The following is a 144,179-nucleotide window of genomic DNA, read 5'->3' as shown; positions in this document are numbered from 1 at the left end:
TGTAGTGGTTAAGAGTGGCAAGACTCTAATCTGGAGAACTAGGTTTGATTCCCCACTCCTCCGCTTGAAGCCAGCTGGGTGACCTTGGGTCAGTCACAGTTCTCTGGAGCTCTCTCAGCCTCACCAACCTCACAGGGTTATTGTTGTGAGGATAATCATAACACACTTTGTAAACCGCTCTGAGTGGGAATTAAGTTGCCCTTAAGGGTGATATATAAATCAAATGTTGTTGTCGTCGATGGATTTATAATCAAAAATTTCCTAGAGTTTTGCAGAGAACAGAAATATATTAAAATGGCTTCCTTTGGCAATTAAATTGAATTTGAAATGTCTATTCAAGTCAGCTGTTCATACTTTTTATTTTCTGATGCTATGCATGTCCATGTGCAAGGGAGAGGAGGTGCTGCTGCCATGTCTTCCCCATTGGCTGCACTGTGCCAGCACAAGGTGAAATTGGTTAAGAACCAAGTTGCTTCCATGAGCTTTTTCAGAACAGATAGGAGATAAATTAAGGAATCAGAAGTTTCCAACTGGCTGACAGATGGCTTGTTACTTTTTGTGTGTCTGTGTGTTCATGTTGAATAATGTAGTCCTTAATTTAGTGATTATAAAATGTGTTATCCAATATCCATCATAACTGTAATCTAAGTTTTCAAGGAAAAGGAGAGTATGACTAAGAAATTAGTAAGTGTTGGGCAATGGGCAAAGTGTTAAAAGGGGACAAACGACAGTGGGAAAAAGACATGATTTAGCTTGTAGATTTGAGTTACCTCATCCCTTTTATAAGCAATAGTTGTCATATTGTTCCTGAATAAGGACTCATTTGAACATCAAAAATAGAAAGCAGTATCTTTTATTCTCAAAATTATCACACTTGGCTAAAAGCAATGCATCTGATAACATGGGGATAGGATAAGCTGTTGAACAATACCCTTATTATTTAGCTATATACCCAGTATCAAAAAGGGGCATTAGCAAAGTAACTTGTATATTTTAAAGTCCTCATTTTAAAGCATCTGCAGCAGTGATCAATACTGGGTTCATAAACAGAAAACCATACCATGTTCCACGGTATAAAGCACAGAACCCAGGCACCAGCGGAGCAGTGGGCTTGGCCCATGCAGAACTCTAATTCAAAACCGAGCCAAACCATGAAGCAAACTGGGATGCCATGACTTCCACCCCGCCCTATGCCTGTTGTACTAGGAAAACGGCAGGACACAAAGTAAAGATATTTTGGAGACGAGTGAAAGGTGCTTGCCAAAAACAAACTCTCAGATCTGGAGGTTAAGAACAAAGAGCAGAGACCACGTTAAGAACTCTTTGTTACGTTCTAAGGACCGACAGAAGACTAACTTTTCCACACACACCCTCCCCCACCGTCGCATCCCATAACTTAAATTTTGCCGCGAACCAAGGAGACCCTCCTCTGTTACAAAGCCCTCGGCAAGGTCCTTCTAAGCACTGCCTGATTTCTATTCCTTGATCTGATTCGAGCACTGGAGGAGAATTCCTGACGAGGCTAAGAACTGAGCCCCGGCAGTCTCGCTTTCTCCCCTCGCCGCCTTCTCCTGGAACGTGAAGGGCGTCCAATAGGGGCAGGGCCGGGCATGGGAGGTGCTATAAAAATGCTGCCGATGGGGCTGAGGCGTTTTTTGTGCCTATGGGGGGCAGGATCTTGCAAGGTGTGTTAGCAATGGAGTGGTAGCACAGAGGCTTGGTAATATGGGAGTTGTAGGCTCACTTTGAGAGAGCAACTTTTCTAGTATTAAAAAGAATCTAGGGAATTCTGTCCTGAATCATATGCTTTTTTTAATTCTTAATTTCTTAGAGAAAGATACAAACTAGTATCTCTTGAGTATACGAAGAATTCAGGTGCATCAGTCTTTGCAGAGGAAGTTACTGAATTAGATAGGACAGAGCAAAATTACATTAAAAATATAAATCAACTTACTCCATCTTTGGCTAATACCTGTAATGTAATCTATCCTTATGAGGTGTCATACCTAAAATCTTCGAGGCGAGGATTTTTGTAATTCTCAAGGAAAGGAAAGACAAAACACTAAGGACATTATATCACAGTATCTCAAAACCAAGATACCAATTTTATGGCTTTTTTGCCATATAATTAAGCAAAATAATTCAGTACATTAATTATAAACCAGCTTTGTTCCTTGTAGACAAATAGCTGATCATTTTCCTAGAACTCTTAATAGTGTAAATTACAGTCAAAGAATTACTTGCAAGAAATTGTCTTCCTTAATGCTGAAAAGGTCACTGTTTGCCTGGAGGGAGCCTATGTCAGATCCCTTTTATATCTCAAAGAGGTTTGGGAGGGGATTCTTTGGGTGATCATTGCTCACGGTAAGACCCCAATTGCCTAAGTGGTGGTCAACAATTTTAGATCTGATGATTTTGGAATAGAGAGAAGTACCCAGCCAGGGGTACCTCCTTTAACTCTTCTTACAGCTTACAGATCTACTACAGAAAAATGGTTGATTTGCCAATTATCATGGTTACCCAGCAAATGGGCAAAATCAATGATTGCCTCTACACAAGCAATCTCTGCTGTGGTACCCACTTTATGGAATGGCCTGCCTAATGAGGTCAAAAAGGCTCCCACTTTCTTGGCTTTCCACAAACTCTGCAGAACTAAACAATTCAGGATAGTTTTTTTACACAGGTAAGAGGGCTGTACTGTAAGAAAATAGCTTAGAAAGATGCTTTGGTAAAAGGATAGGGACAGAGTATACTACTGTGTACCGTCTGTTGCTTTAAGTATGCTCCTACTATTTAACTTCTGCATTGTTAAATGTTTAATGTTTAAATATGCTTATGCTTGGGTTTTAGTTCTGTTTTCAGATTTCTGATATCCAAACCCTATTGGATTGTTCATTGGATATCCCATCCACTTGTCAAATTTGTCTTACATTATGTAACTCTCTTTGAGATTATTTTTTTCTCATTAAGGGATAATAATAACGATGATGACGACGACGACGATGTACCTGTCACAGTGTGAATTCTTTTTGCCAGGTCTGTGAACATCCTTCAAAATAATAAAAGAGAGGTAATATACATTAATCTCTTTCAAGACACCAGGAAATTTATTAAATTGCATTTTTATTTTCAATAGATCCAGAGGAGTTAGCTATGTTAGTCTGTAGTAGCAAAATAGAAAAGAGTCCAGTAGATGCAACATCTGACGAAGAGAACTGTGATTCTCGAAAGCTTATGCTACAGTAAAGTTGGTTAGTCTTCAAGGTGCTACTGGACTCTTTGCTATTTTCTTTTATTTTCAATAGTGATGTACATAAATTATAGTGAATAATGGGTGTGAAAATAACACCTATTTTACAAAATTTAATTCAAATTGACTATACACCTCTATGCATGGAAGCAAAATAGTAAAGAGTCCAGTAGTGCCTTTAAGAATATCATAAGCATAAGCTTTTGAGAGCCACAGCTCCCTTTGCCAGATGCACAGAGGGTATGAAGAAAGTGGCCAGAGGTATATAGGAGGGGAGGGGAGAGGGTGCAGGGAGTAAAGGTCATGTAAATAAGTTCATGAAAGAGGTGGAATGCACAATCCAGGCTGGGTTTAACCCTCTCCTCCATGGCAGAATCTGAATAGAATGCCTGAAGGCAGTTACTTTTGGTAATGAGATAACCATTCAATTAACTATTAACTAGTTATTGAGTTAACTAGTAAAGTTAACTCAATTAACTTTACTATTTTGCTACTACAGACTAACAGGGCTAACTCCTCTGGATCTATACTCATGGAAAATGACTCAAGATTTTAAACTCTATGTTGTATACAATTTACTGCAGCAAAAAGAAATCCAACTCATACAAATTATAGTCTTTCCCAATTTTTTTTCTATTTCAAAAAGTGTCTAGTACAAATTCCTAATAAAATGTTTAGCAAATGGCAGTTTATATTAAACATATTCATATGGTCAGATAAAAAGTCCAGGATAACTCTAAAAATGTGAATGAAAAAGGAGGTTTGAATCTTCCTGACTTTTGCCTTTACTCTGAAGCTTTGCAGAAACATAACATCATGTAATATGGAGAAACTAGACTCAAAACAGAGGAAGTAAATACAGCAAGATTCTTTTTTGCATACTCACTTGCTGTTGGTGGCACCACATAATAAACCTGCTAATAATATTTTGCACTTAAATGTTAGCATATGAAATTGCTGGAGAAAGTCACTCACTTTCTCCAGCGGCAACTTTTCTTGGTCAAAAATGTTTCGCTGGGGGCATTTAATAATTAGAAAGAAGTTAATAGTAAGGAGACTAACAGATGCTTCTGAAAACAATTCTTTAAAAGGAAAAAAATCAAGTTACAAACCCTGGTTTCAGTATATTCAATTGCAACATTTATTTCAAACTCCAGCTTTAAAGAACAATATATTTAAACCTTTAACTAGGGTGTGCATAACAAAAAAAAATGAGTAAAAAATACACACAGAACTTGCTGGTTCGGCTCATTAAAGATGCCAAATCAAATCCTGGAAACGAGGCTGTAATGACTCCCCCCTGCTGAAAAGTTTGTGTTTTGGCACTTTGCAGCAGCTGTGCAGGCAGATCAGGCAGTGGCGGGGAGGGGGCACGTGGCAGCATGTTGTTTTCCTTAACAGCATGTCTGTCTGCACATGCAACCAATTGGCTCTAAAGGGGAGAGGCTGAGTTCTTAGCATTAACTCCATTGGTGGGAAGGGGATGTGTGTGGCACGCATGAGTCCATTTTTTTCAGTACTTCCTGGGCAATGGGATTATGGTACGGGCACTGAGTGGCTCCTAGGGATCAAAGGTTTGCACCAGAAAGTGGAGCAGCAGACAGCATTGTGCCAGCAATGCTAGTGTCGCCCTCGCCATCCCTTTCTGTGTGCTTTTACACACAATGCAAGGAAAGGCCAGCCTGGCAACATCCATGCGGGCATGCACACACATGTGGGTTTGAGGAGGCAGGGGTCTCTTGTATCTTTTATGTTCCTGGCTGCTGCTAAGGCTCATGTTATGCAAATGTAAACAGAGACAATATTAATAATTTAATTTAATTTATTATATTTATATTCCGCCCTCCCCGCTTTCGCAGGCTCAGGGCGGATAACAAAATACAAACATCACCCACCATTAAAACATTTAAAAGCATTAAATAATACATTTAAAAACATTTAAAAGCATTAATTAAAACTATTAAAATTAAAATTAAAAGCATCAATAGTTCTCCACATCCAGAGTCAATTGCACATATAATGCTTATAACAGTATAATTCACATAAACAGTTGACTCCTAAATCAATAAACTTTAAAGTCCAAAGACAATAGGAATTAAAAAGTAGAAAGCATATATTGCTTTAAGGAGAAGTTGTAACTGAAATGCAGAGTAGCTTCATAATCCATCCCAACAGGCAGCTAGCTTCTGAGCCTGTTTCAGTCCATCTTTTCTAAAGGTGTTTCACTGTTCAAATAAATTATCCAAAGATAAAAATCAATATCAAAACCATTCATGTGAGTTAAAAGACAATAAATATCTTAAATACTTATGGCATAGAAAAATTCAAGCCATTTATTCTTATGTCCATTTCCATGTCAATTGCACTTCCCAGGCTGGCTATCTCAAGCTAGAAAACAGATTCCGTTTATTGGTTAGGCATTTCTTGCTATCCTCCTCAGGGGCTTACAATTTAAAGACCCTTGTATAAAAACAAACGTAAAGACCCATATACAATAAATGCTTTTACTATTTATTTTTAAATTTTTTGAAATTCCATGCTGAACATTTACAAAAAATCAGAGAAATCAACATGTTGAGGCCAGGTGGGACCACCGTATTCCGTTTGAATGTCCAATAAGCCTCTTATTTACCAAGCTCTTCCTGACTATCCTGCAGTTTCAACCCCCTAACCTCACAAAGCACTGAGAACTTAAAATCGTTCTCATGATCCTTGGAGTCTACAAAATGTGAGACCATCGGTGCTTCCATGACCTTATTCTTTATTCTAGACTGATGTTCCATCACTTTTACTCTAACTGGTCTTCTGGTGCTGCCTACATACTATTTCTGGCAGCTGCAGACTTCCACATAAACAACATTGGATGTGCTACATGAAGAAGAATGCTTGAGAGACATTCTCTGCTGGGTGCCAAGCGGAATAAATTCCGTTCCCATTACCCAGGGGAAATTCTTACACCTTCCACAATGGAAGTGTCCAACAGGTAAAGTCTGTTGTGTTGGTGCCAACTGAGCACTAATATTTGACTGTATGAATAGGTCTCTGATGTTCCTGCTCTTCTAAAGCCCACGAAAGGATGACCCTCACAACCTGGGATATCACTGTGATCAGGTTCCACTATTTAAATATGCTCCTTCTAAAGTGATTTCTTAAGGGTGTATATTCCAAAGCCTAAGAAAACCCAGGCGGAGAACTATTGATATTGTCTCTGTCTAAATTGGACTTAAAGACACTGTTGCACTTTGTGAATCCTGTATTTTGCACTGAAAACATAATTAGAACATTCATTTTTGATAAAGTGTTGTTTATTGGATTTACTGTATATGGAGTTAGGCTTTGAAGGTACTTGTTTAGGAATGTGAGTGGTGGCAGAGGCTGGGAACAGGGGATCCCCCACCCCAACCAGGAGACTGGCAACCCTATTCCTAGAAGCTAAAATGAAAAAACCGAGACAATCGTACTTTGGTCACATCATGAGAAGATAAGACTCACTGGAAAAGACGTCCAATGCTAGGAAAAGTTGAAGGCAGTAGGGAAAGAGGAAGACCCAAAATGAGATGGCTTACCTCAGTAAAAGAAGCCACAGCCTTATGTTTGCAAGACCTGAGCTAGGCAGTCAATGGTAGAATGTTTTGGATGGCATTCATTCATAGGGTTGCCATAAGGTGGAAGTGATTTGACAGCACAAAACACACACAAATAGTCTACAGATCCTCTTCCTTTATGAAAGCTTCTTTCTGAAAAAAATTGTTATAGTACAACTCTAATTACCTGTGTAAAAAACTTCCTGAATAATTCAGTTTTGCATAGTTTGCAGAAAGGCAGGAGAGTAGGAGCCTTTTTAACCCCACCAGGCAGGCCATTCCCCAAAGTGAGGGCAACATCAGAGAATGCACATGAACAGGTATTTCCTTTTTTTAATTTATTTAATTTTATTTTTTTATTTCCATTCCTTCAAAACATCCTTATTCCCATACATATATACCCATTGCCCTCCCACCCCTCTCCATAAGTTCATATACAGTTTCTATATCTTTGGCAGAAATGCCTTGTAAGAATCATTCTTCTATTTATCTTGTTTCTTCACATCCGGATAAAAGGAGTTAGTCTCTGAGTCCTCTCCTTCTTCTATTCCTCCTTGATTCTCCTTCCTCTTCCTCCTTGCTTAGTTCATCGCCGAAGGTATTGTATCCTATAGCCGGGGAGGGTTGAGAGTTTTAGTGTATTTTGGATGGCTATTTCCCATTCAAGTTATTCATCTGTATTTCCATACCCTTATCCCTCCCCCCCCTCCCTTTAGCTACTCATAGAAAGGGTGAGTAGCTAATGGGATGAACAGGTATTTCCTGATTTTGCCTATTTGCAGGATGACATCTGCAAGATGCCCTGCTTTGATTATTATTGCTTTCTCTGGAAATTTGGGAACGGAAATATCATATTGTTCTGATATTTCCATAACAATAACAATACTCTGGATATCTAGCAAAATGATAATGCCTTTCTTGATTTTCTAATATGGATTTAAGATTATATTTTTACAAGTTCACCCCTACTCTGGAGGAGTTTGGTCCAGATAAAGGCTGCATGTGGGCACAATTACTTAATCCTTTTCAGACATAGCGAGTGCAGAACCCCACATTTGGACAAGGTCATTTTCATCCAAATATAAAACAAACACCTCTAGCTGAATGTCCTTTGTCAGAAGTGGATGGGGAGAAGGTAACAGCTGGTTCCACAGCTCCTTTTGAGTTGAAATCATTCCTCGTGGAACGGATTCAAAGAGTTGCTGTCAGAGATCAGCTATCTTCAGGATAGGAATTATCTTGTGGGGTTCCACAGTGTGCAATCTTATCTCCCACATTATTCAACCTTTATGTAACGTGTTTAGGAGAAATAATTCATAGCTTTGGAATTGTCATCAATATGTGAATGACACCCAGTTCTATTTCTCTCTGTCCCAATCCCCCACTGATGCAGTACAGGTCTTGTTGTGGCCTGACAGTTGTGCTCAATTGGCTGAAAGCAAACAAATTGAAACTGACCCCAGACAAGATGGAAATGATGCTAATTGGGAAGGTGGAGACATTGAAGGACATTGTGCTGCCCACTATTGATGAGGTTCTGCTGACCCTTGAAGACTCAGTTAAGAGCTTAGGGGTTATACTGGATCCCGTGTTGCGGCTGGAAAAGCAAGTTAATGCAGCTGCAAAAAACGGCTTCCACAAATTTCATATAGCCCAGCCAATCTGGGATTATGGACTATACTGATGTATACTGACTGTTACAGTAAGTATGTTGCTACCTGGTAGTTTCCACATCATTTATGTCACGTCAAATTGTTTAAGTTTCTGTCAACTCTGTATCTGCATTGTTTCAACTCTGTATCTGCTTCTTTTCTAACCTTTGCAATCTATACTCTATTGTTCTGTTAATAGATCCAGAGGACTTAGCCGTGTTAGTCTGTAGTAGCAAAATCGAAAAGAGTCCAGTAGCACCTTTAAGACTAACCAACTTTATTGTAGCATAAGCTTTCGAGAACCACAGTTCTCTTCGTCAGATGCCAGCTGTTAATTGTACTGAATAACATTCTGTAATCCACCTTGAATCTCAGTGAGAAGGTAGACTATAAATAACGTAAATGAATAAAATAAATAAAATGTGTGCCAAACTCATATTCTTGCAGCCCTGCATCCACAAAGAAACAGTGGGAAACTGCCCCAAACTGATAAAGTGTCAACAGCATGCCACTGCCATGCTGAAACAAACAGCCTGGACCAGAGTCCTGTGTTCAAGTGAACACATGCAGCCTTGCAATGGGACAGGGAGTTTGATCTCTCACAGTTCTCAATACCACATGATGCCATCTGCCTTATCCATCTGTTTTGGACCTGTCAATAACGAACACTGCCTAAGAAGGTGAAAGTACTAAATGTGCAAACAACAGAGCTCTCTGGGATGCATCCCAGTGCACCTGAGTTAAAAGCTCCTTGGTGCCCAATACTACACACAAGGCTACCAAGGCCTTTTCTCTGAAAAAGGGAAACTTCCCCAGGGTTAGAGCCATGTGCCTCAAAATTCTGAACCAATATCCTCATTAAATCTGGGGTTAAAGGGCTCCTGGCATCATGCATATTCAGGGTTTCTCTAGACCAACCTTCAAGTATCTTCCTAAGTCTAATATTCATTGTACTGTCTTCCACTCCTCACCCTGGGCACTGAAAGCCATTGCTGCTAGATGTATCTTTAAAGTTTTCATTGCTAAACTCTTCCCATGAAGGTGAACTAGATACTAATATGATCAACAGCAAAGACCAAACATTCTTTAAACCTACCCGCTCCATGATAAAATAAAAATCCCTAATTCTTTTCAAAAGGCACCTAAGTGTTCAGCACCTGTGTTATTGCTTGGCAAGCTTCCAATTCATGAGCTGCCACAGACCCTTCAGCATAAGAATGATATTCTTCCAGGGGCTAGAAGAATTAAGTGGTCTGACCAGTTGCTCACGGACCTGGCTCAGGTATTGACAAATGATGCACTATTGTCCCGGCGTCAGACTTTATTGCAACCTGGTAGTAACACTATCAAACTTTTTGATGAGATTGTTAGCTCCTTAAAACCCATGATTTCTAACAACAGACCATTAAATTCTAAAAAAACTCATAGCAGTGGATGGTTTGACCAGGAGTGTAAAATGGCCAAGAAAGAGTTAAGTAACTGTACACGTTTGATTCATTACCGCAAAGATGAAGCATCTGTAACCCAACTCTTACTCCTTAGATCTGAATATAAAAATCTTCTTAAAAGAAAAAAACTTGATCATGCCAAACACCTATGGCATGAATTAGGCCTGGCAGTCGCAGAGAAAAGAGAGTTGCATTTTTGGGAACTTGTTTCTTTTGGACTTGGCAAGCCTCCTTTTCAGCTTGAAGCTCAGATCTCAGGAAAAGACTGGTATACACATTTCAGCAAAATTTTTGGAGCGCCTTTGTCCCCATCCTTGACTGATGGCATACAGAGGCAAATTTCCCACTCTGAATTCTCTGTATCTCCTAATTGGCTCCCAGTTACTGAACCTGAGATTAGAGATCTTATCAACTCTCTAGCCTCAGGAAAAGCTCCAGGAGAGGATTTTATTCCTCCAGAACTACTAAAGTCCTTTCCTGACTGGTGGTCGCCAATACTTGCCAGAGTCTTTACGCAGATTAATGAAACTGGCGTTTTCCCATCAGGATGGAATCTGAGTATTGTAGCTCCTATTCATAAGAAAGGTGATAAAGCAGATCCAAAAAACTACCGTCCCATAAGCTTGTTGAATATTACAGCAAAACTTTATAGTAAATATCTTCTGCATTAATTGGAGGACTGGGAAATTTCTAATCATGTAATCCACCCCAATCAGGCTGGTTTTAGAAAGGGCCAAAGTACAGTCGAGCACTGTCAAAATCTTTATCAATTAGCCCTATCAGGCATAAATGGCCCCACTAAAGCCCTTTTTGTAGCATTTGTAGATCTTGCTGCTGCATTTGATTCTATAGATAGAAATCGTCTCTGGAAGAAGCTAGCTAGCACAAATATAGATAAACGCTTGCTGTTTCTTCTTCAGGAATTACACTCAGACATCTTTGCCAAAATCAGGGTGGGTACTTCAGGCTCTTTAACAGATGAAATTCCAATTCTTAAAGGGGTTAAGCAGGGATGTGTACTTGCTCCCATGCTTTTTAACCTGTACATAAACGGCATAGTGCACAGGTTACCAAGTCCCGAGTTTGTTGCCCCCTTATTTGGTCATCAGAAAATTTCAATTCTTTTATGTGCTGATGACATGGTCCTGCTCTCCCTTACCCAAACTGGACTAAAAAGGTTACTGCACCAACTAGGTGAATACTGCAAAGAGGAGGCCTTCAAAATAAATTATGACAAGACCAAGGTCATGGTGTTTAGAAGGCGGCCCAGAAGGACTACCTGGAGTATTCGTGGAATTCCCATTGAACAGTGCAGCTCCTATAAGTATTTGGGAGTGACCTTCAGCGAGACCCTAAGTTGGAATATACATCTGGATATGGTCAGATCCTCCACTTTAAAAATAATAGGGGCAATTCTGAGATTTTATTATACCAAGAGTGGATCTCTTGTAGACCCTGCAATAAAACTGTATTTATGTAAGGCAATCCCCACCTCCTTTATGGTATAGAGGTCTGGGGTTGGAAAGAACATATCATAACCCGTCTTGAATCAATTCAAAATCTTTTCATTAGACGATTGCTTGCACTACCCAGGAGGACCCCTGCAGCCCTAATGAGGGCAGAACTTGGTCTGCCTTCAGTTAGAGCTAGGGTTCATTTGGCCATACTTAAATTCTGGAGCAAGGGTAATACTGTCGAAGGCTTTCACGGCCAGAGAACGATGGTTGTTGTGGGTTTTCCGGGCTGTATTGCCATGGTCTTGGCATTGTAGTTCCTGACGTTTCGCCAGCAGCTGTGGCTGGCATCTTCAGAGGTGTAGCACCAAAAGACAGAGACACTGAGAGATCTCTGTCTTTTGGTACTACACCTCTGAAGATGCCAGCCACAGCTGCTGGCGAAACGTCAGGAACTACAATGCCAAGACCACGGCAATACAGCCCGGAAAACCCACAACAACCAAGGGTAATACTGTTATTACTAACACTTTCAGCAAGCAATGCTTTCAGCTGATGACACACAGTGACTCACCCTAGGCAGCTTGCTACAATAATATTCTTGTTCATTATACCATTCCAGATGATTTGTTGGGGGTCTTAAATAATGGCCCCAACTTACGAAATTGGGTCTACAGATGTGATGCTGTTTTGGACAGTCTTACAATTTCCCAGTCCAGATCTTCCCCCTGGTTTAAACTGATCAAAAGAGATCATGTTAGATCTCCTTATTTAGTGAATATCATATCCCAAAATCTCAGGAAATCATTTACCTCCATGCGCTTTCAAACAATGCCAACAGCTTTACTTACAGGAAGAGACCATCAAACCCCAATGGCTCTCCGTCTCTGCATATGCGGTGCCTCAGTTCCTGAGGATCTTCTACATTACACCTTATTTTGTCCCATGTATGCAGAGGTTAGAGCTAAGTTTCTTGCTAACTTGTTAGTGGGGCGTAACTTTACCTCTGATATTGACAAATTAGTTTTTTTGTTATCTGATACTGATTCATTTGTCACTAGCAGAGTATCCCTGTTTGCCTTAGCTGCAAAAAAGATTAGGGCCAAGATAGTTTCCTCAGAAACTTAACTTTTCTTATAACTACCTGGTATTTATTAAGGTCCCATTTTAATTGTATTTTATTTTTATTATTTTAATAACTGTATTTTATGCTTGTAAGATAGATTTCTATTTTTACTGTTTTTTAACTTTGTATTGTGACGGCCTTTGGCCATATACAATTAAACCTACTGCTGCTGCATAAGAATGGGATTAAATTGCGAAATCTTTGCTCTTGGAAATGAGACAATGCATCAGCTATACCATTAACCCAGATCCAGCACTTGTCAGGCTTAGAAAAAAATATTATATGGAGACCTTGCATCATCCTGTTACTCAAATAGGACATCTCCTTAATTAGTTGGGGAATTAGCATTAAGGAGGCAGCAAAAGGGGATAACTGGGATACTCCACCTATGTTTACATAGAGTGTACCCTTAGAGAACTCGCAAATAAATCAGGCAGATATTCAACAGGAAAGATTTTGTAGTAGAGAAATAAAAAGGGCAAAAATAAAAGGCTCATGAAGAAAATCAGGGAGGAAAATGGGAGAAAGTAATTTGAGATAGGGTGATAATTACTAGTACTCAAGAAGGAGGGGTCTAAAGGGAGCAGCAGCAAAACGACCAGCATTTCATGAGAAGGAGAAGGCTCAAGTGAATTCGAGGATGGGTGTATGGATCCAGAACATATGCACACTGAGTGCATGGCTGGGAAATCCAATTATAGGGCAAAACATTTTCTGGGGCAAAGATGACGTCTTTGCCTCCAAACAATGGCTTAATGGCTGTCTCTGGAGGTAAGACAATAAGTTGGGAAAGGTCTGATGTGACTATCTGGGATGGACTATAGGTAAAAATATTGCTTGATGGTAAGTATCGAATAGGGAGGCTATCAGATGTGCTGAATAACTTTGTTTAGGTAAATGGGAGAGGGGAGGTGGAGGAAGGCATTGATGAGCATAGACAGGGAGTTTTTTCAGGAAGCCTCATTATCTCTACTGCTCTCCAGGGCATGGAGGGCTGTCAGTCAGTCATTACCCTTATGACTTATGGTTTGATAATTTTCCAGTCTCCAGGTCAGCTGGCATCCATTGTGCCTGGGGCCAGGCCATGGCCGAATCCACACTCACCTATTTTCCGTTTTTTTAACGGAAAAAATCTGTGTGTTTCCAACCCGCAAATTTCACCTGTCTGTTCACATTCATGCTGAAACTGCGTATTCCTTGCGCGATCTACTGTTCACATATCCGTTGGCAAAGCTGTCTTAGTGGGCGGGGATCAATCTTCCTGCCCAATTTAAAAAAAATTTTTTTTAAACAAATTTCCATTATTTCAAAATCACCATATACTGAAACATCAGCAAAGTGATATATGACGTGCCACTTTTCGTAGCAATTGGTTCACATATCTGGCGGGGTACTTAAAAATCCTGTAAAAAGGATTTTTTATAGGATTTTATATAGGTGCAGCGGCTCCTCAATGCATCTATCTAACTTTCAAGATTGTGTCCGAAAACCAAATTGGGATCTATGCAAAAAGATATCCCATTTAAAATTTCAGTAATTATGAAAATATTTAGGAAGTGGCGGTAGCCGCGGAAAAAAGGGAATCTTTAGTGCCTATGTGTTCCGTTATATTCTGAATTGTGCAAGAATATTTAGCGGAATTTCGATATTACATTAATCAGATTTTTTAAAAAAAGGAAAAAAACGTGTGGTGGTCCGCATCGCGCTACAGAGGATTGAATTCTGCAGACCGCTTTCCCCAGCAACGAGATTTTATTCTGGCAACATCAAAATAATGTTTTCAACAGAACAAAGTAAGCTATGAAAGCCCAGCGTTCATGGAGTACGGAGCATTTGCGGGGACAATAAGCCAATCGACGCGTTAGGAACGGGTTTCCTATTCAGGGTAGAGAAACGGAAGTGGGGGTGGTTTCAAGAAAAGGGGCTTGAAATCCGCTTCTAGGCATTCGCGTCCACCGTGCAACTCCCGCAAGAGACCAGTAACTGGCGATGAAAACCAAACCGAAAGAGAAGCGAGAGAACTGTGGAATGGAAAACAGGTAGTGTGAACAGCACTGAGATTTGCGCAAAAAAAGGTGTAAAACTGCGGGAAAATTTATGTAGTGGATTTGGCCCATGTCTAGGACTTATTTTAAGGTGTTTATGATATTCCATATTCATAAACTGCCCTCTTATCATGTGGAAAGAGTGTTAACAAACCTTGTATCACATGAAGGTTACTAATTAATCACCTGCAAAACTGCTATATTATCACACTTGAAGGCCTTCTTTTAAGAACAGTTGCTGCCTCTGAGAGAAACTCCATTTAAAAACTCCAAAAATTGTACCTATACTAAACCATCCATTACTATATGCCTAGTGATCAGAATTTTAGGGAGTGAGAGCCTTAACATATTCAGTGACATTGCACATATGCCCCCCCAAAACCCTCTTAAAGTATATGACAAGTGAAATTCAAATGTCCTGCTTCTATGTCTCTTTTCTACTGCTACAGAGCTATTAGCTGAACAATGCCTTGGGTTGGATCTGGAGTAAATTTTCCATCATTAGAACAGAACTTTTCTGCCTTTTCCCTTCCACTGCAGCCTAACGATCTCCATGAATTGCTGCTCCTTGGGGATAGGGGACCCTGAGGAAAGACATGAGGGGTCTGCAACAGGAAGGGAGAATCAGTGAAAACTGCCAATTTAGTGTGGATCTAACATCTCATGTTTATCTGATCTGGCCTGTGGGAGGCAAACAGGATTCAAAAACAGTATCAGTTTCAATGCCCCCAAAAGACAAATGTTGCAATAGACTTTCTGTTTTTCTCACTTGCTAAGGGCTCCAAGGTCCTCCAGTAGTTCCTAAGTAAATGCCATTAATCAGGCACATTGACCAGAATTATAGGAGCCCACAGATAAAAAAATATCCAAATAATGGGTAATACTTACAAACCCTGCTTTCTGGGAAAGTGCCCACTCTAGCACTGTGTTGAAATGCTCAAAAGCCAAGTAAGACCAGTGATGTATAATTTTAAACTCATTTGAGGCTTTCTTTGGGGGGGACCCCAAGAAGAGAAACTGTCAAATTCTTGATAGGCAGACCTTCAAAATTCCTGTGATCTGATCCTCATGCTCCTTAGAAAACTTTTCCCTAAAAACACATTACAGGTCCACAATAGACTTCACGTGTTTTGCCTTCTTTGCCACAGGCCAGAATAAGGAATCCTAAAATCAAGACTAAAATGTTCTGCCAAGTATATCATTCCCTAGAATGGAGTATATGAGTGACAGGCTGCTCCCTCTTCTCTGATTGGTCAGTGCCAGCTAAAAAAACCCCAAGTGCTGAGGAGTGATTTCTTTAAAAAAATCCATTCAATTTCTGTGAGTTAGAACCATTGTGAAGGCACTCAGTTGGTTTATGTTTCTGAAAGATTTTGGAGTCAGGGAGTCTGACAAGAAAAGTCAGACAGGTTCACTTTTAGAGTGAAGGGAGAAGACTTCTTGGCCTTAACTGTAATATTATTGAGGAAAACTATCAAAAAATTCAAAGTTTAAGTGTCAGCATACACTGAAGTACGCTTTACATAGACACCAGAGAATTGGGAATGTTTGTGTGAGAGTGATTGGGTAGTGGGCTGGGATTCCCTTTCAAGCCAAAAAGAAGAGGGGTTATATCTTCTGAGGAGAAGATTAATTCCTGCCCAGTTTTTTTAAAAGATAAGTCTCTAGCCTAGGGGTATCAAGTCCACCCAGGGCCAAACATGGGGATGGGGGGCAGCAAGTACTTACCCTTCCTGTGTTCACCCATCATTGCAGAAAACGATGTCATTTTCTAGCATAACATGGAAGCAACGTGTCACGCCAAAGGACAATTAACTAAAAATCGCTCCCAAATGTAGCGTTAGAGAGTGATTTTTAATTAATTACTTCACATCATGCTGTAAAATGATGTCACTTTTGGCACAATGAGGAAGCATGCAAGTGTTTCACATGTGTGCCTCCCCCCAGGGCATGTTGGCCACTTGAGCGGAGGTAGGGAGGCAGAGGCTGGGGGCAGGGGATCCCCCACCCCCAGCAAGGGGATGGCAATCCTACTCTTGATACTTTTGTTGCAGAGATATATTTTTGCCCTCATATTCCCACAACAAAAGAGGCTAGAGACTTTTTAAAAAATGAAGACTGGGAGTTAGTAGATAGATTTTTAAAAATTACATTATAATGATATATCTACTGCTAATTTGAAATATAAAACTGAGAAACCTCTGTGGTGCAGGGAGTGGGAATGGGTGTCATGGAGGGTAAGGGCAGGGAAAATATGGAAAGCTTACTGTATGGAAGCTCTATTGCTGCTCTGCTATAATGGCAACTGCAGCAGCAATTGTCAAATCAAAAACATGTTAATCCCATAGATTCTATGTATTTTTAAAACCACTTTAAAATATGTGACTCTTGAAGAAGTATGTCTGTATTTTCCTTTTCTAACAATATTTTTTCCTTTAATATTTATAGATAGCATTTTGGAGAAACCCTGTTTGAATAGATAGGATGTTTTGCATCTGAGAGTCAATTAGCTTTTATTCAAAATGTCATAAATTATTATGCTTTGTCCTCATTTTTCACGGTTGTCCAGGTCTCCAAAAATATATTCCATTTGTAAGGCATCTTCCAGTTATATCTATCTTACCTCTTGATCATTGCCCTTTCCAGATGGTCTGTGTAACTTCCGTATATTCCACCACCCTGGGTTGCTAACTGGCAGGTGGAGCCTGTAGATTTCCTGGAAGTTTAGCTGATCTCCAGAGATCACTTCTCTTGGAGAAAATGGCTGCTTTGGACGATGGCCTATGACATTATATCCTGCTGAGATCCCTCTGCAAACCCCGCCTTTCCCAGGCTCTACCCCTACATCTCCAAGAATGTCACAACCCAGAGATGTCAACTATACACCAAGCCCATCTTGAGGGAAGAAATGATGGAATCAGTTAATGAAAAGTGGTGAAAAGCAGAAAGCAATGGTATCTCCAGCCAACTGCAGCAATCTCCAGAGGCTGCAGCTCTGCTTTAGGCTCTTATTCAGGCCACTTCATTCTCTTCACAGGACACTCTTCCTCAGAAATGTCTTTTTTTCTCTTTCTTTGGACACTTTCTACAGATTCCCTCTTGAATAAAAACTCCTTTTTCTTACAAATTCAGATGGAAAAGCATTGAGCGGTGTGTGTAAAGTGCCATTAAGCCACACAGCACCTACAAAACATCTTTTTGTTGTTGTTGTTATCAATGGGATTAAGGTCATAAGAATAGGCTATTTTGCTGTACTTTTGAATTTGGCTCAATTGGTAAACTGTCTCAGTATCCACTATTATTGAATTTTAGGTAGTCAGCCAGCACATTTTCCAGGAAACTGACACCATCTATTTTCCATCATATTCTGGGAGTCTTATAAATAAAAGGTTGTATTTCCTTATTTCATTTTGGACTTTTTGAAGTTAACATTCTGATTTTATAGGTTCCAAACTAGCAGCATGACCTTTATGCTCTTTTAATTATATTATCATGCCTTTAGCTTTTTACAGTTTCTCCTGATCTTTATATTTTCGCTCCAGTTCCTGTACACTTTTTAATAAACTTAGAATCAACACATTTTTTCCTGCTATTTCAATCTGTTTAGTATCCAATCCTACATCTCTGACCACAGGAATCATGTCCAATTTTTGTCTCTTTCATCTACCCTTGTATTTAACTGTTCTCGTTTCCACGGTATTATTATTATTATTATTATTATTATTAACAACAACAACAACAACAACAACAACAACAACAACAACAACAACAACAACAACATACGATTTATATACCACCCTTCAGGACAACTTAACACCCACTCAGAGCGGTTTACAAAGTATGCTATTATTATCTGCACAACAAACACCTTGTGAGGTGGGTGGGGCTGAGAGAGCTCCTAGAAGCTCTGATTGACCTGAGGTTACCCAGCTGGCTTCAAGTGAAGGAGTGGGGAATCAAACCCAGTTCTCCAGATTAGAGTCCCACGCTCTTAACCACTACACCAAACTGGCTCTAATTACTTTAATTACATTAATTCTTTCCTCTATTTTTTAATTCAATGAATCTGTCACAGAAGGGAAATCAGTTGCATTCTCTTCCTTTGACTCAGTCCCTTTATTACCCTACGTTCAGTCATTCTCTCAAAGATTTCAATAACTTTTTCTGTCACAGAATAATTACTTGTTGAGTAAACAAGTATTTCCTTTTGTCTGTTCTGTATCTATCTCAATAACTTCATTGAGTGCCCCTAAGTTCTAGTATTATGGGAGAAGGAGAAAAAGCTCTCTCTATCCACTTTCTTGATCCCATGCATAATTTTATAAATGGCTATCATGTCTTCCCCTTAACTGTATTTTTTCTGGATTGGTCCCAGACTCTTCACCCTTTCCTCATAGGAAAGGTGCTTCTTGGTTGCCCTTTTTATACTTTTCCCAGCTCTGCAAAATCCTTTCTCTGATATGGTTACTAAAACTACACACAGCATTCCAAATGAGGCCACACCATGACTCTAAACAAGGACATAACAATACTTGTTTTATTCTCAATTCCTTTCCTAGTAATTCCTGGCATGGAGTTTGCCATTTTTACCACCGCCACATACTGAGTCAACATTTTAATAGAGCTTTCTAATACAACCCCAAGATCTCTTTGAACCTCAGCCAATTCAGACCTCATCAGCATATAGGAGGATTTTTTGTTCCAATGTGCATTACTTCTTATCTACGTTGAACATCATTTGCCACGTTGTTGCCCACTCATCCAATTTAGAGGGGCTCTTGTAGCCTTGGGTTTTTTCACCATCCTGAATAATTTGATATTGTCTTCAAACTGCCCACCCCCAATCCCAAATCATTTATACACAAATGAAATAGCACCAACCCCAGTATCAATCTTTGTTGGACCCTACTGCTCACTTCCATCCATTGACAGAAATGTCCATTTATTGCTGTGCTTTGTTTCCTGTTGCTTAACCAATTTTTAGTCCATAAGAGGAGCCATCCTCTTATCCCATGATTGGGATGAACTTTCTGAGGAATATTGGGTAAGGCACCTTGTCAAAAGCCTTTTGGAAGTCTTACATTATAATCCTAAACAGGGTTACTCCAGTCAGGTTCATTGAAATCAGTCGGTTTAGACTGGAGTAACTCTGTTTAGGATTGCACTGTTAGTACATGATGTATGCTGGATCATCCTTATCCACATGCCAGTTAATCTGCTCAAATAACTCCATAAGGTTGATGAGGCAGGACGTCCCTATGTAGAAGCCATGCTGATTTCCCCACAGTAGTATTTATTCCTTGATGTGCTTAGTATTTCTCTCTTTAATAACAGTATTCCACAGTGAGAAGAGATATAAAGAATTCAATTGAGTACTCTGCTAGCTCCCAATCTTCCTTAAGGAATTCTTGTATTCCTTTGTCACCTCCCTGCTCCTGTATGAAGAAACACTTATTTTTCTTAATGTTTTTAGCAAACCTCTCCTCAAATTCTCCTTTTAATCACCTTCTTATCAACTTACATTTGTTTTGACAGAACCAATCTCTTTAGGCTTGTTCCTGATAGGCACCCTCAATTAGCAAATTTTAAGTAGGGATTTGACTCTCTTAATTCTTCCTTTAACTTCCTTCTGACTAGTGCTCTCTAGTGCTCTCATTTTGATTTCAAAAGTGGTTGTTCTGGTCTTTGTGGAGCACTTTCTGTTGACATGAATGCTGAACATAATGGCTCCCAGCTTTATCTCACCTGCTCAGATGCTCCTCCTTACCAGTTGCACCATGCCCAGGTCAGCACAGGCCAAGCTGGTGTCCGCTGCACTCCTCCCTAGCTACACATGACAATCAAGGACAAAGTTGGGTGCCACTGTGAACCCCCTCACCTGCCCCTCTCTGCCCGGGCTAGGGTGATGGTGGCAAAGCTAAGCACTGCCACATGCATGCTCTTTCATCCCCAGGTGCACTGCTTCTGAGTCACCATAGGGAAAAGCCAGCTGCCACTGTACTGCTCTTAACTGGTGGCAGCCAGGCTATTTCCCAAAGCCATGTGCTGTTATGCCCATGCGCCTTCTTTGAGGCCATACTGTTCCTGGGCCAGCAAAGGATGAGTTGAGCACAATGGTGCTTCTTCCTCCTGGTCACATGCTGGCCCAGGCTAGTAGTGCACAGCCTCGTGAGTCGTGACTGCACATCGGCTATCACAAAGCCAGCCATCATTGTACTCTTCCTCACCAGTGGCACCCTGACTGTTATGCAAGCTGGGTGCTGCTCAGCCTATGCTCTTCCTTGCTGACCACATCATGCTGGGAATGTGTTTATTTACTTATTCCCTAACTTCATTTATATCCTGCTTTTCTCCCCAGAGGGGACCTATTTTATCCTCACAAAAATGCTGTGAGGTAAGTTAGGCTGAGACTGTGTGCCTGGCCCAAGGTCCCAGAAAGTTTCCATAACAGAGTGGGGATCTGAACACAAGTCTCTCAGATTCTATTCTTAGACTCTAACCACTACACCACACTGGCTGTCAAAAATCAAGCTGAATGCTGCCATGTTCCATGCACCACACTGGGCCTAGGCTAGTGGGGGAAAACTTGATGCACTGCATGGAGACTGGCACAGGATAAAGCTGTACACTGTCATGTCCCCCTCCTCTATGGCCACACCAAGGCTGGTAGGATAAAGCTGGGCACTGAGGTACGTGTCCTCCTTTTCCCTGGCTGTACCCAGGTCAGCAGATGGTGAAGCCAGTGCCTCTCTGCTGCTCCTCAATGGCTACACTGTGCCCAAGCTGCCATTGGGTGAAGCTGGGCGCTGCCATGCCTCTGTTCTAACTGGCACCTCTATTCTCCTCTTCGCCAGCCACATTGTGCCTAAGCTGCCACAGCGCACAACAGGATGGTGCCATGCCCATGTTCCTCCTTGCTAGCCACACTGTGACTTTGTTGGGGTGAAGCTGAATGCTCCTCCTAGGCTGCACTGCACCTATGCTGGTACAGGGCAAAGCCAGGTGCCACCATGCTCTTCCTTGCTAGTGGCACTCAGACCACAATCCAAGATGGGTGCTGCCGTGCTTGTGTTCCTTTTTGCTAGCTATACCATGCCTAAGCCAGCAAAGGTGTAACTGGATGCCACTCTGCTCCTCCTTGCTTGGCACATGGCACCTAAGCTGGTAGGACAAAGCTTGCAAACTAATGAGGACCTGACTTTGGCTTGTAAATAGGGTTGCGAACTTTAAAATTGCCAACCTCCATGTTTTAGAATTACAACAACTGGTCTCCAGACAACAGAGATCAGTTCTCCTGTAAAAAATGGCTGCTTTGGAGGATGGACTCTATGACATTATACTGTGTTGAGGTCCCTCCCCTTCCCAAACCCCACGCTTCCCAGACTCCACCCCAAATCCCCAGGAATTTCCCAACTCAGGTGGCAACTGTAGCCAACTTCCAGGTAGGGCTGGAATTACAACTGATCTCAAGAATACATAGATTAGTTCCTCAGGGGGAAATGGCTGCTTTGGAGGGTGGATTCTCTATAGCATAGGGTTGCCAGCTCCAGGCTGGGAAATTCCTTGAGATTTTGGTGGTAGAGCCTGGTGACAGCATGGTTTTGGGAGGGGTGGGATCTTAACAGGGCATAATGCCATAGAGTCCACCCTCCAAATCAGCCATTTTCTCTAGGGGAACATCTCTGTAGCATAGAGATCAATTGTAATTCTGAGAGATCTCCAGCCACCACCTGGAAGTTAGCAACCCTATAACACTGCTGAGGTCCTTCCTCCATACTCCACCCCCAGGCTCTACCCCCAAATATCCAGGAATTTCCTAACTGGAATTGGCAGCCTTATTTGTAAAGCAAAATTTGGATTGGCTCTTTACTATGGGAGATTCTGGTGGGCTTCTGCCCTGCGCCCTGTTCAAAGATGCAGCCAGCAAGAAGAGATGCCTGGCCAGCTGCAACTTGTGAGGAGGAGGACAGGCACAGTGAGCCCTGGGTTCCCACTGTGCCAGCCTGGGACCAATGCAGCCATGAAGAATTGCATGCTGCAGCAGTGCCTGGCTTGGCCAGAGTGGAGCCTCCACTGGCACAGTGGCATCGGGCTTGGCCAATGAGGAGGAACTTGGGCATGGTGCTCTGAAGAAGAGCACAGGCATGGGAGGCCCCCTGACTCAGCCAACAAGGCGTATGAGCACAGTGGTGCCCTGCAATTCCTATTATATGTGATAGAAAATGAACTTCAGTATTGGAAATTTCATATTTTGATGTTGTATCTTCTAGTGTGCATCCTTTTAAAAAAATGTAATCTAAACTATCTGTAGTTTTTCTATTGCATTACTAACAAAGGTGGATGTAAAAGCTCGCTTCTCTTTCCTGTTGTTTACTGTGAAAAGGAGCTGCCTTGCTTTTTAGCACTGGTTTATAAACGAACTGGAACCCCTGGCCATCGCCCCCCTCCCTTGTTTCGTCAAGGATTTGAACAGCATCAACTGAAATGAATCCCACCGCAAGTAGGGATGTGTGTGTGGGGGGGGGGGAGAAAAGGCCTATTTGTTTTCTTTTTGTACACAGCAGGGGTATTATTTGCACGGAAACCTGAGCCCTACCTTACTAATATCAGGGGGCGGTGTGGGCTTTCAGACAATAACCAAGCTGGCTGATTGATGAGCAAGGGGAAGACAGTGATGTCATCACTCCCGGTTGACTGAGGGAGGACATGATGCTTCTGGTTGTGTGAGGCGGTCTACAAGGAGAGATCGCGCGCGCGCGGGGGAGCTTAAAGGCCATTTCGTTGGCAACCCATGAGGAGGAGGTGGGCACGGGGTATAGGCGCCTCTTTGCTGGCTCTAGTCCTGTCTTGCGTTACTGAGCCACCCCCATAGTCAGTCTTTCTCTTACACATACACATACAAGGGGAGGAGGAAGAGGAGGGACTCGGTGTTGGGTGAAGCAGTCACTGTTGCTGCCTTCATTGGCTTGGCAGAAACTCCCGCTTAGCAGCTGCTACCAAAACAGTTTTCGTAAATCGAAAAGTCAGGGAAGGGTCCAGTTCGCAGCGCCCGAACGAAAGAGCTCAGACAACAACGACTAAGGGCGCAGGACACCAAGGGCCACAAATCGCACCCACAAACTTCCCTGGGCCCTAGTCCTTCCGCCCCACGCGCGGCACATATCCCTCCGCCACACTCACTCCACCCCTCCTTCCATTGCTGAGTTCGTCAATTCCCCGAAGTCCCCGGATGGAAAGCGTAATGGCCGCCAATAGTGACTCGTCGGACTATGGAGACGGGCAAGGTAACCTAGGTAGTCAGCGCTGTGCCTGGCGGGTGCGGGGTGACGGGATGAGCCCCGGAGCGGTTATGGCGGGAAAGGGGGGCAGGTGGGTCACTCTGTAGCCTGTCGGGTAAACGGCTGAGCCGGGGAGGGGGACTTTAAACAGGTCGGGTGAATCCCGGCAGTTGAACAGGAACCCGCCCTCTTGTTGGGCTGAGGCGTTAAATAGTCCTGCGCTCTATCTTCCTGTAGCCGGTTCTGTAAAGTTCGCGTGGATCCTTGCTCGGACCGTTTTGGCCAAAGGGAGAAAGAAAGATTGGGAAGACTTAAAATTAGTTTAGTACCTCATCGCGCCTTTCCTCGCACTCCCCGCTGTCGGGGTCTAACAAGTCCGTGTATCACTCCGCCTGCTTGAGAGGACAAGGAGTCTCCCCCAGTCCCGGCCTGTGCAGAGTGCGATACTGGGGGCAACATTGGCCCGGGGTGGGTGGGCAGCGTGGTTGTAATGAAGGTGTTACTTGAATGATCGCTGCTGGACCTCCTGTTTCGTTGGGGCTGAAGGTAGTAAGCAGGTTGATGTCAGTCATGAGTTTTTTCTCACTGAAGGAACCATGTTCTGGAGCCACCTCATCTTGAAATGTTTTGCTCAGCTTGGTACATGAACTGATTCTTTATTTTTCTCAGTAATATCTCGGAGACAGTAAGGCAAAAGTCATTTACTGGCATTCAGAGCCCAAGGTGGTCTTGACTTTGGGCAAGGACTTGTCTCTTTCAACCTTGGCTGCCCACTATTACTGGCTAGGTATGCAAGTTAATATGGAAAAGACTGTAAAATACACACAACAGTATGTGTACAAGCATATGATGTCTTGACCACCATCTTGTTCTCCATGGATGTAGCTATTCATCAGAACACCTAATCATGGTTATCATGAGTTTATCATCAGTTTGGATATTGACAATTGTTCATTGCAGAACTTACATTCAGTAGTAAATTTAATGCTGCTCAAAAAAGGCTCTAGCTAAGGTAAATTGAGATATAGTGTAAATAGTATCAGGATACATAGATCCAGATTACAGGAAATGTACTCATTGCATTCATTTAGGCTTAATGATAATTCTTGTGAGTCAAAATTGGACAGGTTTGGCATTAAAAGTATAAATGATATAAAATGTGTAATATTGAGCAGACATATTTTATATGTAAAGATATAATTGGTATTATGCTATAGCACAAACAATACTTTCATCTGGTATTTCTTGAAACATGTACAAAATATGGCACATTATTGTTGAGAAATGATCAGTAGGCCTGAATTTCTTTTTTAAAAACGAAGTAATACTTGGATGACTTCATGCAACTCCTAAAGCTAAACTCAGAGTGTGAATACTTGCAGGACTCTTAGGTTGGGTTTGTTTTTCACTCTTAAAATAACTGTGTTTTGATTACTAGATTCTACAATTCAGTAAGATTGTTCTAGTTTTGAAGAATAGATGCACCATTTTTTAAAATCTTAGCATTTCAGATAAACAGATGATTCAACCATCCCTACATGTCTCTACAGTTGGTCTTTTCCTGTGATGCTTCTTGTTATGTATGATGACATCCCATAAAGGTTCAAGTTGCTTCTATCTGGATATACCCTAAACTTAAGCAAACTTAATGGGGATTTGGATGGATTTAAAGAACTAGTGATTTTGTACCACTTAAGTTTGAAAGATAGCTTTAAATATCACACACGCACTTTTGACAAAGTATATTTAAGTAGTCTCCCACCCATGACAAAGTATATTTAAGTGACAAATATACTTTGTGACAAAGTATATTTAAGTAGTCTCCTCCCACCCATGACCTTGTTCGATCAAATCATATGTTGCTTCCCAGTTGGCCTGTAATGACTACATCAAATTACTTTTTGATTTGTATACATGAAAATTAAAAACAGTGCTTGATCTTACAGTGTCTTTTGCACAGTAGCTTGCACAAATGGAACTGCATTAAGAAAAACTTCTCTCCAGCTGTTATTTGATGGGATCCAACTCTCCATCTGTACACTTGAAGTGCAAATAAGAATATGTGAGGTACAAAGGAACACATTGTGTATGTCAATAATATCAGGTTTCCATATCAAAGTGCAAGGCACTTACAAAAATATACAAATTGGTAAGATCAAGGACAACATACCTCCTAAAATTAAACTTGGCAACTGCTTTTCCATTTTATTCAGTTTTTTAGAGGTACTGCTGTAGTCGTTGAATTTATTTTAATGGGCACCGTTAAAAATAGGATGAAGAAAACATTCTTATATTCTAGAACCATTTTTTAAAAAGCAATATTAAATGAGTAGCAAAATCTTGTAAAACTGTATTTCTATTAAGATTAGATCCTATATGGAGGTTACTCTAGTATTCCTCCATTTTTCTTAAATATTTATGTTAACATTAAAAAAAATCATTTTCTTCATTTCCAGGTTTTTTTGATACATCTTCCTGTTGAATTTGTCTTCTCATCAGCCTTGCATTTATCCCCTTCATCTGTTGGGAAAGAAAAACATTACAGGCTACTGAAGAATGGAATTGTAGCCTTTCCTTAAAGAGTAAGTTTATGACTTATTCTTGTCTGAATTTAGAAATTTTCTATGTGGAAAATTTTTGGAAAAATTCTTTTTCCAAAAATGAAATGGCATTATGTTCATGTCTGAGCTCGGCTTTATAAAGAATGACCACTGTTTGTCAGTGGTGAGTGAAAATTTGCTCTAGGCAACCATGCTAGAAAGCTATACAATTACCTAATTGGGCTTTTTTCTTCTTTTAGATTACAGATGAATTAATACATGGGGAGGTAGGTTAATAAACTTTATATGAATTTGATTTTTTAAATAGTTTATTGGCAAGATTAATTTATCATTAGCAGTATATTTTATCTTGTTATCTAGATTGGGTCACGTACTATGGAAAGGGCATCCATGTTATTTCAGCTAATGTTATTTCAGCTAAGCACATGTTGCCAATATTGACTGAGTTTGAAGACATTAGACAAGTTATCGATCTAATAAATAAAAGTAAATCAACATGATTGGCTACCAGTTTGTTTCTGCTGTGCTAAGGGTGGATATCAGTCAGTGCTACATGTTGGAGCCCCTGCCCCCTTTGGCATCATCACTTTAGTAACTCTTGATAGAACAGCTATCTTGTTAATTTTTTTTGAAAGAGGATTTTCTTTAATAAAATTACTGACCCCTAGGGGAAACCTCTGCATAAGAAGACACTCTTATTTCTGATACCATGTCCTTGTTAAAATTCCTACATCCCACTCCTCAAGTGTACATATTGCCTTATATAGTTGCATAAGCATTTGCTTTTGAAATTATTTAGTAGTAGTTGGGCATAATGCAACAGCTTTTAAAATGTACTTAACTATGTTTAATTTTGGTTCAAAAATTTTAGGTTGCATATTTATTCCATTTGTGTTCTAATGGTTCAGTCTCTGCACTTGGGCTGTCATACCTACTAATATGTTTCAAAGGACCTTTTGTAAAAGTAAATTTCTTTTAGTGAAATCAACAGGATTATGAATTGCATTTTGTGGATTTTTATTTGTACATCTTACATTGCAATCCTAATCAGAGTAGCACCTTCCTAAATACATTGAAGTTAGTGGGTTTAGAATGGTGTCACTCTGCTTAGGATTACACTGTTAGTGTAGTGGTGGCATCTGCCTGTTTAGTCAAGTCCTGTCCAAGTTTGGAATTAGTAGAATAATCATAGAAAGCTAGGCGGCACTGCATTTGCTGATTAGTTTGGAGGAGGAATGCTGGCAAAATAGCTGGATGTGTGTAGCTCTGAAAATTGACTGGGACAAGCAGGCGATGGCAGGCAGGAAGTGATGACATTTTGCTTCATGAACTATAGCCATTTCCAGCTGGTGAATGAGAAGCAACCATATGAAGGAGGAGCTATTAGTAACTTGGGTATCCAGGGGGGAATGACAGTGGCTAAAAAATGTGTTACCACAATGCAAGTTTCATCTATAATGTCTAGGCTGCTTAAGAAGAAGCAACTGTGCCATGGAGAGAAATAAGTTAAAGCTTTAAGGGTTGGGCTCATCTTTTATTATTTTGAGCCATGTTAACATGCAAATGGTTAGATTTTAAAATGTGAACCTGGTATGTATCATTTTTGTTGCAATATCGTTTAAAATTAACTTTGTAATTTTTATTTCAGGTATACCTAGTTGGAAAAAACTGGCACTCTGGAAATATTTCAGCACAAGGACAAAAAGCACAGTATACTAAAGGACAAAACATAGTATACTAAAATATTTTTTTAAAAATGTCTTTTGAACAGGAACAATCCTGTAACATTGAAAAGACAAGTTTATTAAAATACAGTGTGCCGGATGGAGTATCCGATCCAGTATCAGAAACTGTTGCTGAAAAGTCTACATCTCAGCCTGCAATTTCAGACATTCTTTCTTATGGATTAAAAAATGTGAAAATTGAGTTGCCCAGAGTAAATATCCCCAATGAAGTGACAGTTAAACATGAAATTGACAGATACATGAAATTATTTGGATGTAAAGAGAAACCCGCAACTACATTTTTCATACAAGAGGATATGAATGGTAGCTATCCACACTGTTCTGAGATTTTTGCTCCACAAAGTAAACCAGAACTGCACTATGAAGAGGGATTGAAAACGTCTGCAAAAATACTGAACTTTAGCTGTACAAAATGCAGAAACAACATTCGATACAGCCCAAATGATCTACAGAAACATTTTCAGCTGCTGCACCATGGAGAGTTGCCATCTTACCCCTGTGAAATGTGTAATTTTTCAGCTACTGATTTTCAGTCATTTAATCAACACCGTCGGACGCATCGTAGCACTTTAGTGAAATGTGAAATTTGTAATGATGAACATAGATATACACTGCTGGATTTGACAAAACATTTCACATCTAGGCATTGTGTTAATGGTCATTTTCAGTGTGCAAGATGTAGGTTTTCTACCCTGGATGTAGGCACATTTGTTCAGCATATTCACAGGCACAATGAAATACAGTATAAATGTGATAAATGTCTACATGTAAGTTTCTCAAAAGAAGAGTTTCAGAAACATGTTCTTTCACACACTGGCACGTTTCCCTTCAGTTGTCAGTATTGTAATTACATGACATCAAGGAAAACTTACCTTATAAAGCATATTATTGCTTTGCACAGAGACCACCTCTATGCAAAAGATAAAATGGATATAGATAACAGTGAAAAGAAGATGGAGACTTCAGCAGGACTAAAACTTATTTTGAAAAGGTACAAAACAGGTGCTTCAAGAAAGGCGCTGTGGAGACGCAAAAGAATTACCAGTAGCAGTTGCAGAATTGAAGAAGAGAGACAAGTTGTTGAAAATGCAAAGAAAATAGAGCCTAAATCTGAAGAGATAAGCCAATCTGCAAAAGAAACGCAGCTAAATGAAGACCACATGTTTCATGGTGAAAAGCATATCCACAATGGAACAAAACCCCCTACGGCTCTACAGTACAATAGAGCAGAAGATGGATTATGTTCCGGACTTGGGTTGTTGACAAAAGCTGTTCATGGTCCTACAGTGTTGATGGTGAAAAATAATAAAATATCTGTTCCAGCAAACTACAGTGCTAAATTTATGGGATTCAAAATGGTGGATGGAAAGCAACACATAGTAATAAAACTTCTTCCCACAGATAAACCAAATTTGGCAGCAGGAAATAAAATCGATGGGGTTAAAAATAGTTCAGCAGAATGTCTACAGCAGTCACCCAACAACTTCAGTTTACTTTCTGGTGCTGGGTCTCATGAAAATAATCAGATGTCTACAAATAATTCTGTTCACTCATTAACATCTCCATTATCTAATCAATATTCTAATCAATCTTCAGGAAAAATAAAGCAAGAAAGTAACAGCTATTTTAGTTGGAATACATCACAAGCTGTTGTACCTCCTGTTGTGGTGGTAGGAAAGTATGCTACTCATTTTCCAGTGAAGTCAGATACTGCCACACTTGGTTCTTGTTTGATGTCACAGACTGGAACTAAAGATAATGTCTCTTGGAAGAATAATATACCTCAAGATCATCCTCAGGTATTATCTTCTGCTGGAACAAATATGCTCCATTATGATCCCATGAAAAAAACTTTTCCTTCAGAATTCAAAATAATGAATGGTGAAATGAACAGTAACAGTAAACACAATAATGTTTATTATCCAACTGATTTTTCTAATCAAACAACATTGCCTTTCCATAATTACTCTAAAATAGGCATTCTGGATACATCCAAGGAGCTTATGCCCAACAAGACCTTTCCTGTCTTAAGGAGTTCTGTAGGTGAAACTACAGCATGCTTTCCACAGTCTGCAGCAGGGATAAATTTAGAAAAAAGATCTTCAGTGCTACCTATTTATGGCAATGTAAATACCAAGGAGTCTCCAGTATTTTCAACCGGTCAGTCTAAACGTGCAATTGATGGACAGTGTTGTACAGAAAATCATCATGATGGCAAGCGATATTTGAATACTAGGTTAAATCAAGTATTGGAACATGTAGCTGAAAAATCTAAACAAGACAATGCTTCTAATTGTGTTAATTCATTTATGCCTAAAATAACATCAGTTTTTTCACTCCAGAGTAATCAGGCATCACATTATTTGTCGCCAGAAGTAAATCAGTCATTACAAGATGTATTAAAAAGAAAACCAACTATTCACCCACAGAAGTATATAAAAACTGATTATGAGCAATCACTTTCTAATAGTTCAGGTTGTAAAACATTTACACACTTCAAAGACCCAGCAGTTATGTGCAGCTTAGCCCATTCTGCTGCTACATTCAAAAGAGACCTAAATGCGAACTGCAGCACAACAAATGAAAGTTTATATTTTAAGAATGAAAGACGGGTCCCAATAACATCTCTTAGAACGCAAGAAATACATTCAACTCCAAGGACAACAGGAATTGGTGGATTACTTAAAACTCAGACAGATACAATCATAACACAACAGTTGGCAAAAGATAAATTGCACTACACTATCCAAGGCCGTAATGCTACCCGTCCGTCACTTTCAGAACAGAAAAAAGCAGTACTGCTTCAGTCATCTCCATCAAGATACTTTGTTCCTTTGCGTCTTGCTCACCAACAAGGATTACAGGTTATTTCAGGAAAACCTTCTCTGAACACAAGTTCATCAAATACTCAGGCAACAAGAACTACATCTTTACTTTTAAACAAAGGACCTGGAATGATTTTGACATTTGGTAGTGGATCACTTGGAACAATTTCAAATGCCACTGAAAATAATTCTCAGGTTTTAAGTAAATTTCCCTCTAAAGACTGTGCTAAAGAAGCAGTATCTGCATCAGAGATGGAGTTGAGAATAGGTAGTTCCAGAAGTATAAAAAATTCCCTTGGTGTTAGTGCATGTAGTGGAGCAGTAAGTGCTTCTTCAGTGCCACATAAGGAACCACTTAATGTTACTAATTCAGGTGACTGTCATGAGAGTGGAATTTCCTCTGTGAAAATACTTACTGGTTTTCAAGATAGTAAAGTTGACTCCTTGGAGTCAAGAAAACAACAGGAGATTGGACAAGAACAACCTGTTTATGCACTTTTGCCCAATGGCAGACAAGCGGTTTTTCTGAAATGTATGTCGCCAAACAAATCCCTAGTACAGAATCCTAATGTTTTTCATGGTACTGCATGTACTCAAAATACTGAACCAAAGAAACCTGGAGCAATGCAACAGAAGCTTTTTTTGAAAATTAAGACCTTCCCTGCTGCAGAGAACTGTCAACCAGTTAGCAATGTTGTGTCATCTTTCAATAATATGCATTCCTTTAATAGCCCTGCGCTAGAACAAAAAAAGACAGCCTTTTCTTCTAGCGATGCCTTAATCTCTCCAGGAAAATTGATGCCAGCAAATGCCTGTTTTTCAAGCTGTAAATCCAAGGATCCTTTCACTTCTGTAGAATCTGTACATTCCTCCAAACATGTGAAGACACGGTCACAAAAATGTCCATCTGACTCTGTGCAAACATTAATGACCAACAAAGGAAGTGGTTTTGGAAGCCAAATGTCAGCAGGGACTATGACACACAAAATTTCAAAACCTAAGCGGCATTCAAAGCAAAGTAACATTAAGGTTTCTACAGTTGCAGCTTCACAGAAGAACAGGAATTTGAAGCGGAAAGCTAAGGATGATCTTCAGGAACTTCCTAGAAAGAAAATGTTGCATCGAAAGTGTAAAGAAAAAAATCAAATGGATATCAGTGAATTGGAATCCTTGATTCAGACTCCTTGTAGACAAAAAGCGTCAAAAGACACTGTGAGGATTCTAAAATTACTTCCTTTTAATTCTAAACAACTTGTCAAATGCCCCCGAAGAAATCAACCAGTTGTAGTACTAAACCATCCTGATGCAGATGTTCCAGAAGTTGTAAATGTTATGAAGACTATTGCTAAATTTAAAGGACATGTGCTAAAGGTTTCTTTGTCAAAAAGAACTATTGATGCTCTTCTGGAACCAGCATATTATAGTAACAGTTTGTACATAATCACTGATGATATCCCCCGAAGAAAGCGCAGAATGCTGAAACCTGTTAGTCCTGTAAAAGAGAGGTTTGTTTTAAAATTAACTCTGAAGAAGACTAGCAAAAATAATTATCAGATTGTAAAAACTACCTCTGATAATACACTGAAAACTAAGTTTAGTTGCTGGTTTTGTGGGAGGATATTTGACAATCAGGACAACTGGGTGGGGCATGGGCAGCGTCATCTAATGGAAGCCACTCGAGACTGGAATTCATTAGGGTAATTTATTATGATTAGTGGAGAAGGCAAAACAAAGTTAATCTAATTACAAATTTTGGATGACAGCAGTGTACTAAATACATTTTTTAAAGAGCAAGTTTTGTGGTAGCACCTAAAATGAACATGTATGAATTTAAATTAAATAGTTGCAATTGCAGTGTAAATTGCATTTTGTTACTACTATCATGTCATATATTTTTATTTAGAAAATGAATTTCAGGGCTTTTTGTTCTGTATATATTTAAAATCAAAATGTGTACATATTTTTGTACTTCAGTTATTTGCTATAAATCTTGCACAGGAATTGTATTTTTCCAGCTCTGTGCATGCACTACTAAAAAGGTTTTTTCAGCTACACGCAGCTATTGCTGTATTTTCCCTTGATCTTTAAAAACAAGAACAATTTTTTTTCTTTTCCAGGGATTGAACACTGTTGTTAGCAAGTGCCTAAAAGATGTGAAGCAGTTTACTTTTGTGTCAACTGTATACCCATAGGTCCACATAGGACCAGGGTTCCTAACAGTTTCTTTTTAACAAAGCCATATGTGAATGCTTTAAGCTATGCACATGACACTTGTACTATTTCTGTGCAGTTTGTCTACTTTCTTAGTGGAGTATTTTTCATATAAATCAATAAACATGTTATTGTGTTTAAGCCTGAGGATGAAATTGGTTGGAAGCGTATTCACAATGTGTGTGGTGTTTCAGAATGACAGATGTTTCTTTTGGTCTTTCTAGAAATCTCATGCTCACTTTGAGTGTTCACAATGTTTGTTGGGGAGGAGAGCACTAGTCAGTGTAATTTTTATTAGGAGTACTTCAGTCTTGACTTCCTTTAATGCTTCATACTATTCCTAAGAACATTGGGTACCCATCAGAACAACCCCCTTCCATGTTTGGACACCTTTCCGATTCAGACAAAAACCATGTTTTCCCCACGTTGAATGTATGTTCTGCCCTAAATTATGGAAATAGTTGACAATTATTGACTAATTATGGAACTAATATTGACAATACAACACTGGTGGTTGTGTTGTAAAGATGGTGTTTGGTTTTTGCTCAGGCTTTTATTTGTGTTGATTCACCATCTACTCTACAAAATCTCTTAAGATTGTAACCTGTAGTCAATATTCAATCAAAATAATTTTTCTCCATGAACTATAGGATTGCATCTTTAAGTTTATTAACCTGTACAGATGTTACCTCCTGGAAAGAAATCTAAGCATGACAGTTCTGATGAGCTTCCTCTTGCATCCCTCATAATAGCAACATAGCATTTGAACAAGTTTTATTGCAAATGTTTAATAAAGTGTATTCTTGATCCCCAAAAGAATAAGGATATTCAGTCATGGTATAGGGCAGATACCATGTTTGAATAAATGTGCAGGCTGCATCAGCCATCACTCTTCTGCTCTTCAAGTAAGGGGGTCAGAGAAGTGTCCACGTACATAACTCAAGACTTCTGCCATATTGGGATCACTCCCTAGTGAGTCCTGAATATACAGTTTATAAGAGTATAATTGTATTTATTGATAGAAATACACAAGAAAAATTAATATTATTTATTATTCATTTATTATAGTCCACCTTTCTGAGATCCACAGCAGATTATACATTTTGTACTGGAAGGAAAGTGAGCAGTTAGTATTTGTTGTACATCTTGTAGAAAAATAAGCTTCATTTGATGATGAGAACTAATCCTATGGAATTAGCAGGGAAAATTTCAAGTATACTGAGCAGTAACATGGACTCATATTTGTAATTTTTTTTTCAGTGCTTGATCATGTCTTATAATGTATCTCAGGAAAATAATGAAGCTTTTAAACAAGAAATGCAATTCAGAATTACCTCTTAAGAACTCCCCTGCACATATCTTGGTATCAAAAATTGTTATAGATATATTGCTCTGTATTTTTATTGGCTATTTAAAATAATGAGTAAAGCACACGTCTTTATTGTAAATTGAAGTATTAGCTTGCTGTTAAAAATCTATACTTGGTAACTTAAAAAACAGTCTTGGTGTTAGTCACTTGAACTTCTTCAGATATGTAATAGCTTAAATATGCTTATATTTAGTAAAGTATAAGTTTACCAGAAGAGATTTAGGATGATTAATCTGTTTCCATGTGTAGACATTCCAACTTTTTATGCATTTTTTTTAATATTTATATAAAAAGTCATAAGTACACACCATGAATTTGACTGAGTTTAAAGTAACATACAACACATGGAGGAAATGTTATAAGGATGTTGCCTTGCGTTTTGAAAAATAATTTGCCTTCTACAAAAGTTCAATCGTGTGGCTTGTGCTTCAGAGCATCCAGGCAGAATGTCTGTGAAATGACTTTCCTACAAAATAGCTGTTTTTAATGCTGTCTGAGAGTATGTTAGCTGACTGTACATCTTTTGTCATTTTTGTAATATTGCTATTAAATTTTAGTCCATTCTCACAGCTAACAAAATTGAACAGTTTCGTATTTAAAAAAAACAGTTCTAATGATTCTTGGTAAATTGAATAGTATTCAGAAGTGTTGGATGCAAATAAATAGTATTCCATTCTAAGATTATTATATTCAAGAAGACTGGGAAAATTCCAGCAATCGAAAAGGTTTTCTAGTTCTGGATCAGTGGTAGATCAGATCTGAAGATGGGTTGCTATTTCTTTCCACATACTGACAGGAATGAATACATTTGCCTTGTAAGTCTGATACATTTAAATGAACTCAATAAATGTGTGTGTTAAGTGCTGTCAAGTCACTTCCAATTTATGGTGACCCTATGAATTAATGACCTCCAAAATATCCAATTGTTAACACCCTTCCATTCGCAAACAGAAGAACGTGGTTTCCTTTACTGTATCAATCTATCTCATGTTGGGTCTTCCCCTTTTCCTACTGCCTTCAACTTTCTAGCATTATTGTCTTTACCAGTGAGTCTTCTTGACTTTTCACAATATGACCAAAGTACGATAGCCTCAGTTTAGCTTGTTGGGAGAAGTCATTCAGAACCCACTTACCAATTTTCTTCATTGTCCAACCATCACATCCATACTTAGTAATAGGGAATACTATAGTATGATTATCTTAGTCTCCAGCAACATTTTCTTATGCTTCAGGATCTTTCTAGTTCCTTCATGGCTTCCCTTCCAAGTCTCAGACTGCTCCCGATTCCTTGGTTGCAAACTCCCTTTTGGTATAAATATCACTAAAATACTATTAAATGCTACGTTTTTGTGCATATTTACTTGAAGTGCAAGTACTTTGTTCTTCGTACTTTGTATTCATTGTATATGAAAGCCAAACAGAATTGTTTCATGTAGCTATATTGAGTAGAAAGAAAAACTAAAGCCTTATATTTTTGCAAATGACAATTAGAACTTGTGGATTCGGTGGTAGGTCAGCTATTGGAAGCATGTAGAAATGTATGCAAAAAATTCCTTTGCCATGAAACTAAATGGATTGGCTGTTTTGGGGAAGAATAAACAACTTAATATTTTGATGGTAACCTGTAGTCTCTGAGCTACACACAACTGCATTTTGATACTAAAATATTTTTGAAATAAATGACAGTTTCATAGCAACATGGAAAATATTACAATGGAGCTGTATTTAATTTGGTTTGTTCAATTATATTGTTACCTAGTATGATATGAAAGAGTTGCCAATCTGAGTGTACAGACTAGTAAAATAATGTGATTATTGAACAGAGCTACATTTGCTCTTTTGGCCTGTTCATCATCAGGGTCTTGACAAAAACATGCTTGTGACTCGCAGTGGTATATCATGCATGCTTTTTATTTTCAGTGCTATAGTTTACACAAATGCATGCCTAAGAGTACATCCCATTGCCAGTTAAAGCCAAAGGTCAATAACGGGATCATTGCTGAGTTGCAGCTGCACTGCTTAACTTTTAAAAGCCTGTCTCAGTACAAAGTAATGTAGTCTGAAATGTGTAGTGTGTCTCATTTCAAATTTTGTTTTCTTCATGATGGAAGAAAATAAAACCTTTACAGTTAATGAAGTATTTTAATAGACCTGTGTCCATCTGGTATAAATAATGTGGAAGTCCTAAGATTTTAAAGTACAAATTCCTTGAGTACCAATACACTGTAAACTAACAGGATGCCTATTGTTACGTGAATATTTAAAGAGCAGTAGCATGCAAGTCTAAATACCAGTTTTATGCAAATTTGAGAGATTAGGCATACTTGAAATATGAACATTACAACAAGGTGCTTGATTACAATAATATATACTCACATGCACTCAGTTCATGGTAATAGAAATTTAGTTCTTTTAATACTATATTTACATGTACTTTTACTTAAAAAAATGTAACATTGGTTTCAACAAATACAGCTGAAGCCAATATGAAATCCATTATTACATCATATTGAAACCCTGACTTGGTCTTTCGTCCTAGAAAACAATCTTGCCTCTCACTTATTCCAAGCAGTAACTTATCTTGGCATAGATATTCTTAAGTTTGACAAGTCTGTGAATTTCACAAGAAATTAACATTAGCAAGAGTGTGCTATGGAAGGTACAATTCCTTTAGGTGTATTAAATAATTACATTTTATCAGTGACTGTTCTGCTTCTCTGTTAAGTTTGGAATGCCATGAGAAAAAAAATACATTTCAAGTACATAATGGCTCAGGTGTGAATTTGGAATAACATCATCATAAAATTAAAGTCACAAATAGTTAATTCTACCAGTACCAAATTTATCTTGGTTCTCTTATAAATTTGTGTGTGTGCTTGTCAAAAAAGTGACTTTTTTCTGTAGAACTTTTGGAGGAAAAATCTTCTAATTGTAGATTTAGATGCTTGTTCAAATACTTGATCTTGAACGCTCTGAAAAGGTGAGGCCTGCAATATTTTCCATGTCGAGTTCTCAATACAGTTATCAAACTCTAGTAATAAATTTTAGTTTGGTGGAGTCTTTGGTGTTGTTTTGACTGTCAATGAGAACGAGAGAATTTCGTTGATGATTTTCTATTATTTCTGTCACACTGTTGAAGCGCTAGATTGAGAAAACAGGTAAGAAGGGTTACTTAGCATTGTTGTAAAGATAACTCCTCTGATTCAGTCAAATACTGGATTTGAACATTTTTTCATGAGCGAAATTTTTCTGTGCCAAATATCTATATATTTTAATGATAAGCTTTTCTAACAACTGAGTAGTAAACTAGCATCAGAAAATGAATTATCCTTGAAAAGTAAGAGTGATGGATTCATGCAAAATACATGAAATACAATACACTTTGAAACAGTTGGGCATGTCTTGCTGAATTGCCCTGTTTGTTGTGATCTTAAGACATGTCATTACTCCTATTCTCCAAAAAAATTCCAGGTAGATGTGAAGAACTGTATATTTTCTTTCTCCTTTTGGACCATGAGCCTTGATAAGGATAAGGTGGCCGGATTTTGTGCAGCTGCTAGTGTCCATTGTGGTGGTGGTGGAGAGTGCCCTCAAGTCACAGCTGACTTATGGCGACCCCTGGCAGAGTTTTCATGGCAAGAGGCTAACAGGTGGTTTTTGTATTTCTGTATTAATTTATTGGCTTGTATTTGAAATTTATGTAATGGTTTTTATGTAACATCTTTGGTAATGCATTTCTAGATGAAACATGAAATTCTGTACCTCCCCCACAAATGAATCTGGATTCCAAAGTTGTCTTTTGATAAACTCTCAAATGTTATGATATACAAATACCTAATTTTTTCCAAAGTGTTCTAAGAAAAATTCAAAAAAAGTTTTCATTTTTTAAAAAAATTCTGTACATAGACTAATTTCCTGACAGGCATATCAGCACTGTAATATGAAAAGAGAATAGTATAATAGGATGTCAACAATATATAGTATTGCAGTTTACTGTAAGGTTGGTTTAAAATTATGTATTTTTGCAGTCAACTTTAATACATTGATTCCTACAGGTTGAATCCGAAGAGCCATAAGTAGAATGAAAATAGCCACTTGAACTGTTGTGGAAGATTGCATATGGATTAATCCCAAAGTAGTTTTAATGTTTGTGTTAGAGCTTCAACAGGCAGCAAAATTTATTCAGATTTTTTCTTGAATAGTGTGATGTGAAACAGCCACTTGAGAGCAGAATGCACCTTCCACACATGGAACAATAGTTTTAGATCCAGCCCTTTAAACCAAGTTTTTAAAAGATTTTGGAGGTACATGCTCATACGTGGGAATGAGAGATTCCCTCTTTTATTTGGAGCCTATTCCATTAAATTGTTACTTTCTCCCAACTGCCTTTGAATAACTTTTATATTATAACTTTTATAAATTACAACTTTGCCCTTCTACATTTAAGGAAAGCTACTGTTAAGAACTTCTAGTGGGAACTTTTTAATGAAGGGGAGATAGAAGATTTGATTCTTAAAATGAGTAGTGAAGAGATTGCATTCAGTTTTAATTAGGTCTTAGTTGGACTGAAATAATGTTTTCTCTTTATTTAGATATATGCATAAAAAAAGAACCAGTAGGGTATAGGACTAAGATAAGGAAGACCCAGGTTTTAATTTCTACTCTGCATGGAGTGACCTTGGGGCAGGCACATACATTCAGCCTAACCTACTTCATAGGGTTGTTGTGAGGATAAAATAGAGGAGAGGAGAGAATGATGTAAGCTGCTTTGGTTCCCCACTGGGGAGAAAGACAGAGTATAAATGACATGAAATTTCAAAAATAAAAAAATGGTTATATATCAGATCTTTTGATGCTCATAAGCAATGTAACTAAAATTCCAATTTATGTATTAAGGTATAAAACAAAGTAGTAGTAACCTACCTCCTCGCCACTTTTTTCTCTGCCTAGAGCATATTGTCTTGTTGACTCAATAAATCTAATTGAGATATTATATACTCGCTTGTTGTAAAATACAACTAGTGTATATGGTTGCTTTGAGTCTTGTCCAGAACTTTTTCTTACTAGGAAAGATCCATCCTAAACCAAGTTAAAAAAATTAGGTTAATAACATAGCACATTAACTTTTCTATGTATTTTTTCTGCCATCCTAACAAATTGTCAGAGTTGGTACTGTGGCATCAGTGCTCCAAAATGGGAACTTTTCCTCCCCTCAGACTCTTGTTGCTGCTTATCTATTTTGAGGAAATCTGTTTTCCTTCCACAACATGTTCAGAATCAGAACTATGATCCTGACACCATTTACCCACTGATATATCTAGAGTACTTCCCCCATTATTTTCAGGTGGAGAGGCAAGGTGAAGTGTGTGGAATAGATTTGATTTCGAATATGATGCTATATTAACCAAAAAAATGCACAAGTTGTTGATTCCTGATCTAGGGAAGCAGACCATCCTCTTCATCTCAGGTTTAAGGGCAAGTTGAAGTTTTCAAAGTATGCATAGTATCTATATGGTAGTTATCTGAAGAGATGATGGACAGCCTCTTACTTGCAAACTACTATTTATTTACAAAGTGTGTTGGTTGGGAGTTCTGCTTATCATTCCCTGCTTTGGAGGTGGCTTCTCTTAATACTTATATCTTCAAAACATGCAATTTGATAGTCTGGCATTGATGTCCTGCCACAAAATGTCTAATGATTTTTTGAATCCCTATGTTGATTGGTTCTGTTCTATTATTAGATATTGGTCAGTAGTGGTAGGATACTGGCCACTGAAGGTGTATATTCTCCATTATCTTACAATTGGAATGAGGACTTCCTGCATATAATACTTGCATTGGTGCAAGTTGAAAGAAGGGTTTGGGACTAATGTTATCAAATTGTATTTGTTTGGATCCAAATAACTATGGACATGCCTCCCTCATAATACTGAAACTTCCTACACTTCCAGCAGTCCAGGAATCCTTGGGAGCAATGTGAGGTGTGGTGCAGGTGGGTGAAACAGGAAGGGAGAATATGCTAAAGGCACTCCCCCTTGCATAAATTGGAGTGCTTTGCTGATGCAATACAGACTTGGATAGAATTCATTTTATGAAGATCTGTGGAGAGCAGCATTCATCCCTATAAACCATGTGCCTCTTAATCAACAATAAGCCATGTCCCTTCCCCGTGCTTCTGAAGATTTCTGAATGAGAATCTGTACTGAAATTTGTACCTTGTTTGATCTGTATAATGCATCCTCAGCTGCTTTTCGGTCACTGGAAGCCATATACCATGCTTTACCATGAATGCTAGAATCCTGTGGGAAAAATGGATTTTTGTGTACTTAAGAATGTTATTTTTAAAAAATTAGGTTGGGTCCCAAGAAACAGTGTTTGTGGAACAGAACTTTCCTACCTCTTTTCCCACTCCCATCTGCTCTGCTCTGCTAAAATCCTGCTCAGGGGGACCCACTGAAACGGTATGAGGGGTCTGCAGGTGAATGCAGTGGGAGGGGAAATTGCCTGCAACCTCACAAGCATAAGATCCAACCCAGTACATTCAACTAGTTTTATAATCTTCAACAAGCCCCAAATGCCCAGTAGAACAACGCTTTCACTTCTACACTTCTTTCACTGTTTCCACTTCTGCAACAGGAGATGGGGAAGATTATCTATTCACTTTCTGGGGGAATGTATTCCATTACTCTGGAACCATGGATCTGCCGACTAAGCACTGGTCTTATATTTGATGCCTTAGCAAGATAACATCCGGAGAAACCTTTAGAGACATGAACATTTCCTATAAATATGCATGCATAAATGCTGAACTACCATTTATGTGGTTCTGGCCAGGAAAGCTGCAATATATGCATTTGTGACATAGATTGTGGATATTTTGCATTCTGGAGACTGTTCCAAGGTAAAAAATAGGCTTACTTGGCCAGAATCTGTAGGACTTCTGAGTAATCGATGCTATTGTAAGAGTAAATCCACAGAAGCTTGTTTTGAAGCTCAGATGCTGTTGTTGAAGCCTCCCAAGATTAGAGGCAAGGCCAAGCATACCAACTGATCAAGTCTATCTGACCCAATTTTGGTTCCCAAGAGAAGATAAGTATGTGCTCATAGTAATGCTATGTGGGTTGGTGTAACGGCTGAATGTCAGCCTCACATACTATGGCAGGATACTGGTTGGTGAGATCTCCCCAGGTTGTTAGGAAATTGGGAATAAATTGGCAAAGTCAGTTTTGTTCTTGTCTTTTTCTGCCCTGTGTGGAGGTCCCTGATGGCCTTTCTTAGTTATGGATTCCAACTTTGACTTGATGCCTTGGAGATGGAAACTTTGACTAAGAATGCTGTGTTGCACCTACAAGTTACCATCACAGCTCAGTATGGCAAGAGAATCTGCCTGGTATGTATAGTGTTAGATCTTTTCTTCAAAACTGTGTGATGTATCTTTGATCCTTGGCTTTAACCTAAACCAGTGCCCAAACCAGATTGGTTCAGCTACCTTTTTAACTTTAATGGAAGTTCAGCAGAGCTGGTAAAGCTGGAGGTTTATTTCCCCCCATCTCTGAGCTAGGACTTCATTGGGCAAAATGGTGGCAGCTCTTTCAGCGCTGTGTTCGGGGGTGTTCTTTCAGGACTGGGACTTTAGCCCCCAATTCGACTGACTCCTCCTGGACCAGTGGGTCTTTACACTCAAAGTAGTTTGTGAAGCAGCTCTCTCTTGTATATCTGAAGTTACAACATGTATTTTGCTAAGTTCTTGATGAATAGCTATTTCCTCACTTACTGTGGTTAACTGTTTGACAAGGTTTTCTACAAATGACTGCTGAATGGTAAATGAGAGGTTGCTGTGGATTTAATTCCTTGAAAATGAATTAAAGAAATACAGTCATTTGATCATTGGAAAGTATTTGATTTTGGTCTGCATTAGTGGAGTAGCCCCAAATATTTGACTAAGAATTAGTATTTTACGACAGCAATCTCTCATTGTATCCTTCCAGAAGTTGGTGGAGGTCCACGTTCCCTATTATTTTGTAAAAACTGTACCTGTTCTGTTGTATTAGAAATACTATTGCGTGGCATAGCTAAGATGCGATTCATGGGATCCGGTGATCCTAAAGAGGAAGAAACAATGCAACATAAGATCCCATCCTTATGGCCATTATTTTATTACAAAAGAATGCTGCAGAAGTTATGCCTTATTTTATTTAGGCTATTGCCTTTTCTGTGTGTGGTCTTCTGGCTTGTTGAGGCTGTATCAGTGATAAAGATAGTGAGATGGAATTTATTTTTGGAGCTTTCTGATTCATGATCCAGAGATTTGAAACTAAACCTAACTTAATTCAAACAATAGAAAAGATCAAGAGTCCAGTACCACCTATAAGACTAACAAAATTTGTGGTAGGGTATGATCTTTCGTGAGACACAGCTCACTTCTTCAGATACCAGATATCTGAAGAAGTGAGATATCAGATACCAGATATCTGAAGAAGTGAGCGGTGACTCACAAAAGCTCATACTTTACCACAAATTTTGTTTGTCTTGTAGGTGCTACTGGGCTCTTGTTCTTTTCTACTGCTACCCACTAATATGGCTATCCATCTTGTCTTAATTCAAACAAGAAAGTGTACTTACTTAGAGAAAGCGGTGGCTTTTGTGGCAGTGGTCTGAAATACATGGTAAGAGAGTAAAGAAACATAGAACATTTTGATTTTTATGATATGCTACATTTCCCCCACAGTGTTTTGTTTTTTTAAAAAAAATAAAAGTGTAGAATCCAATAATGATGCACATATGAAAGGATACTTCAAGCTGGGCACAAAATATAAAACATTTATTGTAACAATAACATAGTTTTAAAAAAGTAGTAATTAAAAAAAAACCTGCTGTTATTCAGGGAACACTTTAAATGTTTGGATTGGACCCTATGCCTGCCTTTCATCAAGTGAGGAGCCTTGTTTAGGCAGAGCAAGAGTTGTCCCTTAGTGAAAGAGAGTCATAGAATACAACTCACTTACTGTTAGAAAACTATTGGTGGTTCTCTGGTTTACTCTTGAAACACAGGACTAAGCTAGAACCACTAAATGTGGTTACTGCTAAAAGCAGCAGTTGTGTGTTTCGTGCCCCACTTATACATTCCCTTAAATAATACTGAACAGACCTTAATGTTACAGTGTGAGGATGCAGTGTCTGCACTTTCTCATCACCAACTGTAGAGGAAAGGGATCGTGTTGTGACATCCAATATGGTCTGGGCTACAGCACACATCACAGAGGAGAACCAAATGCATGGCTGTCTTTTTTTTTGGCAGTAATCATGAATAAATAGGGTCTTGCCAAGAGAGTGCTCTCAATAAGACGTTAGTAAACCTAATCTCATTCTCTTGCTACTTAAATATTTCTGTCCTTATCTATCTCTTTCTGGATTCTTAAATTAGCATTTTATGTAGAAATGAGGACACTCTCAATGAACATGAAAAAGAGAGCCAGTTTGGTGTAGTGGTTAAGAGCATGGGACTCTAATCTGGAGAACCGGGTTTGATTCCCCACTCCTCCACTTGAAGCCAGCTGGGTGACCTTGGGTCAGTCACGGCTCTCTGGAGCTCTCTCAGTCCTACCCACCTCACAGGGTGTTTTGTTGTGGGGATAATAATGGCATGCTTTGTAAATCGCTCTGGGTGGGCATTAAGTTGTCCTGAAGGGTGGTATATATATCAAATGTTATTATTATGATATAGAATACCTACTTATGAAGATTAGACGGTATTGGTGGAAGAGGAAGATCATGGTTGGAACCCCGGCGACGTTCAGCTGGTATAGGTTTATCTGTGATTTGAAAAAGATTTGGAACATAAATTAACCTGGCTTGACTTTGCACTTGGTCCAATTCGTTACATTAAAGACATTACTTTGGAAACTCAACTTTCCATTCTCTGCTATGCTGGAGTTGAAGCAACCAAACGTTTAAGCACAGGTTTGAGTCCATCAGTTCATGTTCTTTATTGTATGAATTTCTCCCTCTAGAAACAATACTATTAAGCTACATATCTAGGAAAATAATAGAAGTTTGTGTGATTGAAATATGTGTAGCAAAACCAGTTTCCAAACGCTCCATCTGTTTTTGTGAGATCCTTTACTGATCCGAACACATCAGCCAATCACATCTCAATTATATCTTGCCCCTGAGATGAACAGCAGGAGTCTGTAGCAGAGATGAGAGGGCTTGAATCTTGAATAGTAACTCTACTCCCCTCCGCACAAATCCCAGAAGTCTACCAATGAGTTCAAAATGTGAAAAGAAAGAGTACGTAACCAGGATCTTTTAAAAAGTTTTAACTAATCCATGTTTGTTCCTAAGTATGCACTCTTATGAGAAAGGTTTAGCTACTGTAGCAATCTTTGAAAGATCTCAGAAACCTGTAGACACTAGGTGGTAACCCAGCAAAAACTGCTGGATTAGGGGATGTACCAACCAGGTCTAATTCAGTTTTACTGTTCTATGAACAAACTCAGATGACACCAAATACTAAAGGGGAAAATCACAACCATGCAGGTTTCAAATATAATCTGATTTGAATGAGAATGCCTTTCTCACCTTTGATTTAGCAATTAAGATCCATTTGTTAAAAAGCTCTATATTTCATACCAAATGTAACAAAAATGTGTTTTTATAGTGCATCTTCTGTTTCAATAGGTTATATGCTGGGGTGGTATATCTATTAACTCTTCATTATTCCTGATAAAGCAAGACAAGATCATAGACAAATATTTGCACAGCAATAGTAAATTACCTTCATTCATAGTTAGATGATCTCTGCTAGGAAGGCTTGGTTTCTGCAGTTACACAGAAAGGATGTAAGTAAGTCTTGGCAAAAATATTTCTATATCCATTGTGTGCTTTCTTAGTCTTATGTACACTATAATTCTTCTCCCTCTATGGTCAGACATTACATATGACCAGTTCCTCACAAAGTTTTGTGTTAGAGGAAGAACTTTTGCCCATCATGATCTGCTTTAACTGTTTTATGAACAACCAAATAATTTGGCTCAGCAAGCAGCTGCAATTTAATTTCTAACAGGAAGTTGAGTACTTGCTTGCCAGCAGAAGCACAGATATACATACTGTTTTACATGTACTGTGATCTTGTGATGATAGTATTATGCAACATTGCATAACACTAAAAGTTATTTGTTAGGTACCTTTAAACCTGAACTTTTGTTCTGTGTCCACTGTGTTAAGTTACCATTTGGTAGCTTGCCATCTGATTTACTGCGTTAAACTGAATACAGATGATCGTTATGTGAACAAAAGTAGTTAAACTATGACTGATCTGTACTGCTGATACCATTTTGCCATTTTAAGATTGGATTTAATCCTTACATCACGTTCCTGTTCCATTTCTTAGGGTTTTCAATTCTCAGGAGTAGCTTTTTGTTGGGGGGAAATGTGGGAAACCCTCATCCCATGAGCAGAACTCTACACCATATCCTATTTTTACATGGTTATGGTTTATTAGATCACTTAATTGCAGTGCTTTTATGTATGGTTGGTTTTAGTTTTTTTGGAAGCTATGCTGAGGTTAAAAAAATCTTTAAATACATGAACTAATTGCAATCAATTTGGAATAGGAGGACTGGCAAGAACAAAGGGTCTGCCCTCCTTCTCAAAGCATGATTTTTTAAAATAATCAAAATCCAGATAACTCTTCTTTGAGCGTGGGCACTGGCTTCTGTGGGGGATGTAGCTGTTTTCCTAGCGTAAGGTGCTGCTGTGCGTGAAATCAAACACTGATCAGAGAATATAGAAGTGACTGTCCCATAGGTACCTCCTTGTTGCATGGCTGCTTATGGAATTACATGTTCATCCCTCCATCCATACAGATATGTCAGTAGGTTCTTTGCTTGCACCTATTGTTTTTGGGAAGCTAGCCTATGTATTACTGGGGTTGTAAGTGTTGGATATTTCACTATTTGGATTTTCCAAGAAAACCCAATCGGTGAGTGATTACAATTGTACAACATTAAATGACACAGAATATGCCTCCCCACACCCTTCAAAATTAAAAAATTATAATAAACAGAAAATCAACTTACTGAGGGGATTGCTGGATTTGGTGGTTTTTTCCTAGAGTTTAAAAATGAAAGTTACTTGCTGTTTTACATATATGGTCATATGATTATAAACTGCAAAAAGGGCAGAGATTAGAATTCGGGTTCAAAGCTGTCTCAGCTGTTGATACCATGCATGGAGAGTGGATACTGTTACATGGATTCAATAAATCTTAAAATATTAAAGAGGCGGCTTTTATGCTTTCATACAATTAGCTGATATAGCTGGTATAGGTGCAGTTTGCAAGTAAAGTTTAGAGATGGTATCTCCAGAACTGCACAACTAATTGAACCTCCCTGAATCAGCTCTGGCTTCGTGCTTCTTCCCTTAAGTCCCATACTCCATGGCAATAGCAAATCGCTTTTGAAACAGAAGGAGAATAGGGTGGCTTGAGCAGGTATCAGAACAATTTGGGAGATACTCAAAACCAAAGGGGTTATTAGCATTTCATACAGTATCCCTTTTCAAGGTAAAACTGATCAGAGTAAAGCGCAAAATTACAAATCAGCCAAGTTATCGTTTTACTGTTTTAGCATATTAGTGGTGTAGCATGCTGAGATCCAGTTAGGATTAGTAAATAATAATAATAATAACATTCGATTTATATACCGCCCTTCAGGACAACTTAATGCCCACTCAGAGCGGTTTACAAAGTGTTATTATTACCCCACAACAATCACCCTGTGAGGTGGGTGGGGCTAAGAGAGCTCCAGAGAACTGTGACTCGCCCAAGGTCACCCAGCTGGCTTTGTGGAGGAGTGGGGAATCAAACCCGGCTCTCCAGATTAGAGTCCCGTTCTCTTAACCACTACACCAAACTGGCCTACCTTTTACTCATCACTTGCCTATTGGTACACTGAATGTTTTACGAAATGAGTAGTGGCTTAACACAGAAGAAGATAGTTTTAGTTAGGGGCAACACTTTGTGTGCTAGGTGGTTAGAGTTTTTTTTTTTCTTGAGACACTCTGGTTGCTGTGACTGTTGACTGGCAATAGCTTCAATGACTCCTGATTACAGAAACTAAAGAGTAGCGTATCCCTAGAAGGCTTGGTTTATTCACCCTTTGGGCATACTAACAGGCTATAGTTTGGGGTGATAGTAGCAAACCCTGCCCCAGATACTGGGGTCATGAGGTCTATAACCTACTCCTTATTTTCTTTTGTGAACTGCACAGAGGAGCGATTTTACAGTGGTGTTAATACCAGCCCACATTTCTGACACTTATTAAAAGCTACTCTGACAGATGTTGCAGGGAACACCAGCTTAAAATGCAATAAATGAGTCTTCAGACATTTCGTCACGTCCTTAAAATAGTGGCACATTCCCAGAATGCTGGTGGTTTCTTTGTGCAATATGCACCGAAAAAATGCTCTGCATCTGTTTTAAACAAAAATCGCACAAAGAAGCCGCCAGTGTTCCAGGTGTGTGTGCTGTTTTAAGGACGTGGAGAAACGGCCTTCCTTTTACTCATCACTTGCCTATTGGTACACTGAATGTTTTACGAAATGAGTAGTGGCTTAACACAGAAGAAGAACCCTGCCTTACTACCTCCTATACAGAGCAGTTTTGAATGAATGAGAGATAATGGTATTTTTGTCACTTACGTCATCCTTGGAAATGGAGATGGTACCACACCAGAAGGAAACTTGGATTCCTGAGTTCCATTGCTGCTGTGACCTAAAAACATCAAACATAATCAAGTCTCACCTAAAAAACTTGTACACTTGCAGTGTACATCTTTAAACCTCACAAAAGAAGAAATAAATTGCATGGTAATAGACTACTCTCAGTTGCAGTTGGAGAAGAGTTAAATGAATGAAGGGTTTAGATGAGGGCATAGGTTGCAAATTTGTAAGAACCTCTTTTTGTACTTTTTGGATTATCACACTTATGAATAAAGTAATGTTTATATAGATCTTTTGAGTATTTAAAGCATTCTCATAATTGCAACCTTTACAGTAGCATTCCAAGGCAGGTCAGTATGATTATCCTCATATTGCAGAGGGGGGACTGAGGATAAGAACATGGCTGTCCTATGATCAGTGAGTTCATTGAAAAGAAGCCATTGAAACCAGGGCCTTCCAGATTTGTAGATCAACCTCTACACTAAAACAGCTCTCTAAAAGTATAAGAAAAAGTTTAGTCATTAAAAAGAAATGTGCGGAGCACAGATATGGACTCACTAGGTACACATGGAATATTAATAAAATAGGACAGTTGAGAGCATGGAATTTGGCATGGAGTGCTCCATATTAGTTTTGTAATCACATTCAGTGATAATTCATGAAGGTGTGCTTCAGTGCAGAAAATACTTACTTTCATCACTGTGCATTTCAAAGCCATCAGGATCCTGTTATGTAAAAATAAAATCAGATTACAGAAGTTATACAGAAGTGCTTAATTTGTGGTTAATACCTGATAAAGTCACCAAGCTGATGACGGAGGAGGAGAAGATTCTGCCTGATTTCCTCCTTGTCACTGCAGCCCCCACCCCATGCTGTGGTGCACCCCCCAAGATTCCTCTCCAGCACCACTCTGCAAAGAATTTGGGGTACATGGGTTGCTCTTCTATCTCCTTCTATGTGTAGTTTCCATAGAACCCAACCCATAGTATTTTAATACATTTAATTATGATAATAATGATTAAACAAGTAATTATGGATGATGGATCTTACTAATCAATCCTTCATAGCTTTGCAGAAAGTGTCGGCTGAACCCATGATTTTGGGGTAACGAAACAAATGCGTGCAATACAGCCAGCACATTTACTAAATGGCCATGAAAAACACACTGGATGAATCCCTTTGGCTATTCATCCTGGCAATAAGGCATGGTGGCATGCAGTCCTTAGGAAAAAATGTCTGCAAATGCATAAATGGTATGATATGTGAGCAGCATGTCGCATGCTTAATTTCTGAAATCTGTTAACCACTTGGTCTATCAAGATCTGTACTATCTACTCTGATTTGCAGTAGTTGCAGGGTATCAAGCAGACATCTTACACAGTTTAAAATTTCCCAATGAATCTTGCTACTTTGAAGTAAATTGTGTTGTTTTTATAGCCTTCTTTCACATCTTTAAGGCAGTCACATTTTCTGTTTCTTGAATAATAGCTATTAGCTATCTCCAGGGCTTTTTTTCTGGGAAAAGAGGTGGTGGAACTCAGTGATGGAACTCAGGACCGCACAATGATGTCACTTTGGGTCAGCTGGAACAAGGGAGGATTTTTTAAAAGTTTAAATCGTCCTTGGCGAAAATGGTCACATGGCCCCCTGATCTCCAGACAGAGGGGAGTTTAGATTGCCCTCCGTACCTCTGCATGCCGGAACTCCGTTCCACCGCGTTCCTGCTGAAAAAAAGCCCTGGCTATCTCTACTAAGGTTTCTGCAATTGGTTGTTTGATTACTTACGACTTTCATTTGAAGATGGCTTCTTGGCAGAGGCAAAATATTTCTGGAAAATATATGAAATGTTTCAGTTTTGATGTAGTGTTTAAGAGCTCAGGACTCTAGTCTGGAGAACTGGGTTTGATTCCCCACTCCTCCACTTGAAGCCAGCTGGGTGACCTTGGGTCAGTCACAGCTTCTAGGAGCTCTCTCAGCCCCACTCACTTCACAGGGTGTTTTGTGGGATAATAACATACTTTGTAAACCGCTCTGAGTGGGGGTTAAGTTGTCCTGAAGGGTGGTATATAAATCGAATGTTGTTGTTGTTGTTATTATTATATTATATACTTTTAGGTGGGTAGCCATGTTGGTCTGCAGCTAAAGACCAAGATCTGGGTCCAGTAGCACCTTAAAGACCAACTAGATTTCTAAGGTATGAGCTTTCGAGAGTCAAAGCTCCCTTCGTCAGATATTGTCAGATTTGTCAGGTATCTGAAGAAGGGAGCTTTGAATCTCAAAAACTCTTATCTTGGAAATCTAGTTGCTCTTTAAGGTGCTATTGGACATGGATCTTGCTATTACACATCTGTATCCTCCCATTCCTTGAATAAGTGTAGTTTCCTTCCATCCATTTTATCTTCAATACTCCTGTGAAATTGGTTAGGTTAAGACAGGGGATTGGCCCACAGTCACCCAGCAAGCTTAATGGCTATGGGGATTTGAATCTGGATCTCCCTGCTTAAAGTCCATTATACCCTATTTCACACTTAACATTAGACTCTTTGTGATAGATAGAAATAAATAAGTGAATATTTTTGGCATAAATATTTAATAACTAACCTGGATGTATCTGACTTTGACAATTCTTTGGATGTGTTGTGTCCTCCTGGTCTCTGAACAGGCTTTGGAGGAAGTGGCTTGGAAATCCTTTTTGAGTAAAATATAAATAAATTAGTAAGAGAGTAGAGGCAATATTCAATGGGTAGCCCGCAATGGCCTGCACACACATTGGGGCTTTTCTGGCTCCCCTCCCACTTCAGCCTCTTCCACCTTTAAAAAGCTGCACCCTAAGACTGGTAATAGGACATGAAGAACTGAAAAGGCAAACCCTCCCTGAAATGTTTGGTTCCCAGCTATATTTGCAAAACCCTGTCCAAATCACTAAAGAAGCTCTCGCACCAGAATTAAGAACTTAATTTGCAAGTATAATTAGCAGCAATGTGATAATTATTAGACAATCATGTTGCCTTTCAAAACTGAGCAAGAAATCTGTGTGTTCAATCACAAAGGTAACTGTTTTAATCCAGAAAATTACAAACACAGAAACAATATAACTGAAGTGATTTCATTTATTTTCATGGTAGTAAGAATGATTACTTTGGACTGTGGCCTATAATTCCCCCCCCCCCCCCAGAAGTGGTTCACACATTTGCCAAACTACCTACATACAGTAGAGAAGAGGGTATGCATGTCTGCTATCCACCATATGTTTCATGTATGTTGTGGTGGTATGTTGTGGTGACAAAAATGTGTGGTAAGGGACATAGGCATGTGTTGTCTGTTAAACTGAGAACTATTACTTTGATGAATGTGTGATGTAGTATGCAAATATGACAGTATTCACAATAAATTGGAAGCATGCACAATATGTCAAATTCCTCAAAATGTACCATGAAAATCAGAGTGCCGTATGCACAGATACCGCTTCCTATTAAGGCATTGACACGGGCAGAAAAATGCTTACATTGACAAAGGTGTGAACCACCTTTTCACTTTCATGAATTTGAACTTCTTGGTAAGTTTCCTAGTGGCATTCCAGATAACTCTCCTAACTAGAAGTGGAAAAGATTGTTGGAAGAAATTGATAGGCCACTTTTCTATGATATTGCTGTATCTTTTGGGTTAAACTGACTTTAAAATGTATCATCTACCTCTGAAGTTTCTCGATTTCCAGTTAAAAGATTATAGTCTATGGCATGGGGATAAGTTGTGCTCATCAAAGGGCTAGGCCATGTTCCTGAAGAGAGTGAGATTATATGTCATTTGGTAACACCCTGGCTGGTCAACCAGATACATGTGGAAACTGTTCAGTTAGACTGGAGAAGTCAAAGATTTGTGGTATTTCTGAATTAACTCTCCTCTGTTACATAAACTACAGGCGTGTTTTACCCACCCCGACTAAATGGTCCTTTGAAGAGACTACAGAAACAATTTTCTGTGAGTCACAAATATGGAGTTTAACAATAATAAATTACCTGGTTAATGGAGGTGATGATTTTTCCTGTTTTAAGAAAATGAACTGTTAATTCATTAGCGCTTGAAAATTATGTTTTAGGCAGTTTATTTCTTGGAAAACATATCTAAACTACATCCATCAAACAGTATATCATGGCAGTATTTGGGACATGATAGGAAAACCAGATAAGAATTATTGATGGACTTAAATGTTCAGATAATTGCTAGTCCTGAAAAATGCAGCAAACAAGAAAGCTAAATTAATCGTCTTCTTTTTTTTTTGCCAAATTACTATTAGAGCACCCAACAGAGGATGGAAGCATTGTTCAGTAGCTGATTGAACATATCTGTGCTTGTAAGCTAATTATGTTAATTGTTAACCATTTCTGCTAATAGATTTTTGTTAAAATCTCAAAGTATGGTCCCAGAGCATGATACAGTAACCTTGCTAAAGTGATGCAATCTAGTCAGGGACTGAATGGGAGGCCTATGGATTGTGCCTTGATTTCCTTGATGAGAGATGAAATCCACCAAAGAAGTAAACAAGAGTGCAATCCTAAGTTATACCTTTCTTAAAATCTGTAACTCTACTTAGGATGCTTTGCAAATTATTTTGATAGTCATACTTTATTATGGGAATATTTTTTACTGGAAGTACCAGCTTAACGTATCAGTTTGGAAAATTCCACAGCCATCTTGGAGCTCCACTAAAACTCAAAAGCAAACCACCAAGGACTAACTCTGGAGATGAGCTCTGGGTCCCAATAAAGAGTCAGCATTTCAGGATCTTAGGGGCATGAGTGACAGGTGGGAGGAAAAGAGCAACTATGCAAATCCTAGCCAGGTACTGGAAGAAGCATTGCTTACATCCGTATTCCTAAGAAAGATGGAGACATACTGCCACACAGCCAAACTGGATAAATCTATTACAAAATCTTCTTCGGAATAAATTCTTTGGAAAGTGAATTGCAGTTTACTGCTACATAGGTATAATCACAGATATATACTGAGAAGAATGGTAGCAAAAGCTTACTCCTCTTGAGACTGCAGACGAGAGCAAGGCAGTTCTGAACATGCCACAGATTTTCTTTTTAACTGTGAGGAAATGCATCCAGGTTAATTTGCTGCTGTGTGTAAATGACAGTTCTATGCCCTGTGCATACAGGACTCTGTTGCTGCATTTTTCTTTTTTATAAAATACTTATACAAGGTCTTACCTCTTCCTCAGGAATTTCATAGACATCTGGGGGAAAAAGATTTTTATGTACTTAAAAAAAGAACAAAATCATACACGTGCAAAATCAGGTACAAAGCATGCATAAAATAAGTCTAGCTGAAAAAAAAACGGGGGCAATTTCAGTTTAAAAAGTAGAAAATTGTGTCGAAATTTTTTTAATAAAAAAACCAAAAAACAATATTTGTGTTATCCTTGTCGTTCCTGTGGGAGCTAAGTGATTTTTTAAAATTTAAGCTTTTTTAAGGTAAATCAGTTTCCATCAAGAATTGTTCTAGTAATGCTGCATTTTTGTTAAAATGGAAAAGCACAAGCTAATTGTTCAAATACACCTTTGTTTGAGATTATGGTCTGGCATACCTACAGGACCACCTCTCTCCTTATGGCCCTCCATGGCAGCTTCACTCATCTGAACAGGGTCTCTTGCAGGGGCCAGCCTGCACATGAGCGAAATCAACAGCAGCTTGTCACCTTCTGTAGTGAGTTTTTCACAATACACTTTTTCCAATAATTTTTTTTTAAAAAACGGGCTGTACATGAGCTTTCTCTGTGGTGGCCCCTACCCTGTGGAACAGCCTGCCTGAGGTCAAGAGAGCCCCCACTCCCCCGGCTTTCCACAAATGATGCAAAACCGAATTATTCAAAAAGGCTTTTTACTCAGATAGGAGGGAAGTATTGTAGGGAGAGAGTCTCAGATGCTTCACTAATAAGTTAGGGACCATAGAGCTCATCACTATGTTGCCTTATATATTATCTGTTGCTTTAAATTTGTACTCCTATATACTACTTGTGCTTCATGTTGTCTAATGTCAGTCCTGGAATTGATTATGTTCTGTTTCCGCAATTCTTCCAACTCTGTATTTGATCCTTGCTAATGCTATGTCTTTGTAAACTTGTATTTATTTATCCTATGGCATTGTTTATGGAAATATCCTTGACATTGTATGGAAATGTCCTTGATACTGATTGTACTAATCTCACACTACGTAATCCGCCTTGAGTCTCAGTGAGAAAGGCGGACTATAAATGACAGAAATAAATAAATAATTTTTTTTTCACATTTCAGCAAAGGATGTAATTGCAATAGAGCTGTTTTTATTGATAGCCACTAGAGGGTGTTGTTTTATTCCAAAGCAGTATTGAAGGAACAGAAAATAATACTACTAATTAGCTTTGGAGCACTGCTGGCGTTTAGACTTTCAAAGGAGGGGTGGTTGTATTTTGCTTCTCTTTACTAGTAGCCTTCAGTGCATCCTGAAACTCATTTTGCACCCAGCATCATGTGATTCAATTAAGTCTGCAACATGTCCTGTATTTTAAGAGACAAATTGCAATCTCGTCGGGACTCTTCCATCATATGCTACATACCACCCCCCCCATTTTGTTTTTTGCATTACACATCCAGAGTGCTAAGTGTTCTAGGGAACAAAAAACATGTAGTTGAGTCTAAGAAAAAAGATCACCATGGTTACTTTCAATCTTAGTCCATTTTGGGAAACATTAGATTTAGCCATCAAAGAAAGGGATTCTCCAACTGTAGGTAGATGTTCTTCAGATGGGATTTCCCTATGGAGGTTGCCTGGCCTCCATTCGCTAGGTAGTATTTTCCAATGTGACTTCTAGACTTTTTACCAAGTGCATTCTCTAATTCCCCAGCTTTTAAATATAAAGACTACCGTATTTTCTTCTGTTGTCCGCCTTACAAGAGACTTGTGTGTTCCAATTAGTGCTGAGAAGCCATCTGATTAATTCCTGCTTTTATATTCTCAAAGAGAGACGGACCCATTTTTTTACCCTCTTTCCCAGTAGCCTTTGGTGCATTTTAAAACCTATTTTATAACCAACATTACTTAATATAATTAAGTCTGCAATACATCCTGTATTTCATTTCAATACTCTACAAACTCCTCCATCATGCTATGGACCAACACACCTACCTACAACTTATGCCTATTAATTTATACAAAATTGTAGTTAAACTAGTCTGTAACACATGGAGAAACTACTCTCTCTTCTGTGACTTGTTTATACCATATAGGCTTAATGAAGCCTGTTGAGTGAGCCAGACAGAACAATGACCAATTTCCTAGAGTGGGCAATAAAGGAGTTTCAGGATCAATTTATGATCCAAATTTGCCCTGAATATAGTCTACACACCTTAAAGCCAGTAGTGCAGTAAAGTTGACAAATGTTCCATCATGGTCTGATTGATATTCAGTGAATGACTTGACTAATCATGTGCTAGAAATGGATCTGGCTGCATGATGGAATAATTACTTTGCTGTGTAAGCTGCAAATTGTGGTGGATGGGTTGTGTATTCAATTTTTTTAAAAAAAACGTGAATCGTTTTTCAGATTCATGACAATCACGCAGAACGACTATCACAACAGCAGTTTCAACTGGGTAGCCATAGACGGCAGTAGAAGAGCAAGGTTTGAGTCCTTAAAAGTTTGAGCATCATTAAGATCAACAAGATTTTCCAGATTGTAAGCTTTTCAAGAGCTGAAGCACCCTTTGTCAGATACCAAATAGGAATCAAGATCCCTGAGTCTTTATATTCCAGACAGAAAGTGGGAGGGAGTGTTGCAAAGAAGTAAGATAGGATGTAAAGGTACAGTGTCAAATGTAATTAGCTTCCGAGAAGGGGAGCAAATGCAGAAAAGTCGCATCTGTACTGAGATAAGAATCCTATGATCCCTGACCACAATGGCAGTAAGCTTAATATGGGTTGTATTTCTGAAAGAGGCCAACAAGTTGTAGACTCTGATTACACTATACCTTTGCCAAGCTGCTAAAATCTTGGCAGCCTGAGACCTTGTCCTGATCGCACCACCCATACAGAGGATGTGTGTGTGTTGAGGAGGGAGGGTAGCATGGGTACAGGGCCATGCTTCTATTTTAATATCATCCTTTTTTTTGGTAGAGAAGATTTGACAATTTAGATTGTCACATTTTAGAAACAACTTCCGAAGTAAATGGCTTTCAAAAGAGGACTGAGAAGTGTAAACAAAGCTATACAATATTTATAACGTTATTTACATACTCTTACAGAAGTATGCTAAGAATACTACGTATTGAATTGTGTCTTCACTGTTCATTTAAGCAAAATTTTGTCTTTACTGGAGGGAATCTGCACATCGTTTTTTAACTTTTCTCAATGCATTGCTTCTGCAATATTGTCATTGTACTAATGCAATTTTTACATACCTAGCATGGAAGGTGACACAGGAGCAGCAGGCAACACTGAAGAACAGGGAAGATCAAGTTTTGTTGTGGGCTTGATAGATCTGTTCACCACTGGGGCTTCAAATGACAAAGCAAATGTGTGTCAGGCAGTTGAAAACTGAAATCACTAATATTTAAGATGGGAAGTCTGTTGTAGCCCCAAACAATGTACTCTGGTATTGTTCTTACCCATGGTATTAAAATCCAGAATGGTGTGAGCAAATCCTGTCCTCTAATAGTGCACTGGGAAGACTGCTTTAAGACTCCTTCAAACGAAGCCAACATTCAAACTGCAGGCCTGCTTAAAGCGGTACCCATCAGCATTTGCAGAATTCCACAAATATTATTACAGACGCTTTCCCAATGCAACTCATAGTTTTGGGGGAAAGTTTGAAAGTGTACAAAAAGTTTCTCTTAAGAAGCCTAAGCCAGGCTTTTGTTTACACCCATTTCTTCCTCCAAGGCACTTAAGGTTTTTCTTTTGTCCCTGTATTTTGTCACCAAACAGTGCACAATTTTCCCTTTCCTTTTCACTTTCACGTTGGAAGAAAATGGCAAGATCTCATCAAATGAGTATACAATGTTGGTTGCTTGGACAATTCTGATAACATTTTGACTTTTTTAGAACACTACAGAAATAATAGACATAGTTCTCTTGCAGTGCTCTAGGCTGCCTATGTTTCAGAATGGATATCCTGCTCACTTACTTAGCTCAACAAAGTTGTGCAAAATGTGGTGCTTACGTTTTACAGGTTGTGAAGGGCTTTCTTCAGTAGGTTCAATGTAATTGTCATCTTCATCATCATCATCAACAGGTACAACATAATCTGCCTGAGGAACATGCAGAGACAAATTAATAGAAAGTTCTCTTCTCAATGCTTGTAAGGATTTTATGATGGCAAGGTGGCTTATAACTTTAATTATGAAAAAATCAAAATGAACAAAAGGGATTGTCTATTTAGATACAGGAATTCCATAATGTAGGAGGGACACAGACCATGTGTTTGCAACTCACTGCCCATGACTCAAAACTTCATGGGACTCTCATACATTCTTACACGCATGTCTGTGTCTATGTGTGTAGGAGACATCAAGGAATGCTTCCCATACAACATCACTTCTGTTTAACATTGTAGTATTCTCTGGACACTGAAAGCAAGAGAGGAACCCCTAGTTGCTCAGAGCTTCCTGGAAATTTCAGGTCACTGGAGAGATTGACCTCATTAAGAACTCCATGTTGCCTTCATCTATATTTTAGGGAGACTCCTCCTGAATGCTTATAGTATGCATAGTGCTTTGAGCATTAGCAAGGGTATTAAAATGAATAATACTCCTTATAAGACACCCTCTGTGATACAGTGGTTAGAATGTTAGACTGGAATCTAGGAGACCTTGATTCACGTCTCCACGCTGCCATTAAACTTAGGCATCTTTGGACCAGTCACTCTTTCCTTAGCCTAACCTGCCTCACAGGATTGTTTAGATAGTAACATGAGGAAAGGAGAACCATTTACACTCCTTAAGAAGAAGGATATGATAAAAATGTACTAGACAGATACAACAAAAAATTATCATGCTAACAATTCTATTAAATGAGACCAATCACATTTGGAGTGTGAATGTTGGTAAGACCTCAGATTGTACAATAATTTATTTCAGTACCAGGAATTTATGAAGATATCTTTAATTAGCATGTTTCTAGCTCCCCGCCCTTGTCTTACTTGACTAATACCATGATCTATTCCCCCCTCCCTCCCTCCTATACTCTCATCAAAGTTCCTAAGGTGATTTACAAAAACAAAATTCAAAACAGAATTCACAACTATAAAACATAGCCAATTATTAAATATAACTTACTCAGGTAAAACAAGGAAACTGACAAATTTGGATAAAATCTGATAGAGGGGAAAGTAATTAAAATTTTTACAGAATTAAAAAGTCCTTGAGATTGCGCCAAATGAACAGTGTGGGTGTACTTTTAAAGTCCTAGTCCCTGGTGCTCATCCACCATGCCTCAGATGGCGGAACAGGTCATCTCAGCAGGAATGCAGACTTGTACAGCATGGTCTTCCGGTTACTCTGGTCCCAGATTGTGGAGGGCTTAATAGGTAATAAACAGCACTTTGGATTGTTACAAGAAGTAGAAGATCTTTTAAAATTGGCAAGAGATCCAGTCTATCCCAGGTTTTGAGGGACCCTTGGCAAAGAGTGCTCAGTCCTCCCTTGTCCCACCACCATGACCTCCACTCACACCTCCCTTTCCCCTCAACTCACATAGTCCACATCTATTTGTATATCCTTTTCCTGCCTGTTCATGACCCCTCCCATCTCCCATGTTCATAGCCACTTGTATGTCCTTTCCTCAATGGCCTTGGGCAGTGTGTGTGGCTAGGAGTACCACTGCTGTGAACATAAGAAACACTGCTTGCACCACCCATCCACTTTTCCCTGGTGGTTCTGGGCAGCCCAAGTAGTTGGGAGGTGGAATGCTCACATTGGGCCCTGTCAGAATCCCTAGGCCCTGGCAAATGCCTCACCCCAAGGTATGTTGATCGTGACCCTGCATGAGATGGTCCCAATAACCTTCCAGCAGCTTAGCTACCACATTCAAAACCAGTTATAACTTAACAATTTTTAAAAGCAGCCTCATGTAGGTTGTGTTATAGTAGTCCAACCAGCATGTAATCAGTGAATGGATAAACTGCAGCTAAATTATGTCTCTTGAGGACAGCACAAGATCATAATGAATTGAAATTATTGGGAGAAGTTCCTGTATTCACCTGTCAAAACCTATAATTGGTTTGGGGGTCTATTTCCCTTCTTATTATTGGTTGTTCAGATGTAACAGAGTTTATTACAGCACAATCCTGGTTTATTGTTGGGTTTGCTTTCATCCCCCCCCCTTATACCTGTTAAAGGTGCATGCAAGCCCAACAACTAATTCCAATTTGTTAACAAAGTTAAACTGAGATTGGGTGGTTTTCCAGTGAGTGATATTTGGAACCAGGATTAGGCCTTGCAATGAACCAGGTTGGTGATTGCCACAACCCAACGTTGCTAACTCCAGGTTGGGAAATTTCTGGAGATTTAGTGGTGGAGGAACCTCACCTGGGTATAGTACTACAGGGTTCACCCTCCAACGCAGCCATTTTCTCCAGGGGAACTCATCTCTGAACCATTGGAGTATATCCAGCTACTTGCAAAGGAAGTGTCATTCATGAAACAGACCTTTCCTCTTTCCTCCCACTGCAGCCAACATGTCCCTGAAATATGGCCCCTAGGATTCTGGAGGTCCACAGGAGCAGTGCTGCAGAATCTGCAGTGGGAGGGAAGAAACTGGTGAAAATTCCCCCCACTCTGCCAGTGGAACTGCTCTTATGCCAGAGGGAAATAACCACTGGATAGGATGCATTATGTTTATCTTTGCTCTATTTCTGGTTGTATGGATTAAAGCAAAGCAGTATTATTCTCAGGAACAGGCACCTTTCATCCATTTTTCAATCTTTTATGAGTAGAGATTATAACATTTATAAAATGGACAAGTGACCCTAAGGAAATGAGTGCCTTTTATTGTTATTTGGTCATGACTTCTTAATGATTTAGTCCCAAGTACCATTTACAGTTACAAAATTAATTTCTGGGTCTTGCAGGATCAGTTTTTGTAACCCTTATAACTAGCTTGATTTATCCACGAGTGTTACCTCATTTTCAGGGCATTCCTGTTGTTTCGGAGGGATTTGGGGCTTCAGAGCAACAGATGCAGGTGGCAAAGAGGCCAGTTGCTTTGGTTTGGACGAAAGCTGACCTGGCAGAGTAGGCAGCGGCTTGGCAATGGGCTGACGCTGCTGTTGGCTAGATCGGTTGTCTATAAATGAGAAAGGAAATCCAGGAATAATCGTTAATTTTTGAACAGCTGTTTACAATGTTTTCCATATTATTTTATCTACTTATAGAATGAGAGCAGTTTCACAAATTGATAGTTGATGTCGGATGTTTTCATGACAAAATCTGAAGATCTAGCCATTTTAGTCAAAAACATCCCTTATATTAATATTAAAACTGCATTTCTAGACCTCTGTTTCCCCACATGCTTTCCTCAAATTTTCTTTGATGCAGTTGCAAATCATGCAGCCCGATAACATACTTTTTGTGAGACAGGAGATACACAGTTATATCCTGTGATGATCAACCGATACTTGAAAAAGATGAAAATTCAAAAAATTCTCTCTTGGGGATCCATACAATAATGGGCAACACAATAAGCAATCTTCAATACAATAAATCAACATGACCACTTTGGAATAAAAACTGTCTTTAATAGGGATACATTGATACCTGCCCTCCAAATATGCTGTAGGAATCTCAATTCTGTGAACGTTTCCCTTAAATTTGGAAACAAGATATTCTGTAAATAACCAGAAATTATAATGATCTTTAAAAAACCCTATACCATCACGAGGACCAGTTATTATTTATTGCTGCTCTATCCAAACTTAGATGAAATTTATAGATTTGCTTATCAAGACTGCTGAAAGTCATAAGTAATTGCCTCTTGTGGGGATACTGAAGATTGCCTTAACCTCTGCATATTGATTATTCCTTTGAGAACAGAGCCAGTGTACAATCTCGTTCTCTGCACAATACAGTATTGCCTGTTGCGCAGAAAGAGGCTATATGCAAACAAGTTGGATGTATACATCTTTCTCCAATGGAAAAGCCACTTAAATGGAGGAATGCTCCTCCAGTTTAAGATAGGAAACATACTAGTATCTTTTCTGCCATGTACCAGGTAGAACAGAAGTGTTCTCTCCTGCCTGAATCTAGAAAACAGATCATCCTATTCAGGGTCGCTCTGGGAAAGAGATCATTTAAATCCTTTCCATTTCCTTCGAATTCTGTACTGCCTACATTTAACCAGGAATACAGAAATGAGGTGTGGAGTGAGTACCTGCATATTCTCCTCTGGAAATTGAGAATGCTGTAGGTATCTTCTTGTTTTCCTTCTCACTTGGAGGGGGCTCGTAGCTGTCATCACCATTGTCTCCATTGGGAACCACATATACTTCTGAATCAGAATGATCATCGGGATTCTCATAATCACTATTATCCTAGAAATGATATTGGTCATTTTCTTAAAAAGCTGTTCAGGCCACTACAGTAAAATTCCTAAGGACCAGCGCTTCTGTCCCTGTGGAACATCTGCAATTGAGGACTTACCTCATTATATTCTCAACTGCCCATTGTATGTACAACCTAGGACTAAATTTCTTTTTGAGATGTTGTCAGACCCTGAGAAGATTGCAATTTTATTAGCTGACTCTGATGCTAACGTATCCCACAAAATGGCCTTATATGCCCTGGCTGCAAAAAAAATACGGGCCAATGCTGTACTTAAGGGATAACATTAATATTGTACATTGGGGTTTTTTATTGTCTTTACTGTTTTAACTGTGTATACTTTTATTGCCCTATATGAACTTGCCAACTGGAAATGGTTTAATGGCTGTATCTAGTTTTAAATTTTAACGATTTGACCATGTATCTAGTTTTAAATTTTAATGCTTTTGACCATGTCACATCAATTTTATTCAAACTTGTGTTTCTGTTCTGTTTGTTGTTTGTGACTTGTAATGGCCTATGGCTGTATACAATAAACCTTCTATCTATCTTAAAAAGCTGTGACTCAGAACCTTTTCTCAGATCCTACAGAACCAAGTTACTCTCTATAGTGTCCTTTAAGAAATAAATCATCAGAATAAGTGAGCAAATGATCTTGTCATCTTCATGATTCGGTGTTCACAGATGCTTTTTTTCTGTTAATCAAATGATTATATGCATAGACAGGCGGCCCACCACATAGAAATCTCCATTCACAGAAAGTTCATATCACACTATTTTCTACTCAAGGTACAATGGTGTGTGGATCCCATGGCTACTTATGTAAAGATGAGCTCAGATATGGTTCTTTCCCACCCTCCTCCCAGCAGCCCTCTGAGACTTCCCAAACACTGATGTTGGGGCTTACTGGACTCGTTCAGACAAAAAGACATGTGGCCTGAGAGGGCTGCGGTGAGGAATGTGAAACAGACTAGCACAGTTCCTGCACGGACAAATTTCTTTCATCAGCAGAAGCTCTGCTAAGGCAGGAGGAAGGCGAGATGAATTTCACTTGGTTCCCCCACTTTACTTCACTCCCTGGGTTGCATGATTTTTGGCCCGTGCAAGTCCTGCAACATGCAGCATCAGGTTTTTTTGGGTGTCTGAAAATTGCTGACAGAAGGAGAATGGTGGGAAACCACGGTTTCATGAACTACCTTATACATGTATGAGTCCAGTAGTACCTATAAGACTAACAAAATTTGTGGTAGGGTATGAGCTTTCATGAGTCACAGGTAACGCGAGTGACTCATGAAAGCTCATACCCTACCACAAATTTTGTTAGTCTTATAAGATGTTACTGGACTCTTGCTTTTTTCTACTGCTACAGACAGACTGACATGGCTACCCATCTTGATTTATACATGTATATATTACATGGTGCTTTATTGCCACTTCTGCATGAATAGAAGGCCAGTGCTGCATTTTAAGCTTTTTCCGCAGCTCCTTTTAGTCTGAAAAGCAGCTTGTGATGGATGGACATAGGATAAATATGTATGTGTATATAGGTACTGTCAGTAGAAGGAAGAAAGAAAACATAATTCAAATCAAGGGCAGTTTGCTGGTAGTATCTCAGATGGTTTTTATCCTATATAGAATTCTAGAAGTAGCCACTGAATTGATTCAGGAGTTATAAGTAGGGTGGGAACGTGTCCCTCTATCCTTTCCAGCAGGTGGAGGTGATAGCTAGTGACATCTGCAGATGTATGACCAGCTGCATTGGTTCATGGTGTCACCATGCAGATTGCACTTGTGTAGTGGTGACTACTCAGTCTTCAAGGTCACCTTGTGATAGATCACTAGTGACTATCATTTACTATTTCTGTACCATGTCACTAGCCACCAGGTTGCAATTTGCCTCGTTTTCTCCTTACCTGCCTCAAATATAAACATAATCTTCTGCCTTCACATACTAATTATTGAGACAGAATGGTGGCTTGTTCATTATGTTTTTGCTATCATTACCTCTTTCATTCCTTCTTCCCAGTCACCAGAAGTATAAATAAGACGAAAAGGACATGTTAAGTGTGGTTGGCAATTAAGAGAGAAATCCAAAGTCTATTCATACTTTTACTCAGATCTATTAAATGGGTCTTCCTTCCAGTAAAGTATTCTTGGAATTGCACTGTAAAATTTCTTAACTGGACAAGAGACAGGATGACACGGTACTTCTTTCATTCTTAGAATGTCACTACCAGTGCTTAAAACTTCTTGGAATAATCTCACCTTCAACTCAGAACACACCAAAATTGCAAGTTACGTAATACCTTCATCAGAGATCTCAAATGGTACAATTTTGAAGTTAACCTTTGGGCAAGTCTGAGCAGATATGGTATTTTGTAAGGTAAGCAAAAGCAAATGCTTTAGGATTTAGAACTCAATTAATAGAGCTGGATCTTATGAATCTGTACACCTAATGGCAGAACTTTCCTCCAGCACAGGGTGTCTTCACGGCTGTTCCATAAGAACAAGGCTCTTTGTGCTTGAGAAAAGCTCCAACATTAGCAGAACAATAGGCTCCAGTCCATGGTTATTTAGCTGCAATGTTAGCTGTGTCATTTCTTTACTTACAAAATCATCTGACCACTGTTCCTCTTCCTCTGCATGATCTAGAGCAAACAATTGATGAAGTTGTTAGCCAAGATCTTTGAAGAACATGCATGCTAGCCAGATACCAAAATCCTTAAAACTTAACTTACTCATTCTTATTTTGAAGTGCTTAGAGTTTTCTAAATATACATTGGACCATACTCATACTGGTTCCTATATATTCCAGTAATTACTATGTGTACTTCAATGAAGCATACACTAGGAAGTAAGGTGTTCTAGGTTCTGGGTTGCAACTGTAACTGACTTCAATGGGATATAGAAATGTCTAAAAGGCCGTTTCCACACGTCCCGCCATAGTGCTAAATTTACGGACTGAGAGTGTCTTCCTGGAGTGATTTTTTTTTAATTTTTATTTTTGAATTTTTTAACAATATGCAATAGTAAAAAAACCAAATATATAACCATATAACTATATAAACAGTATGAATATAAACGTGCTCAAGACAGCGTATCAATTGCCTTGGCAGTATTTATAATATATGTGGTAAAGACAACGAAAGAACATAAAATTTAATAAATTGCTATAACTTTGAGATTGTCAGGTATTGACTTCAAGTATTTGTTTTGCTTTTCCATATAGTCCAGAAAAGGCTACCATTTCTCATAGAAATTGGATTGGAAGTTCTGGTTCTCAGCGGTTGAGATACGGTCTATGATTTTCTCCACTGTGAGAAATTCCCATAATTTATTAATTCAAGGCTGTATTGTGAGCGGGACTTTGGATTTCCATGATTTTGTGATTATGGCTTTGGCCGCACTGATCATAATTGAAATCAGATCTTTTCGGATTATGGGGATGTCCTCATTTCCTCACAAATTAAGAAAAACAAGTTCAGGACATGGTTGAATGACATAACCAGTTATTTTCCCAATCATGTTGAAGATCAGGCTCCAGTAATGTGAAATCAAAGGGCAATTCCACCAACAGTGGGAAAAGGAGTCTGTTTGTTTGCAGCCACGTTCCTGGCGTGATTTCTGACGTCGTTGTACCATGTGGCTCGATGATGTCAGAAATCAAGCCAGGAAAACACTCTCATTCTGTAAATTTAGTGTTATGCCAGGAAGTGTGGATGGAAACGGTCAATCTTGCTAGATTAAGCTTTTATTGCACAACTACTGAGTGACAATAACTTTCTGGCTGCCAACTATGAATTTTAAAATACCAATAAAAGAAGGCACTGTCCTCCAAACACTGAAGGGAACCAGAAAAGATAACAAGCGAATGGATGACACAATGATTATGCAATAAACAGAAGTTAACCTAAATTACAGTTGAATAATTGAACTGAACAACTGACAGTACTATCCGAAATAGAGTTACACTCTTCTAAATCCATGGGTTTAGAAAGGTGTAACTCTGATTAGGATTGCACTATGAATCACTGATAACTCAAGCTTGTTCCTTTAACAATAACACGTCTATGCCAGACGTAAGACTTAAAAACATCTTTAAAAGTTTCAGATCCATACCTGGAACATAATCTACTGGTGGTACACTTGGTGGTGGTTTACTTGTCAGTCTGCAAACAATATAAAAATTATCTTTAATTTCTGAACCACAGAATAATAGCTGCTTACCAACAAGTAGAGACGAAACAAAAATCCAGACACGCCTGCCCCCAAACTCTTAATGACAAAAGACACTGGAAATTAATGAGAAACACTGAAGGACATTTAATAAGACAAAAATAAAAATGCAAACAGATCTGTTGTTTCTGAACAAAGTATGTATATACAAATGAGAGGACGAACTGACAACTATGTTGGAAAGCACAGACTGAGTGTTAGTCACGAAGCTGAACAAGGTAATGCATTGATTCTGGTGGATCAGAGAAAGGATCCTTCCCTCACACAAAAGGGTCTCTTCCATCAGGGGAAGGACCCTTGTATTGGAAGAACACACTATTGTTATTGGAACAGATCCATGGGATCCAACCCAAAGTTTGGCACAGGTGGCATGCAGCCCTTACTGTGTGCATCTGCAGTTTGAGATCTAACACATCTCACATTCACTGTGTATTCTGACCCTGAATATGGTCCTTCTCAAAACTGATTTTCAGTTTTATCTTTTGAAAGGAGATCAATATGTTTGATTTTTTTTTTAACAATTAAAGTTTGTAATAATTTTCAAGGGAACAGGATCAAGAGATCATACAATTATAATTCCAATCACCATAAAAGGAACTACTGGTTTATATTTGACCAATTAGAGGTGCTTTTTCAGATCTTATTTAAACTGGAGTAGTACTTGTGATGTTGATGGGATTTCTCTGAGGCAAGTCCTCAACAAGCAGCTCAATATTGTTGAAGTCTAACTGTTGTAGCTGTGGTACCATAAAGGAAACCTGAGGTTTTAGGACCACAGACAAAAGAGCAGCAGTATCATCTCTTCTCAGGCTAAGAAGAAGATAATCTACAGATATACAATATTAAGATAATCTACAGAACATTAAGATAATCTACAGATATACCATAAAGCACCTATAGACATGGTTGTCTCTTTATGTACAGCTGTACTATTTTATCCCTATATTTTGAAACTATGTACATTTCCCCATTTGTTCAGGGATGTTAAAATGCAAGGATGGCATTAAATCAGGAGTACTTGGATGTTGCCTTACAAAAAGAGCCAAAAGATTTTCTGTTTCATTATGTTAATTTCTTGAGATTGTAATTATCAGTTGCATTCTTGAGCTGATATATCCTAAGAAAACCCTCTTTGGTATTTTAAATACTATTTGCATTTTAGATGTGTCCTTTCAGCACATTTAACAAGTGTACATTTTTCATAAAGTTGTTGAAGATGCACCCAGGGCTTAATACACTTTGGGAGATTGCACCAAGGAACCAAAAGAAAGTGCCAGTGTTTTGAGATTACGGCAAACAGGCACAAGAGAGCACATTTTACAAGCCCCACTATGGATTTTAATTCTCAAGTTGTCTTGCTGCCAGATGGCATTCTGTTGGAAGTTCCGAATGAATAACAGGGCAAAATTATTCTAGTTCCTGCCGTGCATCCTTGACAGCATCACATCTTTGTTCAATCCACACAACCATGTTAGAAAGCAGAATCCAAGGCCAAAGCCAAGAATGATGTATCTATGCTTGATGAGCAAATTATTCTGGCATATTAAAAAAAAGAAAGTGGCCAGGGCTCTAATCCCAGATACTAACACAGTTTTCCATTAAGCACTAGATTTGAGTATGAAATACAATGTTTCCTTATCTTGGATCAGCCAATGCCTTGTGGGGATCAGGATGTTCTTTTAATCTAATCTGCAACTGTTTGAACTATTTATGGGTTTGATGATATACATTCTACTTTCTACCAGAATCACTGCCTGTTTGGCTCTTCCTTTTTTTAATAAATAAGAAAACACATTTCTAATCAGCAGGGTCCTGAAGATCAGAATGATCACAAGATACACTTTCCATGTGGGCTAACATGCTAAGGATATTAGAGAATGCAGAATCTTCAGTAGTGGGGTGGTGGTGGTGGTGGAGTCACCACAAAACACAGAGGCTGCAAGTCCTGCAAAACAACTGCATGCTACAGGGAATCATCATGACCAATCAAGATGTATCCACACCAAACACATGCTTAAAAACACCCTTCTAAGTTCTACACCTCTCATCGCAGAGGTATATACTACAAAAAGCACTATGCAAGATGACCCTTAGGATGAAATGAACATCCAGGGTCTCTCCATTCCTCAAGTTCTATGCATAGGAAAAGGCAGATTACAGATAACTGTCTAGCATGGGCTAGGTACTACAAAGGAATTGAATGGGAGGCACAGGAGAGATGAGGCCATGCTTCTACATATCGTTTTGGAAATCCTGGCTATGGCCCTTGCAGAAAATACAAACATCATCACACAGAAAGCAAGCAACAGAACTCCATGCTGAACAGCCAGGAGATGTGCAATTCCAAATCATCATACCGATCCCAAGTATTTTTTCCAGTTTTGCATATTATGGCCACTTGTTCATTTTGGAACCTAAATGTCAACAGGAGAAAAGAAAAAAAGAAATATTTCTCAAGCAGGATGGGTTATGAAGGCAATGCCTATAAGAGTTGATCTTATAAATGGAATTAAACCACCCCAGTACTCCCTTTCCCCTATACTACCAAGAGGCGTGGGAGTTCAGAAAAACCAAGGGAAAAGCCCCTGTTTACCTGGATCACTAGGACTATATACACTTGGCTTTTCTAGACTGCAGCTTCACAGGGTTGAGCCATTGTCAGATCATGCAATGTCCTTCTGCTTCACTAGTTTTAAGGATCCCAGTTATAAATCTTTTATGAAACTGGTCATAAAGAACAGGAGCCGTTTTCACACGACTAACCTGCTTCTGTAACGTTGCGAAACGTTGCGCAAAAAGCGTCTTCTTGCGAGAGTTTTCCGTGACATCGCGCAAAACTCACCCGAGAAGACGCTATCTTCCATGGTTTTTGCGCAACATTTCGCAACGTTACAGAAGCAGGTTAGTAGTGTGAAAACGGCCATGGTTGCCATCTGATCCAAAAAATAGCTGGCAGATGTCAGCAGGTGAAGCTTTTCATGGCATAGCCCTCGGATCATCTGCTATCGTTTTTCTGCTGACAAAGTTCCTGTTAAAGGCACAGGAGCCAGGCTGGGTTAAACATGTTGGTGACCTTACTAAAGACATTTCAAAATAATTAGCAAACTGACAATGACATTTGGTGAACAAAAGTTTTTAGATTTTCCACTGTAAACTATATAATGCCCGTGTCTACGTAAGGCTTTAGTCACTGCTCTGTTACTTGCAAAATGCTAGGTAGTGATTCCATAATGAATCACCAGTTCCCCTTTAGTTGTTCATTTAAGGCACAATTTATTGTCCTTTCAGGCTTGCTTCCTCTTTCTTCATATGCTTCAGTTCATGTTCTTCACTTAGACAAGCATGCTAGAGAATTAGTGTACAGTCAGCATGCAAAATGTCACAGTTTTCCCAGCAATCTTTTTTTTTACAATGCTGAAATGCATCAAATACAGACGGTTAAGGAATTACCCAGATCTAGAATACAAAGGTAACCTTGTTGTTTCAAAGGTAACCTTGTTGTAAAACCCTTTTATGTTCAGTCTTGCCTGAATATCCTGCTCACATATCTCATCTTTCTAAATTGCTAAACATGTGCTGGTGATTGCTAAATATATGACCTACCGAAGAACTCTCATACAATGTTTACCATGTGGTTATTGAATCAGGGCCCTGCTGATTCAGAGGCCCAGCCACTCCAGAAATGCAACCCTACCAATCAGTTGGACCCTAACTGCTTTTTATGTTTTTCATAGAAAGGAAAAGAACACCATGCACAGCTCCTCATGTTACTTCAGTACTAAGATAAGTGAAGTTACATCTCATGATGACATTATTTTTTACGTGCAACTTTAAAAAGGCTTCAACACCTGGCATCAGGACAGTGACCACGCCTACCATTTCCAGTTGTTTCCTTGTTTTGTGCTCTCCTTTCCAGCTTTTAAATGATCTACTGCTGCTTAGCCAACACCTGAACGAATGACATCCTGACATATCATTCATCAAAGCAACTGTTCCTATAGGGAGCAAAAGGTCTAATAGTACCCACACAAGCTGAGTAGAGCCTCCCTATGTAAAAGATGCTAGTGACAAATAACCAAGGAAGGCTGTATTCATATTGTGCTTCTGAACATTGTGCTTCTGGTGTAGTGGTTAAGAGCGGCAGGACTCTAATCTGGAGAGTCGGGTTTGATTCCCCACTCCTCCACTTGAAGCCAGCTGGGTGACCTTGGGCTAGTCACAGTTCTCTGGCGTTCTCTCAGCTCCACCCACCTCACAGGGTGTTTGCTGTGGGGATAATAATGACACTTTGTAAACCACTCTGAGTGGGCATTAAGTTGTCCTGAAGGGCGGTATATAAATCGAATGTTATTATAATAATGTTATTGGGGCGGCTGCTGAAAACAGAATTTATTTTTATTTACTTATTTATTTATGGCATTTATAGTCTGCCTTCCTCACCGAGACTCAAGGCAGATTACATTGTGTGTAGCAGTGCAATCAATATGACATTTCAATATACACGTAATGGTTATATACATGCAATTTTGCAAGATTTAAAGAGAAAAAAGAAAGAATGAAAAGAAAGGTTTAAGGACTTGGTTTTGCGTTGCTTACGGAAGGTCAGGAGAGTGGGAGCTTTCCTAACCTCCTCAGGTAGGCCATTCCATAAAGTGGGGGCCACTACAGAGAATTCACTAAACAGTTGTTATCTAATGTTAGGGGTTGGCGTTGGGGGTGGGGTTGTCCACATATGTCAATGTCATTAGAGCCAAAAAGAGGTCTATGTATTTCCTGAGCTGAAGGGACAGGTTTTGGTTTCATTAGGGAAGATTCTAATTTTAAGGAGGACATATGAACCATTAAGAAAGGATTCTGGTTCTAAGAAGCCTTTCTGCAATCATCTATATTTAGACAACTGCTTCAAGGTTAAATGGCAGCTAAGAGCACACCCACGAAGGGGAAACAGAAGCATTACGTCTATTTCTCTCTGAAAATGGGAGCAAAACTATTTATTAATCATGTCTATTGAGAAAGATTTTGAGATGAGTTTTTACCATGCTATCATGAGTTATCATGAATGTTTATCATGCTACTGTTGCTCGGTGATAACTGTTCAAATGTTGAAACAGATTGTTAGTTAAGAGAACCATATTCAGAAACAGAAGCAAAGAAGTAATTCTGGGAATGAACTTTAAGTTATATTTGGTTATTTTAAAACAAGTTCAGTCACGGATTATTTAATGGTATACTTTCAAGGGTGGGATGGATAGTTACTATTATTTATCGCTGTAACAGGCATGTGAAGAGTGGATGTACACATTGCAGAGGTTATAGATCCAGGAGTTAGCCATGTTAGTCTGTAGTTGCAAAATAGTAAAGAGTCCAGTAGCACCTTTAAGACTAACCAACTTTATTGTAGCATAAGCTTTCAAGAACCACAGTTCTCTTCATCAGATGCATCTGATGAAGAGAACTGTGCTTCTTGAAAGCTTATGCTACAATAAAGTTGGTTAGTCTTAAAGGTGCTACTGGACTCTTTACTATATTGCAGAGGTTGTGCACAAAACATGTGGTGTCCCTGATCCTTGAGGCCAGGCCACCTACTGTCAGTGGTAATAGATGGGCTTTACCTGCGTACAACTTTGCCCTGTTTTTCAACAGGGAAGAGAATAGCAAATGCTTGCTCACATGGGAGAAAGTATAAGGAAGCACTTGGTTAGAGATTAGGCTGGCTTCTGCTACTGATTATTTCTGTGTGTGAACAGAGAGCCAGGTTTTGCCTCTTCTCAGCTGCGATTCAGATTCTACACCATTTATCTGGTCCCAGCTGCACAGCCACTTCCCTTCATCTACACAGCCCACCTTGGAACATTCATTTTTGGTGTGAAGCCTGATTGTTACTGAACCCTTGGGCCTGTTTTTCACATATATTTACTAGCTGGTCAATTTAACCATCAGAAAAGGTACAGAGAGTTCCAATAATTTCCCTCGCCCCACTCACAGACCTGCTCCTGAACTGGAAAAGCTGAATAGACTTTGGCCGAATCCACACTTACCCAGCAAAGCACTAAGCAGGCAGAGTGAGACAGTCTTTCTGGCGCGTTTTATGACGTCATCGCACCACGAGAGCGGCATCATGGTGCTATGATGTCATAAAAATGCACCAGAAAGACGCTCTCACTCCGCCTGCTTAGCGCTGTGCTGGGTAAGTGTAGATTCAGCCTTTATTCTTTACAACAGAGTTCTGGGAGTGAGTTTATCAATCCTGGGCAAATACCCATCATCAGGGCAAGCAGAGTAAGGGCCAGTCTTAGCCACAGGGCCAGCAGGGTAGCTGCTCCAGGCCCCACTGAGGGGTGTGTGGCACTGGGGGTCCCCACCACCCTGCAGCCATCTGCCCATGGTTTCTTTGTGCTGCCTGAGACTCAAACAGCGGGGAAATCAGTTGTAGGGCCTCAGGTCTGCCTGACCACCCTACAGTTTCCCTGTGCTGCCTGAGACTCAGGCTTGGAAAGGATGATCACCATACGTCCCTACAGGTGAATATCTGACCCTCCAAGCCACCGGGTTCTGCACCCCTATCTTTGAGTTTTGCCTGGTTCTCCAGGATCACTAAGATCAAATGTGTGTGTGGACCTGTGCAACATTCCATTATAAAGTACTTGTTGATAGTAGATTTGGCACAGGTTTTGTTCTTTCCCCACCGATGTTCCCTAGTGCAGAGTTTTTACTTGCCCCTGAAAAAATTAATAGCAGCCATGGCAATATCTGGAAGAAGATAAAGAGTGCATTTGAAGACACCCCAAAGGTGGGAGCTACGTCTTGTTCCTGCTCCTACTGACCTCAGCCATAAACAATCAAACCAGTTCCTATCTGCTCCTTCATCTCAGTAGTCCTGTCTTGGATTCTGTTTCTTGGCCACACTGAAGTATGGCAAAATGTTGGGAAATTATAGACAACTAGCGACAGAGCCTGCTGTTAAAATAAATACAACAGGCTCTAGCAGTGGGGCCTTGGAGGGCAGCAGGAAGGCCACACCGGGGGTGGGGGATGCCCCGCACTATGCCTCCTTGGCGGCTCCACAGGCAGACATCTAAGGGGCCACGGAGCTGGTGGGAAGGTGCAGTGTGGCCCCACAGCCAACGTGGAGGTGATATGAAGGCTGCATAGGGGGGCTCCCTTGAGCTGTGGCTTCCTTGCTGCAGGCCTCTGAGGTGGGGAAGTGCAGTATGGCTCCACCGCTGTGGAGGTGGTGGGAAGGCCATTCGGGGAGGAAGGCTCCCCCATGCTGCACCTCTCTGCTGGCTCTGCAACCCCTCAGAAGCCCGCCACTGACAACTCCTGGCTCAGTTGCACCTGCAATGCTGCAGTGCATCTGCACCAGGATAAAAAGTGAGTTGTCACCAATACACCTTGGTTTTTATGTAGAGAATTTGTTATTATTAACATTATACTGGTTGCAAAATGCTATGTTTGATTCTTACATACTACAATAGGGCTGCTGGCATTTGAGGCCCCTATTATATATCACTACCCATCAAAAGAAAGTGTACCATAATCAAAGTCAAAATTAATGTAAAACCTTCAGTCATTTAAAGTATTGATGCACATTACTTACTTTTTGAACTTGCTCATTATTCCACTATCATTTTTCTTGATGTCATGTACTATCTTTTGAAGTTGCCTGTGGGCAAGAAAACAATAAGATCCATGACCAGGTTGTACTGTACACTACAACGTACATAGCTGGATACATAAAAAGTATGTTTGCCATTGTTATCTTTTTTTGCCAACAGCACTTCCCTTTCTTTCACTCTCCTTCTGTTTTCAGTTTGATAAGTTTATTCCTCTTAAAGGCCTGTGGTAAACACCACAATGGATGAGAAAAATGTGTCACATCAATTTGTCTGCAACCATGCAATTTAAACATAGTATCCAAAATGCAGTAATTCAAATCGTCATTATTCAGATGGTAGTAATTCAAATCTGTTTATTGTCATTTCGTAGAAAGTAGATTTATGATTCTTCTTTTATTGCAGTCTTTGGCAGTTTCTAGTTTATTACTTTTATCAATAACTGGTTTCCTTTGCAGTCCTGAACAGAATTACAGCCTTCTAAGCCCACTGATTCCAATCCTCAGTCACTAAATTAATCAATTAAAACTTGAATTGCTCAGTGACAGCTTATGTTAATTGGTTAGGCTGTGATTTAAAAGCGTACTTGTGTATTTTTGAAGGTGGTGGTGGTTGGTGTGGTGTAGTGAACAGGCACAGGTGGTGGTGGTTGGTGTGGTATAGTGAACGGGCACGAACAGAAAAACAAACAAACATGATGTTCGTTGTTCATTGCCATCCATGAACAGGGACTCATGAACAACCACGAACATGGCCTTGTTCATGAACATGTTCGTGGTTGGCTGTTTGTGGGGGCCAGCAGGCTTTCCTCCAGCCATCATCCAAGTCAAGATCCCTACTGCACCACTCCCAGAAACCTGACCTGAGCAGGCACCAGGAAAGGTACCAATAATAAATAACAGCTTGGCCCAGAGCCTGGCAGCAGCCCTTGAACTTGAAGGGGTAGATCCCTATCCCACCACACACAAAGAAAATTCAAGCTCCAATGCACTCTGTCTATCAAAATGTCAACAGCAACTGTCTTTCCCCTGTCTGCAAAGTCAGAGCTGGGAGCCCCTCTCCCCCCTGGTCTTTGCTCCCTTGTTTTAACAAATTTGGAGCTCCACACTTGAAAGGAAGACCTGCCTATCAAGCTAAATTGGGCTTAGATTGGGGTTTCCAGGGCAACAGCAGGAGTTCGGACAGAGTTCAGACAATCCCTGCCTAAGTTGCCATGGGAATTTTGCAGGTGCCAGACTGTCTGGTTTGACGAACAGCAACGAAGGAGGCTTGCAACGACCACCTGTTCGTTTATAATGGGGCCTCACAAACAGCTTGTTCGCAAACAGCAGATTGGGGTGTTTGTGGCTTTTTTTTGTTCGTATTGCTGTTCGTGCCCATCTCTTGCAGTGATTAGAGTGTCTCGGATTAGCATCTGGGAGCCCAAGGTTCAAATCCCCACTCTGGTTCTGAAAGGGTGACCCTAGGCCATTACCCCTGGCCGCACCATCATGTGTGGCCAGCTACTTAAATATTCCCATGGCCAATCATAGTTTGTTGTTATGTCCCAACTGACTACAAGCCAGGATTCAACCAATGGGGATCCCATGATCCATTAATGGAAAGGGTTGACACTGATTTTCTAGGCTTTCCCCTCTTCCAGAAGCAGCTTTTTTGGATCTTGGGAAATTTTGTTTCCAGGATTCTAGGACATGCATGAAGCAACAGCCATGTGGGTTGGGAGGCTGCAGTAAGGGAGGGGGAACTAAAATAAAATCACCCTTTCCCGCCTCTTCTGTGAATGGAGCTGAGCATAGAAGGGGAAAAATGGAGCAATATTACCCCCTTTCCTCTTCCCACTGTAGCCTCCTAAGTTGTATTGTTATTACTCTATGCTGCTCCTGTGATCCCAGGAGTAAACTTTCCTGGGGTCAGAAATGACTGCTAATGCTAGGAAGATCTGTAATCTTTGCATGGGCCTTACACAGTCCTTGCACTGAATCCAACCCAGGGTTTGCCTACCTTGTTTTCAAGGGAAGCCCAAACCATAGTTTGCTGAGTTGGATATAACAGCACATCATAGTTTGCTAAGATTTGTATCTAATTATATTACTATGTGAGAAGGCAAGAGACACAGTTTGAGCCTATGGAGCCATTGAGCTTGTTTCTATAGCAAATCATGGTTTGCTGAACCATGCCTCTCTGTATTAAAACATATGTTGTCTATCAGCCCTCCACACCAAAGGTCAGATATGAGAGAAAAAGACTGCAGGAATAGTCAGCTGAAAATGGACTGTAACTAGTAGTGCTGCAAAGTCTTGTGGATCCTGTAGCTGGGCCTTTTCTAATAATTGGCTCCAGTAACGTGCAATCGGAAACATAAACTTAGCGAAGTTCTGCATGTGCAAGATCTTGTGCAACACCTAGCACTTTCCTCCCTGTATTATAGTGCCCAGAAACTGATTGCAAAAGATCTCGCACAACAGAAGCACAAGTAGGGATACAATAAATATGACATTGCACAATCAATGTCTTTTTCTCACATTTCCGTTTGCGCAAGAACTCCAGCACAAGCGAAATTTTACATTGGACCAAAACGAGTGTTTCTCTCCCTGCCATGAAAAGCTTCACTTGGTAATTCTTTCAGACTGAGTTGCTGTTGAACACTGGACAAATTTTTTTCTAGTCAGTTGTCACTCCCACTTGTTAAATGCCACCTCAAAACCTGCAAACCTAAGATTAACCATAAGCATTTCTCTGCATTGCACAGCTGTGGTGGTGGTCAGGCAGGTCTCTGCTTTAACCTGCCCTTCTACCTTGTTGCTGTAGAAAGGAATGCTAGCTCTGGTCAAGAACATTTTCATAGACCAGGATTGCAGTAAGTCAGTGAGAAAGTAATTCCTACTCAGGTGGCATTTATTTTGGTTCTCCTGCCTTTTTGTTTAGTATAAACAGGTATGCAGGTGCAACAGTGAGAAATTTTTAAAAAGAGTATTACAGCTTCAGAACAATGAATGGAAGTTTTGCCTTTCCCAACAGTCTACAAAAGTGCTGATAGGTAGAAATACCTAAACAATGCTTCCTTGTACTAATGTCTTTTATTTCAAAGAAGAAGCAGGGATCAATAGCAGCATTTTGTTAAAACATGGTCAGTCCAAACAATTTTTTTTTTGATCAGACTGATTTCTCAGTGTTATATCAAACTTTTTTAAAAAAATAAGTATTCAGAACTCTCATTGTTAGTTTGTTGATGCTAAATTATCTAAATTGAAAAGATGCCCTCCGCCCTCAACACAGCAAGTGAGAAAGCTCCGTTCAAGTGCAATATTGATCAAGTGGGACAGAATTCTGGTCTTTGAAGAGGCTTGACAGTGCCATTCTGAGCAAAGTTACCCCCATCCAAGACTACTGGCTTCAGAGGACTTAGAATGGTATAACTCTGTTTAGGATTGCACTGTTAATCCAGTGCTTTCTCTTCCTCCTGACAGATGATTTGCTCTGCTAGAGCTGACAACAATCAACACATGATCAATGTGCTACTGCTAGGCAATCCTTTGTTGGTCAAGCCTATCTTGGACACAGGCCCGGGATGACTGAGTTTGATCCAGTGATTCCCTTCTGCCAGACTGGGTCCAAGCACTTTTTTCGCTAAGTTTTTTTTTTCAAATGAAGAAGTCCCCCACTGGCAAAGAAAGTCTTCAGTGCATAGAGGAAGTCTTTCTCCACTGGACAAAAGCTTTCTGGAAGGGAATCATCAGGGGGCGAGGAATTCATTTGATCTAACCCATTGCTTTTTATTCTTGTAACAGTTTTACACAGGTTCTTTCATTCTTTTTCTGGGAGAAAGGAAAGAGGAGCAAACCATGACCTCTTCCTGTATCTGACAGGGAAATAGGCACACATTTTACATTCAGTGAATAAGACAGTGAGATGTTCCTGGCGAGCTGTTATTTTGAAATACATTAATTGTAAATTTATATTTCTGTATGCCAGACTTTCATTTGGGCCGAATCCACACTTACCCGGCACAGCACTAAGCAGGCGGAGTGAGAGCATCTTTCTGGCACGTTTTATGATGTCGTCGCGCCACGAGAGCGGCATCATGGTGCAATGACGTCATAAATTGTGCCAGAAAGACGCTCTCACTCCACTTGCTTAGCACTCTGCTGGTAAGTGTGGATTCGGCCATATACACAGTAATATACACAGTTTTCTATAAGTGAGTTCCATTGTTTCAAGGAACTAATGCTACAATCTTATGTTTATTTTCTTGGCAGTAAGTTCCACTGAATTTAGTGAGATGTACTCCTGAGAAAGGCAAAGTTAGTTAGGCTTCAATCCCATAGTTTCCTGGAAATAAGCTTCACTGCAAACAGTGGAACTTACTTCTAACTTCTAAGTAAACATGAAGAGAAATAGGATATTAGGCACAATACAATTTTTGCTATATATTTAGTTGGCATAATAATGTACATTGATTCCTGAAATGCAAAAAGGTTCAGCATTTTAAAATGCACCATCATTATCAAAACTGTGAGATCATAATTCATAGCAAGACTGACTGTATGTGTTCATGTTGCAGACAGTCCTGCACAGAGGTTTGGGTTTTTTAAATATGAAAAAACACCCGAAGCTGGACTCTCCTATCTGCAGTCTGAAGTGCCACGGCCCATTCTATAGTCTACTCCCTCATTACCTAGCTTGTGTGAACCAGGCCTTAGACTGTAATTGCCCAACGTAATAAATTTTCTTCTAGACTGAAAAAGCCACAGGTACAGGCTGCATTATGTCATACCAAAGGATTTGAAGGATTGCAATATATCCAGTTTTACTGCTTTGCTGCTCATCTCATTTCGTTTGTGCCAATGCACCTGAACTCTGAGGGCAGGGCTGAATCTATGTAATACAGCTGTAAATATTCAATATGAGGGAGCTCCTGTCATTAGAAAAGCAGAGCACATTATTGTTCTACTAAACAAACATGTATTATCTTCTGATTTGGGGAGTGAATAAAATAATTTGATGGTTTCTATCAGTTAGAAAGCAACTGGTCCATAAAAATCACAATATTAGTTTAAAAGCTAAATCTATAGTTCTGATACTTTTAATCTCCCTAAGGCTGTGGTCATACATTTTGGATAATGCACTATCAATGCAATATAGCAATAGTGGGCAACTGGATTTTCCTGTGTGAAACAGGAACATCCTGTTGCAAAGGACTGCTGTAGTGCATTAAGAGTGCATTATCCAATGATGTGTGAAAACCGAGTCAATTTACATGATATTGTTGCCGTGCAGATGCTGCTTTAACTTATTTCACACGGCACCTATTCCAACATGGAGAACTGTAAAGGTGAAGCATCTCACTTCAAGGATTGGAAAATTTTCATCACACAAATGCAACCCTTCTTTGTGGATGTCTGAACATATACTAAATCCAAATGCTCACTAAATTGCAGCAATAATACATAAACTGGTCCTCATATTATATTCATCTTATGGGGAGTGAATGCTGGGCATAGTCTTTATGTGCCAGAGACTTGTGTTACCCCACCCCCACTTATACACATGAGATTCAGTTGCGCATCCACTGCCAAGTATGTATGTATGTATGTACTTATAGCCTGTTTTTGTCTGCTCAAAGTGGTGTACAATTTTACCCTATTCCCCAAAGAAACTGGAAAATATTGTATCTTCCAGATATTTAAACCTGTGTTGGTGTTACCTAACAACAAATCTACCAACAGACTAGCAAGTAGTAAGAGTTTTGCCCTTGACAGACACAGAAACAAGGAAGGCACTTTCTTCTTTCCTTGCAGGAAGCAGCCTCCCAAGTAATTCTGTTTTAGGGTTGCCAACCTTCATGTGGGTAACCAACCGGGAAATACTCTTTTGATTGATGTACTCTTGTGGATTAATTTGCTCATGCAAGCTTTAAAATTGTATAGTCATTGCTATAGACGGATCTTGGAGACGGAATACCTTGTGAATGCATTTATTTACTTATTTATTGTATAACAATCGAATTAACTTATTTAAAATTGCACTTTGCACTATATAAAAATATGCACTTTTTGTCATTGTTGATTACTGGATATTGTATTTCCCGGTTGGTTACCCTGTCAGTCTCTGGTTTACCGGTAGAATTCCCACTTGTTCGCAGAACCTTCATGTGGGGCCTGAAGTTCTCCGAGAATTACAACAGATTGCCAGAGATCCAGTGGAGAAAATGGCTACTTTGGAGGGTGCATTCCATGGTAATATACCTTGCTGAAGTCCTTTCCCTCCCCAAACCCTGCCCTCTCCAGGCTCTACCCCTAAATCTCCTGGTAATTCCCAACCCAGAGTTGGCAACCTTATTCAGGCTGTATGTCAGTCTTATCTTTTTCAGGGACACTTCTGTGCATCTAATTGTGCACAGCAGAGCCAAACTAGGATCAGGAGTTGCAAGAACATTTCCTGAACAATGCATGCTTTTTGTTGGAACTCTATAGTGTCTTACAAACTAAGGCACTTGTAGAATGCCGGCTTTCAATATAGCTCTATTGGATCTTTTACGGAAATGTCACACTGAGTATATTGTAATTCCCATCTCCTGTTGTGTATTTTGTTTGTTATATCCATCAAGTGCCTTCCTTTCTTTTTCTTTCAATATGCCTTACATATCACTGAGGTTGTCATATATTAAGGTACACCTAAAGGGCAATAATTTATGACTCTACATAATCTTGAAAAGAAGAGTTAGCAAGTACAAAGAACAACACACCAGAGTGAATGAAATAGTGGGCTAAACTTTTTTTTTTAATTAAAAGAGGCTCAAGTGTGTTTTTGTTGAGTGTAGTGAACAAGAAGTTGGCACCTCAGGACTTTAGCTTTCCCAGATTAAATGTTTTGCTCAGTACAGTTTGGAGAAAACTCTGGACAACTGAAGCTGCTTTCAGACTACAAACACTGAGAGATTGGATGGGCTACAATCTGTCTAATACAGGGATTAATCATTAAAGAGCCAAACTACATTAAATGCAGGTCAACAGATCAATAAAGAACCAGTGTAAGAAAGTCCATTTGCATAACTGAACATATACAGTTTAACATTATGGATAATTAACATATTGATTAATAATTTTTGCAGCTCAAATACAAGTTGCATACTGAGCCACAGGTTGTAGACCTTTGATCTAGTACCTTTTTACTTCAAACAAATCCTTAAATTGCAGATGGGAGAAGCAAGATTTGACCCACAGCAAAATAAGTATTATGGAATGAATGAGTTAAAAATAAGTCTGCCAGCTTCAATCAGTTTCATCAGTAGATGAATTCACAATAATTAATTTATCGGTGAGGACCAAATAGAACTGGTAGTGGTAATAGTTAAGAACATACTTTTGGTTCTGGAATTTTACCATAATAGTCAATGTTAAAAAAAACCCTAACAATGACATTTCTTGTAATTATAATGCAGCAATGATCCAGATAATAATCTTTGCACATGGAAACAGCAAATGCTGATCCAGAACCAGCACACCAGAGTCACATCAGAATACTGCATTATGTTTAGTTAGACACACATTTACATGTATATCTGAGTGCACATTCCTATCCACATTCTGTACAAAAAGATATGAGTAATAATGTGTGACTATTGCTGGATCAAGGCATGAATGTATTGTCGAAGGCTTTCACGGCCAGAGAACGATGGTTGTTGTGGGTTTTCCGGGCTGTATTGCCGTGGTCTTGGCATTGCAGTTCCTGACGTTTCGCCAGCAGCTGTGGCTGGCATCTTCAGAGGTGTAGCACCAAAAGACAGAGATCTCTCAGTGTCACAGTCACGGCAATACACACACGGTCACACGGCAATACAGCCCGGAAAACCCACAACAACCATCAAGGCATGAATGTTTACTAAACTCCAGATCTTCTCATGCTTACTTTAATATTTCAAAAAGGCATTTATACTGAGAAATATGCAGATATGGCTCACTTAAGAAGGAGATGAATGATGAACAAGTGATGAACAAAAAAAGGCGATGGACAATTTTTTACATTGGTTTGAGCATTTAAAAATGTAATAATGAAGATTTAAGAAACCAGATTAGAGGAAAGTATCAATCAAGAATGCTCTGCTGAGCATTGTTGGGGTTCAATAAAGTGCTTAGCAGAAATGTTCAAGAACAGATTCTCGAAGAAATAGATTCTTGAAGAAATGGCTTAAACAGTAAGGACTAATTCCTGATGTCAGAAGACAATATTGTTTTTTATTAAAATTATCTTCAGTAAGGAAAAAGTTATTTACTTATTTACATTTCTATCCCACCTTTCCCCATGACTCAAGGTGGCTTACAATACATAATTAAAACATCAAATAGTAATGGAAATGATTTCACAAATGACCACATATGTACTTCATATTGTTTCTGTTGAAAGAAACCATACCCATTCAACAAACTGTGTGCAAATGGCTTGGCAGGGATACAGGATCCTGCCTAGTGGTCTCATGGTTGCCCTTGATACCTTCAGCTGAAGTGTGAACAGACCCCTCTCCACTCAGATGGGAAGCCTGAGTTTTTCAGGGTTTATGAATGATCACAGGAACACAGATGACATGCATACAAATTATGTGGATTTAATTCTCAGAAAAGCCAGAGTATCTGAAGAATGAAACCATCAGTCCCTGCTGTGAACACACGCACATCTAAATCTCCTTCTTCTTTCAATACTGATTAGGTAGATATAAAGTCATAGATACAGGAAACCAGATACTATACTTGATCTCAGCCAAAATAGTCTCAAACTTAACCATGGGTTTCAGAAGGGACTTTACTTCTAAGTAAATAGGCTTCAAGCTGTAATTGGAATGGTCACCCAAATAATTTAAGGATGAGTAGTTCTATTAAAGTAAAAGGGAGAAAACATGTTATTAAGTTAGACAAGTACTTGTTTACATAATTAACAGGCTAGGAGGCATGCAGAAGGTTGTGCTCTATAACACTGTATATCACTCATTTTTTTTGTTAATCCTGTCTATGGACCATCCTGTTTGTAGAAGTTAAACAAAAACATCATAATATATATTGCAGGGGCAAGATTTGGTGAGGTTTTTTTTTAAAAAGTGTCTCTACTCTTTGGGATTATCCTCCAACAGTAACTGATATTATTTCCTACAGCAATTTTCTCCTTACATTCTTCAGAAAACAGGGCTAGCCCTAGATCAAATGGTGCTTCAGACAAGTTGCAGCCCCCCCTGCCCAGTTTCTTCCACTACTGAACATCTTATATTTTTAAATTTCATTTGTAGCCTGTTTCCCAACTTTGATATGTATTCTCCATCCATTCCTGTTGTATAAAATGATACATTGGTTAGGGTTTGTAAATATTTATTTATTCATGCCAAACGCAAGCAGAGGAATATAAATGAAATGGAATCAGTAAGCATGAAACCCACTGATGTTCAATTGTTTTTATGATAATCATCACATATGCACCTTTTGCTGAATCGGCACTGATGGTGTAGACAGTTGTGGCAGTTTTTTTTTTTAAAAAAGCCTCATGCAACATGGGTCCTAGAGGTCAGTGTTGTCAGTTTACCAGTAAAGACGAACTGTGTGTACTATGGCTTTCAGCTGCTGAGTATGGAGGTAGATTATGACAGGCACCCCACCAAGTCAGGCAGCTCCCCCACTTCCCAATGTAACAAAGAAACATTTTCATTCACATTTTATAGTCGCTTTTCTTCCCCTTCCAGGGCACAAATTTAGGAAGCAATTAGACAGGAAGCACTGATGGGAAAAGTCTATTTGTCCGACTATTGAAAGCCTTTTGTTGTTGCATTTTTAGCCCATTTCACATTACTCCTTTTGTATAGTAGTGTTAGTCTGCTTCACAAAAATAAATGGGAGTCTTTATGGCAACTTGAAAACTAACCAAGTTTTTATGCTAGCACAATATGCTTGTAGCGCACAGTTTTGCCCATTGTACTTCTGCCAGCCATGCAGTTGTTAAAGACACACACAGGTCCATGTCTGAAAAGAGTGACAGCCTGAAATATTCTTTCTCCTTATTTTGTCAGCTTACAAGGTCACCTTAGTGCTTCCTGCCCTGCTGTTCTCTATTTCTTGACCACCTACATTTCTCTTGCTTCATTTCTAAAGCCTTTGTTTAATTACCATAATAATGTCTCTTCTATGCTATCTGTGGAAAATTCACTTCCCCTTCTTGATTTTCATAATGCTTTCATTAATTTCTGCTATCTCCCTTTAATGCTTGTGCTGTGTGTACCTTATCTCTAAATTCAGTGGTCAAGACGAGTTTTTGTGGCATGGCATGTTACAGGAAGTGCAAAAAAGCAGACTTATGAATAACTTACTCATGTGCTATTTGCACTTCTAAGTTACTGTGTGAATGGGGATTCATGCTTCCATTTCATGCTGAGATGCATAAATTGTACTGGAATTTGGAACTCATGGTGGGTTCCCACCATGATGCCCAAGTCGTTGGTGCTTCACATGAAACCACCTTACACTGAGTCAGACTACTGGTGGTCTTCTTAATTACTGTTTTCACAACCAAAGACATGAACAGTGAGACTAGTGGTCTGTGAAGGTCAATATCATCTACTCTGACTGGCAGTGGCACTCCTAAGTCTCAGGCAGAAGTATTTCACATCTCCTCCTACCTGGCCCATTTAACTGGAGATGCTGGGTTTGAGCCTTGGGACCTTCTGCCTGCAAGGCAGATCTTCTGCCACTGAGCCATGGTCCTTTTGCTTTTCAGCCCATCCTGAAATAGTATTTGGCAGGCCTCAAGTTTCTCCTGTGTATTGTAGTGCACCTAGCAGACCTCTGCTAATACTTTAGTGGTATTCTAATTCAAAACCACAGTTATAATCCAGCTTCCTCTCTTTAACAACACATGGCCAGACTTCATAGCACTGAATTCAACCAGCTGCTCATTATTTCAGTGTATTTATCTCATTTAAGCATATATTTTAAGTATATATATGGGAAGGAAGGCAGCATGGTATAGCCCAATTTCATCAGATCTCGGAAACTAAGAAGGGTCAGTTCTGGGATGGGCCACCACTAAGGAAGAGGCACTGGCAAACCGCCTCTGACCACTTGTATTGACAGCCCCTTGCTGGGGTCACCAGAAGTTGATTGTGACTTGATGGCACAAACACACACAGGTATTTATATGCCCCCACACCAGGTGGGCAACAACTGACAGTAAAAACTCTAGAACTATCTAGACTGGATGTTCAGAAGTGTCTGCATGAATCTTGGGAAATCAACACAAACACTTTTTCTGCTAGCAGATTACTTAGCTGCTGCTGAAGACTTCTCTACCAGTTGCTGCTTTATCTCATACCTAGTGATGTAATGAATTATATGTTTTGTTGGAACTCCTATAATGTTATACCAGTGCTCTGTGCTAAGTGATGAATACGGGAGAAATGTTTTGCCAATTTTCCTTACTTGTCCATTCTTGCCTATTCGTAACATTTTTCAGTATATACCTGGATTTCTGTACACATCCTTCCTTTACAAAATGTAGATTAACCTTTGTTACAGAAATATATGAAAAGACTGCTTGTTTGTCAGTAATAATTATGCAGCAGACACAATCCAGCACCAATAGAAATGTATAGTAAATATGGTGCTCTTTTGCAGCTCTCATTCATTTCAACAGAACTCCTACAGATCTTGCCCAGCTGCTGCCTGAAAAAATTGCTTACATATAGAATACATCCATGCGAGTGTTCTGTTCTGGGGCCACACCATCATACAGAATTCTCTGTACATGTTTGCTGTGGGATATACTTCTTTATATGCAGTGATTAAGTCGGTTCTGTCATCATACACCATCATACAGAATTCTCTGTACATGTTTGCTGTGGGATATACTTCTTTATATGCAGTGATTAAGTCGGTTCTGTCAAGAGTGGATGCCTTAAATCTCTTCGATTTTATCCTTTTGCTTTCTACCAGCCACCAGAAACCACAAGTGTATCTTTGAAATACAGATGTGACAAAGGCTACATACACTGTTAAAGAGCATATTAAACTAATGTTGTGCATCTGATTCTTGCAAGCTGCACGGTGCCTTGTACACGCCCTGGAATGATGCCCTGGTAGCTCACCAGGCAGACCAGGGGCATTGTGAGTCAGTGAAAGTTGCACCACCCCAGACAAAGGAAGGATGTAGGCGACCAATCCCCTACCACATGGAAATGTTTCTATGTTTGCAGCAAAGTGCAAACCAGCCTTGCAGAGATGGTTCTGAGTACCTGCTGCAGGCAGAGTTGCAGAGATGGTTCCTAGAGCTGGTTGCCATCTTTCCCCCTTCTTGTCATGCTAGACTATAATTTCTGCACAACCGGCAGACCTGGTGAAGGATTTCCCAGCATGGAGATTCAGCGCTAGGAAATTTTTTCCCACTTCATAAAGTCACAAAAAGTCTGGCAGGAAAAAACCCCCCCACAGTGGTATCTCTCTGATTCCAGAACTCTTTCCTTTCCTTGAGAAGAATTCTGTGCATGTCAGGTTACTGTTGCGATGTTATACACGCAACTTAAAACCTTTCCTGCTTCCTTTCCCAGGTTTTCAACACAGAGCCTCGCGGAGGGGGTTGCCTTCGAACCTCTGAGTCATCATCACTACTCTTTGATTAAAAGGAAGAGAATCGTACCTGAGCTTCTGTCCAGCAGGCACTGTGATTTTATTGAACTTATCCATTACGCCTGCCGCCGGCCTCGGAGAAACTGGCACCCGAGCCCCGGGGACAGCGGCAGCTCTCCCCACGCCCCCTGGAGAAAGCGGCCAGCGGTTCGGCGGGCGGGCGAGGCTGGATTCCCCTCGGAATTCTTCACCCCCTTCCCCGAGCAGGCGACGGAGGCGAGTCCTCGTGCGCTTGAGAGGAGAAGCAAAACTTGCCCGAGCGCATCGTCAGGTTTCATGTTTCCAGTCTGTCATGTGACAGCGCCAGCTGGGCTGTTAATAGGGTGTTTGTGCAAACTTGAAGAAGACTCACACCTATTGGGCGTGTGAGCCACCCCCGTCTGGGGCTGAAGTCCTTCATTACGTCCTCATTGTTTCCTCACATGCCTCCGGCGGGCGTTTCAGCCGAGTAGAACGGTGATTGGGAACGAGCCCGCCTTTTTCTGGTGCCAGGAAGTTCCCACCTGGGCGTCTGAGGTTGTTTTCCCACTTGAGATCCTCCTGAAACAGTTGTGATTGATCCAGGAAAGCGCCTTTGAAAACCCTCCCGGTTCAGAGGGTAGGGCAGGGCTGTTGCCTTCAGGCTTTGCTTGGAAAAATTCCTGGAAGAATCTTGGCCTAAATAGATCCAACAGGTCTTTTTAAATGTTTCCTCTGAAGAGTGGGCATTATCCAGGTGAAGCAGAGCTCTTCAAAGTCTCATTTGGAAGAGAGTGAGTCCCCCATCTCATGCCTTCTGCATCTATCTCATGTTTTCCACCATCAATATTTTGCTTTAGGGTTATGCACACTAGTCTCTAGCTACTGTAGTGTCCCAATTTACATTTGCATCATTTTTTTTTGCATTAACATGTTTTTTTCCTCAGTATTTCCGCAAAACCATCCATGGGAAGATGTGTTGCTCAGATGCTCTGAGGGAATGATGCTCCTGAGTCAAGGAACTGTTGAGATTTTTTTTTAAAGTTAGCACATGATTGCTGTATGCAGACCCTGAGGTCACACACCAATTAGATTGTGCAATACTGGCCTTTGTTCCTTTTCAAGGAGCAACAGGAAATTCTTCTAAAGTGACAGACCATGGTGCAGGGAGGCAAGAGCACCAACTATTTCTCTGTATATCCATTTTTTAACCTGCCTTTAGGGTTGCCAGCCTCCAGGTGGTGGCTGAAGATCTCACGGAATGATAACTGATCTCTAGGCCATATATATCAGTTCTCCTGGAGAAATAGGCTGCTTTGGAGGATGGGATCTATGGCATTATACCATGCTGAGGTCCTTTCCCTCTCCAAATCCTGCCATCTCCAGGCTTCACTCCCCCCGAATCCAGGAATTTCCCAACTTGGAGATGGTAACCATACTTTAGTCCAAGAATAAATAAATAAATAAATATAGTCAGTATAGCATAAATGGTTCTCTTTGCCTCTATTTTATACCTATAACAACCCTGAAAGGTAGGTTAGTCAAGAGTAGCTTGTACACAACTGCACAGTTGAAAAGAAATAAGAGTACTTCCATTCTTGGAAAAGATGCAGCAATTTCTGCCAATTTCCTGCCTCTCACCAAAGATTCGAGTTTGCACCGTGTTGATCCTTGAGCATCCACTGACTCTCCGGGATAATATTTGAAGGAACACTGATTTTTAAGTAGATCTCTTTGGATGCAATCCAATGACTGGACTAAGATCATTGTCTTGGGGTGGTGACCCCAAATTCTCATTCATCTGCTCTGGAGGGACCTGCAGGCCAAGTGGAGGGGAATTCAGCGGTGGACAGCCCTGCATGGGCACCGCTGAGGCAGGCAACCCAATTAAGGTCTGCAGGAAAAGAAAGAAACAATAGGCCAGCTTCAGGATCCAGCAGGCCCAGCACAGGCCTTAGATGGGGAGCAGGACCCAGGCATAGTGCTGCCAGATCCCCTGGAGGGGGGCGGGCTAAGGATCCCCTGCTCCCAGTGTCTCCCCCGCCCTCCCGCCTGGGGAACAGACCAGGATGCAAAAAAACTCCTGGGCCAGTGCGGAGCAGGTGCACCCCCAGCAGGCGCGACGATGTTACTTCTGGAAGTGATGTCATCATGCCTGCTGGGATTGTGTACGCACAAAGCACCTGACGAAGAGAACTGTGATTCTCGAAAGCTTATGCTACAGTCAAGTTGGTTAGTCTTAAAGGTGCTACTGGACTCTTTTCGAATATGGAGACCATATCAAAGGTTTCCACACAGACAATCAGGTTAAATTAATAATTTCTGTTATATTAGAGATGTTCAAAGACACATTACTATTATTATAACACTTGTTAACTGCTTAGGACATCACGTGCGGCCTAGCTATAGTACACATGTACTGACATACAGGAATCCTGGCTCTGGAATGGAGGACTACTAAGGCTATGAAGCACAAGACAGCAGAGTCCAATGTCCCTGCTGCTACATTCTACTATAGAACATCATCCACCAGACTGTTCTGAGATATACGAATATGCAATAAAGGAATGTGTCTCCAAGCACATTAAACTTTTAAAATTAATCACTAGTACATGAGCTACTCATTCAGCTGCGGATCTTTGCAAAAGGAGAGACTGCTCTGCTGCTATTTTTTCCCTGCTGGTAAAGGGGTCATACGAAACCCTGCCTCAGCTTCACGAACACTAGATGCAGAGCCTGGGGTATTACGAGGCCGAGGAGAATTAATCTGTTCACCCACTAAGAACTGTGAGCCTGCATCTTTAAGTGGGACTTCTAAATTAGATGGCTTAGAAGGAATCTCTTTGTTTTCCAAAGTAAGGGTCCATTCTCTTAGAATTATTAATGTGAATCATTTCCTGGTGGAACTCTTGAGATCTGACATCGATTTCTGAATTGATGTAATCCACCTTGAGTCTCAGTGAGAAAGGAAGACTACAAATAAAGTTAATAAAATAAATTTAAAAATGTTCACAATGGATCATTTGAACTACAGCTGGTCTGTAAGCATGCTGATAAATCTTTCCCGTTATCGGAATTAAGTTGAAGGGCTTTATTTCATCTAGATTGTTCAAATGATTCCACCTATTTGAATATATTTTTGCCACAAGTATTGTACAGTATGGTTTAGAACAGTATTATACAGAACATAAAAGAAAGCCAATATATTTTTTCCCCAAAGAGCTTGTTGTGAGTATGGCAAGGAGGGAGGAAGCCGATCCAGAGGTTCACAAATGGAGGGTGGAAACGGTGTTGTTTTAAGTACAAACCTACACCTACCAGCTGCCCAAATGTTACTTTCACTCAATTTAAATCAAATGACAAAGCCCAGATGAAAGAAAAAAAATGGAGCGAAAGGTGCAGCCAACGTAGAGCTTCAGAATAACCAAGCACCTGCAAGAGTGAGGCTGAGGCAGGATTTTTATAAGCTAGTCAACCACATTTCTGACTCTCAAATAAGAGGCCCTGAGAGCATTTCCAGACTTATTACTGGTACATGGAACTGCCCTTCCTAGTGCTCATGTCTTAGAGCATGCTGTGCAAAATGCTCTCAAATTCAGGAACGGTTAAGCAGGATAGTGCATATTTTGTGTAAAATTAACAAAAAAAAATTGTTCCCAACCAAGCACAACTTTTGCAGTTCTAATATATGACAGTATGAAAATTCAGCTCTGCAGTTCCTCCTCCAGTCAGTGGAAGTCCCCTCACCCCTGTGACTTCCAGTATTTCATCAAGGAGAGCATAAGTTGGCACCCTGATCTGTGAAAGCGGCCCTAAATCGTCTTGGCTTTGCTTTCAGGTTTAGGAGTCCACTCTTGGTGTGCAAATACTTTGAGGTTTCTTAAAAATAACACCCTTGAGGTTTGTGGATAGTTTGTTTACACCAAGTACAGCTTCTCATCCCTCCCCCTGCAGACTAAATATCATAGGGCAGTTCTCCCCATCGCTTTCTGGCCTATGCCAACTATGCTGCTTCCCAGTGCTGACATCACATGAGACGTGAGCTGAGGAGGTGGATGGTCTACAAGGCAAATGGTGGGTATTTAGTGTTAGCAGTCTTTGAGTCCACTGCTTAGCATATATTCTCATTTCCTTCCTGGCAGTGCGCGTGCGCGTGCACATACACACACACACAAACACACACACACAAACACTTCCTCACTAGAGCTGGAACACCTGTTCTTATTCTTTCCGTTAATTTAAGCCATGCTTCAGCCATGACAGAAACTTACTTGAAAACTGAAACCACCGCCATAGGTTTCTTCTTGAAAGTCGGGCAGTGTGATCCTAAACACTCTTCAAAATTTGACTTACATAGACTCAGAAGGGAGTGTCAGTGATACAGTTAGATATAAAAATGAGTTTTTACATAACAGTTACAGGTAGCAGAATTAGAGATAGTTGGGGGATTCATTTCAGTTGCAGTCTTTTAACTGCTAATTCCAGTAGCAGTTCTGGAAATCTGTAGCTTTGACTAAGATTCAGGGGAGCACAGTACACAAAAGTTGCCATCCCCAAACCATTCACTCTGGCATAGATTTGCTGAGGCTATTTTCAAGGGTAGCAGCCAATATGAAATTCAGTCACAAGTTAGAGTTCATTGGAGACCTGATGCCTGTAGTACAGTTTAGGTAGCACAGTTCCACTCTTGATCTACAACACAGGCAAAGATATTGATGAAAATAACACATTCTCAAGCCGGATCTGTCTTCATGATTCACTTAGCAGCTGTTCAAGCAACAGTTTGTTTCCCCTAAGAACAAAATCCCTATATGAATATAAATTTAATACTTCTGCTTTTAATTTTTGAAAATCATCATCTGCTCATCCATTCTTTCCAATCAGCCTGGCAGTTTTGCTTTACTGATAGGTTACATCTTTGATTTGCATTTTAAAATTGGGCATCAGATGTGCAGTATGGGTCCAAGTCTTTCCTGATGTTTCTAAACCAAAAATGTAAGTAGCAAACTGGCCTCAAGTGGTTCTTTGGTATCTGGAACCTCAGTTTCTTTTATATCCCATCTTTCTTCCATCATGGTTTGAAGGCAGAATACATAATGTTCCCAGTCTCCCTGTCCAGGCACTGATGAGACAAAAACCACTTTTCTTCAGCAAAGTGAGCTTCATAGCAGAGTGAGGATTTGAACCCAAGTCTTCCAGGACCGTCATCGCACAGGCCCTTATTTTGTCAGTTTTGCACTAGAAATAGTTTCTTCTGTTATCGTTATTAGAATGGATTCTCCCATCTTTTGATGACTGTTTGCGCTTCCAGTCAGTCACATTAAAAGGGAAAAGCACAATTTGACGGTCAGACAAAGTGCCTCTGGAAACGGGGCCCTAAAAATCCCGCCCTTTAAAAAAAATTTTTTTTCGCATATTTGCGCTATATCACTCTTCTATTATACCAGTGTTGTGCTGGGCCAACCCAAAAGCCAACTGTGACAGGTAGCAGAGGTTTCCCGCCCATGGCAGAATAGTGCTCTAGCGCTATAACGCTATAAGGCCGACGTTTAAAAAAAAATTACTTTGAGGCTTAATTGCAGGTCGCGCTGGGGCTTGTGGGAGTGTAGGGCAGGAAATCAGTGTTAGGTGAGACAGATGATCGGGGAGAGTAAGCGTTTTGGTGTTGCAAAGCGTTCATAGTCGATCCAGGGCATTCACATGGAAGTGGATAAAGACGACATAAAGGGTCACAAAGCATGAATTGGGGAGAACGGAGAAATTGCAAGAGAGCCGGAATAAGGTGCACATTCAGCAGGAGATGGCGCTAGTTTGGCGCTAAATTTATGGCCGTGTGACGACAGCCCAGATCTTAATCTGACACCCTGACCATCACACTGGTCAGACCCAGCCAAATCTGTTTTCCTCTAACAACAGTTGTGGTCAGGGTTTTTTTTTGTTACTTGTATTTGCATGTAAGTAAACATCCTAAGAATTAGCTGGCACTACTTTTGGATAGTAACCCAGTCACTTTTATAGCTTGTATTTCAACCTCCAAAATCAATGCTTGTTGTGGGTTTTCCGGGCTGTATTACCGTGGTCTTGGCATTGTAGTTCCTGATGTTGTAGTTCCAATACCACGGCAATACAGCCCGGAAAACCCACAACAACCATCGTTCTCCGGCCATGAAAGCCTTCGACAATGCCTTCAAAATCAAGTTTGTAGCCACTACATCACTCTGGTTCTCAAAGCCATATTGCCTGATGGCACGTCGGTCGATGAATGAAAAACACACCTCCTGCGTACGCAGACTACAGTTATTATTCACCTCTTTTTCCTTAATCACATACTGTTCTTAAATGTTGGTATATCACATTTCTGGCATTCCTCCATTTGTAGCCATTTTAGAGAGAAAACAAAAACTCCCTTCTCCATAGAAAGATCTTTGTTTGATCCATATAGGGAGACATCCGTTCTTGGTCCTTTTGGTCTGCTTTGCCAATGAGAAGAACTAGACCTTTCCTTTTTAAAGTGACGCCTTTCTTGCCTAGAGGATGCATATCTTGTCCTCCTCTTTCGTGATCACTGAATGAATGAAATGTAGACAGTGAGAAAGACTGTTGTTCAGTTGTATGCAAAAGGTCCCACGTTAGATCCCGGCATGTCTCGTTACAATGATAAGATAGTAGGTGGTATGAAGGAACTCTGCCTGAGACTCTGGAGCGCTGCTGCCAGTCAGAGTAGGCAATACAGACCTTAAAAACATAAGTTGTGCCTCCTGAATCAGACCATTGACTATCTAGTCCTGCATACTGTTCACACAATGGCTAAACAGTTGTCCTGAAAGACCAAACAGAGCATAGAAGTCAAGGGTCTCCTTTGATGCTGCCCCCCATCACTCAGAGGTTCATACTCAGAGATTTGCTGTCTCTGTATATGAGGCTCTCTTCAGTCATCATGGCTAACAGTCACGGAAAACCAAAGAAGTTCAGGGTCACTATGCAGAGGCAGGCAATGGCAAACCACCTATGTTAGACTCTTGCCTTGAAAACCCCAGCCAGGGCAGGGGGGAGTCACCATAAGTTGCATATGACTTGACAGCACTTTCCACCACCATGCTCACAGTCGTCACTCTATCGTTTCGCAGTGAATTCAACATTTTACTTATTTGATGAGGCAAGAAATATTTCCTTTTTCCTGTAAGGAGCTTATTTCTCAACAACTTAAGGGGGTGACCCCAAGTTCTAGTATTATGGGAGATGGAGAAAAGGCTATTCACTTTCTTCATCCCCATGCATAATTTTATAAACTTCAATCATAATCCCAGACACTCCAGTCTTTCCTCATAGGAAAAGTGCTCCAGACTCCCTCCAAATAATCTTGATTGTCCTGCTTTGTACATTTACAGTTATGCTATATGTTTTCCGCTATATGTTTTTTCTGCGATATGTTTACTGCACACAGTATCCAAACGAGGCTGCACGATACCTTTATACCTTGACAGACCAATGGGCAGATTTAGTGTAAGGCAGTTTCATGTAAAAAGCAGATGGTTCCCGTTAAATTAACAAAAGCAGAGTATCAAGAGACATTATGCATTGCTCCAGTTTGCAACCTCAACACTTAATCTTGTGAAGGGAACTTTGGCCTGGTGTAATATGTTGTCATAATAGGCACAAATAATTTCATTTTCCAATGTGAAAGTGATAAAGGCTTAGATTTCTTGATCTGTTCTCTTTGACTGTTTCCTGTTAACATATTTGAGCAACCACAATTACATGGTGTGGCTAAAATGGGATATAAATGTACAGTTCTTCATGCTTGACTGCAACAAAAGTTTCTTGAGGCCCAGGTGCAGCACTTTCTAGTTTACACAGCAGACTGCTTGAAAAGGGACATGGACTTGAGAAGATAAGCTGCTGTAGGCTTTCCTATTTCCTCTTACAATTCAGTTTAGATAGACAAATCAAATAGATACTGATCGAATATTAATGGATCAAATACTAATAGAGAACATGCATTTACAAAATAAAATATATATGCTGCACAGAATGACATAAATCTAACCACAGCATTTGCTTTATTTGGTGATGGCTTGTATTTCTTGACACAGAATGTTCACTGTTGCCGTGTCAATACTTTCCCCCACCCCTCAATGTCAGTAAGCCGTGGAGCAGCATATATATTGTACTTAATGTTAGTTGAAGCAAGTGTATTAATAATACCAACAATGGTGTTCATTCACCAAATGTCTTAGAAAATGAGCACAAATAAACAGCATAAACAGGAGATATTGCCTGGGTAATCTGCACAGTCTTCAAAAGCTGTTGGAAGAGGTGCAGAGCTTGAGAGTATTAATGAGATGTTTCATTCACTGTGCATATTCTCCATTTGGTCATTCCAATCCAATCCTAGCCATTTAATCGTGTCCGATCCTTGGCTACTCTGTAGATCGTATCCCTCCAGGCCTTTCTGTCTCTGACTGCTTCTTTCAATTCCTTCATGTTCAGTCCAGTGTCTTTCATGATGGTATCCAGCCAGCGGGTTTTTGGTCTTCCTCTCTTCCTCATTCCACTCACCATTCCTAGCATCATTGATGTTTCTAGTGAGTTGGCCCGCATTACGTGCCCGAAATAGCTGAGCTTCTGCTATTTGGTCATTATGCTCATTGAAATACATTCAGTACTTGGAGTGTATGCGTATCAACTGGACAATATACACAAGTCTGTGTTCATGCTGCTAATGCGTACACATTCTCCATGAAGTTTGTGCAATGACCAATAATTATGCATGCTGGATTGGATTTTACTATCTTTTTCTGATCAGTCTTACTCCCTTCTAACTGCAGCCTTCATTCCACATGGATTTTCTACATGGAAGTCTTATGATTCCAGGCCTTTTCAGAAGGCAAAGAGGTAAGATCCAACATTCTCTGTTCAACCGAAATCAAACCTAACTAATCTATTATTATGAAACACTCAGAATTAGAGAAAAAATGTATTTGTATTATTTTAGATCTTCTTTTCTTGATACAGATACTTTTGTTTACAAGTGCTGAATATTACTAGCGCCATCAAGATAGCTCTACAAGAGATAATTTTGAGCTGCTCCTGTTTGGAAACCATAAATATACAAACTAAATAATGAAAAGAGACATGTGTTTACATGTGCTGCTATTAATTTAATTTTTAAAGCATGTTTTCAGATCCTCAGGTAATGGCTTCCTTAGATGCTATAAATAAAAAATACAGATATGAAGAAACATCATGAAGGCTTAGTGTGTCATAGATGTCCAATGTGTGCTACCTTTTAAAATATGCATATTTGAGGCATTGATATTCATCCTAATCCTACAAGACATAACCTGCCCTTTTCTACTTAATGAGCACTACAAGAGTGATTGGAATTTTGAACTTTCCAAATTGCAGAAATTGATGAGACTCTTACTAATGATTGAATGGTATGCGTCCATAATTTGGAAATAAATTTAGAGAAGGGAATATAATTATGGTGTGGTCTTTATTAAAGATATAGACAATTCTGGGTCTGTTAGATATTTACAAGGATGTTATTTCATAGTAATACTGTATTTATTCATTCCATGCATTCTCAGACATTGGAAATAAAAAGGGTCCTTACAAATCTCTTCTACCATCTCCTTTTGCTGCATATATTGATCTGACTCTAGAGGACCTGTGCATATCAGTCTGTCTGTCTGTCTGTCTATACTCCATCTTTCTCACTGAGACTCAAGGCAGTTTACACAGTGTAAGTCAATACAATCAACAACTTGTCCCTTTACCAAATCATCTCTCTGAACCATTTCTTTACAGCACCACCCTACTGCTTGAGTAAAAAAAGCCCTCCTGAATAATTCAGTTTTGCATAGTTTGCAGAAACCAAGAAAGTGGGAGCTTTCCTGACCTCCTTAGGCTAGGGCTGCCAGGTCCCCCAGTAGGGGCGGGGGAATCCCTTGCTCCCACCCTCCCCACCCGCCATCATTCACTTGGCCGGCAGGGGGGAAAGGTGGGGGAACAGGCCTCCCGAGTGGGCCCCTGGTGCAGTGTGACAATGTCACTCCCAGGAATGACTCATCTCACAGGTCCCGGAAGCGCTCCTGTGCTTTGCAATTTGGCCCAGTGCAAAGTGTGGGAGCGGTCCCAGGGCCTGTGTGATGACGTCACTCCTGGAATTGATGCATTGTGTCATGTTGGGAGCGTGCGAGGGTAAGGGGGCCTGGCAACCCTACCACAGGCAGGCGGTTCCATTAGAAAAAGAATGCAGAAGGCCCTGTTCATATGAGTGAAGCAGCCATGGTGGATCACTGGGGGAGAGGCACTATCACAGATATGAGGAGCCAAGGCCATGAAGGGCTTTGTATGTGATGGTCAAAATCTTGAATTGAGTCCAGTAACTGGGCCGTCATCACACGGGCTTCTATTTAGTGCAATTTCCTGGCAAACACCCACCTTATTCCAACACTGATGCGATTTTCTCTCTTCTGCTTTGTGCTTGATAGTCGCGATATTTTGCGCCTCAGTGTGAATGCCTCACATCGATGTTTTTTGCCTCGCCACGCCATAGGCCCACCCTTTTTTTCTCTCCTCAATCCCAGAATCCATTTCTCCCGCGACTCCCCCCTTTTTTTTGTAATAATGTCCTTATATCGCTATAACGACATCACACAATGAAAATTTTCTGCTGAAGAAAACAAGTAAAAATGACTGAATTGCCATTAGAGAAATAGAGAAAGTCTGGAGGCCACCCTTCTCCTCCGACGAAGGGATCTCAGGTGTGCATGGCACAGTGTGAGCGTGCACTGCACCATGAAAACAACCATCTGTGCCATCAGAAGAAGTTTGCGCTGTGGAGCCATGGCAGAGTCTTCAGCGATGGGGATCATGTCAGACAGGGAGTTTTTGGTGGGCAAAGGGCTATTTATATAATTTCAAAATTGGAAAAGTAAAAGGGTCAACCAATGTTCTGGCCACTCCATGGGCGGGAAAGAAGGGCAACTTATCAGTGACGTTCTGGGTTGGGCTACCGGCATGTTTATCTAATGTTATTCCGTTATAGTGGAATTAAACGCCAAAAAAAATTTAAAAAGGGGGGGGAGGAGCTGCTTCTGCACCCATTAGAGAGAATGGAACAGAGCGCTTAGGTGTGGACAGCTGGGAGCGCGAAGAAACGCGAGGTGACCCAAAGAAACGTTACTGTGCCGATATCAGCGATGACGCTATATGCTGTAAATTTAACGGAACAGATGCCCGTGTGACGACGGCCCTGATAAGAAACCAGTGGAATGACTGCAGAATAGGACTAATATGCATGCTCCGCCTCGCTCCTGACAATAATTGAGCTATTTATTTATTTATTTTGTTCGATTTATATCCCACCATCCTTGTAAGTGGGCTCATCATAAAACATCATAAAATCATAAAAACCACAACATCATAAAATCATAAAAACCACAATTAAATACAATAGTTAAAATCATTAAAAAATAACAAAATCCACAGATCTCATTAAAAAGTGGAGTGGAGCAAAGGAAAACAGGCAAGGGACCAGCAGGATAGCTCACCAGCTCCTCAACCACTCTCATAGGTCTGGTTGAACAACTCTGTTTTACAGGCCTGGCAGAACTGTAATAAGTCCCGCAGGGCCCAGATCTCAACTGGGAGAGCGTTCCGCCAGGCCGGAGCCAGAGACTAAAAGGCTCTGGCCCTGGTTGAGGCCAAGCAAACATCCTTGGGGCCAGGGACCACCAGCAGATGTTTATCTACAGAGCGTAATGCCCTCCGGGTAACTTACAGGGAGAGATGGTTCTGAAGATATGTAGATCCCAGTCCATTAACGGCCTTAAAGGTTAACACTAACACCTTGAACTTCTGACATTCTGTACCAGCTAGAGTCTCCAAGTAGCTTTGAGGGGAGGCCTATGTGGAGTGCACTGCAGTAGTCTAATATCGATGTTACCATGCCATTAATCCAGGTGGACAGATTGGCTGTGTCAAGGTAGGGGGCCATCTTCCAGGAGAAAGCCCTTTTTTTGCAGCTGCATGTACTTCTCTATCAGCCATGCTGGATCTAGTATAACCCCTAGGCACTTACATTAACTGAGTCTGAAAGGTCAACTGAACCCAATCAAAAGTGGAAAGCACAATATTCTTCAAGATCACTGCCTTCCTGACCAGCATCACTTCTATCTTGTCTGGGTTCAGTTTCAGTTTCTTTGCTTTCAGCCTTTTGATCACAGTTGTCAGGCAGTGTAAGGAATTGGGCTGCTGCCCGGTGCAGGAGTGCTCTCCCACATGGAGCAGCCTGTTCCAGGCCAATCCAGTCCGTTTCTGGCCCAATTTGGGCCCAGAATGGCCCAGATTGGGCCCTAAATGGCCAGGTTCTGGCTGCTGCCCTGTGGGGGAGTGTTCTCCCATGTGGCAACAGCCTGTTCCAGGCTGATCCATGCCGTTTTGAGCCCATTTTGGCCCAATTTAGGCCCGAAATGGCCCAGATCTGGCCACTGCTGGGCAGGGGAGTGCTCCCCCGCAGTAGAGCGGCCCGTTCCTGGCCAAATTGGACCCCCCCCCCCCGTGGAGCAAAGGAGCACTCCTGGGGCAGCCATGCCTGCATGATGACATCACTTCCCGGAAGTGATGTCATCATGCAGTCTTGGGAGCATGTATTGAGAGGTGCACCATCTCCTCCCGGGAGTTGCCCCGGGTGAGAGTTCCTCCACCTCTTTCTCCAGGAAGAGGTCGGGGCTGAGAGAGTTCCAGGAAGCTGTGACTGACCCAAGATCACCCAGCTGGCTTCAAGTGGAGAATGGGAAATCAAACCCAGTTCTCCAGATTAGAGTCCTGCTGCTCCTAACCATTACAGCAAACATCTGGTCACCAGGACCCAGGGAAGATGCGAGGAAAACATAACAAGTTGTTAGGCCCTATGATAAATGACGTTCCAAGAATTCCATATGTTAACTGCATGGATAAGCAAAGGGCAAGAGGACGGATTTGGTCAAAAGGACCCACCCCAGGGCAATTTCAGGTCAGAAAAGCATCACGGGGAAGGGTGAAGGTCCCTCTCACTACATGTGATGGTCCCAATCTAAATTGACTACCCTGCTTAGGAGCTGAGTTCAGTATTGCTAAGTACCTGTCTCCTTGACAGAGGTTGCCATTTTGAATTCATCACTATTTCACACAAGCCTAAGATGCAAAACATCTGGAAAGTTTTAGAAAGTATGGGAAATACCCTGGGTATCTTGGGAAAAGGCTATGGTGTTTGATGTGTGTGTATACTTCACTATCAACATTAACCTGTTCTTTTAGGATCAGAAAAATACATATGATAGGCTTGTCCTGAGATCTTCATCCAAAATCACCCAGAATACTTTCTCTTGTAGAGTAGGAACTGAAAGATTAAACATTCAGGTGTCTTTTTGATTTGATATTTTTCCAATACAGTAAATTTTACAAGATATCTCCATTCAAATATGTACAAATTCAATACTGATAAGGTATTAAGAATTGTGTTAGATTGAAAGAAAGAAATAACTATATTATTTTCAGTACTCTTTCACACAATAAAGAGCAGTGTATATTTTATATGCACTGATATATGTCTGCAGGTAGTACCCATTCAGAAACAGCTGCATCTGCCATAGGAACATGTGTGGCTTGCAAGCTCCCGACATGTTGTGATTGGCGTCAACTCCTATGGCAGCCATTTTGTGATTGTGCCCACTCCCAGTTCTCAAAACTCCAAACATGCGCTCCAGCTCAACAAGATTGGATACCCCTGATTTAATGGTTTGGGACTGGGCCCAAATCTCTATCACAGAACAAGGTGGCTCTATTCTGCAACAGTCTGGATTTCTAATATTTTCCCACTTTCCTTCAAATGGAGAGTATTTGTAAGCCACGCTGGGAGATGGTAGAATAGATTTGTATGCAAGGATGCTGGGTCTTAGCATTGCCAGCCTCTAGGTGGAGATCTCCAGGAATTATAACTGATCTCCAGGCTGTAGAGATCAGTTCCTTGGGAGAAAATGGCTCTTTTGGAGGGTGGACTCTGTAGCTTTATACCCTGCTGAGGTCCCTCCACTCCCCAAACCCTGCCCTTTTTAGGCTCCACCCCCAAATTCTCAAGGAATTTCCCAGCTTGGAGCTGGCAACCCTGTCAGGTCCCCATTGGAGAGAAATGTGGGGTGTCAATGAGGTGAAAAGTAAATAGCTGTTACTTTGCCTCCATCTTGCCAACTGTTTAGGTAATCCCATACCCATACATTCTGTGAAGGTGAGAATGACAATATTTGGAGGACATCAAATGTTATTAGACAAGCCAACCTAAAGAAGCAGTTTGAGCTCCAAAGACGCAATCCTAAGAATACTTTCCTGGCAGGAAGTCTCATTGAATAAAATGGAACTTGCTTCCAGTTAAACCTCTTAGAATTGCTCAGAAAATGTCTTTGAATTTGGCTATCAGGCATTGAGAATTATCCGTGGGAGTGATCGATAACGTTCATTGTCTTTAGAAACAAATGCTACAGCTGTTTTAGTGAATCATTAATGCTATTTGCTTTGCCAAAATATCATTTTGTTAGAGTTTGATATCTACAGTAAGGTCCTCCTGACATTTTCTCATTTAATCAGTTAACAATTAAAATTGTCCCAGGAGAATGTTAACTTGCTTCCTGTTATGGAAGAGGCCTTATCAAAATGAATGCAACATAGTGAAAACAAGGCTCTTGATGATAGTAAAGTATGATTTTAGAAGTCATTTGTGCTTTCAGACTTTCAGTCAGATCCTAAGTAGATTTAAACCTTCCTAAGCCATTGAAGTTAATGGGCTAAGAAAGATGTAATTTTGTTTAGGATTGCACTGATAGCGACCTATGTTACTGTGTCATCACAGCTGCTGAACTTTGGTTTTTTTTTCTCATTCTTTATTCTGCCCATTATCTCAGAGTCTTTCTACACAAAACTTCTGACACAGGGACGCTCAAGTGTTAGACTTACACTTGTTCTTCCATAGTGGATATACATGCACTGCTAGGGAGACAGAGTACGCTTGAATATAAGAAGTAAGTCACTTGAGCGTCCCAGTGTAAGATGTCTTGTGAAGACTGTAGAGAGGCTCTCGTTGTTTCACTGCTTTAGAGAGAAGAGCACACACTTTGTTGGGGCAACGAATAGACTCCAAAATATTAACTGGCTCTAGGGTTGCCAGGCCCCCTCAACCTCCAAGCGGGGGATAGGGGCCTGGCACTTACTTTGGGGGAGAGGGGTGTGTGCATGTGCAAAGCACGTGTGCGCACCCCCACAACCACGATAATGCCACTTTGGGAGTGACGTCATTGCACAGCCCCTGGGAGTGCGCCCAGGCTCCGCAGGGGCTCAAAATGGGCCCGATCTGCACTGAAACAGGCCCGTTTTGAGGCGCTGTGGAGTGCAGGAGCATTCCTGCGCTCCGCAGTGCCCGAAAATGGGCCCGTTTTGCAGCAGATAGGGCCTATTTTGAGCCCCTGTGGAGCACAGGAGTGGGCCTGTGCTCTGCAGCGCCCAAGAACGGGTCCGTTTTGCCATGGATCAGGCCGTTTTTTATGAGCTATGGACCTCAAAACAGAACCTCAGCACCTCAAAACAGCACCTCAAAATAGGCCCGACCCATGGCAAAACAGGCCCGAAACAAGCTCGATTTCGGCCGAAACTGGTCCGTTTTGAGGTGCTGTGGAGCGCTCGCGTGCTCCACACTGGCCCCGATCCAGACCAAAATGGGCCCAATCCCAGTGGCTGCTGCGCATGGGCATGCACAGCACTGCGGGGGAGCACGCACAGAAGGTGTGTGCCCCCCACTGGTTAGATAAGTGGGGGTGGGGTGTGGGGGGCAGAGGTGGGGGATCCCCCGCCCCCACCGGGGGACTGGCATCCCTAACTGGCTCTCCTGCAAAGTACTGAGCAGAATTATGAGAAAACATTTCTTACAACCCATACTGTAATTGAGAAATTTCACAACCCTATTCAGTATTCAAAAGAACATTTCAATGCAGTCCTAAGCGGAGTTGTTTCCTTCTGAGCTCATTAGCCTGAACGTACTAGAGCAACAGAGTTACTCCAGTCTACACCCATTGAAACCAATCCTCTGTTTAGGATTGCATTCTTAGAAGGGTATAACTCTGTTTTGGTTCCAGAATCTTTTATTGTTTTATTTTTGATATAGGATTGGACAGAACTGAGCAAACATTCATGCATTAGGCTGTACTGAGACCAAACACAATGATAAGCATTTTTTTTGCGACTGCTGATAGATTTTGCCTAAAATGACAAGCTTCCCTCCAAGTGCAGTACTTATGATAGCTGCATGTTAGTTATACAGGGAAAACACTTCTGTGTAGGAAGCAATGGGATGGATCCTAAGATTCTGTTTGGTTGAGGATGAAGCACTGTGCCTACCTCTGGCACAATGAAGTTCTTTCACTGGAGGAATCCTTATTGTAATCGAGGAAGGCACTTTGTGCAACAGGAATAGAGTTACTACAGGCCTGGAGAAAAATATTCCATCCCTTTCATAGAGACTTCATGAGTGGAAATAGGCAGATTGAGCTTTTCATGACATGGAAGTTAAATAACATCACCTGGTAAATAACATCCCATTAATACTCATTTAAAAGGATGGGACATTTTTTCTTCAGGCCACTTGGCAACCCAACATAAGAAGGGTCTTTTATTAGTGAAATGGAGTCGCAGCACCAAGTGCAGCCTTCATGTAGCTAATTGCACAAGCATATATTCTGTGTGTATATGTCATGTGAAAATACGGCCAGTCATGTAATCCCTGTGCAAATACATATGACAAAACACATGTATGTGCAATAGGCATGCAAGGGCATTACATACAGATCACAGATGAAAACAGAACGCTAACACCAGAAGAGGGTCTAATATTCTTCTACGTCTAAGGGATGTGGTAGAATATGACTGCATATATTGTAAAAGGATACTTTGGCCTTTTTAATGAAACACAACATTAGGGCTGCAATGTTTAGTCAATCGATTGGTTAGATGAACTGATCTGAAGCAGTGTGATCAACTAAAAATATGTCCCCAATTTTTTTAAAAATTACATTTTAAATCATTTTAAATTGTTTAACTATTGCAGATGGCAAGCACAGTCTTAAAATAGTCATTCCCTCCTGAGTAGGATGGGGAGACACCCATCCTAAGAACTTGCCTGCTGTGACACATATAGCATTTTAAGAAAAGCATGTTTGTTTCTTTAGATAGAAATTTATGCAGATTTAATAGTTTCACTGAATTAATTAATCTTAAGAATGCTTTCCTGGGACTCAGCTCCAGTGCAATCCTAAATGGAGCTACACCCTTCTAAATCAATGCATTTAGAAGAATATGACTCTATTTAGGATTGCATTTATAAGATTTGTTAGCCATAGTTAACAATTATAAAAATGGGCACGATTTTGGGTTTCAGTTATGTTCTACATAAAAAATATATATTAACTGAGAATTTTTGTAGTAAAATAACTATTTTATGGAGAAAACAGAAAAGGAGAAACTTACGGCTGGTCCATTATACTGAATCTGTTCATCTCATAATCTGATAAATTCTGGAAGAGGGAAAAACAGTGTTTCTTGAGAAAGGTGCTAAATCAAAGGAGGCATTATTCAAAAATAAATGCAAGTTTGACTGAACCAAAACTGAGTTTGTTTAGCTGAACCATCATGTAGTTACAGTACACAGTTAAGTAGCTGGAGTCTTTAAGCATCACTTTTACTTTATATATGGCACAGAACAATTATAACCAAGTTACTAATTAACTCTTTATTACCATCATGTGGTAATTTTTGTGCAGAACACGTTATATAGTGGGAAATCTGTTCAGGAATGCAGTGAATAAAAAGCACAGGTTAATGAATTATTATAAAAAGGGACAAACAAGAAGATAAATGTGGGTCTTTTGGGTCTTCTAGTGCATTGTCTGGTGATCCCCCCCCCTGAGTTTTATAATCCCTGGAATTTTGGAGGAAAGGACAAGGAACATGGCTATTGTGAAATAATACCAACTAGTCAGTTAGCCAAGAAAAGCCTTCACTCTTTGGTCCCTGTTGTTTAGAATGTTGGTGATCTGCTTTAAGCAAATTGGCTCCTTAGATAGTACTCTGAATGTGTCTTCCCACCTGATCCTGCTTAGTGACTGCAACACACACACACACACACACACACTCACTCACTCACTCACTCACTCACTCACTCACTCACTCACTCAACATCTGACGAATCAAAGTGGTGACTTGCATTCATTGCAGATCAAATATCATAAGTAGAAATTATTCATACTGCCCCCCATCAATTCATAAAATCTAAAAAAGTTTTAATTCTTCTCATGATGGAGCCTTCCTCCAATGCAAGGAGACTTCATTAGGCATGCTCCGGCAGAAGAGTCATGTTTTGTAAGTGGAAGGCTCCACTACGACTTAAATGGATACTGAGGATTCAGCCCATTGCTTTCAGTGAATTCTCCCAATGAAGCGGAAAGTATGAAAAACAACTTATGTTCAAATCACGAATGTCCCAGACAGGTTATCTTTCATTTTCTTATTTGTACCACTAGGGGGTTCTGTTTGATCTCTTACTCTCTTAACTCTCTTCAAAGTCAGCTTCAGGTAAGCTGGCACCCCAGATAGAGCTTTGAATGCATTCTCAAACCTATCTAGCTAGGTTTGTGACTATAAAACTCCTGGAGTGAGTGCCCCATGAAATGATTAGCTGCTACCTTTCTTTTTTACTACCACATTTTCCTAGGTTTTAAAATTACTACTAATATTTTAAGTAGTGTCATCTTTTGGTTACCATCATTAATTCACACATAATGTTTTTATAGAGATTGAATCACATACTGGCATATGCGTTGTTACCCAGTATATGCATGGGATACATTTTGTTGGTATGCTCTCTGGATATTTTTGATTGTTGTGTAATATAAGTGAAGATGGTGGGTGTTCAAAGTTAGTAACCCTTTGTCTACCTGAATAAAAACTATATTGGTCACACAGCATTGCTACCTCTAAACAAAAAGAAAGGCAAACTTCAAAGCAGGGCAGAAAACACCATTTCGTTGCAGAACGCATTAAAGTGAGTTCAGAAGTGGCGTTCCAAGGAGAGAGCACTTTAGAACTCTCGTTCCTTAGAAAGCACTTCCTGAGCACCTTTAGGAGTGATCTGTATGCTTTCTTCAATGGACATTCAGAGCCAAGCTAGAAGTGACGAATTACACTTGAATGGCAAGTGAACAGACTCACATGCATTCCTCCCTGTTCACTTGCGCTCCACTCGATGATTGAGTGGAGTGCAAGTGGAGCACAAGTGAACAGGGAGGAATACATGTGAGCGCCAAGCTACAAGTGATGAATGACACTTGAATGGCAAGTGGATTGAGTGGAGGGCAAGTGAACAGAGAGAAATACACTTGCCGTTCAAGTGTCATTCGTCACTTGTAGCTTAGCCCTGAGTCTGTTTACTTGCCATTCAAGTGTAATTTGTCACTTCTAGCTTGGCCCTTAGGAGGGTATAATGCTGACAAGTCAAAGCACTGGTGATTTCTCTGTATCAGGCATCTGACAAAGAGAACTTGATTCTCGAAAGCTTATGCTAAAATAAAATTGGTTAGTCTTAAAGGTGCTACTGGACTCTTTTTGATTCTGCTAAAAAGGTTTTCCTAGATTTACTATGTTAATTCAATACCTATGAGAGAGAAATCCCTGATCTTTATCCCTACTCTAAATGAATTAATGAATCCCTGCTCTAAATGAATGTTTAAATTATCTTTAATCCTTGCTCTAAATGAACACAATCAAGCTCTAGCTCAGAAATTTCATTCTGGAATTTCCTTTTGAATAATTATTACTATTTCTTTTATTATATTTTTACCCTGCTCTTCCTCCAAGGAACCCAGAGTGATACGTATTTTCTCCCTCCCCCATTTTATTCTCACAACAACCCTGTGAGGTATGTTGGGCTGAGAGAGAATGATTGACCCAAGGTCACTCCTCATGGCAGCACGAGGATTTGAGCCTGGAACAATGGCGACTTTCAAGCCACCAACAGAGTGTCCTGAATAGACAGAAATGATTTTTCACTGATTTCTGAATATCATCATTTTAATGTCAGAGTTGTATCCATTTCTTTTTTGCATTGACCTGTTTGATTTTCATAGAAACAGAAGGGCATCACTGGTGCAGGCTGCAACAAAAGCAAGATAGAAACTTCAAAGGGAAAATTGAATGTGAAATGGCTGGATCTGTTTTTAATGAAGACTGAGGATCTTGGTCTTTAAACTAGCCAAGCAAACCTAGGAACACTATGCAGTTGCTAACTGCTGCTTTTGTGTGCAGCCCCAGTACTTACCTTTTACACATTTGTGTTCTGTACTGAAATATCACAGGCTGTACCTCTTGCGTTTCACAGATTGCATTTTGGATTGCGCTTTCACTCTCTCATCTGTCACCTGAGAATAACATTTCATGCATGTAATGAAGCTGGCTGCAGTCCAAGTAGGTTTATGCCACAATAAATCTCTTAGGTTTAAAGGGCCACAGAATTCTCTGTACTATGTGATGGAGTAAAGAAAAAAGGTTTGAACTCTCTAAATCAAAGTAAAGCAGCCTTTAAAAACTAAGCTTCTCTGCAGTTTATTCAAAAGAAGTCTTGAAAATCCTGAGGTCTTAAAGCAAAACCTGTTTCAGTGTCAAAGCACGTTGCTGCCTTCTGTTGAATATATGCTCATGCAGACTCAAGCTACTCAATACTTTTTTCAATAATCCCTGCAGTCACAAGGCAGCTGTGAGAAACTTACTAGCCCAAAGGATACAGAGCTCAATTTGGATTGGGACCATGGTACCAGAGGGGAGGAGTCCCAGCATCCTCCTTCACCTGTGCTGAATACTGCATGTACAGGGTGTAAAAAAGGTAAAGGTAGTCCCCTGTGCAAGCACCGAATCATTACTGACCCATGGGGGGGGGGGGTTCACATCACGTTGTTTTCTTGGCAGTCTTTTTATGGAGTGGTTTGCCATTGCCTTCCCCAGTCATCTACACTTTACCCCCAGGAAACTGGGTACTCATTTTTCCTGACCTTAGGAGAATGGAAAATGCTAAAATACAAAATCGCAAGGGCATCCAATGAAACTGATGGGCAGTAGATTCAGGATGGACAAAAGGAAATACTTCTTTACACAATGAGTGATTGAAATGTAGAAATCACTGCCAGGTAGGGTTGCTAGCCTATGTCCCAGAATTACAACTGATCTCCAGGTGGAGAAAATGGCTGCTTTGGAGGGTGGACTTTGTGGCATCATACCATTCTGAGGCCCCTCCCCGAACTCCACCCTCTCCAGACTCCACCCCCCAAATCTCCAGGAATTTCCCAGCCTGGACCTGACAACCCTACTTCCAGAATATGAAGTGATGGCCACATATATAGCCAGCTTTAAAAGAGGATTAGACAGATGCATGGAGGGTAAAGTTTAACAGTGGCTACTAGTTATGGTGACTAAAGGCAACCTCCAGATTCATAGCCAGTAAACCTCTGAAGACTGGTGCCAGAAGGCAACATCCAGGGAAGCCTCAGCCTCTTTGCTCTGTTTTTGGACCTCTGTAGAAACTGTTTGACCACTGTGTGATACAGGATACTGGGCTAGATGGACCACTGGTCTGATCCAGCCAGGGCTCTTCTTATTTTCATATATATGAACATATATATGGACAGTTTAAGCTACTTTTAGTCTGTAATGAGCAGACAAAAAGATTTGTGTGTGTGTGTGTGTGTGTGTGTGTGCATAACTAAATAGACTCCATCCTCTGACCTTCTTCAGATTCACGAATTGTGATGTCTACCTTTGGCTCCACCCACAAGATTGTTTTAGGTTCCACCCCACTTCTTCCCTGGGTGCCAGGATTTCTTATTACGACAGTTTCTGCACATGATTGGAGTGGATTGTGGTCTCTGCCCCAGAGTTTGCAGTTGACTCTAGAATTTTGACTTGGGCCCAAACGTTTCAAAGTAGTTCAAGTAATTCCACTATCTCCAAAAGAGGAACATGTATTGCAGCAAAATGATATATTTTGTGGACATTCTAAAATTCAAATGTTTCTCAATATGTTTGTTATCTACATTAGGAAAATATGTCTTTCCAGACACTATAAACCAACTATATTTAATACTAATCCTGTAATTATACTGTAACATGAAACAGAGGCCCAGTTAACACACTGAATCCCATAATTGGAGTATGCCTCACCACGTCTGGAAATCAGCAAATTCCTATGGAACATTGTGAAGAAATAAAATAAAAATATAAAGGTATTCTACACTGAGATTTATTAGTGAATGCCTAAGCTTTAAAAAAATCAGTACTAAAGAGGGCAGTGTTCTTTCTGAGAAAGGGTTAGAGAAAGGGAGGGTTTTTTTTAAACAGAGCTCCTATGCCAGTAAGAACTACATGGCAAGATGAAATTGGGCAGTTTAATCTTTTCCCATAATTACATATGCATGCCCAGAAGAAACCTTCACCAGCCAACTTGTCCTGTTGTTGTTAAAGGCACAGGAATAGGTAAAAAAGCTGGGCAACCCTAGGGAGGAACTACTGTACTGTGCTTTTTTTTTCAGTGGGAATGCAGTGGAAGGGAGTTCTGGCACCTCTTAAAAATGGTCACATGGCTGGTTGCCCCGCCCCCTGATCTCCAGACAGAGGGGAGTTTAGATTGCCCTCTGCGCCACCGAGCGGCATGGAGGGCAATCTAAACTCCCCTCTGTCTGGAGATCAGGGGGCGGGGCCACCGTCGATGCGACCATTTTCATTGAGGGCAATTTAAACTTTAAAAAACTTCCCCCTTGTTCCAAAGTGAAGTCATGGTGCGGTCTTGAGTTCCACTACAGAGTTCCACCACCTCTTATCCCAGAAAAAAAGCCCTGACTGTACTAACTACTGTACTACTACTAACTTGTTTTTAGCTCTGGCTCAGTAACAGAACATCTGCTTTGCATGCAGAAGGTCCCAGTTTTAGTCACTGAGATCTCAAGTGAAAAGGATCCGAGCAGTCTCTGCCAGTCAATGCAGACTCTGCAGAGAGTTCTGACTTTGTGTCAGGCCATTTCACATGTATGGTCTATTCCTTGCATGAGTTTAATGCTTCCTTGGAGACTTTGGGATGAATGTACATCAACGACTTTTTGATATTACTCTGCTGTTTCTGCCTCTGCTTTTGATGCTTACTTTTTAATATATTTTATTTATTTATTTATTACTTTGATCAGGGCTTTTTTTCTGGGAAAAGAGGTGGGGGAACTCTCCATTATGACATGTGCGCATGCAAAGCGCGCGCGCACCGCCGTAAGCAAACAATGATGTCACTTCCGGGAAGTGACATCACTTCCAGAAGTGCTCCCGCCGCCGGAAGTGACACTACTTCCTGGATGTGCCATCGCTTCCGGAAGTGACACCGGTTCTGGAAGTGACACCACTTCCTCTTCGCTGCCACATGAAGTGGCAACTGCTAGAGGGCATTAAGGACTTTGAAAAAGATTAGAGAAATGTATGGATGAAAAGTCTATTCACAGTTACTTTAGCATAACTGGAGCAGTATACCACCCAGGCCAGGACAACCCAGGTTAGCCTGATCTTAAATCTCGGAAGGTGAACCCTCCAGAGTTGTTTCGCAGAGGCAGACATTGGCAAACCACATCTCTTGTCTTTAAAGTCTTCAATTTTTTTTTATTAAGTGGATTCAATCCTTTTTTGGCCTATCATTTTATTTGTTTCAATTGGAAATACACATCTATCTGTGACTTTGGTTTTGTTTTTCACCTAATTGGAATCCCATTCTCCACTATTGGACTGGGGTGCATGTTTTGGGGTGCAATGTGTCTTTGCCCTGCTGGACAGATGTGGAATGAATGAGAGTGTGAATTCACTAACAAAACACACGTTTTTTAAAATTCATGTTAAAAGGGCCCACTATAGAGGGAGGGAAGGGGTGGGGAATAGCAACAACCACAGCATGGGGAATAAAGGCAGCAAACACAGTTTTTAAAAAATTCACGTTAAATGTGCCCACAAGAAGTCCTCCAGCAGCTTGCAAGCCACGAGGAGAGCCCATGCCGGCCTCGGAGCTGCGCCCGCTCATAGCGCGCACTGGCACCGAGGTGGGCGAGTCCTCCTCCGGCTCACAAGCCATGAGGAGAGCCCATGATGGCCTCGGAGCTGTGCCTGCTCATAGCGCGTGCTGGCACCGAGGTGGGCGAGTCCTCCTCCGGCTTACAGGCCATGAGGAGAGCCCATGCCAGCCTTGGAGCTGCGCCCGCTCATAGTGTACACCAGCACTGAGGTGGGCGAGTCCTCTTCTGGCTTGCAGGCCACAAGGAGAGCTCGTGCCGGCCTCGGAGCTGCACGTGGCGGGCGAGTCCTCCTCCAGCTTGCAGCTCCAGCTTCTGGCGCATAAGTGGCAGATGCAGAGGAGAGACTGTGCCCCACTCACCTCCACTTCTCAATGCCACGGCCACCCCTCCTCTGGCTTTCTGACTCACCAAAGAATCCAAGTGGCAATGGTGAGCTGGGTTGAAGGGTCTGTTTTTTGTAAACAAGTCTCTGCTGCTGCTGCTGATTCTGCTAAAAAAGAGAAGCAGCAGGCAGCGCAGGAGGAAAAGGAATCACGTGGGTGTGGCCACCACCCACGTGATCTCTTTTTAGAGGTTCCGGAACGGCATTCCGGAGAGTTTCCCCTGAAAAAAAGGACTGACTTCGATTTATAAACCGCTCATCCTCAGGGGCTCTGGGCACTGAAATCAGTTAAAATAAATAAAAACAAAAAAACAATAATTCTAAAATCAACATACAATAAACAATAATAAAATAAATTAACCAAATACATTAAGGTGCAATGGTGGGGAGAACCCCCCACCCCAAAGGTGGGAGGCCGACATGGCACTGCCCCCTTCAACCACCGAACGCCTGGCAGAACAGCTCTGTCTTACAGGCCTGGTGGAATGATAATATGTCCCGCTGGGCCCGGGTCTCCATTGACAGAGCGTTCCACCAGGCTGGAGCCAGGACTGAAAAGGCCCTCGCCCTGGTTGAAGCAAGGCGGGCTTCCTTAGGGCCGGGGACCACCAGGAAACATTTATCCACTGATCGAAGCGGTCTCCGGGGAACATACAGGGAGAGGTGATCGAAGATATGCTGGTCCCAACCCGCTCAGGGCTTTAAAGGTAAGAACCAACACCTTGAACCTGATTCGGAATTCAACCGGAAGCCAGTGCAGCTGGCACAGGACAGGTGTGATATGTGACTGGTAGGATATACCAGTCAGGACCCGTGCCACCACATTCTGGACCAGTTGTAGTTTCTGGATCAGGCCCAGGGGTAGCCCAGCATAGAGTGAGTTACAGTAATCTAGCCTGGAGGTGACCGTTGCATGGGTCACTATAGCCAGATCCTGGGGCGTCAGGTAAGGGGCAACTTGCCTGATCCGACGGAGATGGAAAAATGCAGACTTGGCAACCGCCGTGACCTGGGCCTCCATCGACAGGGAGGCATCCAGGAGCACGCCCAGACTCTTCAACACTCGCAAAGTTGCCAGTGGTGTCCCATCCAGGGCAAATATGGTAGTTGAGCTTAGCTAGCTGTAACTAGTTGGCTTCAACATGTTTTGTTGTTGTTCATTGTTATACCTTTGGTTGTTACTTATTAGACTGTGAGCTACTCCTAGAGCCTTTGGGCTGAGAGGATGGATACAATTTTTAGAAGAAATAATTCTAAAACAATTCAAAGTCTTTATGTATGCAGTATTTTTCCTTGTTTATCCATCATATGCCCATAATTTACATAATTAGTTTTATTTCTTGTGATAGTATCATAATAGGCATCTATTGGTGATGTCAATGGTGAAGTTGGCTGATTTAATCCATTTCTTCATTGAAACTATATTCTGAATAGTCCATCCCTCAAAATATGAGTACTATCTAGTCTTTGAATAGTTTTTTTTAATGATTTCTTGATCCATAAGTAATTTTGAATTTCTTCTTTGGTGTCAATTATCTCCAGTTTTATATTTCTTCTATTTGGGTTTATAATCCATTCTGATATCTAATTAGTGCTGCCGCTTGACTGTACTAGTTATGCGAACAGTCTTAAATCACACTGAGATTTACTTCTGAATAAACAGGTTTGGCATTGCACTATATATTTGAGGAAGAATAATGGCTGTAGCTGTATTACTTCAATGGCTGATTCAGTCTCTACATTTGGAGGCTCCCTAAAAGCACCCATCCAGCTACTCCACGTTGTAAATGTCTTGCTTAAAACTTGTTGCCCCGAGTGGAAGCAAGATCTCTGCTCAAGAACCACACGGCCAGGTGACTGCAGACATGGCAAGGCTGCATGTGTTTGGATGATGCCGTTGAGAAGCCGTTAAACATTAATCAAATGAAGAAGCAAAAGACATGAGTTCTGTTTATGTACTGGGGCACTCCCGACTTGTGTGCCCACTGCATTTCAGATAGGAACACACTTCAGTGGAGGTAAACTCCTCTTTCTTACAGGCTTGTTGATCACCCCTCATTCCTTCCATGAAAGGGTCCCCCCCCCCCCGTCTGGCTCTGCACAGTCACCTTTTCAGATCCCTTTGTTGTTTTGAGCTTGGCGCTCTCCTCCATTACATCCAACACAAGGAGTGCAGTTACTGTAATGTCCTGGGTTGCTTTTGCATAGGGGAATTTCATATAAAGCACCCGTAAGGCCTTTTTGACTGTGTACTTTCCTTAAAATAATAAAATCTCCATCTTTGTCATCTGTTGAGAACAATAACTTCCTTAAGCAAAATAGCTCAGTGAACTGCAGCTAAGACAATAAGTGCATAGCCCCCTTCGCTTCTCAGTGAAATGAGACTCTACCCCTTGTAGTAAAGGTGTAGCATTACTTAAGTGCATATTTTCACTTAGCTTTCTGCCAACTCTCAATGTGGTATATACATTCCAGAGAAGAATAATGCTATTTCACCATACGAAGTTAAAAAAACCACTTTTAAATGAGATTTGTGACAGCCATTGTGGTGTAGTGGTTAGAGCATAGGAGTAAGATCTGGGTTCAAGTCCCAACTCTGCCATGAAGCATTCTTTCTTAGCTTATCCTACCTCACAGGATTGTTGTAAGGATAAAATGAGGGAAGAAGGACCATGCTGGCTGCTCTGAACTCATGGGACAAAAGGTAGGATCAAAATGTACCAGAGAGATAAGTAAGTGCTAAAATATTCCAGTCAGCCTTGGAACCCCTGGTGCTGTTGGTTGACTTCCTCTGAAACTGTGGCAGCATTCAGAAGTCAGCTGCAGATGCCACTCTGGAGTCACAGATTAGTTCTATCATTCAGGGCAGTAAATGAACTTATAGACAGCCCATGCCTTTTAAAAAAACTGTCTTGGGGAGGTATGATAAACAATATACAGCACTTACTTACTGGGCATAAGGATGGTGTGATATATATTTTATGTTTAGTAGTTAAAGTGTTGGTGTTGTATATTTTGGTGTGATACTGTCTCATAACTTTGATATATGCATTTAAAAAAGCTTTGGGAAGCGACTAAAGTGCCACCGAAAGGGCTGTTTTGTAGTGTTTCTTGCTAGTTTTGGGTTACTCAATTTAGTATTTTTAAAAAGATACATTTTAATGTCCTGTACACATTTATCATTGTTAATTTCCATATACAAAATACATAAAACATTTGCTTAGTGTGACCTGAATTATGAGGAAGATGGAGATCTGTTCCTGGATTGAAGCAGGGAGAGAATCGGAAGGGGTGGTGGTGGTGATATTTAAATATAGAAAAGTCTGACATCTAGTGGCCTAAATAAAAAGTACATTTAAAACTTTTTTCACTTAACTTTGTTTCCCTAAACCAGCTTTTAACTTCTGTTCGTACTTGAAGTGTAATAACTGTGTTAAGGGAACTATTACTAAGCTGCAGTAACATGAAACAATGAAATTTAATTCTTGTTATAATTCATGGGCTTTAATACATAGCATCCGCATTAACAAGAAGAAAAGCTATTTTCGTGCTTTCTCTTTCCATGTATTATTTATCTAGTATCAGCAACGTGCAGGTGTTATACCGAACATAGAAGCGATCCCACTGGGCAACAACGTAGTGCACAGCCAGTTAAGAACAAGGAATGCATCCTGCTGATAGTTCAGTGGTCAAGTGTCAGGAAGATGTTTGGTTATCTTACCACACGTAAGCTTATGGAAACTATAGTCTTGTCACAATATCCTCATGTGGTCATTGACATGCTACTTAAAAATTCTGTGCTATATGTGTTCTAATTTTTCTGTTTGATTTGGGTAAGATACTTTGTTTTTAAGTAGGCAACGTGGAATCAGGACACCAGAAATATTTCTCTTTCAGGCTCATGCAGGGTCACTGTATTAGATAAAGGAACCCTGCCTGCTATGTCAGATACAAACTTTTCAAAGTTCTGTTTGTAAAATTTGAAAAGTTGCAAGTTTGTATCTGACATAGCAGGCAGGGTTCCTTTATCTAATACAGTGACCCTGCTGGAGCCTGAAAGAGAAATATTTCTGGTGTCCTTACCAGAAAAAAGAACTTTTAAAAATTATGGGCTCATCATGACTTTATAAAAATAATACTTTTAGCAACAGCATGTGGTATTTGGGAGGAACGGAAACAGGCATGGTGCACAAAGTATCCCAAAGTCACAGCATGACTTGCAATGCAATCCTAAACAATTTCAATGGGCTTAGACTGGAGTAACTCTGTTTAGGATTGTACTGTTGGACACGGTAAGCTGGGTTCGTTGCTTATTTCTGTTGCAATTCATGGGCTTTCAACTCACTGTTGACAATCGTTCTTTTCTGCCCTCTGTTATGCTGTGTGTGTGTCTGCTGAATGAAATCTTTTAGTTTGGCAGTTAATAAAATAAGGCACTAGCAAACACATGCACATGTATCTATAATGATCAAAAGTGTAAGCATATTAACGCAAGTTAAAGCATATTAACGTTAGTATTTTACATTCTGTGCTTTAAATTTGCATGCATTTACCGGACAACATCTGCTGGAAGTAAGGCTGTACTAAAATAAGTTCCAGGAACATGTATGCTATGCATTGCTGCATATCTGTGTCAACACAAAACAGGCTGGGGTAGAGTTTTCAGAAGGAAATTAGCAGATCTTTACAGGAAAAGCAACTATGAATGACCGAAATAGAAAACCAGCAATATTTCTTACTTATGTCTTCATTAATACCCCATTTTTTCTTTCACAATGGGGACCCAAAACATCATTTTCCTTTTCTCCATGTTATCCTCACAACAACCCTGAGGCTGAAAGTGTGTGAGTAGCCCAAAGGCACTCAGAAAGCTTCCGTGGCATTGTGGGGATTCAAAACCTGGGTCTCTCAGATCCCAGTCCAACATTTTAACCACTGCACCATGCTGAATACTTAATATCCTAGAGTGCAGCAGAGAGAGAGGCAAGAGACCTGTTGGTTAACATCCAGAGGTCCCCTAATATCTCATGAAGCAGAGTGTAGAAGTCTGATTTTAAAAAGAGAGAGAGAAAGAGATGTGTGGGATGCTAATCTCCTGTTGCTGACTCCAGGTTAGGAAATTCCTGGAGATTTGGGAGTGGAGCCTGGGAAGGGTGGGATTTGGGAAGGGGAGGGTCCTCAGCAGGATTTGATGCCATAAAGTCTACCCCTCCAAAGCTGCCATTTTCTCCAGGAGAACTGATCTCTGTAGTCTGGAGATCAGTGGCAATTGTGGAAGAACTCCAGGCCCACCTGGATGTTGGCAGCCCTAGTCATGACTACCTGAAAGTATGGGTCAAGCTGCCTTTATGAAACACATTTGATTTGTAGTAAGCAGTAACTTTTCTACAGCAGTGTGGCCTATCTTGGATAGACCGACAGATCAGGGCCAACAGTTAGAGTTTAATCTTTTCATCAATCTAGACTAAATGCTATTGAAATTCTGTTTTCGATATGGTTCATATCAACTCCCTCCCTTGTTTAAGACCCTATAACCTGGGAACTTATTCCACATCTTCAACCCGGCAGCATGAATAAAGCTTACCCAGCACTTTGTTACTGGAAGGAAGGTGGTTTTTATATAATCTTCTCCACTACCTTTTACATCAGAGCCAAATCCAGTCTTGATAGGTAGACTATCTACCATGGATATTCAAATTCATTATTTTTCCTTATGTGGAAAGAATCGAAGAATGGCTTCCATCCTGGGTAGCATACTTTGCAAGAGGTAGAACCTGAGAAAAGTTTGTTCAGAATGTACTTCTGTAGCTCTTAAGATGACATGGATCATTTTTGTTACTTATTATAATGATCTTATTTTTGCTCTCAGACAGGGAAAAATGTGTAATCTTGCATTTAAGTCTCTTCCAAGTATTTGTAACTTTGATTTAAGTTGGCATGTTTTGATTATGTATTTTTTATTTTTTTTGCAATGATCTTTGCTTAAAAGCAATAAAACTGAACTAATGGGTATATTGAGGACAGCGCTTGTTAACTCCAGCAGTAACTGAATCAAAGCCCCTTCTTTGTTTACATCCTTAAGCACGTCATCTTGGGATGATCCTTCTTTGAGCTACTGCATAAGGCAAACATTTGCACTCATAGGGGAGGAACGGCTGGCAAAAGAAGCCTGTGTTTGGTTGCCTCCCTGTTTTAATTAGCCCCTGCTGTCCAAGGGCCTGGGAACTGTGCAGAAGCCCTCCCTGCTGATACTGCCTGCCAAAGCAGCTGTTTTTCTTTACTCCTTTGCATCTGGATAGAAATAAGAAGGCTAGAGAGGGAAATAACGAAATGGGATACAAGAAAACAAAGCAATATGAATGAGGGTGAGAACGGCTTCCCCTAACAAAATCATCATCAGAGTATGCGTGGGAAATGGGCGGTCAATAACAACAGCAAAAACCCAGAGGGAAAAACACCTATTTGGTGGACTATTGTAAATGTAGTTCCTTGGGTTGCCAGCTCCAATTTGGCAAATTCCTGGAGATCTGGGGGTGAAACCTGGAGAAAGTGGGGTTTGGGGAGGCCAGTTGTAATTCCGGGAGATCTCCAGCCACTGTCTGGAGGCTGGCAACCCTAGCAGTTCCACAAAGATCTGCACACAGGTTTTTCAATTTTCAACGTGTCTTCTCTGTAAGGGAAGGTTGGCCTGAATGGGACAACTTTATATCTATTGTCGCTTTAGTATGTATTGATTTGTTTCTCAGTAGCCTTCCTTTTCTCCCTCTGGGCTGCTTGAATATTGTAGGTACCATGCTACAAAGGTAGCAGCGTGCCCCTGCAAGTTTCCTAGCTATGGGGTCATTAATGGGTAAACTTTGGCCTTTTATCATAATGTAGGAACAAGGCGTCTTATGGTATCAAAATGACCAACAAGAGAAGAGATATATATATATAGATATAGATATATATGATACACAATTAGGCAGTGTTGTATTTAAAATTCAAATTTAAAATTCAAGTAGGATTGGGATCCTAGCAAGATATAATCAGGCTCAAACATTCAGATGTTGATAAATGATTACCAGAAAAGGGTGAGAGGGACTTTTAAAATAATTAAATATTTAGTGCAGCTGCATTAATGGAGGAAGCTTAAATGTTTAACTAAGTAAAACTCAGCCATACCCAGCAGTAGCAGGTTAATAGTCAATCTGTACTGCAGCAGATAGGAGATAATCATGAGGTCATGATTTAAGTAAAACTCCATCTATGAACTCCAGCGCACTCCCACTTTAAACATTTTCCCCCTTGAGTACAGTGATGAGGTCAGAGATGGAAATTTCCAGAACACTGAAATATGGCTCCTCTAGATATATGTGGCATAAATATGTGGCATAAATGTGTTTTTCTTTAAATTATGGGTCATGTTAAAATATAACAGAGCTAGTTTGGTGTAGTGGTTAAGAGTGCAGGACTCTAATCTGGAGAACCAGGTTTGATTCCCCACTCCTCCACTTGAAGCCAGAGGTGCCCGAACCAGGCTGGAATCCCTATTACTACAAGGAAAAAAACTGAGGATACTGTGGATTACACCTGAGGATATTTAAAGAAACTCATTTCCTTGTATTTTGTATCTATTGTACAGATAATGTTACCAGGTCTACTTACCCTCCCAGTGGCAGCAGAAGGGACCTAGCCCTTTTCTCTTTGAAAATCCTCATGTACACTCTATGTGCGCACTTCTGGTACCAACGCAATGATGTCACCTCTGGGAATAATGTCAACATGGTGGCCGTGGGAATGTGCCTGCACTTTGTGCTAGGCTCATCCTTTAAGAATCGCCTGTTTGGGGCCCAAACTGGCCTCAAGCGAAGCATGGGAGCATTCCTGCAGCTGGCACCATAATGTTACTCCTGGAAATGACGTCATGGCACCCGGCTGGGAGCGTGCCTGATGACAGCTTGCTTGCCTGGGAGGTGGGGGGGGGCTAGGAGTGGAGGATTCTGCACCCCCTCTGGGGGACTGGTAGCCCTATGTCCAGATCTCCTGGAGCCACTGTGAAGTAGTGTTAGAGCAACAGTAGGGTTGCCAGGCCCCTCAAGTCTCCCAGCAGGAGACTAGGATGCTGACTCCTACCCTGTCACGGCTCCTGCTACCATGACTGCACACACGCACTCCCGGCGTGTGTGATGACATCACTTCCAGGAGTTACATCATCACGCAGGGTCAAAGGGTGCCCCATGTGACGATGTCACACACGCCGGGGACGAGCAGAGAAAGCAGGCAGCTCTCTCTCTCTCTCTGCCGCCGCGCCCCTTGTCCCTGCCACCGCCGGCTGCACAGGGGCGGCGGCAAGAGAGCAGGCCATGGCCACTGCAGCTCACTCTCTCGCCGCTGCTGCGCCCCTTGTCCCTGCCAGTGCCAGCTGCACAGGGGCGGCAGCAGCCGCAGCAGTGGCGGTGAGAGCGGCCTCAGGGGTAAGCCGCACCACCTGGGGAGGTGGCGCCCCAGGGAACGTGCTCCCCCGCTGGCCAGGTAAGTGGGCATGGGGGAAGGGTGGGATCGGGGGATCCCCCATCCCGGCAGGGGGACAGCAACCCTAAGCAGCAGCCTTCAGAACTGCCTGGGTCTGCTGGGTCTATAAGAACTACCAATCCCAGAGTTCCTTTTGCACTCACAGGAGGGAGGGACACTTGGTGGGAAGAGCAAAACAAAACACCTTAAGACAGTGGGAGCAAGTGCTGCTGCTTCTTCAGGTAGGATTTGCAGGCCCAAAATATATGTAAGTATCTATTTCACACACACAAGCTCTATGCTGCCATGTCTGGTGATAGCTATAAATACAAATTAGGTAGCTGGAAACTGAAAGAAGTAAAAGAAAGCAAACAAAAAGAAACCAATTTATGCTCCAGTATTTCAAATGAGACAAGCCCTTTCTGCAGCCAGTCAACAATAGAGTAACTTGTGAAGCAGATGAAGAAAATCAAGATGAAAATGATTTCAGCATAGAGACTAGCATAGAGACTAAGTCTGTGGCAGCTAATTTTAAGTTAAGTGTGCATACCCCTATGGATTCTTTGCATACTGCCAGTGACTTTGAAAGAAGTTTCAGCAAGCTAGCACTCATCAGAAAACACAGGTGCAAGAACAGTTAAGCCAAGCGGGGGGGGGGGGAGGGGGGGTAAAGTAAAGGTAAAGGAAGTCCCCTGGGCAAGCACCGAGTCATTACTGACTCACGGGGGACGTCACATCACGACGTTTTCTTGGCAGACTTTTTATGGAGTGGTTTGCCATTGCCTTCCCCAGTCATCTACACTTTACTCCCAGGAAACTGGGTACCCCTTTTTACCGACCTTGGAAGGATGGAAGCCTGAGTCAACCTTGAGCCTGCTCTCTGAACCCGTCTTCTGCCAGGATCAACTCAGGTCGTGAGCAGAGCTTGGGCTGCAGTACTATAGCTTACCACTCTGTGCCATGGGGCTCCTTTCAAGGAGGGGGGAGTTCAGAATTTTGCAATGAAAAGGGCCAGGAAAATAAAGCTTTGATTTAATTGGCCTAATCTTTGCAACCACATTGGTACATTAGAATAAAAACAAAAACCAAATTGATAGGATTTTTAGTGACCAAAAGTTACAAATTGTTATCAAACTTGTAGGACTCTTGGGTTAGATGTTATTATTAAGAAAAAGTTGCAAATGCTGACCTTTTCAGAAATGTAGAATATATAAGAGTAATTTCATTACTAAATTTTTTCCCCATTGGTTCATGAGATTGTATGTGTGGGTTGAGGGATTATCTGAGTGGGGCTGTTTTAAAAGGGCCTGAAAAAATAATGCTTGAATCTGCAAGGAGGACATGATTGGGGCTACTCTTCTCTCCATGAAGCTACCAGAAAGAACAGCAGGAGAATCCCAATGGAAGAAGGTAGACCAGGGTGAAGTTTCAACTCCTTCCCTTCCCAGTCTGAGGTCTCCGCAGGGGAGGTACACCCTGATTTCGCATCCTCTTTAGAGATCATTTGGAACTGAATTTTTCGTGTGTGAAACAAAAGATCCACTTCCAAACGATTGCTAAAGTGCATTGAAAGTGCATTATCTAACGTGTGCGGAATCAGCCCGTGTCTAAGGAGGTGAACGTGTAATGACCCACCAGCCATGGACCAGTGGATGGCCTTCCCTTGGCACCGCTACTGCCAGCCCACCTCCTTGCAACCTGAAAGACTGACCATCTTCCTATACACTTGATCTTAGCCAAAAGTCCTATAGCACTGTCATAGCTTTGCTGGCCAGGTGGATTATCTGAATGGCTTTTCCCTATTCGCTTTGCAGTAGCACAACATTCAGCTGAAGAAGGAGTTCGCAAGGAAGACCACATGGCATTATAGAAGAAAACGTGTACAAAATATAGAGTTAGATCCTGTGGATCCATTGCATTGATAGAAGTTCTACCTCTTAAGTCAGAGGAAGGCTCCTTCTGTTGGTGAAAATCACCTCCTTTAGTGCAATGGATCCTGTGGGAGCTATACCATAAAATGCATCTGTATGTTTTGGGCTGCTGGAGAAAGAAGTGTATTCTCCAATGCGTATGCTCCCTTGGTATCACTTGAAAAGAGTAGATGCTATTGAAATTTTTACATCTCCTTACATGGAAAATAAAAGTAGTGCATTACTTTTCAGGATAGATTATGGCTATTCAATTTCAGTAGCTGCATTTTTTTTAAAGCTTTAAGTAACAGTTTTATTAGGATATTTGTCAGTGGGGATCCAATCTTCTTTAAGGAACAAGAATCAAAACACAGTGTTAACTAGGGGATTTCAATCAATTTTAATTAAAGCAATTTTGTTACCAAACTACTTAATGACTTACTAAATATTAGTAAGCATTCCTTGCCAGAACAGCTTTTGTTTTTCATTAGTGGCTTCTTGCCACAAGAAATGATCTCATCCCTTCAGATACAGGGTTCCATTTCCTTAGAGCTTAACTACAAATGTCAGCTTTTCTTATGCAATTAAATAGCTAACTCTCGGAAGAGCGATAAAAAGCTGTACTTTCTCTACTGGCGCAACTTCTCAAATCAGGAAGTAAAAAAGCCAATTTCTTAAATGAGCTGCAAATGAGCAGAGAGGGCAGTTACAGGGAAATTACATTAATGCAGGTTTACTGTTTTTTTTCCCAAGCCTTTCTGAAGTGTAAAAAACCCTACAATTTATGCGTTGGATCCAGACTAATGTTTGGTTAATGCAAGGGAAAGAGTAATTTCTGCCTATTCTTCTTTCATGCTATAGACCCCCAGTCTGCCAGTTCATATATGCTGATCTGAGTACTAAAGAACATATTCAAAAAAAGAATTAATAAAATGAAATAAATAAATTACTCTGGAGCAAATGTTTTTGAGGATCATGGCCCAATGAACTTGACAAGGGGATCTCTGACAGAGATTAATGGCGATTCAGAGTGACATTTTGCAGTTCAGTTGCTTTTACAAGTATAACACCCTCTATCCAGGTTGAAAAGCCATATACGTTGGGGCATATTTCCATCTGCTGCTGCACACTTTCAGAAAGAAGTGGGAGATGAGATCCTATGCCTGACTGGAAATAGAACAGTGCAGCATGGAGAGCCCATGCCAATATTGCTCATTCATCAATGCAGATGGCTTCTCTATGATCTAAACAGGGACTGTCTCCAGCTGCAGTGTAGCTGTGTCTTCATGCTACGGTGCTATCTGGTTCACCTGGTGCATTTGCAAAGCTAACAAGAAGAAACTGTATTGTTTGGAAGTACCCTAAAACAGTCAAGCACAACGAAAATGTAAACTTCTTCTAAAACGCATGCAGAATTGTTCCCCCGTTATTTTCCCCCCTCAGTGTTTGCTTGAAGAGAATAAAGGAATGACAAAAAGAAAAAAATTACAACTATTCTGCCAAGTTTTGGATTTTAAATGGTTAATAAAAGATGATAAAATACTATTTCAGTCTGATTTGTATTTCCATCTTCCTGTAAATTACTAAGCTTTACCATCAGACTATTCGATCTGAGGCTTCCAGGGCACAAATGAAATCATGACATACAGTGCAAAAAAAAAAAATTGCTGGGAACTCTGGACACAACTCCCAGTGATGGGGATTAGTTGTTGCAGTGGTTGGCAGGCAAACTATAGTCTAAGAAAGTCTAATCCAAGATACTAGACACCCTATATGGGACTCTAACTCTTACACCACACAACATAAAGCCACTGTTCATTACTCCGCAAATCTGGCTATATTGAGCCCTCCTTAATGGGCATTTTTAAAAATGTCCTGTTGCCACCCCTTCTAGTGATGCATCCAAACTAAAATGGTAACAGTGGTCGTGGTGAGCAGGAGAATGCAAGTGTGTGCTTGGCTGCTGACTCCCAGAGACTGGGGACACTTACCAAAACAGTGTCTAGCAACACCATTAAAGTTGTTTCCAGCTGTACAACCTAGGCTGGCCAGGTCTCCTTCTTTGGTGGAAGACCTCCCCTTGGAAGCCCGATGACCCCGCTGCTGCTTGCTAGGGTAATAGGGTGAAAACGGGGTGGTGGTGTCTTTCTCCCTCTGTCACGAACCAGAAGTCATGTCAATGTGTTGGGGCAATGCTCTAACATGCACCGGAACTCTATAGAAAAATCATACAGTGGCATGGTAATGTCATTCCCAGTTGTGTATTTACAAGTGACACTGCAGCATGGAATGCTGTTTTGCTTCCCTGCCCATTCTTCCCCTGTCATCCTACGAAGCAGGGATAGGGCACCAAGGCAGAAGGCCAAAGGTCAGCCGCCAGAGCAGGCAGTGACTGACCAAAATATTGTGAGACAGCATGGAAAGTGGTCAGCCTAGTGGAGTGGTTAGAGTGTTTAACTAGAACCTGAGAAACTGAGGTTCAAATCTCCACTCTATCATGAAGCTTGCTAGGTCAGCTAGTCACTCTCAGCCAAACCTACCTCACAAGGTTGTTGAGAGAATAAAATAGGGGGGGGGGGAGAGATGTAGGATGCTCTTAGATGTTTGGTGAGGAAGGGTGGGATAACATTTATTAAATTAATGAACAAATAAATAAATACACAGTCTTGCTTGTGCAGCCAACAACTAATACACCATTGTGTATATTAGCTAATTTTGGATTTAAAGTGTAGAAGCTTTGCATATTGGTGGTTATTAAATGTTTTAGAGGCCCAAAGGAAAAGCGTAAACTTTTTCCCGATGTACTGGAGGAGGAATATAGGCTCATTGATGAATACTGCTTCATGTTCTGCTGATACGTGCTTGTTACTGTTGCACGCTTGTATACTGCTTGCTATACATGCTTATTGATGTATACTGCATATTTCTAACAAATTCAATCATGTTTGGAATAAGATTACACAGTGTTAAACTCTGTATGTTCAAACAGGGCCAACAGATGGGCAAAAATCATTAGGGCCTTTCTTATGTTGCTTTGATTTTGTTTGTAATGCAACATAAACTCCACGGGTTTTAAAATATGGAACGGCTGATAAATATTTTAATAACTTCCACTGCATCACTCAGAGGAATTCCTGCTAGTTTTTACTGCTTGGCAGAAAATGCTGACAATGGACAGATTGCTAGAGTCCTGGGGGTTGCCAATTGCTACCCAGGAGGAGACTACTGTTTCTTTAAGAGCTCCCTGCAAGAAATACCCTTGACAGAATTATCTTTTAAATGAATAGCTGTCCCCTGCTTCTGGATTGTGGACTGCAGTGCTAAAAGATCTGATTATTTTTCCCTTTTAAGTTAAGCAATGTGTGTGTTGACAGTAATTAGTCATTAGGCTTGTGCTGATTTCTCACAGGCTTTTATCCGGAATCAGAGTGTGTCTCTTTTGCCTCATTCTTAATCATAATAGATGGTATAATTTGAGAGAAGACTGGGTAGATTCATTTGCTGACTAAAAATTCTGCGTGTTCAAAAGTAGAGCAGAGTTCAGTGGTGGAGTTCCTTTTTTGTCTTTTAGCTATGCTAAGCCTCAGATAAAAAATGTCATAGGTGTAAATAAGTACTGTCAACTAATATAGAAGTCAGAATATTATTGGGTAGTAATGATTGGTTCCCATTACTTGTGGCCTCTAGCTCATTGGTACTTCTTGGGAGGAAAGAAATGAAACCCCAATAATACCTATTAATCAGCTCAGCAGAACATATATATTTCCCAAGCGCCACAGTGGCCCGATTCAGGCTGCTGCGGGGCGCAGGAGCACTCCTGCACTCTGCAGCGGCTAGGTTGGGCCAAATTGGGCTGCTGTGTAGCACAGAAGTGCTGCTGCGCTCCACAGCGGCCCAGGCCGAATTGAGCTGAATCAGGCTGTTGCGTAGTGCCAGGGCACTGCTGTGCTCTGTAGCAGCCCAATTCGGCCCCTTGGGGAGTGCAGGAGTACTCCCAAGGCGGTCCATGAACAGTGCAATGCTGTCACTTCCCAGAAGTGATGTCACTGTGCAAGCACGCGAATAGGAAAAGGAGAAGGTAGGAGCCTGGCAACTATACCTTGATCTGTGGATTCTTAAATCTGGAGACTGGAACTATGAACAGACAAAACATATCTTCCTACATCCCTGATAAATGCCACAGGTTTGCAGAAAGATCTGAAATCTAAAAAAATACATTAAAAAAACCTCAAAATGGTAAAAGGAACACCCGTAGCTTTAACCAGATGCTCTCAGTGGCTGTTGCTAGGCAACCATAACAGTTTAGCAAGTAACTGTGGTACCATAGCTTAATTTTTCATTGTTCCTCAAAGTCAACCTCTATCTCCCAAATGACATCACTTTAGAAGTTTACATCTTATTTGAAAATATATCTGTAAACTTTAACACTAGACTTCAGAGGACAATCCTTTAATACATACCTAATGTAAGTATGAAAGTTTTGACATTTTAAAGTTTTGTTGGATTGTTTTGTGTCAAAAACATTTCAACAAAGAGAATGAAGACAAACTTGCACATCCTATAGAGGAACAAACAATTTATCTTCGAGCTATTTTGTTGCAGTAATACTTGGAGTAAGAGTAGAAATGGCTGTCATTTGGCTAGAATGTGAACAAAGACCTAAGCACCATAAAGTGATCCTCTGTTATTTGGTTTTGGAGTCTACAGTGCTGGGGCTGAAAGGTGACACTTCAGTCATGGGGTGTGAGTGTGGGAATACCTACTGACCGAGCAGCTAAACAGATAAGGGATTAATGGGATATTGTATGCAAATATTGAAGTGTAGATATGTCTCCTGTATAGTTGGCAAGAATGGGATGAGAACAGACAACACATTACTACATTTCAGATTGCTGGGAACCAGTTATATGGATCGATCACAGTAGCTCTACAATTTCTAGAATTTTGAGGGAGGGGGGACAGCCTATGCAAGTTAAACTGGTATGAGCTTTCCCCCATTCCTACTGCATATTTTGTCTTCTCATCCATCTGTTGTCTTTTTCCTGTGATAAAAATTAAACTGGAAAGCTGAAGGCAAAGAGCTGTCTTCTTTTACTTTGGGTTGCTTCAGTGGTGCATTAGTGTTGCTGGCATTTGTACCAGAAACAAGAAACAAAACTGTTAGCTTTCAAGCCCCAAGAACTTAGAAAGTGATGCTTTTTAGTGAAATGCTCCTAGTTATTGGTCCAATCATATTTGTTCACCCTTGTAGGTAAATCTTGCATGTTTTTTCCATGGCTGTTTTCACGTCTTACTGGCCGCAGAATATCGTGCAAAACTCCCGAAACAACAGCGTCTTCCTGGCGCAATCTCCCATCATGACTCTGATTCATAGCGCGATGATGTCAGAAATGATCCCAGGTCCCCTGGTGGGGGTGGAATAATCCCCTGCTCCCACCCTCCACCCCCCCCACTGTTCACGTGGCTGGCGGAGTGGGAGGGTGGGGAAGGCGGGGGAACAGGTGTCCCAGGTGCATTACCGGAGTGTTCTGGTAGTGACGTCATTGTGCTGCTCTGGGAGAGCTCTTGTGCTTCTCACCAGGCCCCCAAATCAGGCCCTTTTTGGCCCCAAATTGCCCTCTGCAAAGCATGAGAGTGTTCCTGGGCCCAGTGTGATGACATCACTTCCTGGAACTGATGTTGTTGCACCACCTGACACACAAAAAACAAGGCAAGTGCCGGGTCCCCCCTCCCACCAGGCAGGTAAGGGGACCTGGCAACCCTAACTCTGTCATTATATCCTGCTGAGGTTCCTCCTCTCCCCAAATATTGCCATCCCTAGATACAAGCCACAAATCTCTAGGAATTTTTCAACCTGGAGCTGGCAATCCGAACTATTGTTCTTTTTTCTAATGAAGGTAAAATATGTTACATGCATTTATTTTTTTACCAGTCCCAGTTCTATTGAAGGAGTATGTAGATTGCTCTTTTACTTTGCTTAACGGGCTATCACCAAGGAACAGAAATGTAGCAATTTCCTCCTAGCCCAGATCTTAAAATATGCCCCAGTCATCTTTTATGTATTTGCTCATTGTTCTCCACCACTATTTCTCCCTTCTTAAAATATTCTGTCTCATGTTACTGGTTATGAGTTACCCTTTTTTTTTTTGGAACTACTTCAAAGTAACTTGGGAAGCTTTTAAACTAAAGTTATAATACTAAGCTGAACACAGCCATTCCTCAAAAGACTCTCTTAAATATACATTGAAACTGCTTTGAGCCAGATATCCAAGAACTGTAAATACTTCTATTTTAAAAGAACCACATAATTCCATTTCTTTATCTGCCATGGTTGCCATTCTTGGTGAGCATTAAATAGGCTACAGTTGTCATTGGTAACACTTAGTGAGCATTATTAATGTAGCTTCTCCCTCTTCTTAGAGGAATGTTGAATACTTTTATAAAAGAAACACTGAAGCAACATCATGACAGGTATAATAAAGAATGAGCCTCATACTGAATAGCAAGCCAAGTATTAAACTTGGGGTTTCTTCTCTTATGTATTTCCTGTTTTTAAGCCACAAAAGCGGAATTAAAAATAACTTCTATCTTTCTTTTCCCAATTTCTGTTTTAACTATAATAATAGCCAGTTTAAGGCAAAATGCTGAAAAATGAGAGAGGTAAAGGACGTCTTTTGATGTTTGCACTTTGACATTTTGATTCTAGTTATATGTGGGAATTACGCTGGGTTCATTCAATTTGACCTGAGACCATCTGCTAGTTTCAGTTCAAATTGGAGAGTGAGCTTGGTAGCCTCTGAAATCAGCTTCTGCCCTGCAAATGGGCAGAATTGGGATGTTCTCCGAGGCTCCAGCACAGCTGGTTGTGTTAGAACTTGCTATAATGAATGAGGGTGGATTGTAAAAGATGCCTCACAGCCATTACAGAGAAGTGGATAAAACAGGTAGCCTCATTTATAAGATGGGAGCATACAGGGAGCGTACTGGGAACGGACTGGGAATGAAAAAGGCCCTTGAGGAAGCCAAGAGAGCCAGCATGGTATAGTGGCAAAAGTTTCTGGAAGACCCAGGTTCAAATCCCCACTTTGCCAAGGAAGCTTGCAGGGTGACCTTTGCCAGTCACATTCTCCCAGCCTAACCTACCTCACAGGATTGTTGTGAGGATAAAACGGAGGAGAGGAGAAGGAGAAAGGTGGGATATAAATGAAATAAAAAACCTGAGCAGCCCTTTCTGAGGTAGAAGCCAGCACTGCAGGGCAACTCAGCTCGGTGGGACTGACAATGGGGTCACCCATTGCACACCTACCATGCCAAACCCTGCCCCTGCCTTGCCCTTGCATTGCCGTGTGACCTCTGGACCATGCCTTGACTCTACTTCTGGATAGCCCTTGCTCTGACCGGCAATTGACCTACGGACCTCTTGGCTTGGCTTTTGGATTCTGGACTTTGGACTTGAGTCTCTCACCTGGCTTTGAACTCGTGCACCGACTTCGGACTGAACTCAGACTATCCTGCATCTGCTGACCCAGCCCATGACAGTAAGATAGGTGCCAGTCCCCTGGTGGGAGTGGGGGATCCCTCGTTTCTTGCTTCGGCCCCTACCACCACTCACCTGGTCAGTGGGGGCAGAGGTGTGGGAATGGGCCTCCCAGGAGCACTTCCGGGGCGGTGCAATGTCACTTCCAGGGAGTGATGTCATCGCACCACCCCAAGAGCTCTCCTGTGCTTTGCAATGGGCCAATTTGGGCCCCAAATGGAATCTGGGCCATAAACTGGGCCACTTCCATGGCTTCTGCTAAGGGTGGAAACATTTCTGGAAGGGGCTTGGGATAAACTCTTTTGCTGGGTTCCAAGCCTGTTCTGAAAATATATAGAAAAGAAAGTGACCAGTATGTGGGGTTCTTTGGGTCTCATGGATCACGTTTTTTTGCAGATAGCTTTCTAAAAGAATCCTTTTAAAATTGACTTGACAGCATTTTGTCCTTTTATCAGCCAGCATTTGGAAATGGCAGGTGTGCTATTGCAAGGTGCTACAAAAACAGGTTGTGAAAACAAAGAAAGATGGGAAATATGCAAATAAATGCTTTCTAAATTAATCTGAATGCCAATTATGTGTGTTAAATTTTGTACTTCTTGAGCCCTTGCCAAATCAACTTAAAGTGCTGTAGTCTACTTTATGATACATTGGATGATTGTGTTCTGCTTATTGCCAGGTTTTAGTACTCGATACAGTCGGAGAGTTCTGGCTTATTTTCAGTTAAAATGCAGTGTTTGACATCTGATCTGAAACTAAACCACCCCCTAGTGAAAGTTTATATATTTGTTTTGTTACCAAGCTCTCTTGCCTCAATAATGAATGTTTACTGTAGCATTTGAAAGATACACATGCTCTGAGAAAATGAAAGCAATTGTTCCTTCGGCCGTTTACAAATCTTTGAATTGATTCAGCTGTCTCCTAATTTGGGAAGTGCCTTCCAAATCTGGACTTTGTCTCTGACACGCAAAAACCAGTTTTTATATGAACACATAATTAAAGCAAAGCATGCATGCATTCATTGACTGGTGCATTCATTGGCTTGCATAATTGATCTGATGGCAGGGTTTGGGATTTTGCAGACTTTAGCATTTTGAAAGGGTAATGGGCAGTGAAGGCAAAGGAGGAAGGGCAGAATGGACGAGTAACAGGAACACGCTTTGCATGATAGAGCAAGAAGTCCTGTAGATATGTGAAGCATACAGACCTTCCTAATTGCTTGAGCCATAGCTCAGTGAAAGAGAGCTTGAGCCTCTTTGTGAAGACTTCATCAATACAAGGCAAGTCTCTATATCTGAGAACTCTGTCTGCTTCCACATGGAGGTTTTTCTTTGCCTTGGCATCCAGCCTGGGATCCTTTATGGTGGCGGTGTGTGTGTGTGTTGCACACATCATCCTGCTGTAACTGACTGGTTTCCAGATTTCGCCCATTTTCTCTACACTCTTTCCCACATCTACTTTACCCTAATCCTTTAGGATGGATACAGTCCACATTAGCATGGTCTCTGGAAGGTATTGTGCTCTTTTTCCTGCCCTGAAAAAGTCACTAATGGCATCATTTTCCTGGAACCATCCCCTCCTGTGTGACATTTCCTTGCACTTCCATGTGTGGAAACTCTGTTGTTAGTGTACATGCCTCTGCATTCAGTGGAGATGAAAGTAATGTACAGAATCATCACTGTGTGGAAATAGCCATTAAACTTCCACAAGACATTTTATATCTTGGTTGTGTATATCCTTCCCTCCAAATAAATTGGGTTGTTCCATATTCAGCATATTAATTGGACCTCCCTCCCAAATTTACCCAGTCTCCTAATTCTTTTGAGAAGGGCTTTTTTTTCTGGGAAAAGAGGTAATGGGACTCAGTGGGTTGCCAGCACAGGGGGCAACTCTTGGTGGGAGGTAGTACCCCTGGTACCACATGCATGTGTGTAAAGTGCGTGCATGCTCCCAGGACCACACAATGATGTCACTTTGGGACAGCTAAAACAAGGGAAAAGTTTTTTAAAGTTTAAATCGCCCTTGGCGAAAATGGTCACATGGCTGGTGGCCCCACCCCCTGCTCTCCAGACAGAGGGGAGTTTAGATTGCCCTCCGTACTGTGGGCGCAAAGGGCAATCTAAACTCCCCTCTGTCTGGAGAGCAGGGGGCGGGGCCACCAGCCATGTGACCATTTTCAAGAGGTGCCAGAACTCCATTACACTGCATTCCTGCTGAAAAAAAGCCCTGCTTTTGAGGCAGAAATTGGGTAGTTTGAGAGAGAAAATGTACAAATAAACTTGGTATAGCCCACTAAATTCTTTTATGATCTTGCAAAGACGGGGAGAGCTATGTGAGGTCTATGTCTGCCTGGCTATCATGTTTCTCTTTTTCATTTATATGCCACCTCTCCAAAGTCCTGCTCAAGGCAGCTTACAAGAAAACATAAATAAAAATATAACAAGTGCAGTCTCCTCAGATAACACCTGAAGAGAGGACTTTTGTTTCTTTAGCTTTCATCAGATCCACAATAAAAAAAAAATTCTACCAGCACAGCAGTTAAAATATACCCATTCAACAATAAAACCTTCAGGGAATTCAATTATGTGCTGGGCACATGCAGAGTATATATAGCCTCAATGTTCTAATTTCTCTGTTTGACAATTGAATCATTATATGATTACATTTCCTTTCCTTTGTCATTCTAGTTAAAATTTTGATGAGGCTATTGAAACAACTACAGTAACTAAGCACCATTGTACATAAAATAAGGATAGGGCAGAGCCTTACAACCTAAATCAGAAGCAGGCATGCAAAGAAAGGTAGGAAAGGCTTTTAAAACATTTTGAGTTATAATCTGTGCCTATATTTATACTCACAGAACTTTTTTGGTTTAGTGAACCATTCTGTATTTGTAATAGGGTTGCTGGTTCCCCGGTGGGGATGGGGGATCCCCTGCTCCCAGCCTCCGCACACCACCACCACTGACCTGGCCAGCAGGAGGAAAAGGTGGGGAACAGGCCTCCCAGGATGTGCTCCCAGTTTGGTATGATGACATCACTCCCAAGGAGTGCTCCCGCGTTTTGTGCAAGAATGATTTGGGCCCCAAATGCACTGATTCTTTAAGAATTGGTCCAGTGCAAAGCTTGGGAATGCTTCTGGGGCTTGTACAATGACATCACATCCTGGAAGTGATGTCATCACGCTGTGCCAGGAACGCATGCACTCTTTGTGCACACTAAGAGGTTAAGAAGGTGAGTGCCAGGTCCCCACCAGTGAGGGTAAGGGGTCCTGGAAACCCTAATTTCTAAGCCAACTAACTTGCAAAATGTGACAGGTAGGGTTAGCCGTTGAATTCAAACCCTAAAGGGAAGGTGTTTTGAAGGTATATGTCTGGATAGAGAACACCTGAAGCTCTGTGTGAGTGGAAATAAAAGGAGTATTGATTGTGACCAGAGTCCTCCTGAGGTAAAGGTTTTAGGTAGTGTAAGGAGGAGCTAAATGAAAGGTCAAAAGGCAAAGGTTTAAAAGGTAAAAACAGATAAAAACAAAAAGCAAATCATTACAGTAACTCTGGCTGATTAAGCTACCCTTAGTTGTCTGCAAACTAAATCCTGGTTTCTAAAACTAACTCTAGGTAATCATTCCAGAGGAGCAGCCACATTAGTCTGTTGCAGCAAAATTAAACAAAAGTCCAGTAGCACTTTAAAGACTAACAAAATGTATTCCAGCATAAGCTTTCATGAGTTAGAACTCACTTCATCAGATACCTGGAGTGTACAACCATACATATCTATATATTTATACCTAAAGTTACAAGCAACATAAAGGTGGAAGTAAGGAGATGTTACAAAACAGGCCAGTTAGAAACAACAACTAATTAAAAAATTAAGCCTCTCCATGTAACCTCTCTACTTCAACTCTTCTGTTGTTTGTAGGTAAAGGTAAAGGTTCCCTGTGCAAGTACCTAATCATTACTGACCCAAGGGGGGAATGTCGCATCACAACATTTTCTTGGCAGACTTTTTTGTTCCGGGTGGTTTGCCATTGCCTTCCCGTCATCTACACTTTACCCCCAGGAAACTGGGTACGCATTTTACCGACCTTGGAAGGATGGAAGGCTGAGCCAATGAGCCAGCTACCTGACCCAGGATCGAACTCAGGTTGTGAGCAGAGTTTGGGCTTCAGTACTGCAGCTTACCACTCTGCGCCACAGGGATACTGTTCTTTGCAAAGATGTATTATTTTGGTTAGGTTTTGTTCTTGTTCTCCAAATCAAGATTACAAACCAACTTCAAACCATTGTTGACAGTTTGGGTTTGGAGGGCAAGTATGAAACACTGTTTTCCAGTTCCAGCATAAAGGGAAAGTCTATGTTAATGATCCTCAGCAAGTAACTAACCATATCATCCTAGTAAGCAAAGAAACACCTTTCTAAATTAATAGAATAGGCTTAAAAGGTATAATTCTGTTTAGGATAACACACTATAAAACATGGTTTGGTGTTACATGTGAACCAACACATTATATACTATAGCTTCCATCAACGCTGTGCTCATTCATTAACACTTGTCATTGGGTGTGTACATCATACTCTTGCTAAACAGGGAAAATGTCTTTTATTGCACTATGTCACCAAAATTATTAAAATTACTTACCAAAAATTGAGCTCCATTTATGTCCAATTTCTCCACAATCCTGGCGCAGTCATACATCCCACACTGAAAAGGAGGAGATAATTAAATTTGGTATTCATATGTTTATGTAAACTTTTTATCTGATTCCAGGCTATTATACTGCCGTAATGACTTTTCAGTAGATCTTGGTTTTTATAAGGATCTGTATATTTGTACTGATAGTTATTGGTCCACATTCACCCATTACCCGCATGTTTATTGGATATCTTCCGTTTGCCTCCAATCCGCGGTTTTTTCCTCTTCGTTCACATTCCTGCTTCCAATCCGTCTTTCTCGCACGTCCCTCCGGTCACACGGCCGCTCGAAAACCGCTTTTTTGGGCGGGACCTTTTTTTCCCGCCCATTTTTTAAATTATTTTTTTGAGTGCACTTTTCCGTTATTTCGATCTTGCCTTATAAAGAAACATCATTGAAGATAATGATGCCTCTCTTTCCCCCACTGACAGCACTGATGGCTCTCTCCCGTTTCTTTTTTGGAAATTTGGAAGCATGTGGGAAGCTTTCGTGGGCATTTCCTATGCAGGACAGTTCAGTGCCTGAATTTTACTGAAGTTTCACTCCCTTGGAGTGTCATTATTTCGATATTTCATAATTTCGATATTACAGTAATATAAAATAAAAAAAATAAAAAACAGTTAAAAAGGAAGTTTCGCGAGTCCGTTCTAAGGATGGATTCACCCCAAAATGATTTTTCAAACTACCAGATTTGATTCAGAAACAGCATAATCAATAAATCCAAGTCAAAAACAGTCTTTTGCAGACTATGGAGCACTTGCAAGTTGAATCAGCCAATAGGAACTCTCGGAACGGCCGGAGAGACAGGAAGGGGGGTGGTTTTTTAAAAAACCGCGTAAATTGCGCATTGGCCCATTCACAGCCACCGTGAAACTCCCGTTGAAAACCTGTGACCACATATTCGGGAGAAATGCGAATGAAATGCGTCTGTTTAATGAGGTAATGTGACCGGCACTCGGGATTGCGTGGGGAATGCGGGGAACATGCGACTTAGAATGAGTAATGTGGATTCGACCATTGATAGCGATTACATAAACCCATGGGTCTAGCTGTTCTGCTATTCCTGGTGTCATCCCATTTCTCACATTGAACAAGTTTTGCAGACTATCCTGTTGCTTAAAAAGAAGAATATAGGAAGTACATTCCTATATGTATCACTTCATAGGAAGTGATACGTCGGTAAAATGCTTTTCAACTCTGCCGAAACCTAGGCTGAATCCACACACCCGCGGAGCGTCCCGGAGTTGCGCTAAATGTTCGCTAAACACCTGGAAGTGTAGCGTCTTTCTAGCACGATTTCTGTGTGGATTCAGCCCTATTGTGTGTTCTTAGCAGTGGATAGCTGGACTTTGAAGACTTGGGCTTTCTTTTATTTCTAGTCTCTGAAAGGGATCTGTATATTGTATTTTAATGAATATTATGGGTAACCTTGTTACTTGAGCCAGAACTTTGTGTTGGGTAATTAACCAAGCCTTCTGGTGACCAAAGTTTTTGATATTGTACCTTTGCCAATTAAACAGAATGGAGGCTTTACCAAAAGGAATCCACACCATTCTGCAAGATGTGACACATGATGAGCCCATGTGGTGGTGGGCAAGGCCAAAGGAGATTTTAACTAAGATAAAATTTGGACTAGATCAAAATAACAATTTTGGGTCTTCTTTCCATAGAATTCTGTATATATGTAGTATACCACAATTCTATGTTTCAAGTGACCACAGGGTACTTTCTGATTCAGCATTTTTTCTCATATCAATATTTTCGTACACGTGGTTTTGTTTTGTTCCACCTAAATATGTCAGGCATGGATAGATGTTTTGCATGTCTGGATTAAAGGAGGAAGTAGGCAGTAATGGAAATAGTGCAGATGTTCAGCAAACTGTAAAAAAAGGCCTGGGTAAAACACCGTAAATGTTGATTTAAATTTTGACGCTGAGGTAAAAGCTGCATTTTACCACCACAGTCACACAGGTTTCTGTTCTGACTGTTTCCTGATGTGTAAAAAACTAGAATAAATGATTATGTGTCATGTGAAGGCTACATGTGTAATCGATGAGCTGGGAAATTTGTGGGACAGATCTCACCTCAGCCATATAGGCAAACCACCATCTCCCTGCCTTGTCTCCTTCTGCAGTACAGGAATAATGAACACTCAATAATAATTTACCTTGTTGTAAAGAATGCACAGACAATATTAGTGAAGTACTTTGATTCCCCTCCCCTTATTAATATGTGCTGCTGATAACCGTAATGCTGAATTTCATTCCAGTATGCATTTTTTGGGAAAGTCATGAGATCAATATTATCTAGCATCTAAGAAGGCTGGGGCACAAGCAGAAAATAAATGTATTGCTTGTTGTCCGTGGAAGGCCATTCCTTCCAGAAGGCCTTTCTCTGAGTGAGGGGGAAGGGACGGGGTTTGCCACAGCCTGTCGAAAGGGAGAGCCCATCAGGTTGATGTGTAAGTTGCCAGCTCACAGTTGGGAAATTCCTGGAGCTTTAGGGGTGGAGCCTGTGGAGGGTGAGGTCTGGGGAGGAGAGGGGCCTCATCAGGGTATAATACCCTCCAAAGCAGCCATTTTCTCCAGGGGAACTGATCTCTGAAGTCTGGAGATCAGTTGTAATTTCTGGGAGATCTCCAGGCCACCACAGAGGCTGGAAAGACTACTGACATGGCATACCTTGGCACACAGTGTTGTGGGTGTGGGCAGAGGATGCGCATTTAAGGGACCGATCCACCTCTACCTCCTCTTTGTTCCAGCAGATGTAGGTGACACCCACCCACCATCTTCTGGTGCAAATTGGTCACCATTTGGGGCGGAGTAGGAATTTTTGCCCCCTTTGGTGCTAGTAGCCTGAGTTGAGGAGGTTTTTTTTCTGCATACTGTACCCTGGAATAGCACAGCAAAGTCCAGGGCTTGTTGGGTTTAAAGTTTCAATATCTCTTTGGGGAAGTAGCAGTGTGGGCCAAATTGATTATGGTAATCAGTAAAGCTTTGTTGAGCACCCCAAGGCATCAGTTAGTAGGGTGAAGCAGCAATCCTCAGATCAGAGGCCAGAGGCCTCAATGTCTTCATAGAACTGAAATAGAACCCCTTTGAGGGATGCCATTACTCTTTACCCATAGCCCTCGCAGGTAGGGTGAAAGGATATAGCAGACCTCCTTCAAGCAATAAAATTCTTGGCAAGGTGAGGACTGAGCTGGACACAGTTGACAGGAGTTGGAGCCAGGGTGGCCTTGCCTTGCCTGTTTTGCATAGACAGGGGAGGCATGACCCTTCTGCTTTCCATCAGTGGCCCACACTGTGACCAGAAGGTGTTGGCTTGGCACATTGGCTCTACAGATCCCTTGATCAATGTGGAATTAGATAAACTTGGCCCTTTTATTATCTTAGTTTATGGAGTCAGCTGTTCTTATTCCATGTCTGCCTGAAAACATCTACATTCTTTGTAGGATAAGCAACGGCTGATATGTTCCCAATTACTTTGAAGAAAAATTATCATGATTTGGATTAGGAAGAGACTATTTTTGCCAGAGAGTTTTCTGAGCTATTAAACTATTTACACAGGTGCAGATATAGTTGTCAGGTTGTATAACACAAAGCCATTAGAGAAAATGAAAATGATTTTGTAATTTGTGGTTTTGCCCATCACTTTTAGTGATGTACCCAGAAATTAATTAGAATTCAGCTCATTTTGTTTGTTAATTTTTGTTTGGATTCTGTAATATTGTTTTGTTTGGAATCACTGTTGTGTTTGGATGATGGTTCTGTTCAAGGAAAACCCCCCACATTTTTAATTGTAATGTTCCCCCCAACCAACTGAGGTAAAATTCTCAGGATTCCTCTCTCCCAACTTTCAGGCAGGCAGGTGAGAGAATCTCCTTGTTCTAGAGACAACTTTCATTTGCAGACCAGTGTGGAAGGAAAAAAACTTGCTTCAAACAGCCAAGCACTCAGTGTAGTTATGGAGGATACCAAGGTTTGCCTGATCTCCTCTGTATGCTCTGATTTGGGGCCCAAGAAAGGAAGAAAAATTCTTGCTTTATATGTGAACAGTTTTTAGGAGAGAAGTCTTTTGAGTGGGGTGCAGTAGGGCTCAGAACAGGGCCTGGTAATCTTCAGCCTTTTTACCAGTGACTGGGGAGGAGGAAATCCTTATCAAATCCGCAGATGGCACAAAACTGGGAGAGACAGTTAACACCATTCAGGATAGAAAAAAAATTCAAAATGACCTCGATAGGTTTGAAAACTGGACTAAAAAGAAATGAAATTCAACAGAAGCAATTTAGATTTAAAAAAGAATAAAATGCGTAGGTATAGGAGATATAGTTGGCCTGGCATATGAAAGCATTTTAAGATTGTAGTTGATTACAGCTGAATCTGAGTCAGCTATGTGACGTAGCAGCAAAGAATGGCCAATATGATTTTAGGCTGCATTGATAGATGCAGAGGGCTGGAGTTAAGGAAGTCCTCTCAGAACTCTGAGTCAGGGTGGGGGAAATACTTGCTGGGTGTAAAAAAGGAGAATTGGAAAGATTCCATTCATGCAAACATGGGCTGTTTATTCTAGAAGCTGGTGTCAGACATACGTCTGCTGAGCTATCTCTTTACTTGCTTCCATCTCCTAAATCTTACCATCCTGGGGAAATGGAAAGTTTTGAAGATGGGGTAAGATGATGGAAATTGAATGCAAAGGTCAGCTGTAAACATTGTGGTTAAAATTGCCAACATGAAGGGAGATCTCTTGGAATTACCACTGATCTCCAGACAACAAAGACTCCTGGAAGAAATGGCACCTTCAGCAGGTGAACTTTACAGCATCGTATTCCCACTGAATTCCCTCTCCCAACTCTACCCTTCCTAGGCACTCCCCCCACATCTCCAGGAAGCTCTCAAGACAGAGTTGGCCACCCTAATTGTGGTTCCTTCCCACCCCCTGAGTAGCCAGAGGTAATTTTGTTCAGGTTAGTCACCCGTCCAAAGTTAGTGAACATGGTATGTTTTGATTAGATGTTGAAAGTTATAGTCTGAGTTCACACCCTGATGATGGGTGGGTAGTAACAAAATGGAGCAATTAGAACTGCTTTTGTTCAGCTCATAATTTGTAGCAAATATGTAGATGTCATCTTCCTTTTAACTGAGCAGCTTATGATGAAGTTATGCTTTGATTATCTTTCAGGGTGCTCATGGGTTATTTTAGCTGAGCAACAGGGCTTTCCATCAAGGATTGTTAAAACATAAGCGATTGCTAATTTAGCACGGATCGAAAAACCTCATGGAAAATTATGGGAAAGAAGGAATCTCACTGAGAATCAGATTGTTGCCTGTAAGTCTCGGTGGAATTTCAGTTCATAAAGCAATGAAATGATCCGCATCAGGCATTAGATTCCTGTATTTTGCCTTTCAAGTTTCATTTCTATCTAGCTCTACTCTACAGCATGGTCAAATTGATACTCAATTGTCTAATGGTGTACTGCCATGAGAAATCTAACTGCATATGACTTCATTCCTCTATCCCTGGAGCTTTTGTTACACTGCAGAGGTATTTCTTGCTATCATTTTTGTGCTACTTTTGGTCCTATTGGTCAAACAACTGGAACTTTGGGATGGACCCTACCTCTGTCCTACCACTCCATTGGTCAAAGTTTATTTATTTATTTATTCATTTATTAAAATATTTATATCACACCTTTCCTTTTGGCTCAGTTTTGAAGTCTTCCTCCAGTCTAATGCGCCGTCCTGTGACTTAAGTGGCTCTCCCATTGGAGGAAGAGCTGCTGAAGTTGCAGGAAGGCTACTTAGAGGATGGTTGGATCCTCCTCATTGGATCTGTGATCTGACATAGTTCCGTTCTGACTTTAAAATATAAAATTAAAAGTCATTTATATGTCTTAGAAAAGCAAACTATGGAAGTCCGGCATCTGTTAAAAGATTAGTTAAGAGAACATTTTTGAAAATAATCTATAAAATGCAGAATGTACTTTGGCATGTTTGCAATTAAAAGGATATTATGTATTTGAAAAAGGTTCAGCTACAGACAACAAAATAATGTGCGCAATTTCAGGATTTTAGCAATACAGTCCTAAAATCCCTTATAGGTTAATGAGTTTAGACCAGTGTAATTCTTAAGACTGCATTGTAAAGAACTTTGGGGGGGGGCAGGATTTTTGAGAAACAACAACAGCTTTATTTCTGCTAAGAGAGTAAAATGATGAGGCCTTTGAAAAACTGAAATTTACAAATGTTAAAGCTTATCTGATATCACTGAAACTGAAACTGAAATTTACAAATGTTAAAGCTTATCTGATATCAATGCTTGTCTTTTATCTCGGGTTCTGGAGAAACAGCAAGCTTGTTTTGGACACGGATATAATTAAAATAACTGCCAAGACCCACAAGATTTTCAAAGTGAACTGGTAATACATTTGTTGAGATTTTGATGTTTATTTATAAAGACTGAAAGTTTGGATCTCACAGCAGACAATCCTTCAAGAAGCCATTTACTCCCAACACAGTAATACTCTCTGATAACGTTTGATGATAGTTTCTTTCATATATGCTACATGCAAGTGGAGCAGTTTGATAATATGCTTACATTTAAGAGTTTGTCTTTTGATTACTGTTTAGAATTCGACAATGAGTGGGTAAGATTAAATAAACAGTTTACTGCCTGGATTTGCAGCAGCCCCTCTACTAAAATCTCGTGTCAGTGCCATACCTGTCTCAGCAGATCTGCAACTTGGAAAGTTGTCCAGTTGTCACATTCTTCTCGAAAGGGGAGTTTTGTGGCCATGCTGGTCTCCAGCAAGAACAATCTGATCTGTTTCTGGTAAGAGCTAAATAGTTTGCTTCATAAACATCACTGAGTGATTCTGGAAATCATTAGAGGAAGTTCCCTTTGCAACTTTTTTCCTGTGTTGCCATAGCTTAAAGCTACATGTCCCCTTAAAGTGAATTTGAAGCTGTTGTATTTCATTGCAATGATTTTGAATGTCATTTACTAATAGTACTAGCTACGTTAAATTATTGCAATTCCTTGACTCCATGTAATTATTATTAATGATAATAATCACACAAATACTTCTGGTATGGGGCTCTGGAGATTTTAATTGAATTATTTTTAAATAGCTAATATATTGTACTCTCTTGTTCGATGCTCTCCATATCTATTTATTGCATGGAGTCTTCTGTCTTCATCTTTTAAATCTTTTATTCAGTGCATTTTTTATTCCATCCTTGATACAAGAAGTTCAGGGTGGGTCTCACACCTTCATTTATCTGCACAACAACCCTGTGAGGTAGGTTAGGCCCCCAGATTAATTTCCATGGTGAGCAAGGATTTAAACCTAGGTCTCTCTAGACATAGTCTGGCCCTGGGTTGAGGTTTTTTTTTTTATAGTAGCTGGGTTCTTACCTTCAAAATGTGTAGGCCAAAAATAAGGAGAAAGGTCTCAAATTCTGTGCATTCAGTGAATGTCTGAACAGAGCCCTAGGTGTGTAAAACTGTATGCACGATGTGTCTTTTTCAGATAAAGCTCTGTTCAGACCCTTGCTAAATGATCAGAGGTTGGGGGGGGGGGCAGCAAACAAAATCTTATGTACTCTGCAGGCAGGCCTATAACTACAGGGGTCATATGTGGCACAGTGCCCTCTTAGAAACATGCCATATTCTTTCTGCAGCTCTGCTTTCAGTTTTTTTTTAAAGTCAGTCTTTCACTCTTTTTTGGTGTGGAGATTGTAAGGGGAGCAAAAGCCTCGCCATCTGCGGCTACACTGGAAGTAGGTCACTGCAAACTGAAAGTAACATCAGTGAGTGGAAAATGTGGTATCATGATGCCAGGGCTGAGAAAGCCCTCTCCTGGCAGCAGGGACAATCTTGGAAGGCATTGGAAATGAGGCATTGGCCTCAAGATTGGAAGGCAAGGAAAAACTCCGCTGTGGTCAGCGGCCACACTACCTGTCTCCATAGGCACAGCAGAAGCAGAAGCCAGAAACCCAGGGCAGTGTCCATTCATCAGGAAATAGGCAGATAGAGGACACATTGTGTGAAGAAGCATTGGGGTGAGTTGCTTAATTGACAGCTCCCCTCAAGGCAATAACCAGAAATGACCACTATGCATGTACATGTATGCACGTGCGTGCGTGTGCGCACGCACACACACACACACACACACTTTATCGCTCTACTTCACAGACGTACAATCACCTAACATTTTCCTGACAGTCTCATAATCTCTTTATATTAACCATTATTTTTAAATACAGAACTATTATTTACATTCCGCACAGAATTTTTAGCTGACTCCATGCTGCTATTCAATGTGACATCACCAGTTCCATTCTGTGACATTATCAGGCCTTGCACAATGAATCTCCCTGGTTTGGGGACGATAAGCATTTGGCAACCATCATGCCACTTTACCTTAATTTCTGGCTACAGACCTATCTAAAATCTTGAAAAGGTAGATGTTGTTATGTTAATAATCCCAGCCAGATCTTCCAACCAAAAAGTCAAAGATACACTGATAAATACTGGTAATCTGCTAAATGCAATTGTTGGCATTCACTGGTATAGTATGGAAAAGTGGAAAAATACATCTGAAACTGGAAGCATTAACACATGAATGTCAGTGTTCCATAATACAGACATTCACAGTAATACACACCTGTACAAAAGTGGTGAAAAATTCCTAGTGTGAGGGGGATGAGACTCAGTGTATGCTTGGTCTCCCTCTCCATGTTTATTAAGCTAGTTCTCCAAGGTCAATTTCTTCTAAAAGTTTAAAGGATCCCAATGGGAATTAAGATCAGAGAGCATGTTCTTTGAGCTCTTTGTTATCCAGATTGGTTATCCATCTTTATATAAACACAGTCAAAAACTTGGAATAATGTGGCATAGAAAAATGCAACACTTAAGTTGCTCCCATCCACATGCAAAGGGCAGACATAGCAATTATACTGGGGATCACACTGCTTTGTAGTTTGGATTCAGGAGTTCACTTGCACAGCCAACACCCAACTGTACTGCTGTCTTGCGCAGTGGCTGCCTAAATTCTCTTTTCTAAGGATGAATCAGAAACAAATATACTATGTTTTAAAACTACATATAATCGCACAATAAAGCTTTTCCCACTACAAATTAAACTGGAACCATAAAGTTTTTAAAAAATGTGACAGCAACCAGCCTGATTTATATGGGAATCCTGAATCACTTTGACACAAGGGAATGGTTTTGCATGAGGCCAGAGGATGAAGATATTCTTCTGATCCACATGCATCTGTTTGACATTATGTTTAATTTTTCTATGCTAATTTGTTTTTGGAATGAACTTATTGAAAAGCTCCTCTTCAGCTTCCATTTCTGCTTTGTAGCAGAGTGACTGATGCTCATCCCTTAATGAAAACCAACTATTTTAAACTCTTCTTGCACTCACAGGAAGCAAATTCCTAACTCTTGTTTACAGGGATTTACAACTGTATCCTTCAAAGCAGTTTTTTTAACTGTAGCTATTACAGCAGCAGTTAACTGGAAATCATACTGTTCTTCCTTGCCTAAACTGTTGCTTCTTATGCCTGTCAGCATTATCCTTTAATATACAACAGCCTTTAGAATCAGTTTCACTGTGACAAAAGCAGTAACTGTTACGGTGCTGTATTCTACCTCCCCGTATCACACATGCATGTATTTTGTTAACAAACACAAAACTGAAACAAAGACATAGAGTAGTAAAGAAACGGCACATACAGTATTTAAAGAACAACTTACCAACTACAGATAAGAGTGTTGTTTTGCAGTGAAACTTCTAAACTAAAGCTTAAGTCCAGAGTAGTTTGTTTTATCTGCTTTTCCTCTGAAAACATCCTTACGTTGATAGAATGATTGACAGGCATGCTATGTCCTCTGGGAAGGAAACAAGAAGCCTTAAAACCATAAAATATTTCAGGAAGTGAGTTAGACACAATTCCCAGAGAAATTCCCTGCCAGAGGAGCTACTAGAATCCTCTTCATGAGATTCGCAGATCACTTTCACTGATGCTTTAATAGAACACTGTTATTTCAACTTCCACCTCTGTAGCTGCAGTTCAGAAGGGAAATATTGATTGCATTTATTTAATTTTGGACTGGGTGGGAAACTGGACTGTGGAGGGAGGAAGAGGAAAAGTAATGGTTCGACAGGAAGTCAGAGCTGATAACACCAAGTGCAAAGCAACATATCCCACATCCAGAAGGCTGTGGGAGCATGCTGCTCCCCTCATAGCAGTGCAAATTGGCACATATGTTAACAACATAGTAGCTCAAGGATATGTTGTGCAGAATTAACTTGGCTTTGTTCATGCTCCCAGCTAAAGGCGTTTCACCATTACCTACTTGTAGTCAGCAGTGCATAGAGCCTTTAGGGCAGCCCCTTCAGTTTGCCAAGTGAGCCTGGAGTCAGGAAGGTTGATCTTTCTCTGTTGTGGTTCCAAACCTCTTGAACAGCCGCCTGGAAGGTGTCCAGAACAGCCTCGCTCTCTTTGTCATTTCAGATAGTGTGTAAAACAACCTTTTTTGAAAGGTACTTGGTTGTGGATGCTAATTAATTTTGCTGACTTGAGAACTGAGTGTGTTTTTTCTGATCTTGAGCTTTTATGGCAGAACAGGTTTTTAAAACAACTTCCTGCTGTTGCAAGCTGCATCTGACTAATTCAT

The 144,179-nt window shown here is 40.7% G+C and overlaps 2 protein-coding genes across 5 annotated transcripts; one reads left to right on the top strand and one right to left on the bottom strand.

Annotated features, from left to right (window-relative positions):
- The first annotated feature begins 23,776 nt into the window (after positions 1 to 23,776).
- On the top strand, positions 23,777 to 33,326 carry ZNF518A (zinc finger protein 518A). The gene is made up of 4 exons (XM_054984192.1): positions 23,777 to 23,843; positions 26,294 to 26,419; positions 26,638 to 26,664; positions 28,047 to 33,326. The coding sequence occupies exon 4, from the start codon at positions 28,155 to 28,157 to the stop codon at positions 32,667 to 32,669; it is 4,515 nt and encodes a 1,504-aa protein (XP_054840167.1). The 5' UTR covers positions 23,777 to 23,843; positions 26,294 to 26,419; positions 26,638 to 26,664; positions 28,047 to 28,154; the 3' UTR covers positions 32,670 to 33,326.
- Positions 33,327 to 36,934: 3,608 nt separating this feature from the next.
- On the bottom strand, positions 36,935 to 143,312 carry BLNK (B cell linker). Of its 4 annotated transcripts, none has more exons than XM_054982870.1 (25): positions 143,256 to 143,312; positions 133,434 to 133,496; positions 103,864 to 103,910; positions 73,681 to 73,746; positions 68,438 to 68,494; positions 65,964 to 66,013; positions 64,455 to 64,492; positions 61,675 to 61,834; positions 60,428 to 60,591; positions 57,470 to 57,557; positions 56,709 to 56,804; positions 53,484 to 53,509; positions 52,287 to 52,312; positions 50,872 to 50,958; positions 50,056 to 50,098; positions 48,962 to 48,995; positions 48,250 to 48,322; positions 46,629 to 46,659; positions 45,326 to 45,368; positions 44,282 to 44,360; positions 43,171 to 43,202; positions 42,583 to 42,650; positions 40,764 to 40,847; positions 39,472 to 39,627; positions 36,935 to 37,689 (listed from the first exon to the last, which is right to left on the bottom strand). In XM_054982870.1, the coding sequence occupies exons 2-25, from the start codon at positions 133,488 to 133,490 to the stop codon at positions 37,573 to 37,575; spliced, it is 1,722 nt and encodes a 573-aa protein (XP_054838845.1). In that variant the 5' UTR covers positions 133,491 to 133,496; positions 143,256 to 143,312; the 3' UTR covers positions 36,935 to 37,572. The 4 variants fall into 4 exon arrangements, with proteins under 4 accessions (XP_054838845.1, XP_054838844.1, XP_054838846.1 ...); XM_054982869.1 differs by lacking the exon at positions 143,256 to 143,312 and adding an exon at positions 140,208 to 140,300; XM_054982871.1 differs by lacking the exons at positions 103,864 to 103,910; positions 133,434 to 133,496; positions 143,256 to 143,312 and adding an exon at positions 86,360 to 86,619.
- Positions 143,313 to 144,179: the final 867 nt, after the last annotated feature.

Source organism: Eublepharis macularius, chromosome 6, assembly GCF_028583425.1.
Source record: "Eublepharis macularius isolate TG4126 chromosome 6, MPM_Emac_v1.0, whole genome shotgun sequence".
Taxonomy (NCBI): Eukaryota; Metazoa; Chordata; class Lepidosauria; order Squamata; family Eublepharidae; genus Eublepharis; species Eublepharis macularius.
Note: the sequence above shows the minus strand (reverse complement) of the source record. Positions and strands in the feature narration are given on the sequence as shown.

What these genes read in the sequence shown, in the direction of transcription:
- ZNF518A (XM_054984192.1), top strand. Translation starts at nt 28,155, where the DNA reads ATGTCTTTTGAACAGGAACAATCCTGTAACATTGAAAAGACAAGTTTA.
- BLNK (XM_054982869.1), bottom strand. Translation starts at nt 140,282, where the DNA reads ATGGCCACAAAACTCCCCTTTCGAGAAGAATGTGACAACTGGACAACT. An exon ending in TCAAAGTCAGATACATCCAG is followed by an intron (nt 50,099 to 50,871) that starts GTTAGTTATTAA and finishes TATATTTTCCAG; the next exon opens with AAATATTTTGCCTCTGCCAA. An exon ending in AAAGCCACCGCTTTCTCTAA is followed by an intron (nt 42,651 to 43,170) that starts GTAAGTACACTT and finishes CTTCCTCTTTAG; the next exon opens with GATCACCGGATCCCATGAAT.